This window comes from Malus sylvestris, chromosome 4 (genome assembly GCF_916048215.2).
Source record: "Malus sylvestris chromosome 4, drMalSylv7.2, whole genome shotgun sequence".
Lineage (NCBI taxonomy): Eukaryota > Viridiplantae > Streptophyta > Magnoliopsida > Rosales > Rosaceae > Malus > Malus sylvestris.
Genome location: NC_062263.1, coordinates 813,217 through 924,331, shown reverse-complemented (window position 1 = coordinate 924,331; position 111,115 = coordinate 813,217). Strand labels below are relative to the sequence as shown.

Here is a 111,115-nt window from a genome sequence, read left to right as displayed (position 1 = left end):
TATGAGGTGCTAAAAATGTGATATGAAAAATGTAGTAAGATGATGTAGGATGGGGTGAATTTGATGTTACCATTTATTAAGAATTTAATTAAAAGGAAAGCTAATGAAAATGACTTAAAAACTTTGAGTTTTAACGATAAGAACAAAATAAAAGGTAAAATGAGTAGTACTAGGTTTGACTTTTTTGTATAAAAATGTGGTTTTTCGTTAAAGTGAACAGTACTGCTAGCTTTTCGTTAAAACTCCCTTTATTAAAATGGTAATTATCTAATAGTTGCATCTTGAGAGTCAAATAAATGAAAGAAGCTGCATTGCACAAGAACTCTGTGTGGTTACGTATTGTGCAACTTGGTTGGTTCGCGACCATATCAACAGAGAAAATTACTACTTATCAGGATTTAAGGATAAGACAGCGTGCAAAAATGGGAGATGCGATTAGGATGAACTCTTTGATGCACGGTTTGCATTTAAGTGGAAAGAAAGATGGGATAAAGCAAGTAAATATTGATGCAATTAAATTGCAAGTTGCGTTGCATGCATGGATGCATCTGAGCAAAAATAAAGGAGATGCCACTCTCTTCAGTTTGCTAGCAATGGCATATTCCAGTTTAAATTCGAATTATCATGATGATGATCTGGTGAATGTGTAACAACCCATCCCGAAATTTACGGAACGAAAGGGATATTTTGGTAATTTCACTTGGGTTGTGGAATTTTTGTTTAAAATATTGTTGGTTGGTCTTATTTGGTGTGCCGGGTGGGGGCCACCCTTGCTTTTTTTCCTCGTCCTATCTTCTTTGGCTGCCACGTGGCAGTTCTTCCCCTTCTTCTTTCCTACTCCCCGAGTTCCCTCACTCTCTCTCTCCCTCGGATCCCTCAGCTATCTCTCCCCCAAAGACGTACACCCGCACACCCAGACCCACCAACCTTCGAACCCAAAGACCAAGACACAACCCCCACCATCACCTTCATTCATTGTCGTCTCTCTATCCCCTTCTTTGTGAAGCACAGAGACACCAGCAATGGCGGGGCATACCCACCTCTCCCGATAAGGTTCCATGGATTTCCCCACCATAGCTGGGCCTAAAAATGGTATGTTTCACTTCCCCTCACTCGTAGCTTCATTTCCTTGGTTTAATCATCTTTTTGGTTGAGTATCGAAGTTGATTAAAGCTTGGGAAGCTTCAGTCTTCTCCTTCGTCGAAACCAGGTCTGACTCGACCCAAACCCTCAAATCCAACCTAGCTTATTCGAACCCAAAACCTAAACCAAGCCTTTAGGCCATGCAAACCCAAAAACCCTTGGGCCAGCTCAGAGCTAAACCCTAAAGCCTAAGCCCGAGCCCAAACATGGGCCTAGGCTCAGTTGCCTAACCCAGCCTAGATGGAGACCCAACCTAGGCCTTTAGGCCACGGAATCCGGCCCAAAATCTAGGCCTAAACCCAAGAACCCTAGGCCCAATAGTGAGGCCCAACTTAGAGAACCCTCGGCCTAAACCCAATTAGAAACCAAGCCCAGATCCGACCCGACTCAGGTTGATAGCCAAACCCCTAGTCGGCATGTAGGCGCGCATGAAGGGCCACCGGTGTCGACGCATAGAGCACACGCGCCTCCACCGAAGGTACTATGGACGGCGGTGCCGATGACTTTTTTGGCCAACTTTTTGGCAACCCAAAATGGCTCGTGCGACGACGCGTGGAGTTATCCGAGATTCCCCTTATGTTTTTCGACTTCCTGAATCCGTTTATGACGTCTGTTTCCCAAAATTCAATCATTGTGATATAGTTTTATTAATTGGTACCTTTATGTGCTTAGGTGCAATGGTTTATGATATTTCCATCTTTGCTAGTTGCACGGCTCTTCGACGACAAAGTATATATGAGTGGACCCCTTCTAAAATGCATATTTTGCTATTAGTAATGCATACATAAAAAGCATGATTTAATGGTTACGTTTTATGTTTTATGAAACGTTTATGAGTAAATTAGATTTACACCTTATGTTATATTATCATGCTTTATCGACTTTACGGTCTTTGTGGTATATATGATTGATGACTATATACCTATTTATGAATGTGGTTTTACGATATGACGTTTTAGTTACTGAGCTTCGATTTGAGATATATATATATATATATATATATATATATATATATATATATTAGAAATATTATTTTAATGTTTTTATGTGATTATTTAGTAGTTATTCAATGTCCTGACTATGGGCGAATGTCCTACCTACGGACAAATGTCCTGCCTACGGGCATATGTTTTGCCTACAGGCGTATGTCTTGCCTTCGGGCAATTATGATACCACTATTTAGCACACTATATATGATATATGTTTTATGAAAGGTTTTATGGCATGCTGGGGTTTTCGGAAAACCTATTACATATTATACTATTGAGTTTTCATAAACTTTGGGGGTTAGTACATTGTTGAATAACTGTTTCAATATTACTTATATATAAACTTGATCCACTCATGTTTTGTTATGTACCCCATCATGACTTAGAATCGAGGCGTGCAATCCCAGCGTCAAGGCACTCATGCATTGACATATTCGAGTCATCTCGGTGTAGGACCCATCTCTTTGTTCATTCAATTTTATATTATTCCTTTTTAGTGTTTATGATTAGTTGTATGCTCTAAACACGTTCCATAATTGCATATCATTGTATTTAAATTTATAAGTATTGTTTATATTTATTATTTCTCATGCATCCTAATATAGCTTCGTCACCTTTGGGTGTTGGCCAGCACATGTCTACCCTAGTGTTCGGTGGATATCAGGGTCTGGCGTGTCAGAATGGGTGATAAGATATGGCACGTGGTGCATGGAAATTTGAAGTTAACAACAACTCTAAATACGAGCCTTATCAAGTGACTAGTGTATCTAGTCTGAATAGAAGGAAAGTACAATTGCCAACCCTTCCCAGATATCGAGATGATGGCAAAGGCTTTTGTGATTACTATCTCAGGAAAAGTGTTCTACTTTCGACTGGAACTACACGGGTTGGCTACTAAAGCACACAGTCACTATAAATACAAGAGGTCGTGCAACATGGAAAGCTCTCTCCAAACACATAAACAAATCTGCCATGTGCAAACCCTCGCTCTACATGAAATTTCTCTTGAGAAAGTACTAACCGTCCTAACCTCGTCGAGCACACCTCAGTTAGTCTTAACAGCACTGTGTTTGACAACCGGCGACACCTTCAGTTAGTCTTAACAACATTGGAGCCGTAAAATCAGGCGACCGAGAAATACGTTCAGTTAGTCTAAACAGCAATGCTTTGAGTTCGGTTGGTTAAGGAGTCTTTGAATCCTTATTGAAAGAGGTCACCTTGTTTGCCTTCTCGGTGAGGTGATGTGTTATATCACTCGGCACATCGAAAGCCGAGTTTATTTTATGATTGGAAATTCGCAAGTGCATTTTAGAGTTCGGCATTCAGACGGCAGAACTACATTTACAATCAAGACACTTATCTTTTTTTAGCATTTGTGTCCGTACAGTCTGGTACTTGTTCGGCGTACTTATATTTGCACAAATATAATCATAGAGACCGAGCCCGGCACCGACGATTCATGAACTTCGAAGAGAAATAGCAGCCTTGTCTTCAAGCTCTGGAACCCATAAGCCGAGATGGGTTCCTTCCTCAGCTGCAATCGCAAACGTAGAAGTTAGAAGCGCATTTGACACCACCACATTCATTCACTCACCGATAGAGCTCGGTCGCCGAGTTGGCACGCCCCGCATTCAACCGAAGAACATAAATAGCTCATTAGTTACTTGACCAGCGTGTCACGTAGGCTTGATAGTTAGCTCATTCAACTGAAAGACGTAATTAGTTCATTAGTTATTCGATTATTGAATTCATGAAACACTGGAGCTTCTAAATTTCTGCAATGTCCTAAATTTGTAGCACCTGTGTAACCTACTTGTATTATTGAGTTCTACTTATAGTAGAAGGTTGGTACAAATATGGCATGAAAAATAGAGTTCAAATCTTCTGCACCTATTTGTGCATGTGGCCTCTTGGTGACATTCTTAAAAATTTGACACATGTTCATTAACTTAACAGAGTTGACTCCAAATATTTGGAAAAACAAAAGTCAAATAAAATTAAAAAAAAAACTATAAAAAAAGAAAAGAAAAATAACAAAAATGTTCAGAGAATAAGCCAGCGTACTCGGCTCTTTGAGTTTTTAATTGTTTCAATGTTCGAACAGAAGGCCATTCTTGATAGATCTTCATATCAAAAGGGGTTGACTATTTTTGCTAAAAATATATAAATGACATTTGTTAATTAACATATGCCGAGAAAAGTAACTTTTATACCTTAATTTTTTTTCGTGCATGTCAATTTTGGCATTTTGGATGAAATAAATCAAGAAAAATCAAGCGATAAAATTTAAGTGGACATGTGTCCAACTTTTTTTTTTTTTTTTTTTTTATACAAATGATATGTAGAGTAGAAAGAACTACCCAACCAGTAAGTAATTTAATATGTTTCCATACCACACATTTGGGTCGACTGTACAATATTCTCACGATCTAAGTCGTTTGCTTTGTAAATCTTCATTCACTTATCATTCTTACAAAATATAATCCAAATTGGCAGACTTTTTAGTATCTAATTGTGACATAGAAAAATAGACAACTACGTCGTTGAAAAAAAAATGAAATGATCATGATAATAATCAGATAGCTAAATAAATGGATTTTTGTAAGAAGAAATTGTAGTAATGGTTTCTCAACTTTAACTTAATTGGAGTAATGGTCATTCAATTAAAAATTTATAATCACTAGTCTTTTAACTCATCAAAACGTGCAGATATAGTCATTTTCGTTAACTGCATTAGAACTTTTGTCAAAGTGAGTCATGTGAGACTGATTCAATAGGCAAATATGGAAAATCAAATGAGAAAAATTTTAGCCATGGTCCATCAACTTTAAGTCAATTGGAGCGATAATCGCTCAATTTTAACCTAATTGTAGCGATGATCCCTCAACTTTAACCTAATTGTAGTAATGGTTTATCATCTTTAATTTAATTGTAGCAATGGTTCTTCCAACATGACACATTTTGACGGAATTCTAACGGAGTTGAGAAAAATGACCATAATTGCATGTTTCACCATAATTGCACGTTCTGATGAGTTAAGGGACCAATGATCATGGATTTTTAGTTGATGAATCATTACTCCAATTGGGTTAAAGTTAAAGAACTATTGCTACAATTTGATTTTTTTTATATATAATTTTTTTATCAAATGATATTATCTACAATAAATGGGAGGGGGTGAGCTTAGTCTTACAATGACCTTGCAATAATATGGTTCAAATTAGCCTTTGACGAGAATCGAACGTAAGACTTCTCACTTAGACCATCTCCAACCCTTGGGCTAAAAGCCAAATTTTTTAGCCCGGAAAATTTAGCTTTTAGCCCAGAAACATCTTTTCTGCTCCAACCCTTCTACCCTAAAATTTTAGCCCGGAATTATTAAAGAATGAAATTAGCCTAAATCTTTTTCTTAAATCAATTTTTTTTTTAAATAAATATGTAGATTATTGTAAATTAATTTTATGAACATTTTAATCTAAAAAAATTTAAATTCCGATAAACATTTCGCATTTAGCCCGGGGGGAAAGCTGGGGGGTATTTGGCCCAGAAATAGCATTTGGCATTTAGCCTAAAATTTTAGCATGGGTTGGAGAGTGGTTGGAGGGGTAATTTGGCGGGTAATTTGGCTTTTAGCCCAGGGTTGGAGATGGTCTTACAAGGGAAGAGGAATATCACTATATCGTAATAGTATGCAACATAATTTGAAGTTTTTGAATAAAGATTTACAAAGTGAAGTATTGTAGATGGGTAATATTAAGGAAACCAAATTTTTTAAACCAAATAATGTATCACCAATAAAAAATAATCACGTTAATTGAAACTTAATTAATAACCCAAGTTACACCCGGATGTAGTAAAGCACTCTTTAATGGAGGATCTGTTTGGTCTGCTAAAATGACATTTATATCCTCGCCTGAGTAACCTCCAGTCTCCCCTCCACCTGTCATTCTTTTGCCTTACAACCCCTTCTTTCAAACTGGTCTACGAATCCTAATCAAAATTTTCCGAGAAAAAAAAATCCAACCTTCGAAACATTTTCCCGAGAAAATGTGTCCTGAACCCTAATTGGTGATTCTGGGACGATGACGTCGATCCCCCGGCCTCGTCTCAAATCGAAGCCGAAGCGAAACTCACTCTCCAATTTTTAATGGAACGAGACCGAGCCCAGCCTGCAGAGTCGACGAAGAGCGATCTCGAAAACGTGAAGGTGATCGAATGGGAGGAATTCGAGCAAGAGATTGTGAGGTTATGGAGTCTTTCTTCTGCTTTTAGCGAAGCTCAGGAGAAGAAGCAGAGTCTTCAGCGGAAGCTCGAGTCTCTTATTGAGGTAGGGTTTTAGTGGATGCCCAACTTTCGGGCTTATGATATTCTGAGAAAATGTAGTTGAATATGGTTATGGAGATTTAATTTTGTTTATTGTGCAGTTAGAAATTGAAGTTTAAATAATTCTTCACTTAGATATGTGGATATAACTGGGTTTTTGTGGTTGCTGGATTAACAGACTTAGGGGAAATAGTTAGAATTGTTCCGGTGGAAGTACGGCAAGGCGGTTTTTATTTTAGCTAGGTTACTGGGTATATTAATTATTTTTTGTTTGGATTGATTTAATCTAGTTTCAACTAAACTGCTGGTATTAGAATCTGAAAGTAGAAATTGTGGACATTGTAATTTAATTCTATAAAAGAATTTTCCGTCTTTGATTGCGGAGTGAATGTAAGAAACGAAAAATGCATCAAATTTATGGGTGAGTCTTCAATAATTCGGACTACTGGGGTAGTCCGGTTTTATATCCATTAGATAGGTAAGCAAAAATAGTATTTCCTCAATTCAATCTGGACTCTTCATTTCCCGTACTATGGAATAGTCCGCACTATCAAGGAAATGAGATTTTACATCATTTCCTTATTTGCTGTCATTCTCTCTTTTTGTGTCTAACAAATTAAACACGGCAGCATATTTTGTATGGTTTCTCTTCGGAACTTAAGTAAAAGTGTTGTCTTTGGTTTCTACTGCACAGTATTTACAATAATGAAATGTCGCTTAGTTGATTCAAATGTTAAGTCAAGGTTTACTAGAGTGACCCAGTTGTTTTTATGTACTAACCAAATACAACAACAACAACAACAAAGCCTTTTCCCACTAAGTGGGGTCGGCTATATGAATCCTAGAACGCCATTGCGCTCGGTTTTGTGTCATGTCCTCCGTTAGATCCAAGTACTCAAGTCTTTTCTGAGGGTCTCTTCCAAAGTTTTCCTAGGTCTTCCTCTACCCATTCGGCCCTGAATCTCTGTCCCGTAGTCACATTTTCGAACCGGAGCGTCAGTAGGCCTTCTTTGCACATGTCCAAACCACCGGAACCGATTTTCTCTCATATTTCCTTCAATTTTGGCTACTCCTACTTTACCTCGGATATCCTCATTCCCAATCTTATCCTTTTTCGTGTGCCTATACATCCCACGAAGCATCCTCATCTCCGCTACACCCATTTTGTGTACGTGTTGATGCTTCACCGCCCAACATTCTGTGCCATACAACATCGCTGGCCTTATTGCCGTCCTATAAAATTTTCCCTTGAGCTTCAGTGGCCTACGACGGTCACACAACACGCCGGATGCACTCTTACACTTCATCCATCCAGCTTGTATTCTATGGTTGAGATCTCCATCTAATTCTCCGTTCTCTTGCAAGATAGATCCTAGGTAGCGAAAACGGTCACTTTTTGTGATCTTCGCTAGATTGCTCCGGTCATTAGTGTGGATAAATATATAAATGGATAGAGATAGGAAAGCAAACACAAGATGTACGTGGTTCACCCAGATTGGCTACGTCCACGGAATAGAGGAGTTCTCATTAATTGTGAAGGGTTTACACAAGTACATAGGTTCAAGCTCTCCTTTAGTGAGTACAAGTGAATGATTTAGTACAAATGACATTAGGAAATATTGTGGGAGAATGATCTCGTAACCACGAAACTTCTAAGTACTGGAGTGTGGTATCGTCTTGACTTTCCTTATCTGTCTCATAGGTAGATGTGGCATCTTCTCTGGAAGTACTCTTCCTCCATCCAGGGGTGGTATCTGTAACTGGTGGAGATGCACAAGGTAATGTATCAATGTCACTTGGAGCTTACTTGTAGTTTCAGGCTTGGTCAAGCGCGATACAAACCATGTAGTAGGAGTCCCCCAAGTCGCCGAGCTAGGGGATCTGCTGAAAGAGGTGACAGACAAGGTAAGCAATCAGAGCTTCGGCTGATTGTTCACATTCACCCTATCTTGCAGGCAGCATGAAGGATAAAGAGAAGAAAAATGAGAAGAGATGATATGGGATACTTTTGCTTTTGAAGAAGTAACTTTCCACAGGCTTATTCTTGAACTGGGATGGAGGGTTTTCTGGTTTCCTCCAGAGATAAGGCCGACTGAAGAATTTGAGGGTCAAAACAAGTCCATCAAATCTAGAGTACGTTCGATCCTGCTGATATGGGATACTTTTGCTTTTGACAGAGTAATGGATGTATCGGCACGTGTGCTGTTACGCTTGTCTCCACATGCTTCCTTGTATCCTTCTCACTTGCCCTATCTGTTCCTCAGGCAGATGCGGGATCTTCCCTGGAAGCATAAGATGTTGAAGATGAGTACTCGAGAGCAATGCCAGGTAAGTAATCAGGTAAGGGGTTCCAGGCAGTCAGTTCCTGGCTGGAAGCTTGATTCCAAGTGCTGACTGATTGCTCTCTTTCTCCTTGTCTTGTAGGTAAGAACAAGGCCAAAGGAAAAGACAGGGAAAAAGCATGATATGAGATACTCTTGCTTTTAACCCTGGTGATATGAGATATTCTTGCTTTTAACCCTGGTGATATGAGATATTCTTGCTCTAGTATAGCTTGTTTACAGAGGTATTATCGGGGGGAAAGAAAGCTGAATATTTCGAAAGGCTTCGTTGGGAGTGCCCTCTCAGATAGGAGAAAGGGTTGAGCATTTTTGCAGGTCTGCCTGTCCGTTGGGGATGGAGGTCGACATATATAGGAGTCTCCCTAACATCAAGTAATAATGCTATTCCTTTACCCTGCTTGGTCATAGCACGGTAGTGGGAGCTGCCAGCTTCACAAGTTTTAACTTTGTCAGAGCACTTTGAAAATGTCTCTTGGGACCCTATCATACGCTTTTTCCAAATCTATAAAGACCATGTGTAAATCCTTTTTCCCATCTCTATATCTTTCCATCAATCTTCGTAAGAGATAGATTGCCTCCATGGTTGAGCGCCCTGGCATGAACCCAAATTGGTTGTCCGAAACCCGTGTCTCTTGCCTCAATCTATACTCAATGACTCTCTCCCAGAGCTTCATTGTATGACTCATTAGCTTAATACCCCTATAGTTCTTGCAAATTTGTACATCGCCCTTATTCTTGTAGATAGGCACCAAAGTGCTCGTTCGCCACTCATTTGGCATCTTCTTCGTTTTCAAAATCCTATTGAAAAGGTCAGTGAGCCATGTTATACCTGTCTCTCCCAAAACTTTCCACACTTCGATTGGTATATCGTCTGGGCCTACTGCCTTTCTATGCTTCATCTTCTTCAAAGCTACAACCACTTCTTCCTTTCGGATTCTACGATAAAAAGAGTAGTTTCTACACTCTTCTGAGTTACTCAACTCCCCTAAAAAAGCACTCCTTTCATGTCCTTCATTGAAAAGATTATGAAAATAACCTTTCCATCTGTCTTTAACCGCGTTCTCTGTAGCAAGAACCTTTCCATCCTCATCCTTGATGCACCTCACTTGGTTTAGGTCCCTTGTCTTCTTTTCCCTAGCTCTAGCTAGTTTATAGATATCCAACTCTCCTTCTTTGGTATCTAGTCGCTTATACATATCGTCATAAGCCGCTAACTTAGCTTCTCTCACAGCTTTCTTCGCCTCTTGCTTCGCTTTTCTATACCTTTCACCATTTTCATCGATCCTATCCTTGTATAAGGCTTTACAACATTCCTTCTTAGCCTTCACCTTTGTTTGTACCTTCTCATTCCACCACCAAGATTTCTTTTGGTGTGGGGCAAAGCCCTTGGACTCTCCTAATACCTCTTTTGCTACTTTTCGGATACAACTAGCCATGGAATCCCACATTTGGTTAGCTTCCCCCTCTCTATCCCACATACACTGGGTGATTACTTTCTCTTTGAAAATGGCTTGTTTTTATTCTTTTAGATTCCACCATCTAGTCCTTGGGCACTTCCAAGTCTTGTTCTTTTTTCTCACTCGTTTGATATGTACATCCATCACCAACAAGCGATGTTGATTAGCCACGTTCTCTCCTGGTATAACTTTGCAATCCTTACAAGTTATACGATCTCCTTTCCTCATTAGAAGAAAATCTATTTGTGTTTTTGACGACCCACTCTTGTAGGTGATCACATGTTCTTCTCTCTTCTTAAAGAAGGTGTTGGCTAAGAAGAGATCATATGCCATTGCAAAATCCAAGATAGCTTCCCCATCATCGTTTCTCTCTCCAAAACCATGGCCACCATGAAAACCTCCATAGTTGCCTGTCTCCCTGCCCACGTGTTCATTTAAATCTCCTCCTATAAATAACTTCTCCGTCTGAGCAATTCCTTGCACCAAGTCTCCAAGGTCTTCCCAAAATTTCTCCTTCGAACTCGTATCCAACCCTACTTGAGGTGCGTACGCACTAATCACATTGATAAGTTTTTGTCCTATTACAATCTTGATTGCCATGATTCTATCTCCTACCCTCTTGACATCTACAACATCTTGTGTCAAGGTCTTGTCCACGATGATGCCAACACCGTTTCTCGTTCTATTTGTGCCCGAATACCATAGTTTAAACCCTGAGTTTTCTAGATCCTTTGCCTTACGCCCAACCCACTTAGTTTCTTGTAGGCACATAATATTTATCCTTCTCCTCACCATAACTTCTACTACTTCCATAGATTTTCCCGTCAAGGTTCCTATATTCCACGTTCCTAAACGCATTTTGCTCTCTTGAACTCTACCCTTCTGTCCTAGCTTCTTCACCCTTCCCCGTCTAATAGAATCAAAGTACTTCTTTTGTGTGTCCCGTGTAAAGTTGATAGGAGCATATGCTCCCAAACAACTTTGAGTAGAGTCGTTCGAAAAGAAGTTTCTATAGCCCCCTTGCTCATTTAACACTGCATCCGGGTGTCGATAGAGATACAGCGACCCTTGCTCACTTATCACTGTGCTCGGGCCACACAGCGCGCCACTTACGGGTGACGCCCTAGCTTTAGCGCGATTTCGTTCTAGATTCATTTTCATAAGGATTCGACGTGATCATGGAGTACCGGCTGTCGACTACCTGACGCCCTCCCCCTCCTCCTTTATCCGGGCTTGGGACCGGCAATGTAAGATAAAGATTCAATAAAGAACACTAACCTCCAAATTCACAAACCAAAAAAAACTATACTGTTTACTTTATCCAAACACTGAACTTTTAAAGATTCAATAAAGAACACTAACCTCCATTGGGACCAGAGAGTGCTCCACCATCACATGACTGAGTTTTATAAGATCCTCCATGTTCACGAAACATTCATAAAGTTATGCATCGTTTGCAGCATCCAAATTGACAATTGTAAGCAATAAAAAAGGTTCCTCATGCCCCTCCGCTGACAGTGCATTAGCTTTTAGTTGGAGCATTTGAAAATTTAGGACTAATTGACAGTGTATTTTGACTGTGCACAGAGTCATCAGACTCATCACTGGCACATTGTGTTGTTACTTGATTGATCGGGCCTTAATTGATTAGCCCGCTGGGTAGCGGGTCGCATTGTTGTTGGCAGGTTGAAGCCGAGTCATTGAGACGATCAAATGAGCTTGAGGAGATGCAGCAGAAACTGGAAGCGAGAAAAATGGTGATGGGAAACATGTCAAGGCATTCTATGCTTGCTGTGGAGAATACAAAAAAGAAAGAGGAGCAGCTTAGTATAGAGCTTCGGTCACTATTGGTTGCTGGGACGTCTCTATCTGTTGCTAGGAAGCGATTGGAGGTAAAAGTGATTTGGATTATTATGTACCAAACAGTGGTTGGGCGAAAGAGAGTTTGTATGTTTATGAATTATAAACTCTAGATTCTTTTGGAGTAGCAACCTGTGTTGAAAGCACCGTTCATGACTTAGATTGGGTCGCTTTTTAATTCAAAATTTAATCATTAATAAACTAGTTGTAGTTGTATATATACATGCATATGCTTGATGTATATTTTTTTAGTTTCCTGCCATCAGGTCGATTCTTTTTATCACTTTTAATGTTATTTTGCTTTATGATCTATTTCAAAAATCAAAATTTGCCATGCTATCTTTTCTTCCCAATGCACCTTTTCATGTGTTAAAATTACTGTTGAATTTTAGTAATTGATTTATGTTGTCTGGTGGAAAATCTGATTTACGCTTTTGTTACAGGAGTCCAATCATCTACTTTCCAGAGACAAGGGGTATGTTCGTCTGAAAAGCTTACAAAAGATGCTAAGAAGGCGACAACAACATATGATATCACAAGTTTCGTTGCTATATCCTGTAAAGTTCACTATGGGTCCTGCACAAGAACAGGAACTTGAGTCATTTCCAAACACTAGTAGATCAGGTATATGCTACTGAGATATTTATTTTATGTTTTATGATACCTTGTTTAATTTGTGCAATCGGAAAAAGAGTAACTGAGGTAGAATCAGTAAATACCCATATGGCTAAAGGAAGGAAAGGAAAGGCTAATTGTTCAAGCAATCACTACAACTCTTTCCTATTTAATCTATCCACATTCATGAAATTATGGATATTATGGCAACATTTGCTATCCCAACTGTCATAAGATGTGGCTTTCGTTTGAATTACTAACTATGAATTACTAACTATATCATTTTTGTTTCCCATATGACTAAATTGTATAAGTGCTTGTTTAGCTTGTCAGTGTTGTCTGAGTATGAAGATATTGAATCTAACTGTTGATTAGTGGTCAGGAATTTGTGTGGTTATGTAGTGTTACTTTATTCCCGAATTTTCTTACTTGTTCTACCTCACTTCTTTTTATTAAAAGTTTGTTTCTCGGAGTTCTCAATGCATGACCTTGAACTCTATTCAAATTCAAAATATGGGCAATTCTTTATGCTAGATCCGAAGGATCCCTTGCTGGTCGGTGGTGCACAATCCCCCAATGTGGGATCACGTTTTAGAAGTAGGCTATGTGTGTGTGCACGTTTATGTGTGAGAAACTTGAGCCTGCTTCTTAAGTGATGTCAGCACTGGAATGTTCTGTGCCATTCAAAATTTGCATTATTTCCCCTTCCAGCCAGGGTTTAGGATTTTAAGTTTGGGTTAATGCCCTACACCCTAGAGCTAAACTTTAAACTGTAACCTCTAATCTCTATTGTGTACTTTAAAGATAAAGTTACAACTCATGAACCAAAATTTTTAATGAAAAGAAAAAAAAAATAGTACCTTTCAAACGACAGGGCTGTCCACATTGCAGATGTTTTCTTTTGAAGCTTTTTGTGTACATATTTGTTTACTATGCCAATCTTTTATTTATTTGTTTGATATATATAGACATATTATATATACACACACACACATATACATATATATATATATATTCTTGATGATTTAATTGGCTACAGTATTAGAATATCCATATCCAGTTTTATTTTCTTTTGAAGAATATTTATTGTGAAGTAATTAATATCTTCTTCATGTCAAGGCTAATAACCTTTGGTAATGTATTGTGCTGTACTCAGATTATATTTTTCTTGTGTTTCTTCTTCAAATTGTACAGGTAATTCTGCTCGATTTAAGCCTGCAAATCAAGGAACATTGACAATTTTAGGTCTCCATTTGACAATGCTGCCTTTTAAAATGATGAGTTTTTTCACTGACAAAAAGGAGGTTCAGAAGTCTGCAACAGCCCTGGGATATGTCGGTCATGTGCGTAGTATTCTTTCTTTGCCTGATATAAACTATTAAGTTGCTAATTCATACATGATGAATTTGGTAGCTTCTACTCTAAGATGCTTATTCAAGTGCATTTCTTAGTGGGCAATTTGTTTTGTTTGTTTAGCCACAGTTGTTTTAAATAAGAATGCTCTCTTTATATTGATTTTGAATGCAGGCTGTCTTACTTATAGCTTCCTACTTAAAAGTTCCGTTGCGTTATCCATTGCGTTTGGGTGGTTCCCATTCCTATATTATTGATTATGGACCATCCGTAGAGCCTACTTCATCCGATGTGTCGTCAAATACAGTGGTTTCAACGGATGTGAAGCATGTGGAGTTCCCTCTCTTTTTAGATGGCCAAGACACAACGAGAGCCGCATATGCTGTATTCTTATTAAACAAGGTGCAAACTTGTTCATACCTTTTCCTTGGGGGTCCATATCACCTGTTTAGATTAGTGTAGTTTCTGTTATTTTTCATATGGTTAATCTTTCATTTCTTTGCTCTGTTTGCATTTGTTTGTGTTTTTCTCATTTTGTATGTGCTTTTCGGTCACGGTAACCTTGGTAAACATAGTTATTTAAAAAGCTTGCCCTGGAACCAAATTGATGTAAGAATATAGAGAGGTGGAAGAGACGGGGAAAAAAAAATATAAGAGAGGGAGAGAGTGGGAGATGTTATTGGCACTCCAAAATATTCATCATGCACTCCTCCCTAGTGAAAACAACAAAGGAGAGTGAATGGTGACTATTTTGGAGCTCCACAAACAATTCCTATAGAGAAAAGGAGAATAACTAGAACAAGTCGTTTTTTTTTTTTTGGTTAAATCAATGTTCTCCATCATTATCAGTAATGACTGTTGTATGAAACCCATTTACGGAAAGGCTATTTATATAGGAAAATCTCATACTGACAAATTACCTAAATTGCCAGGATATATACTCGAACAACACGTTAGATCCTAATAAATAAACATGACATCATTTTATATATAGCTCAGTAAGTAAATTAATCATTACTGCTTACATTCTAATTGTAGTTTATAAAAACTGATTAACGTGAATCGAGTTTAAGACTTGTGTAAACTCTTAATATAGTACGAGTGTTCTTATGTCACGTCCTTCTGTACTTGGTCTTTCTTCTCTTAACCCACCCATATCTGGGACTCTACTTTCAGCACATTTGTACGTTCTCTTGACCTGTAGGTTCTGTTTTCTTCTGATTTTGTTAGTGAATGGAGGATTCTTTTTGTTTTGCTTTGCTTTGCTTTATTTACTCTCTTAACCCATTAAGATTGTCACGCTGTACTATATTGACCGTAGCGTTGCTTTTGTGTGGGTGTAGGATTTAGAGCAGCTTTTGAATTACATTGGCGTTAAGAGCTTAGGGCCGCGCCATGTCCTTGCCAATTTGAAGGAGCTTGTAAGGACTATTCAATCTGTAGATTATATAGATACGTGAGATCTACCAATTTTGGCTGTAAGTTTTTTTCTTTCCTGTGTAAATGAAGTACTTGTAATCTTACCCTGGTGCAAGTTTTTAGTGGAGCACCCTTTATTTATACCAATCCAGATTTTAATATGGATAGGAACTACAAATTTCTGACCAAAAATGCAGATCACGAGGACTTGTGTACCAAATTTCTCCCAATTTCGGTAGATTGGTGACACCGCGTCGTGATCTGGTATTAGTAAACGTACATGTTATAATTTGAGGGGATTCGGGTGGTGTTACGTTCATAACTATAATGTAAACAAACATAGAGATGCAAAAGGCAATCAATATGTAATGTCTGGTCTTTCCAGACGCGTTTTCAATGTTTTCATCTCGCGATGTTTTACCATTATAACTATGTTCTTGAATTTGTTTCCTAATCTTGTATAACCAGCTTAATCGTACATGAGTCCGCACAAGTTCAAAAACAAAGGTTTTGAACGAGTCCAATACCTAAACTACTCACCCACACATTTTTTCTCACGAGTAAATGGTTGAGATTTAACTCAATTATTCTTTTTTGTCCTTTGATGTGCGTTAAGGGGAGGGGACATTCAAACACTTGGCACCAGATACAAGGATAAATGCTTTTAATCATTTAAGCGACGAACTCAAATTTAACATTCTACGTCAACACATTAAAAACGAATCTAAATTAGTTCCTGCCATATACATTAATACAAAGACGAATGGAAAACTAGATTAAGCTAACAAGTTTCTGCAAGGTGAACGAAACTAGCTATTGACAAAACTGTTCAAAAGTCAGCTTTCACTCCTAAGCGACCAATTCATCTGCTCCTTCTCACAGTGCTCCAGGAAAGCATCAAACTCGTTCATAAGATCTTGATCCGCTCGAAGTACATCATCGACCAGATTCAGAAACTCGGTCAGATCTATAACTCCGCTGCTATACAAGTGCAGTTGCTTTAGGAACGCGATGAACTTGTCCGAACTACCAAGTTTTTCCCGAACTTTTCTGCAGAGGAAAAACCCTCTGTTGTATATGCTCTTCTGTAACTTCTCTTGAGCATCCTTGAAATGCTGCACTCCTTGTAACTGTTTGATTACGTACACCAAGGCTTTTTCTCTTGGATTGTTTTCCATCTCGATTTTCTTTCGCGTTTCCTGGAAAATTTTCCGAGAAAAGAACTCAATCGGTTGTGATAAAGCTTTTCTTTCTAGTCAAGCAATCAACGAGAGAAACTCATTGTCTTGCTTCCTCACTAATGCCTTGTTTCATCAATAGACTAATGCCAATTGCCAACTGCGATGCGAAGTAGTAATGACTTTTAGGGTAAGGAAAAAAAATAACAAAAACATATAGTTAACTCCAGAAGTGTAAGTTTATCTGACGTTGCAGGTCCCCAGTTCGGATAAAAGAGAAGGGGGAGGGTGTCAGATAGTCGACAGCCGACACTCCATTTTTCATGTTGAATCCCTATGACAGTTAAGTAACACATTTTTTGTCTTTTTTTTAAGGTACTATTGTTGACATTCCAAAATGGTCATCTTGCACTCCTTCAGTGCAAATTCATCCTTGTAAAAGTAAGAAGGGAGAAGTGCAAGATGACGTTTTTGGAGTGTCAATAACAGCTCACATTTCAAAATGGGATTATTTTCACCTAACTTATGATATCAAATTGTAAATATGAACGACATATTCTAGTAAAAAATCAGCATGATCGATAATTCAGAATCACAGTCTAAGAATATTAACATCTCATTCCGTTGTTTTACCGCCCGCCCTCACCACTTGAGCTAACCTCAAGGGATTAACATCAGCATCTTAGAGCATCTCCAAGTGAGTATGCATAAGAGGCGGCCAAAATTTTACTATAGCAACTATGTGACATGTTGCCTACCATTTCAACTCATGAAAAAAGTTGGTCACTTCAAGGAACTAGACAAATCAAATAGACATTACTATATTATTTGGGGCCCAATACACCCATGGTTTTGAAGTACGCAATATTGCCTACTTGGATAGAGAGGAGGAAATTGGCTTAAGTGGCTAGGCAAACCTTGCTTGCTTAGAGATAAGCTTTCTTGTAACTAAAGATATCGTAGGAGAAATATTTATGGGACGGGTGGTGCATTTTTTAAACACATGACAAAAATTTATTGAATAAGTAATGCCGCTAAAATTATGTCTTTGGTTGTAAGAGAGAATCTCTCCGCTTCGAGATGTATATTGCGACACAATCTAAGTCAGAAAGCTTTGTCCCTCTATTTACACAAATACGTGGGGCATGATGTCCCTATATTGTAAAAAGGCTTAAAATTGAAGAAACCTCCACCACCGTCCGATGAGATTTTGAAGCCCAAGACCCCACTGCGGTGATTGAAGGCCCCACTCACCCTCCCACTCATCCTAAACCCTTGAAACTGAAAAGACCCGCATCCCAACAGCCCCTAGTATTTTTCAAATTAAAAATTTAGCAGCAGCTCCCAAAACTCCATTAAAAATATTTAAAAAATAAAATCAAATACCCTAAAACAGGAAAATTTGTGAAAAACATCAGCAGGCCGCAAATATCAAGAAAATCAAATAATCTCATTCCGTATAAATAAATAAATTATATAAAATTGAGAGGTGGAGAAAGATCACCTGCTAAGAGAGAGAAAGTTTGAGAGAGAGAAAGAGCTCTGTAGAGAGAGAGAGACAGCCGAGAGAGAAGGGTTTTGCCAGTTCAGTTCTGATCAACTATTTAAGAGACTTGGAGAGAGGGAGAAGAGACGAACGGGGGGCAGGGCAGGGCAGTGGGCAGTGGGGAAGTGGGAGCGTGGGAACTAAGTGGGTACTTTTATAGCCGTTAACTCCTTAGTTTGGGAGTTGTGGGCTTTGGATTTTTCACTTTCTTTGTGTTTTTGGCCCAAATTTATAGCATTGGGCAAATGCTATGGATGAGAGGAGACTCTTTTTATAGGAAAACAAGATAGGGATATCATTGCGAATTTGTGAGGGGGCGTGTTAGAGAATAGATTCTCACATCAAACGAATAACAAAACTAAGAACTCGAAAAGAAAGTATTTATAGGAAAACAAGATACGAGGCTAACGAAGAATAGGAATTAAGATGATGGAAATAGGAAAGTACTGACTATTGCATCTTCATTCTTAATATGAGAATCTTTAGAACAGTTCTTAAAAGTACCGTTTGATATGTAGGATGAGACGGAACGTAATGGGATGAGACGCATACGTCTCACGTTTGGTGTGCTAATGTGCTTGGAACGCACTGTCCTGTGGAATGGATTTTGGTCAATTTTTTGTGTCACTCTCCTCCCTGGAATGACTTGTTTCAACCCATGAAAAACAAAATTATAACTTTTTAGACAACAATACCCCCTCTTTTTCATCAATTTCATTTCGAAAATCAATCAAAATTTTAGAGAACTCTTCATTTATACACAATTAGCATAAAATATTCACTAAAAATCGAAATTTACCTCAACAAATTAACTCAAAAACTAAGTTCTCTTGTTTTTTCGGGAAACCAAGTTCCTTTGATTGCACTTCAAATTTTTCAGGAAACTGAGTGACAAAAACCCAACAAAAAATAATTTTCTTTGCGTTTGATTTCTATATTCAAAGAAGAAAAACAAAAAAAAAACCCAGATCGGGATAAAGGGTTCTGAGAAGGCCAAAGAGAGGAAATTTTATGGGGAAACAAACAGGAAGAACATAAGGGTACCGGGGAAAGCCAATGAAAAGACGTGGCCGATGCCATCGCTCGAGGGATGGGACGGCAAGGATTAGGCGGAATATGTGAGGGTTGACGTTGAACTCGTCGGCGATGGCTCAGGTAAGGTCGAACTCGTCGGAGTGGAAGGGTACGATTGTCATTTAATCTTTTGTTCCATTCCGGCCTGAGCGTACACCAAACGTAGCATGGAACCTTCGTTCCGTTCCGTCTTGTCTGCGTACCAAACGGTACCAAAGAGAACACTTCTGGTGGTGGTGGGCATGGCGGCTCATCGGAAGTTTTCTTCTTGTGTTGCATCTCCTTCTTTTTTGGTTCCTCAACAAAGGAAAAAAGGAAAGATGGGGGCGCAACATTGCATGCTTGAAATTTCGACAATGATCCTACATCACTCTCCTTTGGTTTTTGAAGAAAGAGTTGCAGTGCTCAAGCCTTCTTATTTTGGTATCTCCACAACTTACCTGTCCGCTTGTGTTCTCCCAGTACTTCAAATTGTATCGTTTTGTTTACGTCAAGGATGTTTAAGAACATGGGAATGAAGGATCGAAGAATGATGAAGTGAAAAATTAAATGTAATCGTATTAAACGACAAATAAATTTAAGTGAAGAAGGAAAACTACCTACATCTTTGACATACTCCTCGTGTTTTCTTTGCTGTGTAGATGCAATGGATCAAAGAACTGGAGACTGCGAATCAACTTCTGTCGATCATGGAGGGTCAGACTGAAATCGACTGTGAGTGGAATTTCGAGCGTACGGGTGAAATCTATATATCTATTACCTATCATGGAGGATCAGGCTCAAATTGACTGAGAGTGGAATTTCGTGTGCACGCGTCAAATCTGAATATCTATTACCCTCTCAAGGGATCCACGCGTATTAATTTCAGGAACAGATTAGTTAGATAACCTCCTATGGAAATTTTCATATGTGTAGGTTGGAAAAGTTTGGAGGAGTTGTCCCAAGGAAATACAGGAACAGATCCGCATTATTCACTACAAGAGGGTGTTTTAAGTCTGCTTGAGAATCACGGGACATGTTAATTAGATAACCGCTAGACCCCAAAAGTTTTAAGCTGTCAAAGAACGAGCAACATCAATATATATCAAGCTAAAAGGTGCAATAAGGGTATAAAAAAATCGTGCCAAGTTGGATATCTTAGTGCTAATCTATTGAGCTTTGACTTAGCTTGACTTGTTTATTTTACGAGCAGAGCTCAAACGAGATGTGAATCTTGAAAATTTATGTAAGCCACAAAGTGATTAAGTAAATCTATTTTCAATTAAATGGCCCTAAAACTCTGGCCTCTAGGTATTGCTCCTCTAAGGAAAGATCAACATCACCAACACAATCGCACAAACAACATAAACCAAACACATCTTCACATACGAGCCGAATAAGTTGACTGCTAACAACCACAGATGTTTTCTGATGAAATACAACTCTAATTTAGATCAGCATGACAAGCTTAATATAAAGTTCAAATATAATCTGCATCGAATCCTTAGTTTACCTACGTAGATTTGCATAGCATATTTCAACACAAAGTTTTCAATGGCTATTGGTCACAGCGTAAAGCATTACGTATTTCAACCATGACCTCCTTCCTCTAGTATACAGTGGCTTCAATAACTTTTGAATGTCAGTGAACCTCCATCAGTGAGAAGAAAGACATCGATTTCATCACCATCTTCCATATGATGCTGCACAAAGTCAAGTAACTCCATCACTCAGAAGGGACACACACACACACACACACATGTATATTATATAGATAAATATCAACTCACTTTAAATTCCAGGGGAAGCATGATTTAAAGATATTAATTCCTGCTTAATTCGCTTTAGTGCTATCATAATTATACTCTTTTTAATCTCCACACTTTTAAACTCACAGGCCCAAGTTCTAATCCTTTCTTTGGTTCTCCCCCATTGATTTTTTATTTTTTAAAGACTAGCTTAAGTGAACTTTTACCTCCGCAGCAGTCTTCTTGCCATTAATGTGATCGCCATCGAAGATGAACACTAAGGAATTGCGATCCAGGGAACGTTTTGTGCACAATGCATCAATGACTTTGTTTAGCTTTGTAGTTGGTTTAATCCTGAAAAACACTTCACTTCCATCCTGCAAGGGAATCTCATTGTATCACAAAGCAAGAATAGTCAAAAACGTAGGCGTACAATAATAGTTGAACTGATTACAATCCACAATATTTATATGCACTCCTCCCTAGTGTAAATATAAAGAAGAGAATGCTAAGCAGACTTTCAAAATGAAACTCTTTATAAACTCTTCGTAACCTTATGTTTTTGGCACAATTTCCGTGCCAACAATATAAAATATTGTGCTAAAAACATAAAGTGACTGAAAGTCCATGTAGAATCTCACTTTGAGAGAGTCTCGTTAACATTTCTCTATATAAAAAATGGAAGGAATGCGAAACAACTTTTTTGAAGTGCTAATAGAAATTCATTTCAAAGATAATCAAAAGAAGAAATTAAGTTTACATCCTTATTTTTGTTACTCCATTAATTAAAATCCTATTCATTTTTAATTTTTTATCAAGATCCTTGGTATTAATAACATTATTAATTATTTGAATAATAAAATATTTTTATTTTTAAATATATTCCTTTAGTGTTAAAAATGTTACCATTAGTATATTAATATTTATGGCTAAATTTTTTATCATATATTTTTATATTTAGTTTGTACCTATTTTTAATTTGCAAATATTTTTTAATTTGTACCAATTTTCTTTTTATTTTTAATTTGTACCCATATATTAGTTTTTTTTGTGCCCATATTTTTTAAAGTTTTATTTGTGTTTGTACTCATGTGTACACCGTCACGTGACATTGTATATTTAATCAACGATAGAAAAATTACATATGGTATACTTATGTTTTATGCCTACACTTTGTATCATATATTTATATTTTTAGTTTGTACCCACTTTTAATTTGCAACATTTTTTTAAAATTTGTAGTATTTTCTTTTTAGTTTTATTTTGTACCCATGTATTAATTTCTTTTAGGGCCTATATTTTTTAAAAATTCATTTGTACTCATAATTTTTTAATCTTTTATATGTACCCTAATTTATTTATAATGTACACATTCTTCTTTATTAATGTACATATGTGAAATATACCAATTTTTTTGTAAAATGTATCATTTTTTTAACACGGATACATTCTTTTACCATTTATTATTTCTTATTTTTACATAGTTTTTATCCATTTATTCAATCAAAATGTTTGAATTCTTTTATTGTAACCATTTCTAATAGTATTATAATGAGGAATTTTAAATTTATAGAATTATAAATCTCATAAAATATCAAACAATTAATGTCAAAACTATAAAAATATAAATATTAATAGTAATATAATAAGATGTACAAAGTCAAAACCTTTAATCAAACTTTAAATACCATTAAGGTTTTAATCAAATAATGTTAAGGATTATGGATCGCTTCCAAAATATCCCTAATCAAAACTCAATCATCCAAGCTAAAAAAAGCAATTTCCTTGACAAATAAATTAGGTAAGGCAAAAGTAGAGTACACAAATAAGAACCATGCTTCCGTACTCAGATCCCGCTAGGGCTTGGAGTTACAGAGTTGAAGGGTGTTTGAATCCATATATATCCAATCCAAACTTCCGTTAACTATTGAACTTTTTCGTTTACAAATGATTGCAAACGATTCCTATCATACGAACTAATTTACAAAAAAGCTAACGTTTTCAGTAAGTTAATGCACCTGAGAGAAAGGGAGAGAGATCAAACCTTGTTAATCTTAACCTTCAGATTAATGGTGGGTTTTTGCTCTTTGGCTTCATCAGGAGTAATAATCCCAGAGGGGTCAGACATCTTCAGAGCTAGCTAGGGTTTCTTTTTCTCCCGCTCTTTCTTTCTTCAGTTCTGTCGTTTGGACTTGATGGACGACGCAGATAAGGAAAAGAAAGGACACTAACTTTATTAAGTCGCCAGAAAACCCTCGAGACTTTTGGTTTTTCAAAAAAAAAAAAAAAAAAAAAAATCCCGCTTCTTTTGCTCTAGTACTTGCTAGTCTACTACAAACACGTCAATGACATCATGCCTCAACTCTCAATGTGGACTATGTAGCAGTTCTAGACTCTAGTTTAACTTTTTGGTGAGGTTAAAATCTGGTATGGACAAGGCCACAGAAAAACCTGGTGGTGAGGTCATCTCCAACCGGAGATTAGTCAGATGACTCGTTTTAGCCCTTTGGTTCTTCAAAATATTAATATTTTAATGAACAATATAGGGCCATATTTACATTCGTCTCCAACCGAGGGTCAAAGGGTCAGATGACTCGTTTTAGCCCTGTCACAAAAAACCGTCTCCAACCGAAGGACATAGGGCCAAACATAATTTATTATTTATATTTAAAAACTACAACAACTTAAATTTAAAAACAACAACTTAAATTTAAAAACTACAACTTATATTTAAAAACTACAACTACAATTTAAAAACGACAAATTAAATTTAAAAACTACAATAACTTAACTTTAATATCTATAATCAACATCATCCACCATTGTAGGAGTATAGTCAGAGGTAAACAACTGTCGTCGGCTCATAATTTTTTTTTTCTTTTTCTTCTATCAAAATAGGCCTTACTCATTGGAGTGTAATTCGAAGTGTTCATTTTCATATTCTTATCATCCATCTCTTCTTGTATTTGTTTGGCCCGTTCTTCATACCTACACTTCCTTTCTTTCGCCTCAAGGTCATTTTGCTCTGCCAATAATCGCAATGAGGCTGCCACTTCATGCCCTTTTCCTTCAACCTTAACGCCTTGTTTCGTCCCACAGCCCTAGGTATGGAACCTTCACCCGAAGACAGATTTTCTACCCTTGTTTGTTGAATGGTTGGAGATTCATCTTCATTCATATCTGCAGCTGAGGATGTAGTTCCGAACACCTTCATAGGAGCTCTTTGTGGTGGATCTTCAAATAACACCCACCCTTTACAAATTTCCCAATAACTGTGAAACTGAAAGGGTTTTGAGATGTTCTCCATATACAATTCCTCCGCTCGGCGTACCTATAAAAAAATTAAAGGAATTTCATTTATGAAATTAAATGTAATATAATTAAATATTTAAAATAAATTGTGAAAACACTTATTTCGTCGTAGTAATTAGTGTCGCTTTCATGTCTACTTGCGGCTGCTAACAATGCTTGATTCCATTTGTTCAAACTTGGCTGAAGATGTTTCTTCCATCTTGAAGAACGACTCTCGTGGTTTTGAATATTCACTAGAGTGGTGCCTTCATAGAACTCTAAATATTTTTTGGACACACGAGTCCAAACACCGTCATTTGTTTGACAATTTCCCCTCAAATTATCTTCTGACACCCATCTATAAGCCTTGCAAAGAGCTTCATCTTCTTTTCGGGTCCAAGCCCTACATTTCATTGCAGACGAGGCCATTTAAAAATTATTGAAAAAAATTGAAGGATAGATTTTTGAAAGAGGAATGAAAGTATGAGAATTGAAATGGTGTAGGAATGGTAAAAATTTTGTAAGGAATGGTGAATGAATGGTTTGGGTATTTATAAGAAAAAAATATAGAATTTTTGAGAATTTAAAAATAAAATAAAATTAAAAAAGGCCCCAAAAACCTATAAAAAAAATTTTTTGAATCCAACGGTAACTGGCGCCAGCTAGCCGTTGGATTCAATTTTTTTTTTAAGAATTAACTGACATGAATACATTTATTGTATTTAATATAAATGTATTATTGTCAATTATAACCGACAAGATTAAGCGGTTTTCTAGCCACCCCGGGCTGGCTGCCTGCCTGCTTGCAGGCATCCCTCCCGCCCTCTCCGATTCCATGGGGCCCTCTCAGATTCCATAGCCCTTTGGCCTAGCTCTCGGTTGGAGACGGTTTTCAGGCTATTTTCGGCCCTTTGATCCTCTGAACTCTTCAGTTGGAGATGGCCTGAAAGAATCGTGGTCCTAAAACCATCTTCAACCTTTGGTCTAAAAGCTAAAATTTTAAACCCAGAAAATTTATGTTTTAGCCCAGAAACAGATTTTCTACTCCAACCCTTATAGCCTAAAATTTTAGCCCTATATTATTAAAGAATGAATTTGGGCTAATTTTTTTCTTAAATTAACTTTTTTAAATAAAAAAATATGTAAACTATCGTAAATTAATTTTATAAACATTTTAATCTAAAAATATTTAAATTTTGATAAATATTGAAAAATCACTAAATCGATATATAAAACTCACGAAACATTACGGAAGAATATGAAAATCATGATAGAGATGTATAAACACAAAATACATAAAACACACAAGACACACAGAACACATGTGAAACACATACAAAACACATGTGAATGACATACAAAACACATGATAGCGATGAAGCACACACAGAACACATGCGAAACACATGACACACACGAAAAACATACCAACATACATACAAAACACATGAAACGCATGAAACACAAACCTACACACATGAAATTGAAACCTTCAATCATCTTCTATATAAACATAGGTTGAATATCAAACCATCACACAATATTCAAACCTTCAATAATCCTCTATATTCATAAATCTTCCAACTTTCAAAGTGTTTTTGTTTCCTAAAAATCATCAATATCTCATCAATGGGTGATAGAAGAAGGCGAGCTTGGCAATGCAGATGACACAATACCAAGCAAGCCGTGCAACTGCCGATGCATAAATGAACACAGAAGAAGCCGAATTTGCAAACTCACTTATTCAATATCAGCACCATGTCGAATCTAGCCATCGTGGTTCTATCACGGGACGTTCATTTGTGCAGCGTGATAGAGAATAGTGTCATGACTAGATCAAATTTATTGAGGTCCTCCATCATCAAATTTATGTCAAACCTCTCTTGCTCCTTATTGCCTAGTTGCGTCATAGCCACACGCATTCGGGCCGCTTCATCATCCCAAGAGCTATGACTTTCGGTCAATCTTGCAAATCATGTAGGAATTTGTTCACTAATGGGATCTTGGGACTTCCTTATTCTTTTTGCTTCCTTTTGCTTATCTCTTCCCGGAGGCCTTGCAAAAGAAGAAGTTGGGGTCATTTGTTCGACACCTTCATTAACACCTTCATTAACACCTTCATTCACACCTTCATTGAAATCATTTGGGGGCAGGGCTTCAATATGAAATAATATTCCCCATTGTTGGTCCACATCGGTTCCCCACCTCGGACAATCCTTGAGGAAATTCCAAGCATGATGCAACTTAAAATCTTGATTTTTTGGTGTAGTTCTTGTCTTGTAAATTGCCATTACTTTGTCACCCTATGCATCAAATGCATAAAAACAATTAGTTGAAAAATACTATTATGTACATGACAAATAAAATATCAACAAAGAAACTCACAATTTATGAGAAGCTCCTTCCACTAGGCATGTCAATCGTGGCTCTCTCCAAGCTTCTCTTCCACAAAGTGCACGTTTTGTTGATAATCTTCCACCGATCATAAACACCACCACCTTCCCTTCAGCCAGCGTTGGAGTTTTCATGGAACTTATCAACGATTTTACCCCACAAAACCTTTTTATTTTGATTCGTGTCGACGGCACCATCTTCGCTAATGGAAACTCATGCCAAACATAAAACAATATCTTCCTCAAAGGTCCAATTACGACCTCTAACATGTTCGTTTGCCATCTTGAAATATTTGGAAATGAGAAGAAATGGTAGAAAGAAAAATTGGAAGAATTGTAGGAGAAAAGTGAGTTTTGTGTGGATATTTGAACAAATACATAGGTATTTATAGAGTTTTTGGGTGAATTTTGAGTTAAATAATTTTTTTAAATTATTGTAGCCGTTGGATTTAAATTTAGACCGTTAGATTTTTTTTTACTGTTAGATGTGATTATATTTGATCTAAGCCGTTAGATTCAATAAATATATACAACCCGTACTCTAATATTATTTGGTAACTTGCCATTCATGCCACCAACCAGGGGAAGAAGGAACTCATCCTCGTGCCACTAACCAGGTGATGAAATGTGATGAAAGGTGATGAAGGAACTCACATTCGTACCACTAACCAAGTGATGAAAGTAACTCACCATTCATTCCACCTACCAGAAGACGAGTGGTACAACTTGTACATGCGAACTCCTAGCATTCACAAATAATCAAAAACCCTCAAGCTTGACAACTCAACTAGGGGAGCACTTATGCCCAACATTATTAAATTCAAATGTAAACTACCTTGCAAATCATAATCAAGCCCCTTACTTGGAGACACAGGTCAAGAGATATAATCTAAAAAAATAAAAAATTGAATGTGGACCCTTGGATTAACCAACGGCCCATTTAAATTTGGCTGTTGAATCGAAAAAAGTAGCCGTTAAGCTACCGACCGGGACTAACAGGCGAGGGACACACCCACGTGGGTGGGATCCCCCTAGTAGCCATTAGGCTATTAACTGGGACTGACAGGTGGGGGACACGCCCACGTGGGTGGGGTCCCCCTAGGATTCCATCTGGCGCGTGCTGTGTGTTGGGCAAGTGGGTTAGGCGTCTGGGCTTCACAACCCGTGGTTCACTCGCCCCCAGTAGCGCCCACAATGATTTTTGGCCTAAAAATGGGCGGGTATTTGGCCCTCTTTTGAGTTTTAAGTTTTAGGTTTTGTTTAGCACTTGGGTTGGGTTGGGTTTTAGGGGAGAAAAAAAGGGAAATTTGGGTTTTAGCTCAGGGTTGGAGAGAGTCTAAGAAAAATCACGGGTAACTTCTATGGTTGGGGACAAACTTAGGACCCGAATTCTACACGATACATCATAAGTTTGATTTTTGATACTATGAATCACACGATGGTTAAAAAAAAATTAAAATGCTTCTATAAATCTTTCCGTTCCTGAAACGATGGAATGCCGTGAAGAAGCGACGATCCTTTGATTCCTGTCTAAAAAAAGGAAAATCACGGGCGAAGAAAGCTTACCAGTATACCGCATCAGTGATAATTGATTTCATTTTCCACAAAGTGGGTGAATCCCTTTAAAGGTACTTGTACCTTTCAACCAATCAAAACTCAGCCTCTGCACTACTACAGTACTATTGCTAGTACCACTCTCTTTACCAGTTTCAGTTTCCATTTGCGTGTGATCGATCAAAGACACAGAGAGCTCTCAAACAACAAAAACACAAAGAGGAACGCAAGAACAAGAGCTGAAAAAAAAAAAAAAAAAAATCCAAGTTTGATTACGATGTCCAAAGCTTCTGATCAAGAAAACAGGATCAATATCAAGTGCCAGTACAACGAGGTAAGGTCAACATTTACAGAAGCAAATGTGTTTCAATCTTTGCTTTGATCACTTCATGTATTGGGTTATATATATCACCAAATACTTGTGTAGGATGGTCAAAGAACTTTCTTCAGGATGCGGCGTAATGCAAAGCTGCAAAAACTCGTCGATGTATTTTGTACCAAGCGTGACATCGATCCCAAAGCAGTAGATTTCATCTTTGATGGCCAGAGAGTGAACAAAAAGAAAACTCTTGAGCAGGTAAAGCTTCATAAAAGTTGCCCTATGTATGTTGTTTGTTTAGGTTAATTTTAATTTTTTTGTGAAATTGTAGTTGGTTTGGTATCTATGCGATTTTGAATGACAATTATGCAGGTGGAGATTAAAAAGGTGCTGGTAAGCATGAATCTCTTTAGATCAAACTTTCAATGGAATTTTAAAAGAAACTAATAGAAATGACTTGAGGACTTTGAGTTTTAAACAAAATAAATAATAAAGTAAATAGTACCAAGATCGATTTTTTAGTGTAAAAATGTGTTTTTTGTTAAAGTAAACAGTACCGTAAGTGTTAAAATTCCCAATTGTAAAATCTATTACCTTATATATTTTATGATTTGAATGCATGTCTCCGTTCTTAGTCGTTGCTTCACTTAATTTGTGCAGCATGGAATCGAAGATAACGATGAGATTGAAGTCTTTTTGCGCGTCGGTGGAGGTGCAGCGATGTTGGAAAGTTAGAAGTCGAGTCTACTTCTGTGGGAAGGAGAGTCGCGGTTTAAGTACGAAAAACTTTATGCTACAATTATGTGACTGACTAGTAAGTAATTACTTAATGACTCTTTGTAGACTAAACTTTAACTTTGTGGCGCATCATGATTAAATTTAGAGTCGACTTATTTCATCACAAAGCATTTTGTGTGGTTTTATCTGGTTTTAAGTGATTGATTAAAAACATGACCTCAGATTTTGAGGCAATGTAAGTTAGGCTTGGTTTGGTAGGTGATTCTGAAAAAAACTGGTATAAAAAAATGCTGGGAGCTTTTTTTGTGTTTGGTAAATATTCAGCTTCAGCTTTTTTTTTCACAGTTTTGAGTGAAAAAAAAGCCAAAAACAAGAAGCTGCAAAACCTAGCTTTGAAAAACCGACTTTTTTTTCAAATCTTTTTTACATAAAAGTTTACAAACACTATAATACTGTTTTTTTTTTTTAAAACATTTTTACAAAAAAGCTTACCATAGACTCTACAACTTTATTTCACAGCCGCTTATTCTTACATCATAGCAAAAGCAGTTTTTTTTTCAAAGCAAAATAATATCAAACCAGCCCTTAGAAGGATGGATAACAACTACCTTTCATTAGGCAGTAAATGAGTTCACTTTCAGTGCCTCAAAATCTGAGATGAAGATTACAAAAGTTATAACAAACCATGATGAAAGTGACAATGTCATAAGTTAACCATAAACCAAAGAGAGATCAACATAACATACTACAATGAGATGCCAAAAGTACCACATTCGCACTACAACTTCAGTAGGATGTTGAGAGGATGAATCCTACATCGGGGTATTAAAGCCGTGCACGAGAGTTCAAAATGATTGTATACCCTCGACTCTTTGTCTGCTTACATTCTGCTACAAATGCATTAACATACACAAGTTTCTCCATGCTCGAAATGCAAACAACACCCTTCATTAAGTGAGGGCGAAAAACTTTAGAAGGCCGAACAGAAACTGAGGGCGAACAAAATTGCCTTTGATTAAGTGAACAAAAAATCAATTCAGTTGTTTTTCTTGAAGACCTACCACAAATCTCAGTTTTGGAACCATAACAGAAACGAAAGGAGCCATTTGATAGTAAATTCTAGGGTTTTAACCTCTCCATCCAACACGTTTACTACAGTTGGGTGCCCTACACCACAGTGACTTCAATCTCAACTTCTTGAGCCATCATGCTCACCGGCATTTTCTCTACCGCTACAACAATAAAAGTGCGGTAGCTTGACACGACCACAACCCCTGTAACCAAATATTGTTATATGTCAAAATTAAGATTTTATTGCTATATGCTGGATTTCATTGCAAATATAGGCTAAAATCACAAGCAATTAAACTAGATACTGAGTTCACATCAGGAAACTAGGTTCCGGGTTTACTCAACAACAAGAGAAAAACATAAGAACACACAACTTCTCATATTTTTCTGACATAGAATGATATTATATCTTCTTTTAATAATTAAAAGTATAGCTGAAGCATTATGATACATCTCCAATAAAAACATCAACATCTAAATTTGTTCGTTTCATGCTTTTTCCGAATTCGCCAAATCATTTTCCATGCTGTTTGCAGGTAATACAATGGACACTATCTTGATAACCAAAAATTATTTCATCGACTCAACACATGGATTCTAAATAAAACACAAACTTCAATTGTCAAAGAAGTCACAGAAAGAATACCATAAACTTCCATTGTCAAAGTAGTCGACACGGTTGTTTCTCTCCGATAATCCGCAACCAAATTATCAATAACAATTCAAACCTCCAGCTAACTATTCAACTATATTTCATTATAAAACAGAAGAAATATTTGCAGAAGTATTTTACTTCCACATCGAAGGAAAGGCTTACAAAAGTCACAAAGCACTTACCTGCATCGAACTATCACCGGAACAGGTTTCAGAGCCTTCGGGCCATTTCTTATGCCTCTCTTGTGGGGAGAAGTCTGCACGATATACATCCTTATATATCAAATCTCCAAATCTTCTAAACGTGCATTACAATAACACAATGACAACAAAAAAGCAAATGAAACATCAAAGTTATAGTATGTATGACATGCCGCCTTCGATTGTAAATCTTCAACAAGTGATGAAATGCACGAAAATGAAATGCATATATGAAAGATTACCACGATGAATCAGACAGCGGACGATTGCGTTCGAGAAAGATAATCACAGCAGGTAATAATAAAAAATAAATAAATAAATCCTCCATACCATGAATCCGAAAGTTGAAATCGAATTTCTACTGGTATAAGCGCTACATACTAATTACACAGAACAGGGCAATTCTACCATACACAGAACCCATACAAAGTCATCAGAGCAAATAATAACATGGAATTGAAAACCCATTAACCAATTTCAAATGAAATTCCACATGAAAACAAAAAGAATTCATTTTTAATCCAAAAATATGATCCAGTAAATAAATTCCAGAACCAAGAACCCTAAAACCCCAATCCCCAGATACATAGAAATACATATATATACCTTCCTCTTGGGGACAGCCATGAGCTCCATGGATCCACCGAACAAGAAACTCGGGAACCCGAACCCGATGTTGCTGTTCTTCTCTGGATCCCGATCGGACTCTGGCAGAACCAACGGTGGCGATGAAATGTTAGGTTGAAGCATAGCCCCACCCATCGGCGGAGGCATGGCAGCGATGTGGGCCCACCTCTTAGTGCCGAAGATGGAAGCGTTCCCTCTGCTGCTTCTTAGCATTGTCATCAAGGACGCCATTTCTGTATGTGTTCAGCTTCAGACGGGGCACCAGAGACTGAAGTGGAGACGGCGGCGTTGGTTTGTAAAGAATGAAAAGCTTAAACTGCTTGAAACGTTGTCGTTGCAATGGTTATTAAAAGAGATTAGGCTTTTCTTTTCTTCTTTTTTTTCTTTTTGCTATTTCTGTTGGGGAGTTTTCAATTTTTTTTTCTTCTTTGCTCTTAATTTTGCTTTTTTTCTTTTGATTTAATCACAAATTTGCCTACTTTGGGCTTTGAGTTTTTTTAGTGTCAAATGGGGTTTTGCTTCCATGCTACGGAATTTTTTATTTAAAAAATAGTTATATACATTAAATTTCTGCACCAAATAACGTGAAACATTTTATACCATATAAATTTTCATTACAATTCTATTTACAGAAAGCGATGGAGAGGGTACTTGCTTAATGATGTTGTATTTTTGTTGATCCTAAAAACTACCTAGCCTACGTGGCGCACATGCCGAGTAATCTATGAGCTAACTACGTCCTTCGGTTGAATGCGGGGTGTGCCAACTCGTCGGCCGAGCTCGGCTGAGGAGTAAAATATGCTGATGTTGCGTTGGGTGCGCGGTCGACTTTTACGTCTTGCGATTCTGACCGAGGAAGGAACACGTCTCGGCCTCTTGAGTTCTCGAACCTGAAGACAAGGCTACTATTCTTACGAAGTTCACAAATCGTCGTCGTCGGATTCGGTCGCAGTGATAGTATTCGTCAGAGTAAACTCACGCCGAATCGACACCAAAGTGTAAGGCCACAAATACTCAAAGCGAATATAAGTCTTAACAGTAAACGTGGTTCGGCCGTTGGAACGCCGAACTCTAAATCCCACTTGTGAGTATCCAATCATAAAATAACTCGGCGTGCAATGTGCCGAGCCCAGTAAACTGTAACACCTCACTTCGCTTAGAAGGCTGATAAGATGACCTCGACCAACAAGGATTCGGAAATCCTTCTCAATCGAGACTTGGATAGATAACCAGTCGCCCTCGACGCAGTGCTATTTATGCCAACTGAAGATGCTGCGAGGTCGGCTAATTCTACGGTAACAGTGTTATCTATGCCGACTGAAGATATCATCGGTTACCTTCGCAGTGCTGTTTATCCAAACTGAAGATGTGTCGGCGAAAAGAGAAAAGGAAAAAATCTCAAGTTTGTTGAGATAATTTGCGCATGGCAGTTGTGTGTTGAATTGAAGGGGGTTGTTTCGATGTCTTTCCTCCCTATTTATAACAGCCAGCCTGTATTGAATCCTAATCACTCTTGGATTAAAACTCCTTCTCATTATCCAATTTCATGTCGGCCAATCCTATTCTTACGAGGACTCCGAACATAACTCGTTATCAGACCGTATTCAATCTCAGCATCCTGATCCCGTCGAGACTCCCTCTCACAACAGGATTCGTCCACATTCCACTTTTCGATAGAATATGGCCAATTTCGACCGGGCAGCCTATGGGCTAAATATCTCCCATTGACACCTGTACACGACTTCTGGGCCGAGAGAGGATTTAAACCCGGCATATCCAACACTGGGCCGAGTTAGACAAGTTAACTTTAACTCGGCCTAAACAATATTTTAGGGTCCAAACAATTTTATAAGGGAGTTTTAATAAAACACTTCTAATATTGTTCACTTTTAATGAAAAACCACATTTTTACCTTTTCTATTCACTACACCTTTATTTATCATTTTTCATTAAAACTACAGTTTTTTTGAAATTTTCGTTAGTTTTCTGCATTCTGTTCTTCTATGTCAATAACAACCCGATAGAAGCAAAGATGCTTGACCCGCAAGAATGTCCCTTCTCGGTTTATGTCGATAAAGTGTATCTCGTGGAATCAATCAAGGGAAAACTACTACATGTTCGGAGATTGTTCAAATGTTAATGCAGGTTCTTGTGGCGAGAAGTGTTGGACTGTTGTATTCGTGGTTTACAAGTTGGTGTTCGATGAGAGGGATGGATCCGTTGCACAACATGTTGAGCTAAAAATAATTGGAGATAAGACTTTCTTCCTGGTTGACAGTTATTCTAGTTATGTTACATGGATGGCAGGACAAAATTTGGATGAGGGCGATTATCTGATAGTGATATCAGGCCAAGCGATGTAGGTGTTTTCAATTTAGAGGATGAAACCATAACCAAGCATTACTCTCCAAGCGTTTCACCCGCTCTTTGCTTTATGCCCCGGTTTGATGGATGCTACTAGCTTCTTCTGGATTCATTAGTTCTTTCAAAGGCTGCCAAGATAACTCTTTGTTTTGCCTTTTTGTACTGTGCAATAGGGGTGGGTTCGGTTTAAATCGGTTCGGTTTTTTGCCAAAACCGAAACCAAACCGAAATTTTGGTTCGGTTCATTTTTTTTCGGTTTTTTTCGGTTCGGTTTTTTTTTCGGTTCGGTTTTTTCCGGTTCGGTTTCGGTTCGGTTTCGGTTTTTTGTTTTTGTTTTTTTTCAAAAAATGAAAAACATTGAAATTTTAAATTTTAACATATCCAACACAATCATAACATAAGCATTCTAACTAGAATCAAAGACAATGAAAATAAACATTTAAAATTGAACTAAAATCATCAATCAAGTCTTCCAAAGTCCAAACTAACAACCTCACAACACAAAAATCGTACAAATGACTTAGAAAAGTTAAATTGTATGATGTTGTTCAAAGATCAAGGTTGTTTGCTTGTAATTGCATGTTGACAACTTGATTAGTAAAAATAATGCGTGGGTGGATTTATTTAGTGTGTGTTAGATTCTTTTCCATCACAAATTACCCAAGTAATCTACCCGAAATAAATGTTTATGGATTCTGTTACATGTTATATGAGAGTAGATTTGGAAAAGAAAGATAGGGCAGAAGTAGGCAGTGCTATGGAGATGGATGTAGGTACTTCTGGAGGAGGTTTGGTTCCGGAACCTTATATGGGGGATAAATAATAGGTTAGGGTTTAGAGTTTTTATAGGCCTTTTTTAAATATTTTGAGCTTAAAGTTTGGCAACACATTGGGTTTAGCACATTTTAACTTACAAATTGGGTTTAGAAAATAATACCCAAAACAAATAATTAAATAAAAAAATTAATTTAATTAATTCGGTTCGGTTCGGTTTAGTTCGGTTTCTAGATCACTAAAATCGAACCGAACCAAAAGAATTCGGTTCGATTCGATTTTTTCAATTCGGTTCGGTTTTTTCGTTCGGTTCGATTTTTTCGGTTTCGGTTCGGTTTGGTTTTCGATTTTTTTCGGTTTTCGGTTTTTTGAACCCACCCCTACTGTGCAACTTGTAACTAGTTTGAGATTAAGTTTGTTGGTGTTGGTGGAAGATGTATTGGGGTAAAAACTTGTTGATGCACAAAACTGGAAGGGTCTTGGAACAACGTAAATCCAACCGTGAATCTGCAAGAAAGTAAATAACACAAGATGTATCGTGGTTCATCCCAATGTTTGGGCTACGTCTACACTGATATTGTATTTATCTGAGAGGATTATGAGGGAAAGAGCCTCTGTAATGAGAATGAGGCTTTTCTCTGAATATGGGAGGCTTTGGGGATCTCAGGCCTAAGACTTGGCCTCCCCCAATGAGGAGAGTGAGGAGTCCTTTTATAGAATAAGGGCTCCTCACTTATTACATATTTGCCCCTTCATTTATTACATAATTACATTTAAATTCCCCGAGTATTTATACGAGATCTAAATACGAAAGCCCTAAGTATGATACAAACAGTAATCCCCCAAGTCTTCAGTCAAGAAAGTCTTTTGGGTGGAGACTTGCAATTAAGTCCATGTGTGGGCCGAAGTAACTAGATGTCGTCTAGAACTGAATACTTGATATGAGGCGGTGCTCAATGTGAAATGATGCTCAACTAGAAGTAGCACATGTTGCGAGGCTGCTCGGCTTGTGGCTTATGTTGCCTTGGTTGGCTCGGCTTGTGGCATTGAAAGTGAGGGAGTCCCTTTTATAGAATAAGGGCTCGCTCCTCAATACATAAGTGATGGGTTAGGAGTGATGCTCGCGGCGAGGCGGTTGCTCAGCTGACGGCGATGCTCTTTAATGAAGGTGAGGGAGCCCATTTTATAGAATAAGGGTTCGCTCATCAGTACATAAATAATGGGCTAAGTCCCCTAAGTATTTTTCATGAGGCCCAGTTGAGGCCCAATATATGGGACATAATGTTGGCGCCATAATAAGGGTTAGCAGTGATGCTGGCGGCGAGGCGGTTGCTCAGCTGGCGGCGATGCTCTCTAATGAAGGTGAGGGAGTCCCTTTTATAAAATAAGGGCTCGCTCCTCAGTACATAATAATGAGTGCTCTCTAATGAAAGTGAATGAGTCTCTTTTATAAAATAAGGGCTCGCTCCTCAGTACATGAATAATGGGTGCTCTCTAATGAAAGTGAAAGAGTCCCTTTTATATAATAAGGGTTCGCTCCTTAGTACATAAATAATGGGCTAAGTCCCCCAAGTATTTTTCATGAGGCCTAGTTGAGGCCCAATATATGGTGCATAATGTAGTCCCCCAAGTCTTCAGTCAATAGAGGTTATTGGCTGGAGACTTCAAATTCAATCCATGTATAGGCCGAAATGACAGTGGTTCGGATATGGTATTTGTATACCTTGCATTGAAGCTTTATAGGTGAAGCTTTGCAAGTGAAGCTTTGAAGCTGGAGTTTTTGTACATGAAGCTTTTAAAGCTGGAGCTCTGTAAATGAAGCTTTCGAAGTTGATTAACATGAGTAATGCTCATGAATGTTGATGTTGATTGACATGAGTGATGCTCATGGATGTTGACATGAGTGATGCTCATGAATGTTGACATGAGTGATGCTCATGAATGTTGACATGAATGATGGTCATAAATGTTTATGTATGATTGACATGAGTGATGCTCATGTATAATTTTGGAGTACTGGACGTACTTTTGATCACTTAGTTGGTGATAATAGCGGCAGGCTGCCGAATAATTTTAGAGTACTTGGCGTACTTTTGATCACCTGGTTAGTGATAATAGCGACGGGCTGCTGAATAATTTTTTGTAGTACTAGGCGTACTTTTGATCACCTGGTTGGTGATAATAGCGGTAAGTTACCGAATAATTTTGGAGTATTGGACATACTTTTGATCACTTTGTTGGTGATAATAGTGGCAGGCTACCGAATAATTTTTTGTAGTACTGGGCGTACTTTTGATCACCTAGTTGGTGATAATAGTGGCAGGTTGCCAAATAATTTTGGAGTACTAGACGTACTTTTGATCACCTGGTTGGTGGTAATAGCGGCAGACTGCTGAATAATTTTTTGTAGTACTGGACGTACTTCTGATCACCTGGTTGGTGATAATGGAGGGCCTGGCTCTTTTGGGCATATGGGCCTTGACCCTCCACATAACATTCTAGCCCATTATTTTGGGCTTGCCGTATTTTTTAAAAAAAAATTTATTACCTTCTGATGGGGTTATACAGATGTCTCCGAAAGATAAGAAAAATAAATTACATCATTCAAAAATAAATCCGACCCTTTGCTCAATGGGTCACGCCCATAATTCCTTTTTTCCGCATGCCATCACCACCGCAATTATGTCTGCTTCTTTTTATCTTCTTTTGCTTTTTGCTTTTGCTTTTGCTTTTACTTTTTCTTTTCCATTTCCTGCATGTTCTCTTGTAAAACGTAACAGCTGCCTAGACAGCCTTGACACCACCCACTTGCTTTTCTTGCTTTTCTTTCTGTCTCTCCACCTGGCAGACAAAAGGAATCGTGATAGAATTAATATGAAGCTTATCTTTTGCTTCTCTTGATCTCCTCACTCCTTGCTTTTGCTTTCTGTATTCCTTTTCTCTAAAGTGACAACACTTGCTTTTCTTGATTGATGTTCCCCTACAGATTTTGAGCTTGAGATCCACCTACTTCAAGTTGCAGAAACCATCATAGACTGCAAGAACAAAATCAAACGCTTTGACAAGGGAGATAAGCAATGACTTCCCATCTCGATCAACAATTTCATTTTTACAGAGCACATGGAGGGCAATCACACGGTCACCAGGTTGAACCACCTTGACCAGAGCCCACGTCAGCAGCTCTCTGCTCTTCGAGTCTAGCTTCTGCTCCTTGTGAGAAGGTAGGCGAGGAAGGAACGGAAACCCTCATAAACTTGATGAATCTGGCAATGACTGAACTCATTTTCTCTGCTGAAAAACTCAGTCAGTGCAAGGAAATCGAATTGGGAAAGAGTGTGGATTGTGGATGGTTCAAGGAGGGTTTATGTGTCAGGAGGCGAAACCGAACTGCTTGCGAAGGAGAATGGCGGACATTGCTCGGGCCTCGGCGGCTGGAGAGAACTGGAGGAGGTGAGCGAGTTTGAGGCAGAGCGCGGCGAGTTGGACAGCGACGACATCTCCCTCTTCAGCACTCACAAAATCCGGATCGACCACTGCTCCCTCTCGTTCTGCGCTGACGGATTAATCGACGCCATCATGAGGTCGACCGGAATCACGATTTCCAACAACTACTTTGCCCACCATAACGAGGTGATGCTGTTGGGCCTCAACGACAAGTATTTGCCGGACTCCGTGATGCAGGTGACGATAGCGTTTAACCACTTCGGTGTGGCACTGGTGTAGCGTATGCCGCGGTGCAGACGCGGGTACATCCACGTGGTGAACAACGACTTCACGCCTGATCTCCGTTAAGTGGCAGGAGAGGCGGTTCAGTGTCTGCAACATCACCACACTTGATGCTGCTCAGGCTAATCTTTTTGGAAGGACCAAAGGATCTGAGATGGGTTGGTGAGGAGAGAGAAGAAATTGTGGTTGAGTTTAGGTGTTTTTATTTGTGCATTTTTGATAGATGGGTTTTGCAGATTCACGGTGGACAGTGATGAGGTCTCGCGGTGGTGAGATGAAAAAATGAAAGAGAACTGACATAGCTTTTCGTGTCGATTCCCACAGACGGCGCCAAATGTTGATGCACAAAATCAGTGAGGACTTTGGTACAACAGAAAGTGTTAAGTTTGTGACCTTCGCAAGATTGCTCTGGTCACTAGTGTGGATAAGTATGTAAATGAATAAGGACAGGGAAGCAAACACAAGATATACGTGGTTCACCTAGATTGGCTATGTCCACGGAGTAGAGGAGTTCTCATTAATTGTGAAGGGTTTACACAAGTACATAAGTTCAAGCTCTCCTTTAGTGAGTACTAGTGAATGATTTAATACAAATGACATTAGGCAATATTGTGAGAGAATGATCTCTATTTATAGAAGAGAGTTTCTAGTTTCATTCTGACATTGACACGTGTCGTGTTGTGATTAGCTTCTGATGTTGACACATGTCGCGCTATGATTGACTTCTGATGTCGACACGTGTCGCACTGTGATTGGCTTCCTGGTTGGAGGGAAACTCTTATGGGTTCTTGACGGTATAACGTTGACCGGTGCTCAATAGTTTCGGGATTAGTCAAGTATGGTACAAACAAAACTAATTAGGGTTCAGTTTGGTGAAGCTTGAAGAGGGAGAGAGATGATTATATTCTGAAGAAGATCGAAGATGCTGAAAAGGGATTGGAATTAGTTTGTGCAAACGAGATTGTTGTGCTCCCTAAATACAAGTAAATTATGTATGTGGCCTGAATTTGAGTTTTACGATTTCAATTGACTTATATTATATGATCGAACTATTTACTCAGCTTCTGTATTTTCAACGTTTGTAAGTCCATTATGTTTGATGATGGTGATATATGCGCTATCGTATGTCATTTAACTGATAGGCCAGAGATACATTGCTCAAGGTAATATGACTACGACTTTGCAGTTTGTCATTATTTGTATGCCTTCATATGTTGTGCTGTAGGTCATGTATAAGTTTGAGCTTGATATGCCAAAGTAGCTTGGGTTGGAAAGAAATTATGTGCGCTTATGTAATTAATCAGCACGATCTGATCTAAATTCCGGAAAATCCTTCTGTGATGCAGGTCAAGTAGCTTCCGTTTTGGCGGATAAACATGGTTAAACCAGAATTATTATCTGGTTTTCTCTCAGGCCTGAGCACTCTATCAAGTCAGCCTAGAGCATGTGAAGCTTTGTTGTTTTGTTGGTGTGTGATCAGTTAACAAGCATGCTACTAAGGGCTTGTTTGGTGTTGCTTAAATTTCTTTAAAAGCAGCTTCTTAAAAAAGTTGGAGCATAAACTGATGCGAAAGGTAACAGACTCGAAGCATTCTGGATCGGACAGGTTTCTTCTATGTTCGTGTTTCGTCTGTACAGATGTGCTACTAGATTCTGTTGTAAAATTCATTATACCGTACACAACATATGTCATTAACCATTCCTCTTGTCTATGAACTTGAGCTGCAAGGAAAAATAGAAAAATGAAATTCTATGGGATACGTAATTCGTTATGATCAATTTTTCTACTGAGAAGGTAACGACAATCTTAATTACTACGAAGAAATATAAAACTTAAGCTTGCAATAGTATTTTTTATTGAATTCATAATGACAAATATCACAGGAAACATAAATTCTCTCTTATAACACCTTATATAGTTATATAGCACACTTGACTTGGATAGCAAGTGTCTTCTTGATATCAGGGCAACCATCGGTTTTGCTGGCGAAAAGATTGCGATCAATCGGGACCGAGCAGCTAGTTTTTCCCAAGCAATGTCGTTCAACAACCTCCTTCGATACAGGGGAGTTGCATTTTCCCAAGACAAGGCTGCCACAGATGCCAGTTGGATCTCCGAAGCTTGCAAACTCAACAGCAACAACCTTCTTGTTCTTTGGACACTTGATGTCTGCAGATGATTTGACAACATCGAACACAGGTTGGAAAACGCTGTCCTTCCTTTCCCATGAATTCACATTCGGAGGATGATATTCAGTAATGAAGCTACAGATAGTATCTCTGTTGACGGTTAGGATCTCGATGGGTTTGGGCTTGGCTGGCTGCTCCTCCAACACAACAAGGAGATTTTGTTTAGGTTTAATGAAGGACCTTGGGATGTGGTACTCGGCTTGAGTTGGTTCTCCAAGAGGAGAGAGGAAGGACGTCCAGTGGCGGCCGATGCTTTTACCATTCACCCAAATCATTCCCTTTCCCATTCCAGCCATTCGTATAGCAACAGGGTCATGGCCTTCTGGAGCATCAAAAGAAGTCCTGTACCATGTGAGACCCTCTGCTGCTCCCTTTGTTTTATGCCATTGAACTTGTTTCGATCCCTCCTCAGTGAACACTTGAAGCTTTTCTCCGCTCAGACCAAGCTGATGCCCCCATCCGTTTCGCGTGAGGTCCAGTGTTCCGGTGTTCAGTCCTAGTACTGCTACGAGATTAGGCCCTGCATATCTGTGCTCCATGTAGGCTCCGCTATCTGGAAGTCCTATTGTCATCGCAAGCAGAGAAATCTGATTGACTCCAGCCTTCAAGGGAACTGGTTTCTCGAAAACAAAGCTCTTCTCATCGTGGCTCCCGTGTGCGAAACCAATGTATTCCCCATTGACGAATGCGTGCAATGCGTGACCAAGACTTGCGATTCGAAGAACTGGTCGAATACTTTCCTTCATGGGCAAGTCTTGTGGACTCAGTGCAAGCTTAGTGGTGTACCATGCGTAGTCTGTGGTATCTTTTAACAAGCTATACAGCTCCAGCGGGGTCGGGTTATTGACTGGAACTTGAAGGGTGCTAGGAACTGGTTCTACATACTTGGTCCATTTGAGATTATTAGCAACTTTTGATCGAACAAAGTTCCTAGAGTTCAGTTGCGAAACAACTCTCTGAGTGTTAAAGACCACGGTCTTGCAGTCGGGGAGGATGCTAATGGAACGGGGTGGCAGGTAATAATCCACGCCCCTCCAATTAACAGTTGCTTCAGTTTGGAAGTTATTGTTTGTCAAGAAAGCAGCACAGATGTTGGTTGCGGCCGTCTCATAGAAATGAACCTCTGTATCTTTGCTTATCTTTTGAACTCCCGGAACTCCCCAGAGCAAAGCCTTCCTGGACAACTTCAAGGCCTTGTGCAAGTCCTTGAGGTGACTCCACTTGGGGTCCCTTGGCAAACCATATTCATCGAGAGGAGCTTCATCATAGTAACGGGTGGTTGTGAAAATAGAACTTGTTCTTCCAAAATTTGTGCCACCATGGTACATATAGTAGTTGGTTAGAGCTCCGTTCTTTGAGAAAAAGCGAGCAACGGAAAATGCAATATCCTCTGCTGATCTTTGTGAAGGAGGGTCACCAAATACTCTGTATTGAGCAGTCCAATTCTCAGTCCATAGAGATGGCTTGTTGGGTTTGTTAGGGCCTGTGAATGTATCTCCGCAATGCCTTCCATTGCAAGCATTAATAACTGGATCAGGAGCATCCTTCTGCTTGCACATGATCCATGGCACTCCGATGTTCTGATTCACTGCAATCTCTGCTGCCCACTTCACGTAACTGTTTCCCAACTCTCTATATGCAAGCTGGACCATATTGTACTCATTTTCAATCTGCGCCAAGACAATCGGACCTCCCTGTGGAGCAAACAGCTTCGCATCTCTCAACTTGTTCACAATCATATCCACAAAATTCTTCATGTGATACTTGTATGCTGTGTTATCAGAACGGAATATGATTCCAGGGACCTCCCTTAGCCAATAAGGAAGTCCTCCGTGGTTCCATTCGGCTTGGATGAATGGACCAAGCCTAATGGTAACATACATTCCATGCTCCTGAACCAGCTTGATGAACTTCACCAAATCATAGTTTCCTTCAAAGTTGTATTGCCCTTGCACAGGCTCATGAATGTTCCAAAACACATAAGTTTGAATCACATTCAAGCCTCCGCGCTTGGCCTTCTCGAGAATATCAGGCCACATTTCTGGCGTGCTTCGCGTGTAGTGGATTGAACCCGAAAATAGAAGCTCGCGTTTCCCATTGATAATCAGTGACCTGCCATCATATGTCACGGGGCCAACCTGCAATGATTGATTATGATGACGATGATGATTTCCGTGGCCTTTGGCATGGACTAGCGCGGCTGTGATCACTACGAAAACAAGAGAAATCAAGAGCACTCGACTCATTGGTACTGCCATTGTGTATACGAGCAAGAAACTTTGTTCTTTTGATTCGAGCAAGAAACTTATTCGTCCTCCTTAGAAGGAGGAGGCGGTCAGAAGATTGCTGAGAAACTCCATGAAACCCAATGGTATATAAGGGAAGATTGAGGGATGGTAGTTGTATCAGTTTGGACTTTCTGTTACGACCTTCGACGTGTTCTTACAAGTGCTTGAGCTGTTTGCTTTGATGTTTGTCTGAGGAAAACACACTCATTTGCTGGAATTAAAAATAAGTTATAACTAATTAACAAGAACCTCTTCCCCTTTTTTTAGAAAATCAGCACCCATTGTTAATTGGTGCTCAATTTTTATTTCCATGCAATTGGGGTCACATGATTTTTTTACCTAATTATAGAGACAAAAATCCCAACCAGAGTTTAATTTTTGGAGGAAAAAGAGAGAAATGATCAAAAAAGAAAAAGCGTGCAATAAATTCGTAACTAAGTTGGTTAAGAGTGTTTATTGTTTATAGTCGAGGTTCTAAGTTTGATACAGCCCTTCAGAATATTGCCTGAGTCAAAAAAAGAAAAATATAAAACTAGCGTTTCAATTCGTGTAAAATAAAAACCATTTTGGCCCTAAATCAGTATAGACCTAATTACCTTTGTTTTAATGTTTTTGTAAGAAATGGCCCAATTTGTCTAAATGTCTGTTTCAATTCGTGTATAATATTAATATGCCTATCATATATATATATTTACGTAGTATTCAAAATAATGTTATTTTTCATACACGTTTTAATGATTCGTTAAATCAATAAATTATATGTTTTTTAAATTTCCAACGTACTATACATGCTTTAAACACGTACATACTATTCACATTAATACACGTTATTTTCACATATTTTTCAGTAATACATATAAGACTCACATATTCTACACGTATTTTTAATATACTTTTTAAAAATAAAATAAGTAATTGATTTAAATAAATAAATATTAAAATTAAAAAAATGGCCAAACTTTTCAAAGTAAACTTCTAGCAAAGTTGCCGAATAATACACGTACTATGGTCGTTTCGTATGTTACTAACTACTTTCAACAATGAATTGATTGATCATAAAAGCATAAAAAAGAATCAGCACTGAGCCAGTATTCCGCTTATGACTAATTTCGGCACCCAAGACCTTGCAAAACCTAGATAATTTGGTTCCACGTTAGGCTGATCATCAACAGAATCAGAACACAAACTCAACTAATTAAGCATGTTCAATACAAACTTAACACCACAGAATTCAAGGAAGGAATGCTTTCTCGACTTAGGGACCAATCAAGTCATACAACAGAGAACTTCGAAGACAAAGCATCAACGAAGCTCTTTGGTCCTTTCCCATCAACATTCTTTAAAATGTAGACACCAGTTCTAACAAGTTAACTCAACTGAAGCTCCTTTTTGCAGCACTCCGTCATGTTGATATATCGTCCTGAAAACAAAATTCAAACGGAAATAAGTTACTTCATCGAAGAAAAAGAACGGGGGTGCGCAATCCATGAACATAAAGAACTCATGACGAATTTGAAGATAGGAACATAAAGAACTCGTCGCCTGTGGTCTGCTGGAAGAAACTGCTAGAGAAGTTCAATCGCGAAAATGATCGAGGGTAATTCACACCATTTTCATAAACAAACGAGGACTTTGTGTAAAAATTGGATTCCAAAATCTGAAAAAAAAATGAACGAAGATTTTGATGATGAAGGCAAGAGGAATTTTCTGTAAACTTGCAGAGAGAGTTCGTTGCTCTCAGTGCAGTGTGATGTATTGAATCATGCTCATATTCACACGAGAAGCATGAAGGCATATAAACAAAAGGAATGTAGCCTTTAGGCCTCACACGCTTCACACGAGTCTAGAGCTAACAAATCCCATGTGAGCGGCACATGTTTTCACTTAAACTTCTAATAGAAAAGACAGTTCGCACAATACAAGCCATTAAGATGTTTTAATCTCAGCCATACATTTTGACCGAGTGTTCTAGCTATAACTAAGAACAACACTTCAACTTTTACAGGAAACTTGAAATCCAAGCAAACTTCAATCCTGCAACAAGCTTAATCTCCAACATCTGCCTCTTCCCAATTCAGTTTGCGAAAAAGCAAAAAAGCTGAAATAAAAGCATCAGACCATCTCCAACAGAAGTAGAGCCAAAGGGCTATGTTTAGCCCTAGAACCCTGCAAGAAATTATATTTTAATGAACAGTGTCAGACCATATTTTATATCATCTTCAACCGAGGAGGCCAAATGGTCATAGGCCAAACATAGCCCTTTAACAAAAAATCATCTCCAACTGAAGGGGCCAAACATAATTTATTATTTTAATTGAATTAATATAGTTAAGTAAATTAAACTATCATATTAAAATAAGATTTTCGAACATATTGGAAGGTTATTGAAAGAGGTGGCCATTTGAAAATATTTGAAAAAATTATTGGAAGAGAATAGAATGTGAAAAATTGGAATAAAATGAGGTAGGATAGTACGAAATGGTGAAAAGTATGTGAGAAATGGTGTAAGAAATAAATTTCATCCAAAAAAAAAAAAAGTGGTATGGGCTCATCGAGTTGGCTGGAAATGGCTAGCCCGCTAGCCTAATTTGGTGGTTTTTGGCCCGATGGGCCCATAAACCCTTTGGTCTGGCCATCGGTTGAAGACAATTTTCGCGTTATTTCTAGCTATTTTTAACCTCTGACCGGTTCGGAGATGGACTCAATTTAGCTGCTTTTGAATCTTAGTATGAATTCAACTTTTTCTCACCTTGAGGGCAGAAAAGCTGAAATAAAAAAGCATTTTAAAGTGTGAATTAGGATTCTCTCACTTCTTCTTTTCATCTTCTTCTCTCACATTCTCTTATTTTATCTTTTTTTTGTTATAAAAAATTAATATAAGATGTTAAAGTGGTTTAACTATGACCATTTAAATAGAAGATGAGGAAAAAAAAGGTAAAAAAAAAGGGAAGAAAATCCTACTCCAATTCAATTTGCGCAAAAGCTGAAAAGCTGAAATGAAAGCAGCATTGTAATTGCTTTTGAATTTTAGTGTTAATTTAACTTTTTTCCCACCAATTCAGTTTGAGCAAAAGCAGAAAAAAAGCAGTTGAATGTTAGTGTGAATTCAACTTTAACTTTAAAAAAGCAGCACTACTGCGGTGGGAAAAAGTTGGGCAACTTCAAACACCTCAACCATTGAAAACTTAAGACAAAAAATATGGACCAGGATCCTCTCTTGAGCTAGGGATGAGGATCCTCCTCATCAATGAGTGTGGGTCGTTGAATGAAAATTTAATGGTTACAATTATTATAACTTTAAAAGGACCTCCCTGTTTGTAGCCGTTGGATTTTTATCCAACGCTCCACACTCATTGATGAGGAGGATCCTCATCCTTAGCCCAGGAGAGGATCCTGGTCCAAAAAAAATAACCATTGAAAACTTAAAAAAAAAAAGCAGAAGTTGCCCAAATAATCTCTCTTTGTCAGAACGATTTCTCAGATTTCCTACAACGCGACATCACAGCGAGCTTACTCTTTCTCTCTGGGAACGACTTCCTCTGCGCTACATTCAAAATTGAAGGCTAAGGTAAGATGGGTTGATTTAGGGTTTGAATTTAAATTGTAGGAATTAACGAGCATTACTTTGTTTTCTTATATAATCTTTAAACTAGTACACTTTCTCTCATAATCCCTCGAGTTGAAAGGTGATTATTTTCTCTATTTTCTCCGTTTATTTTCTTAAAAATTTTAAATAAATTTAATTAAATAAAAATTAGTTGATTGATAACTCCTGATATATATATTGATATATGTTTATATTATGTCTGTATTTCTATTAATGTAGATGGAAGATGAACGAAGATGGGAGGACTTAAAGATGGACTGCTTGGTGAAAGTATTTGAAAGAGTTGGAGTGGAGTCGCTGCTGTTGGATGTCCCTTTCGTGTGCAAGTCGTGGCACAAAGCAACCCTAAATCCTTCAAGCTGGAAAAATCTTGTTTTCCCTGAATTTGAACCCGAACCTTTTGAGTTCGATCCATATCCCTTTTACGAAAGATTTCTTACTGAATATCGGGTCGGTGAGGATCGCTTCTCTGTCACTGATTTTATAAAGCTTGTAGTCAATCGTAGCCGCGGAAGTGCTGTTTCTGTCAAGCTACCTGGTTGCTGCCCAGATGAAGCATTTGAGCATGTTGCTAATGTGTAAGTCGTTTCTTCTTGTCTTTTTTTTTTTATTTTTTTTATTATTTTTTTATGTCTTTTGGTATACCTTGAACTGTTGTTATTTTCTATCTGGGACATGCAACATCCATTGCGTCTAATTACAAAAATGACACACCCTCTAGAATAATAGTTTAGTTCTACATATAATGGTAGGGCTCGCCTCTCTGTTAGAGAATGTATCACTTTTGCTTCAATTTCTTCGACATGGATTGCTTATATGCTATTACTTTTTTGCAGGTGTCCTGACCTTGTGATTCTGGGTTTACCCAGATTTCTGCTGTATGGTAGCATAAATGTAGAATTAATTGGAAAGTTCAAATGCTTGGCGATACTGTCTTTGGGCTGCTGCCACGAATTGGAGAAAATACTTGCCGTGGTTAGCGTCCACTGCAAGTTTCTTCTTCATTTAATCTTGTCGAATGCAGACGTTGGAAAAGATGAGGCAACGGCGATTGTCAACTTGGTGCCTAATATCAAGCGGCTTACCCTGCATCGGGCAACCATTGATAAGGACAATCTCGTCGTTTTACTGCAGGGCTGCAAAGATCTTGATTATTTGGATGCCACAGATTGTATTGGGTTTAATGAGGACGACGAGGAGATATCTCAGCTAGCTTCCAACATTAAGATGTTTATGTGCGAGGGATCAAAAGAGCGCTCTGAAATTTCTGTTGCTTTTGAAGCTATGATGTCGGAAATGCAGAACTTTGATTTCTCTCAACTCGCTACAATGTTTGCTGAGGTTGATGGTGATGAAGAAGAGGTTGACGAGGAGGTTAATGAGGAAGGAAGTTCAACACCAAACATCTGATGATGTTCTAAAATATCGCACATTAAATTATATAATTTGTTTTAAAAGTGCATGCTTAGCATATATAGTTTGTAAAATTATTATCGTCCAAAATCCCTATTTCGTTTAGGGGACTGTAACTTGTTTTCATACTTATGAAGATATCGCATATGTTAGACCTATATTTGCAATTCATTCCATTTAGACGCACAATTAATAAAACTACGAGCATTCCAATCCTGCTGAACAAAAGTTTAGCTAAAAAGATAAAAGTTAGTCGTATGATAGACGTTCCCTTCCCGACTCTCGCAAAGTGGGGAACCGTGTTGACTTGGGTCGCACGGCTCTTCAGAAAAGTTCTACTTCATTAGGACTCTCTTTCTTTCCTTTAGATTTAGGAGTTCCTAAATGACTTTTTATGTTAGGAGGTGTATAGAGAGCGTGATTGGTGTTCATTTTTTTTACTGATGGACAATTCCGCTATTGACGAATACATGAGTCTCATGCACTATTATTATGACCACATTATTAGAGAGTGTGTTAGCAAGTATGACATTTTTTTTTCTTGCATTTGAATAGTATCGTTTTTACAATATATAACATGTATGTACGGAATTTTGTGACTTATTATCTCATTTTATTTTTATTACTCTAACAGAAAAAATTACAATGCACAAAATATAAACTGAAAAAAAATTGAAAAAACGAACACACCTTCACTGCTCAGGTATTCGATTGTTAGTCTGATTGTGATTTCCATAACAGATTAGGAAAACAAAATTGAAAGAAGTAAGTTACCCAACTCGCAAGGAACTTAACGGCTAGTATTAATTTCCAATTCCAATTCCCAGTCGGATTTGGAAATAGCCACTTAAACCTATGTATCTACCCACCAAACCATCACAATACTTCTCTCTGAACAATTTTCATCACAACCCTAATTTGCTCAAATCGATCGCGTGCCCCTCTCTCTCTCACACACAATACAGAATGAAGAAAATCCGGTCGAAACGCAAGCTACAAGACGAGGGGTTTTCACAGAGTGGAATGCGCAGAATTATGGCCCCAAAACGTCCCAGGACTCCTGAGGAGATGGAGGGGGAGTTGAAAGAAAAGAGACAGAATATGCGACTGGAAAATAAAGAGATTGACGATAAGTCCCATTTTCTGTGCGCAAAAGTTGAAGAAATATTTAATGGTGATGTAGACAAGTATTTCGAATTCCTGGAGCATCTGCACCAATATTCCCAGAAAGTTGTAGACCTGACCGAGTTTCTAAACATCATCGATGACTCGGTTCGTGCCGACGAACCTCTCATGAACAAGCTTGAAAGTCTCTTGGAGCGCTGCGAGGAGGCCCAGAAGGAGTGGCCGAGCTGCTCCAGGCCGATCAAACGTCTGAAAATTTGAGGATCATTGAATTTTTTTTTCATTTAATTTAATTTGTTTTTGTAGTTCCACGCAACGTTCATAAACTCTTCTGCATCGAATTTTGCACCCTAACCCTTTGCATATCTCACTTGAATGGGTAAAAAAGTCATTTCAAACCTCATAATTTGTCACTTTAACGAAAAAATTTTGGTACTGTTTATTTGAACGAAAAATCACATTTTTACATTAAAAAGTCAATCCTAATACTATTCACTTTAATTTTTATTTTATCTTTTTCGTTAAAATTCAAAGTTTTCAAGTTTTTTTCATTAGTTTTTCTTCACAAACAATACTTGGATTCTTACATGTAAGCAATCATGCCTTATTGAACGATGATGGCCATCATCATTACTGTTTATACAGAACCATTCATTCTTTAATCATCATCATCTCTAAATTTCTCTCGATTAGGAGACTGTTTAATGATTCACGTGAATTAAACCAATTAATTATTTATTGGACCAAGTTCAATCTTTGTCTTTCTTGTGCTTCAAATATATTTAACTTTTGAGAAGATGGCTAAATGTTGAACACAACGTGTCATGTGACAACATTTCACATACATTTAACTCGTGAGAAATGATTTTCACCTCCGTCTTTATCCCCTTATACTCCCCTTGTTTTCAGCTAGAGATTGAACAAATCTACGGTGAATCAAAGGAAAGAAACAAGCAATGAAGTGCCAGAGGAGAAAAAGGGAGCGTGAAAATCGTTTCCCTTAAAACTTTATACACACGGATTGACATAAAATAAACAAGATGTAGGCATGATTAAAAAAATAGGAAAACTAATGAAATAACTTGAAAACTTTGAATTTTAACGATAAAGACAAAATAAAAGATAAAGTGAATAACACGAAGATTGATTTTTTAGTGTAAAAATGTAGTTTTTCATTAAAGTGAACAGTACCGATAGCATTTCGTTAAGTTCCCTAAAAAATTTTGCAGTACAACATTTTCATCTTAAAATACCATCCATACAAACTGTTTGGTGGAGAGTGTAAGTAATGTGCTACAAACTGAGTAATATAGTTTTACGAGTCCAATCCCCGCTTAATGACAACATTGAATATTTGTCGTGGAGCAACAAATACTACCACAGATTCAAAGGGGAAAAATTTTTAAAGGAAATGTGAAGCTTCTACAAAATACCACTGATTCAAGTATCCACTTGCAACCTTTGACAGGCAGTAGACATGTAAGACCCTTTCAAGCTGGTAGCTCGAGCTTTACGCTGTTCTTCCAGCTGCAGAACAATAAAAGGAAGTCAGCGTTTCGTACAATTATACCATATGCTACTGATATGAAAAAAAATGGCTAAGCTTATACCTCTGGAAGTAATAGTAGAAGAAATCAGCATAGAGCAAAGTCTGGATAATCCCTGCGATCCAAGCTGCAGGAACAGAAAAAGGGCATAACTGAGAAGTGCACATTAAGCACAGACAAAAGAAGATACAACAAGAAGTGGTATTTAGTTGAATTGAGAATGTATGAAAGATCACACAATCACACATCCACAGAGAGAGAGAGAGAGAGAGAGTCGTACTTATCCAGTGGACATAGTGTTCCTCAGTAAAGTAGCGATAAATCCAGTTCAATATGTATAATGCTCGATATGCTCTGTAATAACAGATTCAAATTACGGTCACATACACATACAGCATAAATATGATGCTGGAAAACATGATGAGCATGAGAACACAACAAAGCGTTGTGATAAAAGAAAAACATATAATGTATCAAATACAATCTAACATATAGGGGAACCACAGTTTATTTTTCTGAAGTACCACATGCAAGTCAAAAGTAGTTACTACCCAAGAAGGAAAACATATTGCCCTGTTAAGTTGTCAATGTTTCTTGTCCTTTGCAACAGCACCAGTTGAGGAAGTATGGCAACTGCTTCCAAATATATGGAAAATGTCCACATCACCTGCTCAATCAATTTAATAAAAGCACACAAGAATGTGAGCAATGTGAAAAGAACGGTATTTGCTCTGTCATAATCTCAATTGATACTTTTACTGTAAACCTGAATGTGGTCAAACAGTTCGACTAGAACATGAACAACATCGAAGCCACAAAACATAGAAGATAAAAGGATATCATCAAATTATCCAATAAGAATAAAATGGAATTAAATAGATACCTCTTTAAAAGTGAACTTCTCATTTATAACCAGGGCCAAAACAAGACAAGGGAGCAGAAGAAATAAATGGCGGAATGTGTCTTGGTCCTTATCATATGATCTCCGAACAACCCTATGGCGCCTTATGTACCAAACAATTGAGAAAGAGCTACCCAAAAATATCAACTTCATCACAGTATTATAAAACGAGACGTAGGTAACAAAAATATCCAAATAGCGGGTTGCAAAGACAAGAGCATAGAGTTCTTGAGTCTTCAAGGAAACACCTGCATGGAACAAGCGAAGTAGAACTTAAGAGACAATACAAGTTTCAAGCAGGCATTACATACTAGATTAGGAGCGAAAAGAATAGGACATTACAATTAATTATTATCTACTCGACAATCAATTTAGCATATGATGTACTGGATGCAGTCAAATGTTTCAACCTGTTCTAAAGAAATTATTTTCCAATTTGGTGGACGTTTAGGATCACGTGATAATTTGCATACACTACATTAATTCATGCCCCTCCATATACATCCTAGAACCCCTCATATAGGTATACCTTTGTCCTTGGTCCTTTCTCCTTAGTGAACCGGCCAAGCACCCCTCATACACATACCTCTACGCCATCATCCCAGTCCGATTGTGCAAACTCCTTATATGAATTTAATAAAATCTTTCACTTACAAACTCATACAGAACCCTAATTGTGAAGAAGCTCTTTATAATCTTGCAACTTGTGTTTCCCTTCAGACTAAATAATATGGTCCACATGACTACAAACATCAACCACATGACCTCGTCCTTGATATGCCTAGTCAGTTGCACTGCAGAATTTCTAAATCTTTTAGTTTTGCATCAAAAGTTCACTTCGAAGCACCCATTGCTAATTGGTGCTCAATTTTTATTTCATAATGTTTACAACTAAGTCAATCCAATTTTGCAGAAACATTAAACCCTAGATCTCTAGCCGACCCCACTTAGTGGGAAAAGGCTTTGTTGTTGTTGTTGTTGTATTAAACCCTAGATCTCATAATGTTTAGCTTAAACTAAGTAAACTCATCCTCCAGAAATCTAGAAAACTCAGCCATGTAACCCAAAACAGCGAAAATAAAACGAAAATGCTTCAAATTTTTCCTTGTATTCCGCCATTTCTCAGCAACCAAACAAAACCCAGAAAATGAAATCACAAAAGACGAGTAATTGGGAGCTGAATTCACTGAAATTGAAAAGAGGAAGAGGAAGCTAACCAGAACAGGATTTGATAGTGTGGATCTTGAGAAGCAAAACCAGAACGCTGGCCAAATGGGTCATATCCCCTGCTAATCTGAATATATTCATCTTTTCTCTTCGATGGAGGAAACTTGAAAGTGTGGGGGTTATGGTGGTGTTTGGATCAACTGGATAATATTTTTATCCGATGCGTTTCCAGATCTCTCCTCCCATTTGATCCACCTCCCACAAAGAATGGGTTTCTTCTTCGACTATATTATTGATTTCGATTCTTTCCTAATTTGCGCTTTCCTGGATTTTAGGACAGCAAGAAGCTATATAGATGAGCAAATAGTAACTGTTAAGAAATTACCAAAAGTAAAAGGAGAAGGAAAAAAAAGGAAACGATCCCTTCCTCTTAATTTATCAAATCAAAGAATTCGTGCTGACTGAAGTTATTATAACTTTTAAAGTATGTCCTGTTTATAATCGTTGGATCAAATTTTAATGGTACGAATTTCCTAATTTGGTATATTAAAATAAAGAGATCCGGATAAAATCTCTTTCGGAAAAAAATTAGAAAAAATGACAACCTATGGATTTGTCCAATATCTCTCATATTATTGGAAGGGAAACAATAAGGCTAACTCTAATTGAGAGGGAGGGCTAAAGCCTAACGCGTTCTGATTTGGACAAAACCCAACCCTAACCGAAGGTTTGACTAAAAATTGGTGAAGCTCACCAAGCCAAAATACTACCAAGGGGCATTGGGCTGGCCAAACTTAGGTCATCTCCAATCGAACGTGCTATTTTTAGCCTCTATTCAGATTATATACAATCTCTAATCAAAGGGGGCTAGCCTATTTGTTAGCCTCCTTAATAATTTATTATTTTAAGTTTGTTCTTTAATTTTATCGGTTAATTAAATTAAATTACCATATTAAAATAAGGTTTTTTGACATATTTAGACGATCACTTGTCGGTAAATGTTGTTTTAAGTTTCATGTTATTAAATATTTTAGTTTCACTTGCATGTTAACAACTTAGACATTAAAATGAAGTAAGATAGTATGAAATTGTGAAAATAATGTGAGAAATTGTGTAGAAATGTCTTAGGTATTTATAAGAAAAAATTAGATTTTTTATTTATTTAATTTTTAATTTCGTCTTAAAAAAAAAAGGCCTACATGATGTTAGCTAGCAACACAGTTGGGCTCAACTTTCAGGGCTGGCTGGCTGGTTATGTTTGCCTAGCCCTCTGGTCATTTGGCTATATTTTTGCCCGGTGGGTCCCAAATTTTTTGGCCCAGCCCGCCATTGGAGATGGGGTTTTTGTCAAAACGGGCTATGTTTTGGCATATAGCCCTTTGGCCAGCTCGGTTGGAGATGACCTTAGCATGATAGCCAACCTATTTGTTGGGACCCAGCACCAGATGCTTCAATTTGCCATTTGATCCAACGACCATATTTATCCCAAGGCTCCAACGGCCTTCTCACATCCTCTTCACCTTTTTATACTATTGTATTTCATTTTAAATCCAAATTTTTGCATTTTATTCACCTTAAACACTCTTTTATTGAAGGAGTTATGTTTAGCTCCTTTGTTTGAAGATGATATATAAACTCCGCCTATGTAATTTTACATTGCCAGTCCCAAGCCCGGATAAAGGAGGAGGGGGAGGGCGTCAGGTAGTCGACAGCCGGCACTCCATGATCACGTCGAATCCTTATGAAAATGAATCCAGAACAAAACCCGTAAGTGGCGCGCTGTGTGGCCCGAGCACAGTGATAAGTGAGCAAGGGTCGCTGTATCTCCATCGGCACCCGGATGCAGTGTTAAATGAGCAAGGGGGCCGTAGAAACTTCTTTTCGAACGACTCCACTCAAAGTTGTTTGGGAGCATATGCTCCTATCAACTTTACACGGGACACACAAAAGAAGTACTTTGATCCTATTAGACGGGGGAGGGTGAAGAAGTTAGGACAGAAGGGTAGAGTTCAAGAGAGCAAAATGCGTTTAGGAACGTGGAATATAGGAACCTTAACGGGAAAATCTATGGAAGTAGTGGAAGTTATGGTGAGGAGAAGGATAAATATTATGTGCCTACAAGAAACTAAGTGGGTTGGTAGTAAGACAAAAGATCTAGAAAACTCAGGGTTTAAACTTTGGTATTCGGGCACAAATAGAACGAGAAACGGTGTTGGCATCATCGTGGACAAGACCTTGACACAAGATGTTGTAGATGTCAAGAGGGTAGGAGATAGAATCATGGCAATCAAGATTGTAATAGGACAAGAACTTATCAATGTGATTAGTGCGTACGCACCTCAAGTAGGGTTGGATACGAGTTCGAAGGAGAAATTTTGGGAAGACCTTGGAGACTTGGTGCAAGGAATTGCTCAGACGGAGAAGTTATTTATAGGAGGAGATTTAAATGGACACGTGGGCAGGGAGACAGGCAACTATGGAGGTTTTCATGGTGGCCATGGTTTTGGGGAGAGAAACGAGGATGGGGAAGCTATCTTGGATTTTGCAATGGCATATGATCTCTTCTTAGCCAACACCTTCTTTAAGAAGAGAGAAGAACATGTGATCACCTACAAGAGTGGGTCGTCAAAAACACAAATAGATTTTCTTCTAATGAGGAAAGGGGATCGTATAACTTGTAAGGATTGCAAAGTTATACCAGGAGAGAGCGTGGCTAATCAACATCGCTTGTTGGTGATGGATGTACATATCAAAAGAGTGAGACAAAAGAACAAGACTTGGAAGTGCCCAAGGACTAGATGGTGGAATCTAAAAGAAGAAAAACAAGCCATTTTCAAAGAGAAGGTAATCACCCAATGTGTGTGGGATAGAGAGGGGGAAGCTAGCCAAATGTGGGATTCCATGGCTAGTTGTATCCGAAAAGTAGCAAAAGAGGTATTAGGAGAGTCCAAGGGCTTTGCCCCACACCAAAAGGAATCTTGGTGGTGGAATGAGGAGGTACAAACAAAGGTGAAGGCTAAGAAGGAATGTTGTAAAGCCTTATACAAGGAGAGGACCGATGAAAATGGTGAAAGGTATAGAAAAGCGAAGCAAGAGGCGAAGAAAGCTGTCAGAGAAGCTAAGTTAGCGGCTTACGACGATATGTATAAACGACTAGATACCAAAGAAGGAGAGTTGGATATCTATAAACTAGCTAGAGCAAGGGAAAAGAAGACAAGAGACCTAAACCAAGTGAGGTGCATCAAGGATGAGGATGGAAAGGTTCTTGCTACAGAGAACGCGGTTAAAGACAGATGGAGAGGTTATTTTCATAATCTTTTCAATGAAGGACATGAAAGGAGTGCTTCTTTAGGGGAGTTGAGTAACTCAGAAGAGTGTAGAAACTACTCTTTTTATCGTCGAATCCGGAAGGAAGAAGTGGTTGTAGCTTTGAAGAAGATGAAGCATAGAAAAGCAATAGGCCCAGACGATATACCAATCGAAGTGTGGAAAGTTTTGGGAGAGACAGGTATAACATGGCTCACTGACCTTTTCAATAGGATTTTGAAAACGAAGAAGATGCCAAATGAGTGGCGAACGAGCACTTTGGTGCCTATCTACAAGAATAAGGGCGACGTACAAAATTGCATGAACTATAAGGGTATTAAGTTAATGAGTCATACAATGAAGCTCTGGGAGAGAGTCATTGAGCATAGATTGAGGCAAGAGACACGGGTTTCGGACAACCAATTCGGGTTCATGCCAGGGCGCTCAACCATGGAGGCAATCTATCTCTTACGAAGATTGATGGAAAGATATAGAGATGGGAAAAAGGATTTACACATGGTCTTTATAGATTTGGAAAAAGCGTATGATAGGGTCCCAAGAGACATTCTTTGGAGGATTTTAGAGAAGAAAGGAGTACGAGTAGCATATATCCAAGCTTTAAAGGATATGTATGAAGGAGCAAAGACTGCCGTAAGAACTCATGAAGGACAAACCGAAAGCTTTCCCATAACTGTAGGATTACATCAAGGCTCATCCTTAAGTCCTTACCTTTTTGCGTTGGTAATGGATGAGTTAACAGGACATATTCAAGATGATATTCCTTGGTGTATGCTTTTCGCATACGATATAGTGTTGATAGATGAAACTCAGGAAGGGGTAAATGCAAAGCTTAACCTTTGGAGAGAAGTGTTGGAATCTAAAGGTCTTCGCCTAAGCCGATCAAAGACCGAATATATGGAGTGCAAGTTCAGTGCAAATGGAGGCCAAAACGAGTTAGGGGTGAGGATCAGAGATCAAGAAATACCAAAGAGCGACCGTTTTCGTTACCTAGGATCTATCTTGCAAAAGAACGGAGAATTAGATGGAGATCTCAACCATAGAATACAAGCTGGATGGATGAAGTGGAAGAGTGCATCTGGTGTGTTGTGTGACCGCCGTATGCCACTGAAGCTCAAGGGAAAATTTTATAGGACGGCAATAAGGCCGGCGATGCTGTATGGCACAGAATGTTGGGCGGTGAAGCATCAACACGTACACAAAATGGGTGTAGCGGAGATGAGGATGCTTCGTTGGATGTGTGGGCACACGAGAAAGGATAAGATTAGGAATGAGGATATCCGGGGTAAAGTAGGAGTAGCCGAAATTGAAGGAAAGATGAGAGAAAATCGGTTACGGTGGTTTAGACATGTGCAAAGAAGGCCTATTGACGCTCCGATTAGAAGATGCGACTATGGGACAGAGGTTCAGGGCCGAAGGGGTAGAGGAAGACCTAGGAAAACTTTGGAAGAGACTCTAAGAAAAGACTTAGAGTACTTGGATCTAACGAAGGACATGACACAGGACCGAGCACAATGGCGTTCTAAGATTCATAAAGCCGATCCTACTCAGTGAATTGGATTTTCCAAGTCTCCAACCGAGAAGTTTTCCTCACTCGGAAAATTAAGGGAACACTACCCCAACCTACATGCTCCACTCAGAAAGCTTCAACATACAAGCTCCAACAAAAGAAAATTCAAAGAACTTAGCGAAGAAGGCTTTGGTGTATTTAACACAATACGTTAAAATGAAGGAAAACTTATTTATTGATATCCCCGATAAGCTACAAATATGTACATATACATGAGTCAAAATAAACAAACAAGATGGAGCCTTCACAAAGGTTGCTTAGGAGAAGTCTCAGCAGTCGGTAGAGCCCCAGAAAGAGAAGGCATCGAAGGGGGATCATTCGGAGCCTTAGTACTGGACAGAACCCTAGAAGGAGGAGGCATCAGAGGTTGATCATTTGGAGCTTCATTACGCGGTACAGCCCCAGAAGACGAAGGCAATAAATGCCTTTGGAACAAACCCACAAATCTCTGATGATCAAGTAAAACCTGACCATCAGTTTCCTTCATCTGGTCAAGCTTCCTCTTCATGTTTGTAGCATAGTCATGTGCGAGCCGGTGCAACTGTTTATTCTCATGCTTGAGCCCTCTAATCTCCTGTTTGAGACTCATCACTTCGGCCGCCAATGATTCAACTTGGCGGGTTCGAGCAAATAGGCGTTGGGTCATATTAGACACAGAACCTGCACACTGAACACTGAGAGCCAGCGAATCCTTAACAGCTAACTCATCAGACCGTTTGGAAAGTAGTCTGTTATCTTTGGGAGTGAGAAGGTTCCTGGCCACCACCGCAGCGGTCATATCATTCTTCATCACGGAATCCCCAACGGTAAGAGGACCAGTAGGGGAGACGAAGGATGGGCGCCATATGTTGTCTGGAGAAGGCGGGGCTACCTCTTCAACAAGGTTCAAGTCAAAACGACGGTCGGAGGGGCCAGACATTTTCAAAGGTGTTGAAGAGAGAAGAAGTCGGACAAATCAAGATCTTAGAAGTGCAAGAATGAAGCTTCTACTGGTGGAGATTCAAGTGTGCTTTGGAACTTAATGTCAGCCCTTATAAAAAGCTGCACTCGACAGAGCTTCAGACATCGAAGAGGCGCCTGCTCAGAAATCGAAGAGGCGTTTGCTTTCTCAAAAGCTGGGCTGCTTAGAGACCACGAGGGTGATCTCATAAATCGAAGAGGTGTTTGCTTTCTCAAAAGTTGGGCTGCTCAAAGACCATGAAAACCGATCTCAGAAATCGAAGAGGCGCTCGCTTTCTTAAAAGCTGGGCTCCTCAGAGACCACGAGGGCCGATCTCAGAAATCGAAGAGGCACCTACTTTTCCAGCCTTGTCAGCACCTGTCACACGCACACTCAGCTTTGCGGAAATTATGGGTATTCTGTCGAAGACTTCTGGGGAAGTAGAAAACACATGAATCTTACTGTCCAATCACCCACTTCCCACACACAACAATAGCTCATGGGTACCACAGATAACTTTGCCAAAGTTCTCTGCCAAAGTTGAGCACGTGAAGCTTGCAGCTCCCACTACATCGCTCTGACCAAGAAGGGTAAAAGAATAGCAAAGAAACAGCACTAACAAAGTTTAGACCCATAAATTTTGAAGGTCTAGCTACCATATTATTACCCACAAGGGTAAATGAACAGTACCACTGCTGGATAATTGGAAAGTCCCTGTGTGTCAACCTCTGTGCCTCGTGGCAAGGTAGACTAGCAAACATGCCCAACCTTTACTCACATTCGAGAAAACACTCCCAATAAGATTGCTTGCTCCAAAATCGAAGAGGCACCGTCCTCCGAATCTCGAGAGCCAGACTCCCAACATTACTACTTTCTCAAAAATCGAAGAGAGGGTAAAGGAACAGTACCATTGCTGGATAATTGGAAAGTCCCTGTGTGTCAACCTCTGTGCTTCGTGGCAAGGTAGACTAGCAAACATGCCCAACCTTTACTCACATTCGAGAAAACACTTCCAACAAGATTGCTTGCTCCAAAATCGAAGAGGCACCACCCTCCGAATCTCGAGAGCCAGACTCCCAACATGATTACTTTCTCAAAAATCGAAGAAACACTGCTCCCCGAATCTCGAGAGCCAGACCCCCAGCATGATTGCTTTCTCAAAAATCGAAGAGGCATCGTTCTCCGAATCAATCGAAGAGGCGCTCGCTTTCTCAAAAGCTGGGCTGCTCAGAGATCACGAGGGCCGATCTCAGAAATCGAAGAGGCACCTACTTTTCTAGCCTTGTCAGCACCTGTCACACATATACTCAGCTTTGCGGAAATTATGGGCATTCTGTCGAAGACTTCTGGTGAAGTCGAAAGCACAGGAATCTTACTGTTCAATCACCCACTTCCCACACGCAACAATAGCTCATGGGTACCACAGATAACTTTGCCAAAGTCTCTGCCAAAGTTGAGCACGTGAAGCTTGCAGCTCCCACTACATCGCTCTGACCAAGAAAGGTAAAAGAATAGCAAAGAAACAACACTAACAAAGTTTAGACACATAAATTTTGAAGGTCTAGCTACCATATTATTACCCACAAGGGTAAAGGAACAGTACCACTGCTGGATAATTGGAAAGTCCCTGTGTGTCAACCTCTGTGCCTCGTGGCAAGGTAGACTAGCAAACATGCCCAACCTTTACTCACATCCGAGAAAACACTCCCAACAAGATTGCTTACTAAAAAATCGAAGAGGCACCGCCCTCCGAATCTCGAGAGCCAGACTCCCAACATGATTCATTTCTCAAAAATCGAAGAGACACTGCTCCCCGAATCTCGAGAGCCAGACCCCCAGCATGATTGCTTTCTCAAAAATCGAAGAAGCATCGTTCTCCGAATCTCGAGAGCCATATACCACATACCACTCTTTCAAAGTGCTCTGACAGAGTTAAAACATGTGAAGCTGGCAGCTCCCACTACCGTGCTATGACCAAGCAGGGTAAAGGAATAGCATTACTACTTGTTGTTAGGGAGACTCCTATATATGTCGACCTCCATCCCCAACGGACAGGCAGACCTGCAAAAATGCTTAACCCTTCCTCATATCTGAGAGGGCACTCCCAACGAAGCCTTTCGAAATATTCAGCTTTCTTTCCCCCCGATAATACCTCTGCAAACAAGCTATACTAGAGCAAGAATATCTCATATCATCAGGGTTAAAAGCAAGAGTATCCCATATCATGCTTTTTCCCTGTCTTTTCCTTTGGCCTTGTTTTTACCTGCAAGACAAGGAGAAAGAGAGCAATCAGTCAGCACTTGAAATCAAGCTCCCAACCAGGAACTGACTGCCTGGAACCCCTTACCTAATTACTTACCTGGCATTGCTCTCGAGTACTCATCTTCAACATCTTATGTTTCCAGGGAAGATACCGCATCTGCTTGAGGAACAGATAGGGCAAGTGCGAAGGATACAAGGAAGCATGTGGAGACAAGCGTAACAGCACACGTGCCTATACATCCATTACTCTGTCAAAAGCAAAAGTATCCCATATCAGCAGGGTCGAACGTACTCTAGATTTGATGGACTTGTTTTGACCCTCAAATTCTTCAGTCGGCCTTATACTCTGGAGGAAACCAGAAAACCCTCCAGCTCAGTTCAAGAATAAGCCTGTGGAAACTTCAAAAGCAAAAGTATCCCATATCATCTCTTCTCATTTTTCTTCTCTTTATCCTTCATGCTGCTGCAAGATGGGGAGAAGGTGAACAATCAGCCGGAGCTCTGATTGCTTACCTTGTCTGTCACCTCTTTCAGCAGATCCCCTAGCTCGGCGACTTGGGGGACTCCTACTACATGGTTTGTATCGCGCTTGACCAAGCCTGAAACTACAAGTAAGCTTCAAGTGAAATTGATACATTACCTTGTGCATCTCCACCAGTTAAAGATACCACCCCTGGATGGAGGAAGAGTACTTCCAGAGAAGCTGCCACATCTACCTATGAGACAGATAAGACAAGTCAAGATGATACCACACTCCGATACTTAGAAGTTTCGTGATTACGAGATCATTCTCCCACAATATTTCCTAATGTCATTTGTACTCTAATGTCATTTGTACTAAATCATTCACTTGTACTCACTAAATGAGAGCTTAAACCTATGTACTTGTGTAAACCCTTCACAATTAATGAGAACTCTTCTATTCCGTGGACGTAGCCAATCTGGGTGAACCACGTACATCTTGTGTTTGCTTTCCTATCTCTATCCATTTATATACTTATCCACACTAATGACCGGAGCAATCTAGCGAAGATCACAAAAAGCGACCGTTTTCGCTACCTATGATCTATCTTGCAAGAGAACGGAGAATTAGATGGAGATCTCAACTATAGAATACGAGCTGGATGGATGAAGTGTAAGAGTGCATCCGGCGTGTTGTGTGACCGTCGTAGGCCATTGAAGCTCAAGGGAAAATTTTATAGGACGGCAATAAGGCCAGCGATGTTGTATGACACAGAATGTTGGGCGGTGAAACATTCAACACGTACACAAAATGGGTGTAGCGGAGATGATGATGTTTCGTGGGATGTGTGGGCACACGAGAAAGGATAAGATTGAGAATGAGGATATCCGAGGTAAAGTAGGAGTAGCCGAAATTGAAGGAAAGATGAGAGAAAATCGGTTCCGGTGATTTGGACATGTGCAAAGAAGGCCGACTGACGCTCCGGTTCGAAGATGTGACTACGGGACAGAGGTTCAGGGCCGAAGGGGTAGAGGAAGACCTAGGAAAACTTTGGAAGAGACTCTAAGAAAAGGCTTAGAGTACTTGGATCTAACGGAGGACATGACACAAAACCGAGCGCAATGGCGTTCTAGGATTCATATAGCCGACCCCACTTAGTAGGAAAAGGCTTTGTTGTTGTTGTTGTTGTTGTTGTTTGAAGATGATATATAAATATGGCTTAACATTGTTCATTAAAAAATATTCTTGCACGCTATAATTTTGAACTGGACTATGTTCATTCGGTTGAAGATGTCCTACAAAAAACGTGCTAAACACTTACTAACACAGCTATACATGTATTCTTTTACACATTTTCAACAAGACAAGCAAAATTCACGTATTTCATACATATTTCTCATTTTGTTTTTAAAAGAAAAGAAACTTGCCCAAAATTCACGTATTGCATACATATTTCTCATTGCAGCCCTATTTTGAATTGTGACAGATGGAATCATAGAGCTAGGGTTTGAAGTTGGCGTAAGACGAGATGCTAAGAATGAATACAAGTTGCGTCGGGAGATGAAGGATTCAAAATGGAAGACATTACAGATTGGCAGAGAAAATTTGAGAAGAAAATCGCACAAGAACAGTGTTTGGTGAGCAAGAAAATGAGGGAAAGTGAGAGAAAAAGATCACAATAAGTCGTTATACTCCGATGATTAATATCATGTGAAGACGTGTAAAATAATCTTTGTATTTCATAAAATCAAAACTGAATATGTTCAATTGGTATTTATGCATAAACTTAAACTTTCAGTATCAATTTGTACATTAAAAACTCAAATATTTCAACTTCTAGTTCACCATGATTAGAATTAGAAAAAAACTACGAGGAGGAGAGAGTGAGTGAAGAAAGCGCAGGATGAAAAGGTCTGGTCATATATGAGTTAAGGGAGAGATATTCTTTTGAAACCAATACATGTTATCTCAATAATACTACCGATGATATAAATGTTGTCATGAATTCAAATAAAACATCATATAATCGTTAGATAATTATCACATGGTGTCACCGGTTACAACAAAGAATCTCTCAAGTTAGACTTTCTATTTCAGCTTTTTAGTTTTAAATTAGGGAGACTTTGGATGCGGTCCCTAGTTATGAACAGTCTTTGACTGAAACCTTGTTGGTTTTCAATTTTTGATCCAAGTCCCTGAAATTAATTAATAATTTATTTCTATGTACGTTACTATATTTTTTAAATTAAAAATTAAAATTTATAGTTGTTTATAGTAATGAGATTTTAAATAAAAAACCATAATTTGTGGGATTAAAAATATTAAAATATAAATATACTATTGTGTGTGTGTGTGTGTAAACATGGGTACCTTCATAAAAAAATAACCAAAAAATTATTGTATCAAAACATGGGTACATTCTTCAAAATGGGTACATTTAGCAAAAATAAAATGGGTACAAATAAATAAAAAAATATGGGTACAATACAAATAAACTTTAAAAGATATGGGCACAAAAAGAAATTAATATATGGGTACAAATTAAAAGTAAAAGGAAAATTGGTACAAATTAAAAAAGGGTTGCAAATTAAAAATGGGTACAAACTAAAAAATAAAAATAAGGGTTGCAAATTAAAAATGGGTACAAACTAAAAATAAAAATATATGATAAAAAATTTAGCCATAAATATAAATATACTAATTGTAACATTTTTAATATTAAATGAATATATTTAGAAATAAAAAATATTTTATTATTGAAATAATTAATGATATTATTAATACAAAGGACCTTGATCAAAAATTGAAAAGTAATAAGGTTTTAATCAATAGAGTAGTAAAAATAAGGATGAAAACCTAATTACTCCTTTAAATTATTAATGGCAAAACAAGATTTCCAAAGTTTGTTGGGTGAGGAAAGCAAAAGTGATGGGTGCTACTAGGAGCTCTCGATCCCATACCTAAAGACTAAAGCAAGAAACCCACTGTAACAAACTATAACAAACTGGTTACAGCAAGAGAACCATATCACCTCAGGTCCTCAGCACTGATATGATATGGTGTGTGGCTTGTGTCATGATTGTTTGGTAGAATTACACAATTCTTATCAATACTCGTTCGCATTTTACGAACTCTGTAGTATACACGAAATTTCGTGCAAACCAATAAGATAAGACCATGTCCATGTGTATAGAAAAATTTGTGTGTTAATAGATGTCTAGGTACAACACCTCTTGAAAATATTACTCTATTAAATCGTCGACATTTCCTAACACACAATTTTTTTTTTTTAGGGGGCGCGGAATTTCTTCAATATTTCGTTAATTTAAGCGTGGTGAACACTTAATTTTGGACTATATTGAAATTTGATCAAGGACCATCTAGCTTAATGCTGAACAAATTCATATCACGAAAAGTGTTATGTGGTCAGTGATTTTCGAGTTTGGTAGGGAAGGAATCGACGCTCGTTTTGTGTTTGGTATTTCTCAACGAGCTTGAACTAGCAACACGAAAATCTTTGAGTATTTGGTGTATGGTTTGCCAAAGAGGTTATCTAATTTCAATGGCTTGAACTTGCTTCTTTTCTGAATGTTCTCTTTGCTTGAATGCGAGTCTCGTATTTAAGAGAAGGAATTGAGCTAATTAAACACATGTTAAGGAACTTGAATAATTTGTGATGATTTTACATTAGTGATGTTGGGCTTTTGAGACTTATTTGGTTGAATTTGGATTTTCCTTCGTTTTGGGCTTTTGTCATTCATGATCCATGAGTAAATCTTGGGGTCATTTAGTCAGTTTAACCGCAGCTATTAAAGGTTAGAAAGCAAATTTTGTTGAACAGGTTAAAAAGTAAATAAAATTAAACATAAATATTTTGAAATGTCATATGAACTTATATATATTTTTCAGTTTGTCATATGAGCTAAAATTTTACGCGACTTGTCATATCAAAATTTTCGAAATTATTAATTTGTTATCCCACCCTAACTCCGTTAAGTTTTCTATCTAAACTAATCACGTGCATTACACATAACTTGTGCTCATGATTATTCCCGAATTTTGACCATTTTTACAAGTTTTTATTTTTATTTTTATTTTTATACAATAACATATTTACACTAGAAGGTGGAGGAATAAATTGGCATCGGACATTTGATATCCCTTTCACAAGTTATCTACTTCCCTTTGGTACGAACCCAAAATTTTGGCTAAGAAAAAAATGTCGTGTTTTTTCAAAAACTTTATAGTTAACTACTAAAAAAGTGTATTAAGCTTACTAACATAGACTTTAACTAATTACAAGTTTTGAGAATTCAACGAGGTCCATCGCATTCTTAAAAAAAGGAGTTGAAATGTTCAAAACAATCTCGAAGTGGCATGGCGCGAGTTAAAGGGTCTGAAATAACCTTGAAACCAAGTCATGTGCCTTTGCACATTACTTATTTTGGTTGAAAAACTTAGAGTGAAACGACAAATTAATAATTTTATAAATTAGATGTGACAAATCTCTTAAAATTTTAATTTATATGACAAATTAATAAAAGTGTATAAGTTCATACATTTTAAAAATAAAAATAAAAACCTAAATGTAAATGGAAAGTAATCTCAATCCAATGCATACATAACAATTCAGATACTAATTAGTTAACATAAATCAAGCAAGCATAAACAACTATATATAACATGTGTTCATACAGAAACAAAAGAAGCCTCGGATTGAAACTGACAAAATTGTTAAATATAAAATAACTGCTAGTAACAAAATTATTAGTTTCTTAAAAAGAAACTCCAAACCTGTCATCCTCTTCATTTCATTGAATCCGGTTGCAAATGTAGGATTGTTCCGCTAAATAAAACGTTCATTTTCATCCGTAGTATCTAAGAAAATTGAACGCTGTTTCTCTCCTTAGTGGAGTTTAGAATTAGATACATCGTTTGTATTAAAAAAAAAAACAAATCAAAACCGGCCATATTTTCTTTGTCTTTGTCTGTTTGACTTCTAGCTTCAACATAGGAAGCCTTCAATAATTTTGTTGGGTTTCTGTTTTTGTTTTTTATTGGAAGACGTGTTGGGTTTCTATTTCTATTTAGGATAGAACTTCACTGCTGAACAGATCAGAAAAAATTAAAATTTAGACACGTATTGAGTCGTGATTAGTTATAAGCAATAGTTGCTGCTGATTTTTCAGCGGCGAAGTCCAGTTCTTCTATTTATATTTGAGTTTCGTTTCTGTTTAATTCAAACAATAATAATAGTAAAAATAGATGGGTTTGTTTTTGTTTCCACCGCCCAAAGTTGCAACCTTTAATCTGCTGCTTGTGCTGACTGTGAGTCCCGTGAGCTTCACGTTTGTCAATGGAGGAATACCGACAACCCTCGAAGGACCCTTTAAGCCTGTCACTGTTCCTCTCGACGACAGCTTTCGAGGCAATGCCGTTGAATTGCCGGACACTGATCCTCGAGTTCGAAGAATCGTCAAGGGTTTCGAGCCTGAACAAATCTCTGTCTCTCTCTCTACAACCTATGACTCTGTCTGGATATCTTGGATTACAGGTCTCTCTCTCTCTCAAGCTTTTGTTCTTTTGTTCTTTTGCTTTCTTTGCCTTGTACCTTTGGTTGGATATGTTGTTTCCAAGTTCTTATGCAGATTGAGAGTTTTTAATCTAACAAATGAGTTTTATATTTAGTTTTCACATTTTAGTGAAATTGTTTGGAGGATCTGTTAATTTCGTGTCGTAGTCACGTTGGCCAGAGTGAATGTATTATGTACTTCCACCCATGCATGCGAGTTTGGATACCCCTTTCCGTAGTTTATGTTAGATTATAAGAAGAATATTAAAGGATGGAAATGTTACTTCTTTTGGTCTTTGGATGGGCATGTTTTGGGGTGGACTTGAGCATTTTAATGTTGTAAACCAAAACTGTTAAAGAGCAAACCTGTCAGAAGAATATTGCACATGGTTTCAACACATGCCTTGACAGCTAAACTGCCCACGTGGGCTGTGCATCTGTGTTTGTGCTTTATGGGCAGTTTCTGCACTATGGGCAGCGAGGACTCCACCTTCATTTATATTTAGTTTAATGCATGCGTGTACGTATCCAATGTATAAAGCAATGCTGCCATTGCAGCAGTATGAATATATAGAAATATCAAACTTAACATGGTATCAGAGCGCAGGTAATCCTTTGCTCTGCTCTGCCTTCACTCTTTCGCTGCTATACTGTGAACAGCGACATCTGCTACTGCAGCAACCAGTGCACTGCAAGCTGCACACTCGCTGCCTTGCCGTCGCAAAACCGCTACACAGCCATCGTCGCTGCTCTACCTGTCACAGCCATTAAGCACAGCCGAAAAGCACAGCCACTGCACACTGTCTGTGAACATGGCAACTGACTCTTCCAGCAAACACACCAAATACGAAGATCCCAGCGATCCTCTTTATCTTCATCACTCCGATCAGCCTGGAGCGATTCTCGTCACACAACCATTGAATGACGAAAATTACTCCACTTGGAGCCGAGCCATGACCATGGCCCTCAATGCCAAGAACAAGGAAGGATTCATCAATGGAACCATTCAAAGGCCTGAGTTGACGTCCACAATTGAATACCAACAGTGGACTCGTTGCAACAACCTCGTGAAATCTTGGCTGCTCAACTCTGTCTCAAAAGATATTGGTGCAAGTGTCATCTACAACAATGTTGCAGCTGATATTTGGAATGAGTTGAAGGAACGCTTCTCTCACACAAACAGTGTCCATCTCTTCCATATCGAACAAGAGATACATGGAAGTGTTCAAGGAAATTTGAACATTGGTGCATATTATACCAAACTGAAAAGTTTTTGGGATGAACGTGATGCCTTGTGCGCTCTCCCAACCTGTGCATGTGGAGCTGCGAAAGAATTGATGCAGTTTCAGCAAAGTCAGAAAACCATGAAGTTTCTCATGAGTCTCAATGAATCCTACGCTGCAGTTCGTGGGCAACTCTTACTTATGGATCCTCTCCCTGCTGTCAACAAAGCTTTCTCACTCATTATTCAAGATGAGAAACAGAGAGCAGTCTCAATACATGCTCCTGGACGGTCTTCAATCACTGATGCCGCAGCTTTCGCCGTGCGGGACAACATGCGAAACTCTGGTAGGAATTTTTCTCCTAGAAATTCCCATTTAAAATGTGGCCGTTGTGATGCAACCGGACATACTTCAGAAACCTGTCGTGCACACCTCAAGTGCAACTACTGTAATTGGAGAGGTCACACCATAGACCAATGCCGCAAATTGAAAAAGGCAAAGGACAACAGCGATAAGGGAGATTATCAAGATCGCAGGGGTTCCAACTCGCAGGGGTTCAACTCCAAGGCTAATCACGTTGACATCAAACCAACGCCTCCAGCAACATCTCCTTCATCCTACAGCCTCACTCCCGAGCAATACCACAACCTGCTTGCACTACTTGATAAGAGCCAGTCTAAATCCACATCTAACCATGTCGGTACCACCTCTACTATGAATGATTTATCAGGTAGAGTTCTTTGTGCTTCTCCTCTCAATAAGGGAAGGAACTGGATTTTCGATACTGGCGCCACATACCACATGGTTTGCTCACCAAGTTTGATGACCACAAACGTTCCGGTATACAATCGACAAGTGCACCTACCCAATCATGCACTTGCCGATATCACACATATTGGCACAGTTCGTCTCTCGAACGATCTCGTCCTTTACAACGTGCTTTGTGTTCCATCATTTAAACTGAATTTAATTTCTGTCAGCAAAATCACTAATACCTCATCTTGCTTTGTCATCTTCACTGATAAAAAGTGTCTACTTCAGGGCCAACAATCGGGGAAGATGATTGGGACGGGAACTGAACAAGGAGGCCTCTACTACCTTGATAATGTGACGAAAACCAGGTGCAATTCAGTGTCAGTTGTTACTCTTTCTGCTTCTCAGCTTTGGCATCAACGCCTTGGCCATCTTTCCAACAAAACCTTACGGGCTATCTCCCCTTGCATTAAAAATTTGAATTTTTGTAGCATTGATGATTGTTTGATCTGCCCCTTAGCCAAACAAACACGTGCTCCTTTTCCTTTGAGTTCTATTAAAACAAAAGCTCCTTTTGAATTAATTCATGTTGACATTTGGGGAGGTTACCATGTTCCCACTATCACAGGGGCACAATATTTCTTGACCATTGTAGATGATTTCACACGATGCACATGGGTTTATTTAATGAATCACAAATCAGATGCACGATCATATCTCATCACATTCATCCACCTTGTTGAAACACAATTTTCCACACGAGTTAAGGTTCTTCGTAGTGATAATGGTCCAGAATTTTTTATGACCCATTTTTTTTCATCTAAAGGCATTCTACATCAAACAAGTTGTGTCTCTACTCCCCAACAAAACGGGGTAGCAGAGCGTAAACACCGCCACTTACTTAACGTTGCTAGAGCCTTGCTTTTTCAATCTCATCTTCCCAAGAAATTTTGGGGTAATGCAATCCTAACTGCCACTTATCTCATTAATAGGACTCTCACTCCTCTTCTTCACGGAAAATCACCCTATGAAATCCTTCATCACAAACAGCCAACATATGCACATTTGCGAGTGTTTGGTTGTTTATGTTTCTCTTCCACACACCACCATAGACCAACCAAATTTGATGCAAGAGCCACACGTTGTATTTTTCTTGGCTATCCATACGGCACCAAAGGATATCGAGTTTACGACCTTCAAACGGGTAAAATTTTTATTTCCCGTGATGTTATTTTTCATGAAAATGTGTTCCCTTTTTCTTCTTCCGTTGCCGTCTCACCTGTTGTGTTTCCATATACTCAAGATATTGACTGTGATGACACCATCATTCATCCGTCCCTTCCATTAGAACAAGATTCAGTAGACCAATCCACTTCAGTCGATCCATCCTCTTCAGTCGACCAATCCCCTTCACCACCTCGTCTTAAACGCCTCACTCATGCACCTGGTTATCTTCAACAATATCACGTTGGCATTAACCTTCCTTCTCGGTCCGTCCCTTCATCTCACTCGGCATTGACCACAGTGGTAGGTACTTCTTATCCTTTGTCTGATGTACTCACATATGATCGCTTATCTGCTCGCCATCGTGCTTTCACCACTTCCATTTCAGCTGCCATAGAACCCAGTTCATTCTCACAGGCCGTACGCGACCCCCAATGGCGTTTAGCCATGGAAGAAGAACTGGCAGCCCTTGCTGCAAATAGGACATGGTCTCTTCAACCATTGCCCCCTGGAAAGCAGCCGGTTGGATGTAAGTGGGTCTACAAAATCAAATTTCGTTCCGATGGATTAGTTGAGCGGTATAAAGCACGCTTGGTTGCCAAAGGTTATAGCCAAATTGAAGGCTTAGACTATCGTGAGACTTTTGCTCCGGTTGCAAAACTGACTACAGTCCGCCTACTTCTTGCCGTTGCCTCAGTCCAACAATGGCACCTTCACCAACTTGATGTTCACAATGCCTTCCTTCATGGTGACCTTGAAGAAGGTGTCTACATGTCCTTGCCCCCTGGTTTCGGACGAAAGGGGGAAACACGAGTTTGTAAACTTCATAAATCTTTGTATGGGCTTAAGCAAGCCTCTCGTCAATGGTTTATCAAACTCTCTTGTGCTCTTAGCAAAGCTGGTTATCAACAATCCAAGGCAGACTATTCATTGTTCGTCCGAAACCATGATGGTAAATTCACTGCTCTCCTTGTATATGTTGACGATATTATCCTGGCAGGAAATAACATACAAGCAATTGAGGATATCAAGTCTTTCCTTACGAAGCAATTCAAGTTGAAAGACCTTGGCCAACTAAAATATTTTTTGGGCATCGAAATTGCTCGCTCTAGTAAGGGGATCGCTCTCTCACAGCGAAAATATGCCCTTGAAATACTTGAGGATGCAGGTTACCTTGGTGCAAAAGTAGCCACCTCTCCTATGGAGCAAAACTTATCACTCATAAAGGACGAAGGACAATGCATCACTGATCCTTATTCTTATCGACGACTTATTGGGAGACTAATCTACCTGACAATCACGCGCCCTGATTTGGTCTATGCTGTCCACATTCTTAGTCAATTTATGGAGAAGCCTCGAACTCCACACTTGGAGGCAGCCCACCGAGTCTTACGATACATTAAGCATACACCAGGGCAAGGTATTTTTCTCTCTGCAAGAAGTCCAATCCAACTGAATGCCTTTTGTGATGCAGATTGGGCCAGATGTCGTGACACACGACGTTCTACCACCAGATATTGTGTATTCCTTGGAGAATCCTTAATCTCCTGGAAAAGCAAGAAACAAAACACTGTGTCACGTTCTAGTGCGGAGGCGGAGTATCGCTCAATGGCAGCATCTTGTTGTGAAGTCACTTGGCTGAAATATGTTTTACAAGACTTGGGCATCAAACATAAACATCCAGTCAAGTTGTATTGCGATAATCAAGCAGCACTTCACATCGCTTCGAATCCGGTCTTTCACGAAAGAACCAAACACATAGAAATTGACTGCCACCTTGTACGAGAAAGGATTCAAAGTGGTATGATAAGGACGTCTCATATTTCAACCATGAAGCAACCAGCTGACATCTTCACAAAGCCACTGAGCTTACATCAGTTTACGACTTTGCTCCACAAGTTAGGAATAATCAACATCCATTCCAACTTGAGGGGGAATGTTAAAGAGCAAACCTGTCAGAAGAATATTGCACATGGTTTCAACACATGCCTTGACAGCTAAACTGCCCACGTGGGCTGTGCATCTGTGTTTGTGCTTTATGGGCAGTTTCTGCACTATGGGCAGCGAGGACTCCACCTTCATTTATATTTAGTTTAATGCATGCGTGTACGTATCCAATGTATAAAGCAATGCTGCCATTGCAGCAGTATGAATATACAGAAATATCAAACTTAACAAAAACCATTGAGTTATGTAACAACGGAAGACTTGACGGAAACTGAACGCAGTGACATTCTAGAATTCATACAACGTACCTAATTGTTGTTGTTGTAAACGAAAACTATTGAGTTATGTAGTTGCATGATGAATTGAAGACTCTCAAATCTATCTCATGATCGAATTTGCAGGGGAATTTCAAATTGGAGACAATATAAAACCGTTGGATCCGAATAATGTTTCAAGTATTGTTACATATGGAAGGTACGGATTCCCTATGGATAACCAATCAACGGGGTATTCCCTTATTTACAATCAGCTGTATCCGTTTGAAGGCCTCCAAAACTACACTTCCGGAATTATACACCATGTTCGTCTCACAGGTACGAATCAGTCTTGAATCCCCTTATGAATAATTTTGTATCCTAAAATATGAAATTGTTTTATGATCTGCTCCTTAACATATAGTTGTATCCATTGTTTAATCGTTTAACTGTATTCCGTATAAGTTAAGATTCATGATTTCGAAATCAAATTAACAAAATCATCAAATGATACGCATGCATTTATGTCCACGAACGCTCGTCTGAATTTGCTTTTGTTTGGACTTACGGATGTATGATTTTGTATGCAATTCTATAAATATTAACGGGTTTGTGCAGGATTGAGACCCAACACTTTGTATCAGTATCAATGTGGAGATCCTAGCATTGCAGATATGAGCAAAATATCTTATTTCAAGACTATGCCAGCCTCCGGTCCCAAGAGTTACCCCAGAAGAATAGCTGTGGTTGGGGACCTTGGCCTTACATACAATACTACATCAACGGTCGACCACTTGTTGGCTAACGGACCTGATCTTATGTTATTGGTTGGGGACCTTACTTATGCTAACACGTACCTCACAAATGGCACTGGGTCTGATTGCTACTCTTGCTTATTCTCGCAAACTCCTATTGATGAAACTTATCAGCCTCGTTGGGATTACTGGGGAAGGTGAGTTTTTCTGTGCTTTATTGTGATGAGGGAGCACCTGGTCATTTTTCGCACAACGTACCTAATTGCAAAATTATGGTATGTTTGTTATCAGGTTTATGCAGCCGCTAGTGTCTAAAGTTCCAATGATGGTGGTAGAAGGGAACCATGAGATCGAAGAACAGGCTGGGAATCGAACATTTGCTTCTTATAGTTCGCGATTTGCATTCCCCTCCAACGAGAGTGGATCATCATCTACGTTGTTTTATTCATTCAATGCAGGCGGGATACACTTTATAATGCTCGGTGCTTACACAGCCTATCACAAATCAGGTTACTGCATCTGCTTTCCCAAAAAAGAAAATTTTCACTTCTTTCGCATGGTTATTAGTTAGGGACATACTAAGATGACTAGGTTTTCTCTCACAGACGATCAATACAAGTGGTTGGAGAAAGACTTGGCTAAAGTTGACAGAAATGTAACTCCTTGGTTGGTAGCAGCATGGCACCCACCATGGTACAGCACCTACACGGCACATTACAGAGAAGAGGAATGTATGAAAGTTGAGATGGAAGACATACTGTATAAGTATGGTGTTGACATCGTCTTCAACGGCCATGTAAGTGTTTAGTTGGAGCAAAGGAACTTGTTTTTGAAGTCCCCAAATACGTTCCAGAATTCTTAGTGGTATTAACAGTTTCCATTACATGTGCTTTGTCAAGCTGTTGAAAAAATATGAGAGTTACTTCTGACTGTTTGGAAACAATTAATGAACAGGTTCACGCCTACGAGAGGTCAAATCGAGTGTATAACTACACATTGGATCCCTGCGGCCCTGTTTACATCACAGTTGGTGATGGTGGTAACCGGGAGAAGATGGCAATTGCGCATGCTGATGAACCCGGAAACTGCCCAGAACCATCTACAACTTCGGATAAGTTTATGGGCGGCTTCTGCGCATTTAATTTCACAAATGGCCCAGCAGCAGGAAAGTTCTGTTGGGACAAGCAGCCTGAATACAGTGCGTATCGAGAGAGTAGCTTTGGCCATGGGATTCTAGAGGTACTTCCCTTTTCTCTTTGCTATGAAAACACAAACTCTTGACAGTATTACGGATAAATTATTTTCATATTTAAGTCTTTCTTTAACAAATTGCATTCAGTTTTTAGTACTATGAACGTTCATTTTCACATGCATGGAAACTAATATTCCGAATCCACGTTGAGCTGAAAAACTAGAACTTCATTGAACTGTGAAATCGTAATTCTGTGACCGCATCAACTGCTAAGGTCTCGACTCCTGATGAGTGCTGTTTAGAAAAACACTACTCGAAGCCGACTTGAAAAATGTCTGCATTTGTGTAGAAAAATAGATCCATCCAATGCAATTTGTGTAAAATTACGCGGTTACAGGATTAAGAAGTATTTCTGTGCGACTTGCAGGTGAAAAACGAGACTTATGCTTTATGGACTTGGCACCGGAATCAGGACATGTACAGCACCTCTGCAGACCTAATTTACATTGTAAGGCAGCCCGATAGGTGTCCGGTTACAGACAACGGTGCATAAACAATGGCGAGCGGGAAACCGAAGGACGTTATTGAATAATATCATAACAACAGATTGGTTCATCCCTACATTTTTGTAATACTTCTGCAGATTTCTAGTTGTGAGCCCGTGTCTTCAACTTGTGGACGACAGGGTTAAATTATCTTTCACATAATCTAATACAATTTCTTCCAATAAAATTTCATTTCTTCTGTAATCCTCCAGCCGTTTACGTGCATAGCAAACCACAATTAATAGATGCGTAGCAAACCACCATTGCAGCTTAGATTAAAAACTGATAGGAACTGATAGGTGAGTAGTGAACCACAATTGTAGCTTAGATTTAAAACTGAACTGGCTAGTACTGACCAGGGCCGGTCCTGAGATTATTTGTTTTTACAAGTAAGACTTCGATAAAATAACACTTAGAAAAAACACACCAAATTTAATAATTTAGAAACGATAATGTTAAGAAAACTAAATTTGTAGATAAAATATGGTAAATTAAATGACATGGAAGTTGTTGATTGAATTATTATTTAAGGGTTGATTAACGTGCTTATTTCTATTGATGACACAACATTTGGTTTGAGAGAAGGGAACCAAAAAACCCCGGCTTACAAGTAGATGTTTCCTCTCGAAATTTTGGAGTGCTTTTATATTAAAAAAAAAGTCAAAACCGGCCATATTTTCTTTGTCCTTGTCTGTTTGACGTTTAGCTTCAACATAGGATTTTACAGCAAGCCTTCAATAATTTTGTTGGGTTTCTTTTTTGGTTTTTTCTGGAAGGCGTGTTGGGTTTCTATTTCTATCCAGGATAGAATTTCGCTACTGAACAGATCAGCAGCAAATATCAAAATTTAGACACGTGTTCAGTCGTGATTGGTCGTAAGCAACTGCTGCTGCTGATCTTTCAGCAGCTAAGTCCAGTTCTTCTATTTATATTTGAGTTTCGTTTCTGTTTAATTCAAACAATAATAATAGTAAAAATAGATGGGTTTGTTTTTGTTTCCACCGCCCAAAGTTGCAACCTTTAATCTGCTGCTTGTGCTGACTGTGAGTCCCGTGAGCTTCACGTTTGTCAATGGAGGAATACCGACAACCCTCGAAGGACCCTTTAAGCCTGTCACTGTTCCTCTCGACGACAGCTTTCGAGGCAATGCCGTTGACTTGCCGGACACTGATCCTCGAGTTCGAAGAATCGTCAAAGGTTTCGAGCCCGAACAAATCTCTGTCTCTCTCTCTACAACCCATGACTCTGTCTGGATATCTTGGATTACAGGTCTCTCTCTCTCTCTCTCTCTCTCTCTCTCTCTCTCAAGCTTTTGTTCTTTTGTTCTTTTGCTTTCTTTACCTTGTACTTTCGGTTGGATATGTTGTTTTCAAGTTCTTATGCAGATTGAGAGTTTTTAATCTAACAAATGTGTTTTATATTTGGTTTTCACATTTTAGTGAGATTGTTTCGAGGATATGTTAATTTCATGTCGTAGTCACGTTGGCTAGAGTGAATGTACTTCCACCCATGCATGCGAGTTTGAACACCTCTTTCCGTAGTTTATGTTAGATTATAAGAAGAACACCTCTTTCCGTAGTTTATGTTAGATTATAAGAAGAATATCGTCCTTTCGAGAAAAATAAAATCTTTTAACTGTTTCCTATTTGGGGCATTGATAAATGTTTGGTTACACAGAAATCATAATTACTGTTAGAATTCAATTGACTGATGCCAGTTCATGGATGGAAATGTTACTTCTTTTGGTCTTTGGATGGGCATGTTTTGGGGTGGACTTGAGCACTTTAATGTTGTAAACCAAAACCATTGAGTTGTGTAACAACGGAAGACTTGGCAGAAAACCGAACGCTGTGACATTCTAGAATTCATACAACTAACCCTATTTAGTGAGATAAGACTTGGTTGTTGTTTTTGTAAACGAAAACTATTGAGTTATGTAGTTGCATGATGAATTGAAGACTCTCAAATCTATCTCATGATCGAATTTGCAGGGGAATTTCAAATTGGAGACAATATAAAACCGCTGGATCCGAATAATGTTTCAAGTATTGTTACATATGGAAGGTACGGATTCCCTATGGATAACCAATCAACGGGGTATTCCCTTATTTACAATCAGCTGTATCCGTTTGAAGGCCTCCAAAACTACACTTCCGGAATTATACACCATGTTCGTCTCACAGGTACGTATCAGTCTTGAATCCCTTTATGAATAATTTGTATCCTAAAATATGAAATTGTTTTATGATCTGCTCCTTAACATGTAGTTGTATCCATTGTTTAATCGTTTAACTTTATTCCGTATAAGTTAAAATTCATGATTTCGAAATCAAATTAACAAAATCATCAAATGATACGCGTGCATTTATGTTCACGAACGCTTGTCTGAATTTGCTTTTGTTTGGACTTACGGATGTATGATTTTGTATGCAGTTCTCTGAATTTTAAAGGGTTTGTGCAGGATTGAGACCCAACACTTTGTATCAGTATCAATGTGGAGATCCTAGCATTGCAGATATGAGCAAAGTATCTTATTTCAAGACTATGCCAGCCTCCGGTCCCAAGAGTTACCCCAGAAGAATAGCTGTGGTTGGGGACCTTGGCCTTACATACAATACTACATCAACGGTCGATCACTTGTTGGCTAACGGACCTGATCTTATGTTATTGGTTGGGGACGTTACTTATGCTAACTTGTACCTCACAAATGGCACTGGGTCTGATTGCTACTCTTGCTCATTCTCGCAAACTCCTATTCACGAAACTTATCAGCCTCGTTGGGATTACTGGGGAAGGTGAGTTTTCCTGTGCTTTATTTTGATGAGGGAGCACCTGGTCATTTTTCGCACAACGTACCTAATTGCAAAATTATGGTATGTTTGTTATCAGGTTTATGCAGCCGCTAGTGTCTAAAGTTCCAATGATGGTGGTAGAAGGGAACCATGAGATCGAAGAACAGGCTGGGAATCGAACATTTGCTTCTTATAGTTCGCGATTTGCATTCCCCTCCAACGAGAGTGGATCATCATCTACGTTATTTTATTCATTCAACGCAGGCGGGATACACTTTATAATGCTCGGTGCTTACACAGCCTATCACAAATCAGGTTATTGCATCTGCTTTCCCAAAAAGAAAATTTTCACTTCTTTCGCATGGTTACGAGTTAGGGACATATTAAGATGACTAGGTTTTCTCTCGCAGACGATCAATACAAGTGGTTGGAGAAAGACTTGGCTAAAGTTGACAGAAATGTGACTCCTTGGTTGGTAGCAGCATGGCACCCGCCATGGTACAGCACCTACACGGCACATTACAGAGAAGAGGAATGTATGAAAGTTGAGATGGAAGACATACTGTATAAGTATGGTGTTGACATCGTCTTCAACGGCCATGTAAGTGTTTAGTTTGAGCAAAGGAACTTGTTTTGAAGTCCCCAAATACGTTCCAGAATTCTTAGTGGTATTAACAGTTTCCATTATATGTGCTTTGTCAAGCTGTTGAAAAAATATGAGAGTTACTTCTGACTGTTTGGAAACAATTAATAAACAGGTTCACGCCTACGAGAGGTCAAATCGAGTGTATAACTACACATTGGATCCCTGCGGCCCTGTTTACATCACAGTTGGTGATGGTGGTAACCGGGAGAAGATGGCAATTGCGCATGCTGATGAACCGGGAAACTGCCCAGAACCATCTACAACTCCGGATAAGTTTACGGGCGGCTTCTGCGCATTTAATTTCACAAATGGCCCAGCAGCAGGAAAGTTCTGTTGGGACAAGCAGCCTGAATACAGTGCGTATCGAGAGAGTAGCTTTGGCCATGGGATTCTAGAGGTACTTCCCTTTTCTCTTTGCTATGAAAACACAAACTCTTGACAGTATTACGGATAAATTATTTTCATATTTAAGTCTTTCTTTAACAAATTGCATTCAGTTTTTAGTACTATGAACGTTCACTTTCACATGCATGGAAACTAATATTCCGAATCCACGTTGAGCTGCAAAACTAGAACTTCATTGAACTGTGAAATCGTAATTCTGTGACCGCATCAACTGCTAAGGTCTCGACTCCTGATGAGTATGATTGCTGTTCAGAAATACACCGACTTGAAAAATGTCTGCATTTGTGTACAAAAATAGGAAAACTAATGAAAAGGACTTGAAAACTTTGAATTTTAACGATAAGAATAAAATAAAGGGTAAAGTGAATAGTACCATGATTAACTTTTTAGTGTAAAAATATGGTTATTCGTTGAAGTAAATAGTATCAGGAGTTTTTCGTTAAATTTCCTAGAAAAATAGATCCAACCAACGCAATTTGTATAAAATTACGCGGTTACAAGATTAAGAAGTATTTCTGTGCGACTTGCAGGTGAAAAACGAGACTTATGCTTTATGGACTTGGCACCGGAATCAGGACATGTACAGCACCTCTGCAGACCTAATTTACATTGTAAGGCAGCCCGATAGGTGTCCGGTTACAGACAACGGTGCATAAACAATGGCGAGCGGGAAACCGAAGGACGTTATTGAATAATATCATAACAACAGATTGGTTCATCCCTACATTTTTGTAATACTTCTGCAGATTTCTAGTTGTGAGCCCTCTGTCTTCAACTTGTGGACGACAGGGTTAAATTATCTTCCACATAATCTAATACAATTTCTTCCAATAAAATTTCATATCTTCTGTAATCTTCCAGCGGTTTACGTGCATAGCAAACGACAATTAATAGGTGCGTAGCAAACCACCATTGCAGCTTAGATTAAAAACTGATAGGAACTGATAGGTGCGTAGCAAACCACAATTGTAGCTTAGATTAAAAACTGAACTGGCTTGTACTGACCGATTTTTCCATTGAACAATGCTTGGCCACTCAAGGATGAATAAGAACTCCTCAAAACTCTTCATGTTATCATAGAGCTTTGTGCTTAAGATTGTTAACTACATTGAAATGTTTCAGAATTGTAGAGAAAATCAAGAAGAAAGGATGAACAGAAGGATGAACATAGAGATCTTAGAGAGAGAGAGAGAGAGAAATATGATTTGTATTAACTGAAAGAATGAAGATTACACACTTTGTTTTTATACTAGTAAGCCTAACAACTCTAACCAAATTCTAACAAACTTGCTAACTATATTTCTAACTGTATTGCTGACTTGTACGCTTAATAAAGATTAGAATGGTTCATATTATGAAGCTCATTGTAAAGATCATCTCTACAAAAAGTAAATTAAAATTAAGGTAGTTAAGTCAATCGATAATAGTGAATAGATAAACAGTTTGTAATATTTTTACCAATTTCGTTCATCTGTTTTTATACAGTTTAATAACTAAACAATCCTAATTTTAATTGAATTTTTAGTGGAAACAATCATTATAAAGTGGTTTATAATATAAATGGTTCTAATTATAAACACGAAGTTCTATAAGTCAGTAACAAACAATTTTGAAAAGAACAAATACGATTTTGGTTCGGATTTTGGACTTGCGTCGAAATTTCGGTTTGGCCCACCGAACCGATTCCAGCCCACGAAAAAGAGGGAATAAAAGAGCTTTCTGGAAACACGGGGAGTGTGCACTCATCTATACGTATTCATATATCAAATTTCCATTTCCAGAAGAAAACGCAATCGACGGCGACGCGGTCGAAATCCCTAAAACCTTCTCAACCAACAGAGATGCTGATAAAGGAAGAAGAAGAAAAGAATGGATGCCGTAGCGATATGAATCCCCCAAAGCCCTCCTCCTCCTCCTCTTCCACCGCCACCAACAGAGATGCCTCCGATGGCTTTGAAACCGCCAGCGACGGCGAACTCAACGACGACGAAATCCCTCAACAACTCCATCTCCAAGACGAGCCACAACAAACTCCCTCCCAGAACGACGACGTTGAATCGAATCAGGTATCTCCCAATCGAAGCGACTCTTCATTTCTTCTTCTGGTTAATTTCATTGGTTATATATGGGGTTGTACGAATCAATTACTTAATTGATGCTTGAGGAGTTCAATTTTGTTCTGAAATCTGAAAACCCAATGTGTTCATATCTGATCGGAGAACTGATTTTGTGTTGAAATATATATTTTTCGATTTGTTCGTATTTCATTGGAAGCAGAAAGCGTTTGAAGAAGCAAGTGATGTGAAAATTGAAGGCAATAGACTGTTTGGCAGTGGGCAGTACCAAGAGGCATTATCCCAGTACGAGCTTGCTTTACACCTTGCACCTGACATGCCATCGTCTGTCGAATTACGTTCCATTTGTCATTTAAACAGCGCAGTATGCTTCTTGAAATTGGTACGTTATGCGGTTCACATCTTGTGGACTCTGATTCCCCTTTGATTCTCACATATTAGACAATCTGTGATTCCGAATTTTGAAATATGTAACAGGAAAAGTATGAGGACGCAATCAAGGAATGCACGAAAGCGCTTGAACTAAATCCTTCGTATATGAAAGCTCTGCTTCGAAGAGCAGAAGCTCATGAAAAGCTCGAGCATTTTGAAGAGGCTATTGTTGGTAAGTTCGAATTCAATACAACAACTTAACCACTATAAGCAACTTGTCTTCCCATTTGTATGGTCTGGTAGATTAATAGTAATGTGTATTGCTCAATTCTTGTTTATATTCTGCAGATATGAAAAGTGTCTTGGAACTTGATCCTTCAAATGACCAAGCCAGAAAGGCCATTCGCCGGTTGGGGCCGCTAGCTGAAGAAAAGAAAGAAAAGATGAAAGAGGAGATGATAGGTGAGTTTCTCTCCTTTTTTGGTATATAAATTATTGGTGGTTTGATTTAATTGTTTCCTTGTGCATATTGTTGACCGCTTCATGTTTCGTGGTTTTATATTTTCTTTCTTGTGCCCACTCAATCAAATTATTCCCAAATGCTATCCGTACCATAATTACATAATTTTCCAGTAAAGCGCGGAAAAGAATCCCAATCCATCTCATAGACAGACCCTTCTGCAAGCCTTCACATTAACATGGCTTATTTCTTTATCTTGAGAAACAAAGACCAAAGGATGCGCAAATTGGACTGTATTACCTGGCAATAAGCAATGTGGTTTTGCGAAGTCAAATAATTACTTGCCGAATGACCAAAGTAACTAATAGTGGAAAGAAGAAAGTACTAAGAAGCAGCGTGCTAGTCAATTCTTTGATGACATATGATATTTTCTCATGACTCGCTAGCTTTTCATAGAAACTTGATCATGGTTTCCCTAGGAGTTGCTAGGGAGCGGTAGGGCAATTTTTTATCCTTCTAGATGCTGTCAACTAAATGAATATTTAACACATTGGTTCTCTTTTAGGAAGTGATTATGTTATTAAAGATAAGTGATTATGTTATTAAAGATGTTTGTTTCAATTCTTCTATCTCATGACTCTGGTGGTTGTTCGCATATTCAGTGCTTTCTGGTGACGTCAGACGTCATGTCCAAAATTGCTATGCCTATGAGTGATATATTTTGCATGTATGTGGCATAAGTATTAGCCTAGGCTGTTAGTGGGACGCATTGATCTCTGTAATCTACGTTTCTGTACTTTTCACTCGCTAACATTAAATTTTCTCATAAGAAGGATAAAAGTAAAAGAAATCTTTTATGGACTAAGGGTTTGAAATTGTTCTGTGTGTGAGCAGGGAAGCTGAAAGAAATGGGCAATTCTCTCTTGGGCCGTTTTGGAATGAGCGTCGACAACTTTAAAGCTGTCAAAGATCCAAACACTGGCTCATATTCTCTTTCATTCCAACGTTAGCACGGCTGTGGTCAAATCCTATAACAACGTGGGAGGAATCGGTGTGGTAAATGTGTTTTTTAGGCAGGATCTTAAGACCGTATAGTTTCTATATATGAATGAAATTGTCACCATTGCAGTTTGTTCAGACTCTTGCTCTTTTCATTCATTTTGTTCATTGTTGGTTTCTCCGTTGCAGTTTGTTTATGATTTCTTTACAGTACTGCCATGCAAATGGGAAAAATAATTCCTTACTTGGAAAGAGTCGGTCCTATTTTTCTTCTTGCAAGTTTTCATTTGGTTATTTTTATGTACGTGTCGAATGCGATTTGTTCTTTCGCCCGATGTCGAGCACAAGGCCAGGGTCTGCCAATTTGTTCCATAGGTTCTTGCTGGTAGCAGTTGTGTCACTGCTTGCACATATTCATATTGGTGCCATTCTTGCATATAGGACGTGATATCAACCCAATATCGACCATTGCCATCGAAATTGGGCTCATGAGCTTTTAAAATGACTGAAAGCACTTTTAGAAAAAATATTTTTAGGTTTCCAAAGCAGTTAAAGTGCTTTATGCAATAAACATCAGTTATGTGCTTCGTTCAGGAAGCATTTTAATGCTTTTCTAGGATTTACTTCCATCTTTACTAATGATTGGTTCTAAAAACATTTTCACTAAAAGCGTTTTTAGTCATTTCAAAAACACATCCAAACGAGTTTAAAACACATCCAAACGAGTTTAAAGCATGTCCAAACGAGTTCATTGACGTTGAAACTGGTTATACTCAAAGCCTCAAAGAGGCAGTTCATTGTGTTTTTTTTAAGGTACATTTTGAACGTAATCACCGTTATTTTACTTGGTACGTGTAACCTGGCTGTAAAAAATTGAAATCGACGATATATTTGGCAATGAATTTATTGAACTATTGGTTCGAAATTAAGAGACTGAGACCCAAAATTTAGTTTGGAAAAATACTAATCGGGAGGCTTAGCAAGAAAGAGGCAGACAAAGAAGGTTCAACTTCTAACAAAAAAATGTATAGCCTCTTTTCCGCATCAGGGCAATGTTGTTGCTGCAACTAGGAAATTAAAAAAATAAACGACCTACATTGGGGGGTTTAATTTTAGGTGAATAAAAGAACGAGCACAAGGGAAATGGGCATCAAGATTGTTGGGGACATGGAGTCGAGGGACGCTTTTGAGTTATCGTCAGGGATCATCGGGGTCGATCCAGGAGTGAATCCGCCGGTGGAGGCGGTGAAGGGTGGTGCGAATGTTGATGGCGGCGTTTGTGGATTCGGAACTGTTGGTGGTGTGGAAGGTGAAGTTGTTCCGCCAGCCGCGCTGCAAATTTGCAATAAATTAATACAGAATGTAATGTTACGTGACAGTATAATCGTGTCATGTAAGCTAAGCTGTTCTCAAACTATAAAGAGAGCAACTCTCTTCTCACAGAATCAAAATCTCCTAAATTATAAGGCACAACAATAAATAAACAGAAAAAAAAAGTTTTAAATTAAAAAGAAAACAGAAGATGATCAGTCAAAATACTTTTAATGCAGAATAAGAACATTCACATGTGAGATATAGACACAGTCCCAAACTGGAAACTGGCCCACACGCCCAAGCCTCCTTTTCCATCTTTGAATTTCCTTTTGGACAGTTAATTAATCTTGGGCCCACAATCAAAATTAGGAGGGTAAATGAGAAGACTAATCTTCTATGATCTACCATTACGTGCTACTTAAGCAAGGGATCAAGAAAATGTAATTACATTAAATGTTTTAATAAGAAGATAAATAGAATTCAAAACACACACCACCTAAAAAAAAGACCTAATGGAAGACTTAATGCAAAATTGAACTCAATGATATTTTAGGATTGATGCAGCCGAGCTAACTCTACTTAGTGAAATAAAGTTTGATTTTTTGTTCTACCCAAAAAAGGAATCTTAGTTCAATCAAATGAAATCGAAATTTTTTTAATATGCTCTGGTGTATCTTGTACACTTAAATTTTTGAGACTAAAAATCTTGATACTAAAAAAAAATATTAAAATTCAAAACATGTCCAAAACGGTAAAAGTGTGGTGAAGAAAGCAGAAAAAGAAGCAGAGAGGGATCAGAAGAGTGCATAATTACATTACACCAGAATAGGTACCATATGCCAGTCACTCACTGTGCCCACTAAAAAAGCAACCAAGTGAACCATCAGATGTGATCTTGACCATTAGTTTGGTTGCATCTAAGGACAAATTCAACGGTAGGAAATTAAGGTCAAGTCTGATTTCAGAACCAAAAAACAAGTACAATTTCGAATCCAAGCATGCACCCAGAAAAAGAATTTAAAAAAAAAATCAAATAAATAGAATCTTTTTTTTCTTTCCAAAAAATAAATAGAGTTAAAATACACAATTACAAAAACAATGAGCAACCCAAGATTTACAAGAGAGAGAAACTGTGAAACGACTGACAGCAATAACTTAGAAACGGACGGTTTGATTTAAGTGTCAGGACCAGCATCCCATGCAGAAGGACACGTGTCAAACATCCATAAGAAGTTTCCCCCGAGAGACACAATCCTCTCTCTATGAACCAAAGTAATTTTTTCTTCTGTTGGGTACAGAGAATTACAGCAACCAAAGAGAATGGTTTTCTACAAAGTGTTCTTCTTTTCAATATTCATCATATAAAAATCAACTCTTTATTTTCTAATCTCTTAACAAATTCGAAAGAAGAAAAAGAGAAGGATCTAATTGCGTGAACATGAAGAAACTTGATTTCAATCACCAAGAAATGTACCCAAACTAAACTAGAAATTCATACGAGTACACCGGTGTATGTGATTCAATCGCTTTATATACTGCTAAAATGTAACGTTTAAATTAAAAGGAAAACTAATGAAAATTATTTGAAAACTTTGAGTTTTAATGATAAGGACAAAATAAAGGGTAAAGTGAATAGTACCAGGATTGACTTTTTAGTGTAAAAATGTGGTTTTTCGTTAAAGTGAACAGTACCGGATGCTTTTCCTTAAAGTTCTCTAAATTAAAACACGTAAAGCCAGTCATCAAATGAAACAGTGCATCCTAGGAGTAAAGTATAAGACTACTTTATTTTTTGGTAAAATAAATTAAAAGAAGAACAACGTACCTTGTGGAAGATGGGTAATCACAAGATCCATAACCTACACAAAAGGAAATTAACAATAAACAAATCAGTCCCCCTCTATAAAATAAATAAAATATTATAAAATATCAAAAAATATTTTGTATTGGTTTTTTTTATGGAGGATTGGAAAAGGAAGAGAGAAATGAACGACGTACTGGGGTCTGTTTGGGCAATGGTGGCAGTGCCGGAGAAGCCGCAAGAACCAGGGGCCTTAGCCTGGCGCTGGTAGTAACTGTTGAAGGCATAAGAGGCATGAGCTTGGATGGTGTTTGGGAGATAACATAGTCCGTCGGATTGGATTGGAGAACAGTCCGCACCAGCTGCGCATGCATAGTCCAAGGCTGTCTGAAGAGCCTGTGCGCTCGCATCACTCCTAGCCACACACCATGTTGTGCTGGAAGACGTCGGAGAATTTGCTCCGTCCACCCCCAGAACTCCAAGCATGCCCACCACCATGACAATGGGTGTGAGGAAGAAGAGGAAGGAGATTAATGGGTGCTGGTTGGAGAGTGAGAGTGGAGCCATGGAAAGAAAGAAAAGTTATGAACTTAATGGCTGCTGCTAAACTAAGTTGGTAAAGGAAGAGAGAGAGAGAGAGAGAGAGAGAGAGAGAGTGAGAGAGAGAGAGAGAGAGAGAGAGAGAGAGAGTGAGAGAGAGAGAGAGAGCTTTAGCTCTTTTTTATGTTTCTCTGGCTTTGGTGCCTGCTGGTGGTGCTTTTCTTTTTCTTTTGCTCAGTATTTCGTATTTATACTGATAATCTGAATTGAATGAATGTTTTCATTTGTTATTTTTGGAAGGTAATAAATGTTTTCATTGGCCAAGAGGATAATAAATAGCGGACTTTAATAAAAAGTTTATAATACTGTTTACTTTAATGAAAAATTATATTTTTATATTAAAAAATCAATCCTGATACTATTCAATTTATCTTTTATTTTATCTTTATCTTATCTTTAAAACTTAAAGTTTTCAAGTTCTTTTTATCAGTTTCCTTAATAAATAATAGTAAATAGAAAATTAATTTTTACGTACTATTTTTTCATTCTACGCACTATTACCCATTCATGTTGTTTGATTTTTCTTTTGATTTACATTTTATTATGATTATAAACGTCACTTACTATTGCAATTTAATATATGTTCGTAAGAGATATTATGACCATAAAGAAACATGAGTGTGCAGAGGAGAAAATAAGTAGGAGAATCAACAAGTTGAATGAATGTTATAGCAAAAGAGATTGATTAGGGCTACTGACTGGCAACTCGTACACTGATTGAGGATCGCACGATGTCAGTGAAACCAAATTATAGGAGAATTGTATACTAAGATTGGCATATTCATGCTCTTTGTTATATTTGAAATTTGTAGTTGAAGTGGTTAAGAACATTTATTTATATATTTAAATTCTATATTTGATTTTACCCTCCCCACTTGTATAAAAGATTTAAAAAAATAAAATTGAGTGCTGTTATTGGGTGTAAATGCTGTTCACCCCACTTTTAAAATAAAATCTTTCATTTTCTCAACGAAAATGCAAGCATTAGTCACACAATCTCCAATCAGGATTATATGCCATTTTAGCCACAATTTATGTTAAACTCATATTCAGCTAAGAGCCAAAATGAATATGCTAAAAAGAATTAGGGCTAAATTTGGCCTAGCCTTGCAAATAGCAAACCCTCAAGTTATCTCTGGTTGTGGAGGGCTATAAGCATAACCCTTAGCTATGTATTAGCTGTTCAAAAATTAATCTTTGAGACTACTATAGGATTAAACTTTTCCATCTTTAGCCATGAAGGACTAAATATTTCCATCTTCACTTGGGATACACATGTCGGGCGTTGAAACGTGCCGAACTCAAGGTGTTAATTTTACGGCCCATACTATTCACACGCTTCTAAACCCTAAACCTCAAGGGCCTCCATTGCTTCTACTGCGTCTTAGGCCTTCCCAAGGGCATGGGTATGGGATGCGGCTAGCGCTTGAGCTCGCTGGGCTTGGGCTACTGTTGCATCTCCCCCCACCCAAACCGTCAAATTTATTTGTTTTATGTTTTTGCTTTAAAAAAAATTCCTTGCCATAACGCCAAACAATCATCTTCATGTTCTACAAAATGTATTTTCTGCGAAAATTTTCTTATAATCCACATCAAAACACTCGAAAACAATGGTAAAAATCTAAATATAAAGATATTTGAATTTAAATAAAGTAAGGTAGGAAGAAAAAAATTTCAATGGAAAAAGAGAAATAAAAAATAAAAAATGATATGATCGGTATTTGTATACCGATCAAACCCAATAACTGTCGCTACTATCATAACGATCCTCCCCTCCCCTTTTTTTTTCAATTTTTTTTCATTTTTAGTTTTTTTTTGTTGTTAATTTTTCTTTTATTTCTCTTACCATAACAATAAACTATCATATTTATTTTCTTCAAAATATATTTTTCCATACAAAATCTATTATTTCATATTTAGACACTTGTAATTAACGATGTAAAACCTAAATATAAAGACATTTGAATTTAATAGTGGTTAGTCAAACAAAGTAAATAAATTGGAGTAGGGAAAGATTGGTACCACTCTACCGATCCTCGCCCAATCGTACTTAAGTCATCGTTCTATCTATTTATTTTCATCTTCGTCTCGCCCAGTCTTACATTAATTTAAATCATTGTTCGTATTGAAACATGTTGCTCAATAAATCGTAAATCTGATTTCAAATGCCTTATAAAGTTTTTCTTAATGGTGATGGAAAATATTTAGCAAAAATAAAAAATTTGCATTTCTGACAAAAAAACGTGGGCTATTGTTTTTAGTCAGTTTCGTAAATTCATACATAAATCATCATTCAATCTATTTATTATCACCTCGCCTCACTGTGTGTGAAGTTTTGAAAATTAAAGTAAAGACTTTATGTTGATAATTTGAAGGACGGAACCCCATTTGAATAATGTTTTGGGCCTCACTACTATATTTTTTTAGTTTTCGACTTAAATTTACATTTACTGCTCAATAAACCTGCTCTTATAAAGTTTTCTTTAGCCCTTGGTTGGAGACATGTTTTGCACAAATTCCGGCTAAAAGTGGTTGAAATTTGTTAGTAAACATGTGGGTTATGGCAATAATAAAGGATTAAAGATTGCTTCAGCGCGCGTACAAATACGTTAATTTTTGTTTTTGTTGAATAAATATGCTATCATTCAGACTCTATTCGCCCCCACATTTAATGTGCAAAGTGAATATGCGAATAAGCCTTGTGAATACAATAAAGTTCGACCTTACGCCTATTGTCTGTCAAAATTGTGCACACTCCTAAGACAAACCCTAAACACTCAAAGAGATAGACAAGAACGCTCAAAATTAAACTAGAAACTAATCTGCACACATTAGTACTAGAGCTTTTGTATAAGATAATATAACAATGGAGGAGGCTTTGATTCATTCAATCAGACGGCCATAAATAACGAAGAGCCTGAGAAACTAAAGAGTGAGAATCGTCGAACTTCTAGCGTGAGGAAAATTGCAGCTGACAAGATAGTTTACCAGTTGCAATAGATTTCAGTACATACAGTGCATGCACCAACCCTCTTTCAAGCCACAGGTCGTGCTCATATTCAAGCCTGGATGATGTAATGTAATGTACGGTGTATTAAGTTGCCGAAACAATTCTCAATCAAAGGGATGAAAAGAAATTCTCATTGAAGCTCAAATGAGCAATGCTTCTTGCCTAAAATGTAATCCTAGTAAACAACAAACATTACTTAGAAATCTTGAGTAATTGATGCAGCAAAGGCCCCTGGGGCAATGGGGCTGTAAAACAAAGAAAACCCCGTTTTTTGATGATATAACTAGCAGTATACATCTAAAAGATCATTACATCTTCAAAGAATGGGTATAAAAAACATATGGTTATCGGAGTTGTACACTCACCTCTGGTGTTCCTCTCTCTCTCTCTCTCTCTCTCTCTCTCTCTCTCTCTCTCTCAATCTCTTCTTTCTCCCATGTGTGGAAGCTCAGGTGTCTTTTAGGCCGAGAACTGGAACTTTTGAAACGCCAGCAACGTCCTATTGAAAGTTGGATTCACCTCAAGTTTTTTCATAGAATAAGATATAGGCCTCAGCGCGAAGAACGTCATCTAGGGGAACCTGACGCACATGTGCATCGCTAGCATAATACCACGCATGACCAGTATTTTCTCTCTCAGTTTTTCCTCTGCTCCTTTCACCCCCTCTCACGTATGCAACATAGTGGCCCCCTCTCATGGTTCCAGAATGCTCCACAACCCCAAGTAGCTGGTATTCATACTTTTCCCCATCTGTGCACCTGTAAAGCTCAAAAGAACACCATGGCCACACTATTAATACACTTGGCAATCGGAAATTTAATTTGCAATCTGTATAACCAATTAATTCAGTCTAAACCACACAAAGGAAACTAGGAACAAAACGAGCAAGCAAGTACCATGTGAAGCACATGTAACTACATTATGAGTCAATATACGCATCGGCAATATCTTCTACATTATGATAATTTCACAGAGAGAAGCTCACCCATGTATTGGCATTAGGAGTAAATCAGATGAAGCAAATTGTAATTGTTTTTAGAACTGAATCATTTCAACCACGTGAAAAAAATTAAAAATTATGCATAGATGACTACGTGATTCCGTTTCCAAAAGACATCAAAACAAGCTCTATGTATTTAACAACACATGGAACAACAGAACAGAAAGGCTTAAACAAGTATGGAAACCTATGAAAAAAGTTCTAAATGTCGAAAGCATAATGTAGCTTAATTTCTCCTTGGTGTTATTTACATATTAACTCTCATTTAATATGCTTCCTCCATTATGTGTAATAATTTCACTACTGTTATCTCCGACAGGAAAAAAAGGACTAAATACCTTTTTTCTTCCTATTTCCAAAAAAAAAAAAGTTACCAGTGCCAATGACCTTAGAGCATCCCCAATGGGGGCTTTATCCTCCTTGAGGCTACCACATTTGTAGCTCTAATGAAAATTTTCATCCCCAGTTGGCCGGAAAATGGGGCTACATCCACCACATGGGCTAGCAACTTCAATCCTTGGGTAGCAAAGAGTTAGGCTACATCTAGCCCCAAAAACTAGGGGGACCCACACCAAATTGAGGTAATAATTCCAAAACAAACACACAAACTATAGTCCATTATTTAATGATAATTCCAAAACAAACACACAAACTATAGTGCATTATTTAAAGGAAACAAGGTATAAAGATAATATTAACAGTATGGTCACCATTCAGCTCTATGCAGGGACATCCTATGGAGTCATAGAATAATTCTATTTCAGAGTAGTATATTAAGAGTTCAAGTTCTTGAGGTGACAAATGATCTGCCAATCACGTGCCACAACCCCCTCGCAAGCTGTTGTTGTCTAACTACTAGTGCTAACCCTGCTCTCCCCCTCCCATTAAGATGGTATAAAATGGTTTTCCTAACATTTTGAATGTTTCTTCCAAGAAAGGGCCAAAACAGAATCATGATAACCAGCAGTAATGTTTCTGTGGCATTTTGAAATGTAAAATAAACTTTAATAAGAGTAAGATAGATACCTGGAATCCATATATGGCCTAAGATCAATTTTTTCTTGGAAACTGATATGGCCATTCAATTTACTTAAGCGACCACGAGCATCTTGGCTGAACCTCTTAAGATGAATAGTCAAAATAGGTGGGGCCCTGTTGATGAGGTACCTTTTAGTCGCATTCCTCTTCACATTCACACGTTTGGAATTTACTTCCTCATCCTCACTTTCTTCTGATTCACGATGTCCATCCAATATCCCATAATTAGTCTGTGGTACAATGTCACAGGTGAAACTAGCACTTCTAGACTCATCAGCCCTAGAATCAATGACTTGATCACTGAAACTTTCTAGACTGCAAGCGTTAGTGCAATCTGAAGTATTTGACTGCACTGGAGGAGCATCTTCCATCTCATCTTGTCGTTGACAAACAACAGAATTCGACTTATCTGATCGACAATTCTCAATTGCTGAGCAATTTTGGTTCAAGCAATTTATTTTTCCATCATGCAAAACGAAGTTTTCACCAAACTGATTACAACCAGTATTGCTTTTGACATTCCCATTACCAAGCCTTCTGACATCAGCAGGACCCGTATTTAAACTCAGTGAATCACTTTGTGTTCTAGCCTCACATCCATTTATCAAAACTTTAGCAGCAGATTTTCCCTGCTTCTTTCCTTCCAACCTTTGGCGTTGAAGAATTTTGGAACAGTTCTCACAATGCCAAGCATTTTCATTGGCAAGAAGCTCAGGCCTTATGAAATGAGTCAAACAACTCTCTACAGACACTGGAGAATCAGTATCATCAACTTCATCAGGATCAGACTCACTAGCTATGATACTAGTGTCTGTGCCTCCCTCACCTACAGAGGGTCTTGTAGGGGGCCCATAAACTTCAGGTTCGTTGAATAAGTCCCCAAAGCCAAAGTCATCTTGTCCACAACCCACAACCGATGAGGAGGCCTCACCTTCGCCTCCCATGATTTCCTCAGTGGTAGAACACTCTGCTTTATATGGAAGCAACAAAACTTCAGAATCCTGAACCTGTAATGGGAGCTCTTCCTCCCAAGAATTCACTGAAGAACGGTCAGGTTCTACATTCGGTTCCTTATTAAGTGTAAAAACCTGATTACTAGATTCAGAGCCACTCTGTAGAGAGACATCATTAAGATGTGAACTCTTGTTTTCGGAATCTTGAACAATTGAGACATCATTATTTTGTGAAGAGAAATCATTGTCATCTAACATATTTCCCGAATCAAGATAATCCAACCATGAACAGTCATCCAACAAAGTTGATGTTTGCTCTGCTGCATCCTCACAGACTTCATTGTCATCTACCATATTTCCCGAATCAAGATAATCCAACCCTGAACAGTCATCCAACAAAGTTGATGTTTGCTCTGCTGCATCCTCACAGACTTGTTCATTTGGAGATTCTTGGACAGCAGATAGACTATTTACAACTAATTCCTTTTGTTCAGCCACATTTGGGTCGGTTGAACTAGACTGTGGCTGGTCAGAATGGTCAGAAACCTCACCGCTGGTTGATGGCGTTGGAACACTTGGTGATGGTACAGAATTCTTCTCTTTGTTATTTTTAGGCCGAAGCTTTCCACTCCTCTTGGGCGGCAACTTCGTCTTCTTTGCTCGAGAGGTGGGTTGGGCAGCCTTAGATGGGGATTTTCTGGTTGGAACTGACAATGACAGATCTAAAAATGACTCGTACACAATTGAGGAGTGACCACATTCAACACAGCAAACAGTACTTGATGTTTGGCCCCCAAATGCAGCTTCCACAAAAGTAGGACCTGAGTTTGATGGATTCCCATTTTCCTGAGAAGAATTTATACGTTTCCTCATACTCAACTCCTCAGTGCACAATCCATCCAGTAAGCAACGAAGCAATTCATGACTGTCTTGCTGCTGATACCCCCTAAATTGGGAAGCCTTGGAACAAACACACCCAAAAAGTGACCTTGGGTTTATCACATTCTTAAGTCCTGCCTCTGGTTTTGCTTCAGTAAAGAGTTTCTTCAATGAAACAGTAAGAGCTCCAGTAGATGCATCTAAATTTAAGAAGTAACCCCGCAACCTATCTATGGCTAGAAGGTTCTGTAAGACAGAATTAAAGAAGCAAGTGTTACCAAGATTAACCAAGCCTCTAACCATATAACCACCTCTTCCATCCAAACCACATGATATATTGCTAGCTGATTTGATTTCGCTTGTCACACTGCCACTCGCAAACCACACATCCTCAGCATTAACTGATGATCCCTCCGATGAATGACCCTTTATCAATTTCACAACATCCGCAAACACATCTTTTTGTTCACCATCCTCTTCCGTCTTTTCAATTGTAATAAGCATGTTGCACGGGAAGCACCACCGCATCTGTGGCTTTTCAAAGTGGATCACTATTGGGTGACGAGTCTGCCTAGCATGCCGAACTGCATGACATTGAGGGGTTGTAGGAAGTCCAATCCCACCACAAGAATAATGACCACACTCCAAACAAACCCAAATGGCTTTGGACTCCGATTTTGAATCCACTGAGGAACTTCCTTTCTTCTTCCCATGTTTTCCCTTTCCTTTACCACCCCTCCTATCAAGCGCTCCTTCCCTGCAATCTTCACACCTAACAGGTCCTGAAGACCCAATTTTAGCAGACAATTTATCCAAATCAAAACCTTTGTCAACATGAGGACAAGGCCTTCTCTCTTTCGCAACTGAAACCCCATCATCACCGTCCTTAACACTTGGGTTGCTTGGTTGGGGGGCTTTTTTGGGGGAATCCGCTGCAACCAACTTCTCCCTTGGAGGAGCTCTAGCCTTCTTCTTAACTTTCTTCCCCATAAATTCCTAAAACAAATCAAAACACGCCAACTATAACAACAACAATAATGATAACAATATGAGCAAAAGATCAATAACCGTTAGCAACTACTGCAAACAACCAAATACAAAATGTAAACCGAATCCCATTATCTACTCAAATAAATACATTCTGCTCAAAATTACATGAAAAAAGAAGAAGAAGCAAAACCCATAACAGATTCTAAATTTGAAGAGAAACCCTTTTGCAATAATTGAAAAAAAATCGATGAAACGAGGAGAACAATCAAAACCCACTATCTGCTACGCAAGGGCAAGAGACGCCTATGAAGATTCAGTTTTTACAGAGAACCCAACAAAGATTTGGATTGTAAAGTGCAAATAACAGGTTACGGGCAATCGATAAGGTGTAGCCGAAGCACAAATCAATCGAAAATAAATTGAACTAAAACATTAAAATATTTAAAAATATTCATTGTCTTACCTCAAAATCTGGAGAAGAAGACCAGTAACGCACGGAGAGCTTTTCAGGGAAATCGTCGCATAGGATGAAAGGAGAGCTTGGTGTAGGAGGTTTAGGATCTATCCAGGTCGGAGGGGCGGAGCGAGGGTGGGGTGTTGTAAATTTAAGGGCTTTTGGCGCAACGCCTAATCTTTCTGCTTACTAGTTACCCTCCCCAATGAAAGGCAGAGACAGTAAAGAGTAACAGTGGGTAACTGGTAAATAGAGAGAGAGCCGAGAGACGAAGGATTTTGTTGTTGGTGGAATTTGAAAAGGGTTACAATTAATTACACAGTACTACCTGCCTTTTCTTTTTATTTTTTTAAGAGGTGAAAAGGTTCAAAACGCTGAGTTTTTGAAAGGTAAATTCTCCGAGCATATCCTAGAGATGTGATATTTTAAAAGGATTCAGTTCCTAACCATTAATATTCTTCGGTTAAGGAAATTGTTATTAATATTTCAAAAATTTCATTTGGTATATTAACTTTTTATAATTAGAAAAAAAATACACTTGTTATGAGCGTATAATGAGATTTTTTGAGTGCTAATAGCAGTTCCCTTGATTAAAACCTTAATGGTATTCAATTTTTTATTAAAGTTCTTTGACTTTGTACACCTCATTATTGCTATTAATATGTATTTTCATATGTTTGATATTAATTACTTGACATGTTAGTGGGATTTAAAATCTCATATTATGTGGCATATAAATTAAAAACGATTACAATAAAAGAGAAAATTCTCAAAATTTGACACACCCCAATCCAGAAAGTTCACTTGAATTCCGAATCAAGTTGAGCGGGATTGCACCCATTTCACACGTGATGTCAGAGCATGAGACAGTATAGTAAATAGGATGAGGGTTATACCACTAATCATAACTATCTCCTGAGATTTGCAAGAATCCTCGTTTACAAGTAAGCACAGCTACTAAACCTGAAGGGGCGAAAAACAAAGTTGAGTGGGTCAGCAAAATAACGTTCGTAAGAAAACCTTTATTTTCGAACATATTAACTCCTCGTTGTAAAACAAGTATAGTTTTCTTAAAATCATACTACGTATAAGTATGAAGACTTAATGTATGCCAACAATATATATCAGAAATATGCCACAACAGGAATAATTCACAATAATAGAAATATAGGCATGTGCTTGACAAATATACTAGCACGTAAGTCGAAGTCACATATGGCTCATCAATCTATACTAGCACACAAGTCGGAGTCACCTAACGTGACATGTACGACAGGTTGGGTGTAATAATAATATACGCTCTAGTGCTACGATCACGTGAAGCTTGCTAAGCGCAGTCACCTACAAGTCAAAGTCACCCATCCTGGGATTGCTCTCGCGCGAACTCGCTTAACTTAGGAGTTTTGATGAAATCCGAAGCCAATGAGCTCCCAAAAAGCCTCGTGCTATATGGAGGTGAGTATGTACATATAAGGCATAGAGGATCCACTCCCCTGGACGATGTGGGATTTAACAAAAAAATTTATTGGATGTATAGATAAAAACATGTAACAATATAACTTTGAAATGATAAATGTCAAAACGAATGTACCCGTAGTGTTCAAAAATTTGAAAAAGGGGTACATTTTATTATAAAATATGTATACATTATAAGTAAAAAATAAATAGATTTTACATTAAAAAAATAGGTACATTTTACATAAAAAATGTACATTCACGAAAAAAAAGGGTACATTTTACATTTAACAAAGTGGTATATTTATAAAAAAAATGGGTACATTATAAATTAATTATGAGTATAAATAAAACTTTTTAAAATATGGGCACAAAATGAAATTAATATATGGGTACAAATTAAAACTAAAAAGAACATTGGTACAAATTAAAAAAGGGTTGCAAATTAAAAATGGTACAAACTAAAAATATAAATATATAATACAAAGTTTAACCATAAATATATATATATATATATATATATATATATATATATATATATATATATATATATACCAATTGTAATGTTTCTAACTGTCACATCCCGGCCCGGGACGAACCATTTCCTGAGCCCGCTCCATCACCGTATCACATTATTGTCTGCTTTGGGCTTACCATTCCCTCACCGTTTTATTTTTGGGAAATCACGAGCAACTTTCCAGTGGGTCACCCATCCTGGGAGTGCTCTGGCCTCCTTCTCACTTAACTTCGGAGTTCCTACGGAACTCGAAGCCAGTGAGCTCCCAAAATGCCTCATGCTAGGTAGGGATGTGAATATACATTTAAGGATCACTTCCCTGGACGATGTGGGATGTTACAATCCACCCCTTTAGGGGCCCGACGTCCTCGTCGGCACACTTCCGGCCAGGGATTGGCTCTGATACCATTTGTCACATCCCGGCCCGGGACGGACCACTTCCCGGGCCCATTCCATCACCGTAGCACAATATTGTTCGCTTTGGGCTTACCATTCCCTCACGGTTTTGTTTTTGGGAACTCACGAGCAACTTCTCAATGGGTCATCCATCTTGGGAGTGCTCTGGCCTCCTTCTCGCTTAACTTCGGAGTTCCTACGGAACCCGAAGCCAGTGAGCTCCCAAAAAGCCTTGTGCTAGGTAGGGATGTGAATATACATTTAAGGATCACTCCCCTGGGCGATGTGGGACGTTACACTAACTCTAAATGAATATATTTTAGAAATAAAATTTAATTATGTTGGTATGTAAATAATTTATAATTGAAATAATGACGTTCATTAAAAGCTAGGGACCTTAATAAAAAATTAAAAAGAAATAAGGTTTTAATCAATGCAATAATAGAAAGAGGGATGAGAACCTAGTTTATACTATTTTAAATATAAAATTTAAGTTTGAAAGTCTACGTGGACTTTGATGACTTGATCATCTTTAAAGTTTGAGAATTTTGTGCAAGTACCACCTGAACTTAAAATTATGTGCGCCAATACCACATGAACTTTCAATTGTAGTTTTTTACCATGTAAACTATCTTAGAATCTACCACCTACCATTACGTTCCATCCATTTTGATGTTAAAGCACGTCACTTATGGGGGTATTTTCATTAATTAACTTCATAGGGTTGGTTAGAATAAAATAACTCCTAAATACAACTGTCCAAGTCAATATGGCGCCAAAATTGGATGCATAAGTCAAGCCCCGAATTTTGTAAAAAATTAATAGATTTTTGCATAAATTCGTTAAGTATGCTATAGTTATGGTTGCATGGTCCTAAAACATTTTACCTGCGAGATGGCAAGCGAATTGATGAACAACGTCAAGCCTCCAACTGTGCAGATTAAGGGACAACCTGTGAACCAAAATTCTGGTTGCTGCTCTTCTTAGAGGCAGTAAAATAATTGGTGTGGTGGGGAAATGATGAATATCTAGTGTTTTTCATGGCATGTAAAACTAGTTTTTTCATCATAACGATAGATTCTTGATTTTTGTAATTCCATAAAGTTTAAAAATAACATAAATCACCCATAGTAAACTTGTGCTTCATCAACTATAACAAATAAGTTATGGGAAATTAGGCATATACTAAATAGCAAAACTTGTGCTTCATCAAACATAGGTGGTAGATATGTTTAGGTGGTATATATGACGAAAATGTTCCCCACAAAGGATATGTTTTAACAACAAAATGGATGGAAAGTAACAGTAGGTGATAGATTCTGACAATTGATAAAGTTCAAGTGGTAAAATTACAAAATCGAAAGTTTAGATGGTACTTGTGCAAAATTCCCTTAAAGTTTTATTCTCAGCTCGATATGTCAAATTAAATTGTTATATATTGCATTCTTTATTTTTCATAATTACAATAAATAAAATTTTTAGAACAAAACACAATAATAACAATGATAAAAAACATTTATTAATCAATTAAAAATGTATTTGAAGTTATTGTCAAATTTGACACCGACCACCTTTGTTGGCAATCCACGTCATACCACCTAAAAAATGAGATTTCAGTTGGAAAGTACTAATGTGGTCTTTTATTACCATTACTTTTTGACATCTCCTTTGTAGATGTTGTATAAGCATCATAATATGTCTTTTTTTTTTTTTTTTTTTTGAAAGGAAGACGATTTATTATCGACTTGAAATTGAACGTTACATCATATCTTGGAGGAGGAGAACCTGAATAAGGTCAAGGGATCCTCGAACCAAACTATCACATTGCCAATGGAAGTAGCAAACTGAGCCAATCTTTGGGCTATTCCATTACAAGTTCTAGGGACGTGTAGAAACTTAGAGGGTGTAGAGTTTCCGCACTCTGAAAAGTATCTCTGCTATTAATCCCAACGCAAACAAGTCTCTTGAGTGATCTCTGAAAGCGTCAAGAGCTTGAGTTGAATTGCTCTCCACCTCCACTTGGGCCTATAGTTACATTAACTATTAAAAAATAATTAAAATTGATTTTAGTTTTTATTCTATTGATTTAATGGGACCCATGTTTTAAAAATTAAATTAAATATCTATATATTTTTTTGGTCAAACGATATATTTTGTTAAATTAAATATATTTAACTCATTCTTTGTTTGTTATGAAAAAAAAAACAGATAAAAAATAAGGAATTAAATGATTCAATTGTCACATCATATATGACATATCTATTAAAGAACACCTGAATTTATTTTAATCTTATTTCACACATCATTTGAAGAAACGTGAGGGGCTTCAAAATTTAATGCAAGAAGTCAAGAAGGAGATATTGACTTTGCGGCAGCAGATTATTTGTTCCACGATTAATCTTAAGGATGTGATATTCATACATCCTATTTTACTTCTCACACCTTTTTAATTTTCGGCCGTCGGATCGGATGAATTGAAAAAAATTAATGGACATAAATTATCAAAGGTTATGTGAAAAGTAATATGAGATGTGTGGATAGCACACCTCTAATCTTATTTTTAGAAAAGCAACGTGCCGTTTTGATAATTTGGCACATAATTATAGTCACTTTTGTGTTTGGATTGGTAATTTTCTTCCTGTAATAATTATTAAGTTACTTTTTGACCAGATTGGCAATGCAGTTTGCTTTTGACCAGATTGGCAATGCAGTTTATGTAAAGCAAACGTAAACTCAGACTTTGCATTGCAGTTTGAAATTTATTATAATCAAATACTTAATTTTAATATTTGAATATATTTTTTGTCAAACGATATATTTTATTATATTAAATATTAAATTAGTTATCTACGGGGTTCGAACTCACGCAGTTATGCAATGACTCAATTCTTTTCTATCACTATGGTAAATGGTCATTTGCTAATATTCGAATATTGGATGTGACTAATTTGACTACTATAAAAAATAAATTGCAATACAAAGTTGGAAAATATAAAACTGCAATGCAGTGCCTGATAATGTGTATTTAAACTAACCTAAATAATAGATTAATTTAAACCAAACTAAACTCGCAAGCGCATGAATCAATTGTAGTAATATATGCAAATACGAGGTTGATCCCACATGGATTGCTTTAACACCAATTTAACCGATTAATCACGCTAGACTTAATTAAACAAACAACGGATATATTAAATTGAATAATTGAGTAATTGAGTAATTAATTAAGACTAAAATTAACAAGAAAAGTAAAAGACAATTAATGAAAACAAACACACGACACAAGAGAACCTAAGGTTATGAATCCACAAATAACAATCCTATTTACTTTTCCTAGAGTTAACTACTATCCAATTACCATGCCAATGTTAAAGGTTGTTCTTTCTAAGGTATGAATTAATACGTAATCAGGCATCAACTCTTGTATCTCTACATGATAATTATATCATATTGGTTAGGCATACAATTAAACACATAAAAACCCATTAAGTGTAGAAGAATCATGTCAACCAAGTAGGACTAGCTTGATATTGGTCATCCTCACTAGTTTGTCTACTCTTCTTAATCTTAGTTCCAATAAACCTAATTGATTGGTTATCCTTATAGATTTATCTAAATATCTAGATGCAAAATTCCTAAAGGTGATCAGTCATTAGAAATCTGAATCTAGAGTAAAATACCCACAAAGATGAAGAATATAACATGGCATGTAATCGGATAATAATTAACAAAGTACTTCGCAAATATTCATGTCATGACTTCATCATAAACCTTAGATAATAACTTAGTTACACATAGAAGTAAAAATAAAAGAAAGATAGAACCCGGAATCCATGGCAAAGCACATTCCTAAGCTCTTCTTCACTTATTGCGGAGATGGTGATTGGTGTAGTGGTGTGGGTGATACGAGGGATGCGGGGGTGGATGGTTATCTTAGAGAAAGCTTAGGGACCTTATTTATACTAGAAAAACCCTAAAAGGTCTTAGAGAAACTCTCCTAAAATAAAACAAACTCCTACACAATTAATGACACAACCTAGGAAATAATCCTTCTTGGCTTGGGAAACACATCATCTGTCTTGCACGCCAGTTTTAGGATCGATTTATCTTCTGGAAAATTATGTAAAAATATGATAAACGTAGCTTTATCTCTTATCTTTCCAAACATATATCGCACACCATTAGGAAAAATTGGGAAAGCCTCCAAATCTTCATTCTCCCACAACTGTGCAGTTCTGACGGGAAAATTATGAAATTCGGACACAGCGATCTTCAGCCTCTTAGCTTCCTTCTCCAATTGGCCTTACATCAAAACTCCTCCGGAAAGTCGAATTATCACCAAAGACGTCCTAAGTACGCAGATTGGCTGAAACAGAGAAAAGGAAAGTAATAATAAGGCTCCTTTAAGACCAATTCCTTAACAAAACTTAGGGATAATTAATATGAAAATATGATAAATAATGCACCTATGACCTGATGTGGATCAAACATCAAAGTCCAAATGGAGACGACGGTTTACAAAAAAAAAATGACTTCATTAAGTGACATATCAAATTTCATCACTTCTGACGGGACCAGAGGGACGAAACCACCGTTTCTGAGCTTGATTTCAGACAAGGGAAGGGGCAACTGTCCCTCCTTACCCCTATGTAGCTTCGCCCTTGGATCAAAGTCCAAATGGAGACAATGGTATACAAAAAAATGACTTCATTAAGTGACATGGCTAAAGAGATAGCCATTAGATTACTTTCTTAATTGCTATAGAAAAGTAATTTTCTAACTATTTATATGAGCCTAAAGTCGTGTGGTATTCTTCAAGAGAACGATCAAATAAAGAGTGAGGAGTTGACCAACCGAGTGTGGTAGTGGAAGGTAAGTTACTTGGGTGGACAAATGTGAGCGTGGCAAGAAAAGTCGAAATGGTGTCAATAATGTGACAATGCTTGCTCTCAACGAATTTATTTTGTTGAGGAGTATGAAGACAAGAAAAACATTGTTGAATACTTGAGACTCAGAACTCAGAAAAAAGTGATTAACACCATCACTTTGAAGACACATAAAAAAAAAAGGGTATGAAATAATTAAATTTCTAGCCATAGCTACAGAAGTTTAAAAAAGCGTTAAAATTTCATATGAATGACGCATCAAGAGTTTGAGGAGACGAAAACAATAACAAATAGAGTCCATCTTTACATGGGACCTGAAAAAAGAAACAAATCAATACATAAATCATAGATATGATAAAAAAGAAAGAAACGAATAGCCAAATAATTTTCATATGTAAAATGTGCAATGGAAAGAAGATTTTTGCATAAAAATAGGACGAGAAAAAAAATTTCAAAGGTGAAACGCTATACTTGCTTCATTTCAAGTAACGCATCTACTGGCTTCGTTGTCTCGCAACATGCGAAATTCCTACTCTAAACTACACTAAAAGGGAGCGGGAGAGTTTGAATTCATAATGGGGCCTAACCATCACTTGCTTATAACCAATTTCCATCATAATACAATTATTTATTACCAAATTGTATTCGTGTGTGATTATGCAATGTGTAAATATGACACTTGTGGTGTCACTCAGCACTACGATTTAATGATATTTCTTTTTACTTGTAGGTTCGATTTTCACCAAAAGCAAATTTGAACCACATTATTGCTAACTCGTTGTAAGGTTCAACCCACTCCCCCATCTCTTAGTGTAAATAATATCGTTTATTAAAAAAATTATAACATTTATGGTAGAAGACTCATTCAATTTCTTTTAGTGACATTATTTATAGTGACAATTAGTCACTTTATCATAAATAATATTAGTTTTGCAATTCAGGGTAATATACTGCTTACACTCCACTTTTTTTTTTTTTTTTGGTAAACAACTACACTCCTCCTTTGACTCCTAAGCTTCTCCCTCATCCTTGTAATACTGAGAAAAATAACTTCCTTTGACATATGCAGAGCATGCATGTATGACTCTTTCTAGTAAACCCAAAATTTTCTCAGATTTGGCCTTAATTAATTAATGGCAGTAAACTTGACACTACATATCTCCCTGATTCAAAGGAAATTATATATGGCGTGCAATGCATCCAAATTTCCTATATCTTAGCATCACTAAAACTACCACAACACAAATTCTAAATATAAATACCGACCACCGGACAAGTCTTAATACATACTCATTACTCAAACTACATCTCAGACTCAGAGGGAAGATAGCTTGGAGAATATATTTGTTCATCAAACAAGAAAAATGGCCAGACTCTCGTGGATTCCAACTGCTCTTTTTGTCATCCTAGCCTTGATGACCTTTGCCATTGATATTGCTTTGGTACTTGTAGCCCTCTATATCTCATCTGTTGATTAATTTGTGCTATGCTGGGTGCTGAGTGGATTTTTTCTGAGTTATTTATCACTTTCACTGCAGGCTCAAGAGGATCAGAATGCTGGTGCAACCGTCCCTCTAACTGTAAGGCTTCTTCGTTCTTCTTTTTTGTCTTTTGAGAAACCTAGTCAGTATAAGGGGATTTTACATGGTTAAAGATTACAATGGGAGGCACCTGTTTGACCACGAAACAAATAAATCCTCAACAAGGGCGTCCTACACTCATACTAATCTATTCTCTATACCCAGCTCATACTTCACAAACGATGAACATTCTTCGTTCTTCTTCTTTTTACATGTAGTTCATACAACAACAACACCAACAAAGCCTTAATTATTCTACTAAGTGGGGTCGGCTGTATAATTTATAGAACGTCATTGTACTCAGTTTTGCACAAAATCTTTCGAAACATGATGAAGATTTCTGATCCCCTTTTTGTTTGAGTCCATATCTACTGAATTCATTATGTAATTATTATGCAAACTATAAAGAAATCAACTGATGAGAGTATTGAATATTATTGAGATCAGTTCGATTTCATCGCTGATCATGTGGTTCCAAAATTTTCAGACTGGAGGACACGGATCACCTCCTAGTAAAGGTACGTACTAATTAAATATGTTTTCTCTTACAATCCCCCAAAACTTCCTTACAACCAGTTGAGTTTTGTACGTGGATTTGTTTTTATTTTTTGAGCAGAGATAGATTGCCCAAAGGCATGCAAGCATCGATGTTCAGCAACTTCACATAAGAAGCCATGCATGTTCTTTTGCGAGAAATGGTGCGCTAAGTGTCTTTGTGTTCCATCGGGCACACATGGACACAAGGAAAACTGTCCCTGCTACAACTACTGGAAGGCGAAAGAAGCCGGTCGTCCCAAGTGCAAGTGCCCATGAATTATGCCAAACCATTTTAATTTGCGAAGAAATGTGTTCCTTTTTAATTTTTTTTCTTCTTCTGTTTTTGTGTTTTTGTTTCGCTAGGCATCTCTTGTAGACGGCTTTATTTCTATAGCAATATGGCGGAGAGCTTTTTGTTAGAATAATAATAACTAGCAATCAGCCCACATTTTGTGTGTGGAAGTGGAACCAAGTTTGTCTTTTATTTTACTATGACTTATTAAGGATGATAACTGAACAAAAGCAAAAACATAAAAATAAAAATAAATGAAAGAAAAGGAGAGTGTGAGAGAACGAGGAGAATCTGAGAGAGCAAGATGAGGAGAGAGAAATTAAGTTTTCTTATTTAATTATTAATTTTTAAATGGGGCATGCTATGTCTAGATGGTTGTAAGGTTAGTATAAAAACAATAAAATTATGTGAGATGTAATTATTAGGTTGTTCGTGTTTTATATTTTTTGTTCAGTTTTGACGAAAGAGTTAAAATAATAATTTTATGAAGTTTTGATTAACAAATGTAGTTTAGATAATAACTTAAACTTTTCTTGAGTAATGACATTTTTTATTATAACTATTCCACACATTGTGTGTGTGAGAGCAGACCATACAAGAACCTTATATCCATATCCAAAAATTCTCAAAACCACAAATCCAAAAGCAATTCATCCAATGCGATTTAAAAAGATGTTCAAACAATAATCCAGCCTACATTAGGTGGTGCATCTGTTTCACGACACGCAAGTGCTTAGATTATTCACACTCACCAACAACAATTTGTGCTATAGCGTCTTTGCATAGTTTCCTGTCATAGTTCAAAACTAGGTTGATCCCTAAGGTGCCCGCATTTTTTGTATGTGCAAATATCAAATTTTCTTCTTGCACACATGTTGAAAAAATTGGGTGTAATTGCTATAATAAATCACATAGAAAATCAAGAAATAATTCACACAATTATATATCATAATAACACATGCACATGAGTAACCAATGTTAAATGAACATGATATAATGGATTAGAAAAACCTAGAAAATACGGTTGAGGCAAATGTTAGACACTTTGTCCTTAAGATAAGTTTACGTCCCACTACAGTGTTCATGGTTGATCGGCGCATGTCTCCCAAAGATACAACAACCACGTCCTTGTAATAGTAACACTCCAAATCACAAGGCTCCATGAACCATGATTGTGTTGAAAAGTCTCTCATATGGACTCAATGAAACTCTCTAATATTTAGTGCACCTTATGTATGATTATGTAAATAATAAAAAGTTATCTCTATGTGATTATTAGGGCTTCCCTATTTATAGAATGTGAAATAACTCTTTTGAAAACATGTGACTATTCATGAAGAGTCAAAAGTTGCAACACTTCATTTAAGTAGACATATTTTTCTACCAAAAGGCTCCACTTCAAATTTCCATTCAATTAATAAATTTAATATAATAATAATATTATTAAAATTTCCAACAATCCCCCACATGAATGGAAATTGACTCAATACCACTCTCAACACCAATCTTCAGACAAGTTTATGGTTTGGTTGCTATGTTTGTTTAAGATCAATATTCTATCATGTATGTTTATGCGTGGATTTTCCTTTTCATGGTAGAATGGTTTGGTTTCTAGTTTTGCATAAAACAGTACACATGTTAACTGTTTCCAAATGTATTGCAAGTTAATTTGATTCAAAAGATGCCAACTCGTAAGCTTTCATCATTATTTTGTTCGTTTGTTTATAGTTAATTGAACCAAATATTCTTTACAAGTTTATTGGTTTATTGCTATTATAATTTGGCTTGTGGGTTTTAATTTTCTCGACAACATTGGTCATGCACTGCTTTGAAATCGATTGTGATTTTCTACTGTTGTGCGAGTAATGATGGCGCAGAAATGTTATACTAATATATATACCTGGATATATGCATTTTATTTGAAATATGCATGCATAAGAATAAAGGTCTTGTTTCACAACTTTTGTTCTAGTAGTCTCAAGTGTGTAATGGTTTTAAGATTGGTATGCAGGGAAAACCTATTTTCTGAAAGGATGCGTTTTTTAGACTAGGTAGATTTACCTTGCATTTCGCATAAGATACTGATCTTTGGCACTAAATATTATGTTAAACGTGATGTGCTACCGTTGGTATGACTGCATTTGTTAGAGTAAATGTAGAAATATAGAGAATAATCTGAATGTTGACTTTGAGGTACAACTTGAATCATTTCCTTAAAGTGTTATTTGCCCCCACTCGAATGAGTTTGCTAAAGGGTTATTGGCAAAACATTTCCAGGATACAACAAAGTATGAGATATTCGATTAGCAAAAACGAATTATATTCCCTTAGAAATAATTAGAAATAAATTGTATGAATGTGATGGAGAGAGAAGAGAGAGCAAGGAAATTTTGCAGACAACAAATTTTTGAATGAATCTTCACTTTTGCCAATGTTACCAATATATAGAGAGTATTGCACCTGTTAGACACATCATTTGATTTGAGTATGCCTTTCATCATGGGATACAATTTATTGCAGCAGTATATCCAATGGATATATCTAATACAATCGAACGAGAGTACTTGCATGGAGGTCTACTCACATGTCAAGCAAGTAACTCTAATGGTTGGAATAATGTAAGTAATCCTTTGACCTGAGGCATCGTCGTTGTCTTGTGGCTAAGTACTTAATCTTTGATTATGTCAAAGTCACCCCATTCGCGGATGTCCACGGCATAATTGGGGTTAAGCCACTTAGTCATGAAGGCAAGTGAATGCGCAACAAGGAATCTCTAATCCTCGATTAGAGAGGAAGAATACTCTAAGATATGATTCGGGAATCTTAAGCCGAAGTATCGAGCGTAATAAAGGAAAGCGTTCCTATACAACTTAATAGAATCATATAAGAAGGAATAATCATATTAGGGGTTTGACATAATATATCCATACCCTAGTAATGTGATTGTGAGTATTGTTTTAGAGAATGATCGAATTACATTGTAATTCCAACTGAATAGGTTCTCCGAACAACTTCTACATTAACTTCGGTAGCTATGACATATGGTTAGATGTCACTCATAGCTTGTGAGTTCTTCTAGATGATTAAATGTAGTCATCAAAGAAGAAAGGTGAATTAAAATGAAGTTTTAATTCACTAAGTGATTGGATTAAATATAATCAATTGGATTGATGTCAATCACCTCACTGCCTTGCTAATTAGAACCTAAAATGATTGTACACCGATACACTCTTGTAGTGAGTAATTAATGGATGATGGAAATAATTAATTGGATTAATTAAGTGTTGTGATTAATTTAGAAAGTCTAAAGAAATCATAAAAGCGATAAAAGATCGTTTTGGGCTTAAAGAAACGTTCGGGTTTAATTGGGCCCATTGGGCCTAAACCCATTGGGCTTTTATTCAAGCATTGGATTACTAGAAATAAATAAAAGCCCAAAGCCCAAACCAACACAAAGGGGCCAGCCCTTTAAAGTGGAGAGGGAGAGATATTTAGTCAAGTTGTTGACTAGGTTTCTTTTTGTCTATATAAGGAACTTTATAGAGTTTTAATCCTTAGGGTTTTTTGTGTGTTTTAAAACAACAAAGAGGCAAAAGAAACATCTCTCTAAAACCACAAAAGGCTGGCCACCTTGAGGGTGATTTAGCTAACAATCTTTCACCCTTTTGGTTATTCCTCCATCCATCTCACTACACTAGTGAGTGTGGATATTTAGAGGTCTTCTCCTTTGGAGACTAAAGGAGAACCTTGGAGCACTCTTACTAACAAAGTGGAGGAGGTAAGGAGGGAGGCTAGGCTCAAGGACTTCAAGAAGCAAAGGACTTGGAGGTGGTCCATCCTTGGTCTAAAATCAAGATCAAGAGGTATAGATCTATACTTTCACTTAGTTATTTTCTTGAATGTTTTAGATGCATTATATATAAACCTATGAACCTTGAAGGGGATTTGCATGACTATAGCTTTGATATTATTTGGTAAATTGCTTCCGTTGCTCATGTATATAAATTTTGAATTGTATATGCATGCTAGTCATTTAGAAATCCCATATGTTAAACTCATAATTTTCCCTTCAAGTGGTATCAGAGCCAAAGGTTTATGTATAATGTGTCCTTTTGGATTTTATGCATATGGGTATTAATATTATGTATGACATAATTATTGCTTCATTCAAAATATATTTATCTTTTGTTTTTCAATAGTTGAAAAATGTTAGTTAATAGTTGAGAAAGATATGTATGCAAAAAGATGTTTTGTATGCATGAATGAAAATTGAGTTTTTGAACTAGTTTGACATATTATTTCTTCATTTAAAGTATGTTTATCTTTTGTTTTTCAATGGTTGAAAAATATAAATCAAGAGTTGAAAAAGATATGCATGTAAAAAGGTGTTTTAGATGCATGAATGAAGAGTAAGATATGAACAAAATTTGGGGTTTTGTTCCTTGTGGTAGGCACGACATTAAGGGGGTTTTTGGGCATGTGTTTGTGTTTTATTGTAAGACACTCACACATCATTTTAAAGCTAGAAAGTAGAGTCCTTGTCACTTTAGTTTTTGGGTTTGAAAAATTACCAAGAATACACAAATCTTGAAAAATATGTTCATGGTTTTGTTCTTGGTGTTCATAGTTTGGTTTTTGGTGAAAATGGTTTTAATTGGTTTTATTGTATTGTTTTGTGGTTTTGGATGATGTTCATATCATTCATAACCATATCATATATTTATTAAACCCTAGACTTGACTAGGAGATTTCCATCAAACCTTTTCACCTAAGTTTTAATGCCAAAACCAAGTGACAAGTAAATTTGGATTTTTTCTACTTTGCATTGAATTAAAGCAAGATGGGTGAGACTTCCCATCTCCCTTAATGTGGCCGGCCACCCTAGTGGATTTATCCACTTGGGGGGTCTTTTGTAATTTGGAAAAAGATATTTTATACTTTTGAGTATTTACGGTTTTACCCTTAACTTTTTCTTATTTGCATTTAGGCCCCTACTAACTAGAAAGTTAAAATATTTGATTTTAATTTTGTTAGTTGTTTAAACTCATAATTCTATTATGCCCATATGCACTAAATCTAAATGTTCATGTTGCATTCCATTTTGATTATTTAATGTGATTAAGTAGTTAGAAAAGGGTGACTATGGACTTATGCTTTAAACGAATAGTGGGGATATCATATGCTACTAATTTCATTAACTTTGGACTAGTAGTTGTAATAGGACATTATTTATTTGAATATGATTAAATAAAATTGATGAGACCTTAAAATCCCTCAACCAACATACAATATTAAGTTGAAAGCGTAAGAGTGCTTTGAACACTTTTTCGTGGCCTTCCACCGTGGTAGGCTCCAATCGTTTATGACTTGTACATCGCCTTCACCCTATCATGGGGGAGTGCAAAGTGCATGCTTATACTCAGGAGGAGTTTATTTAAAACATTTGATGAGGTTAAGGTAGGCAACGAGTGTGGCCAACATCGTATCATCGTGAGGTCATGCTTGAACCCCTATCTAAACCGGCATGGTGGGAAAGAACTTAACTAAGAGAAATGATGCCAACATCATATCATCGTGAGGCATTGCTTTCTAGAGGCCAAAAAGATGGGTAATCACAAGAGGTTGTTGTGAATGGGTAATTGTACCCTCTCATTATTATTTTTGCTAGCCAACATCGTATCATCGTGAGGTGGGCTTGGTAATAGTGAGCCTCCCATAACCCGCTAGGAGCTTTCTTTGAAAACTCCCGGATTCCATCTTGAGGGATATGAAATTTGCCAAAAATGGTGGGTGGTGTCATTCGGTTTAAAGACCCGAATCGTTTGACTTAATCAACAATCAAACTAATTATTTTATTGTTTATGTATTTAGATATGGTTGGAAGCACACTCGCGAAAATACTCGACAAACATTGCCTAGAGGGGCACAATTTCCCATTGTGGTATCGTAATGTCAAGATTCTCCTAACATTGGAGAAGATTGTTTACGTACTAGACAAGGCTCCACCTCACATACCTCTCGGCCCTGAGGCTACTGAGGATGAACGTGCTAAGTTTGACAAGCACGTTGAGGATGACACACAAGCCAAGTGCTATCTGTTGGCTTCCATGAATGAGGAGCTACAGAGACAGCACGAGGGCATGGACAATGCATCTTCCATAATACTCCATCTTACGGAGTTATATGGTGAAGGGACGCGCAACCGTCGCTTTAGCACTGTTTGTGAACTTGTGAAGACCAAGATGTTCAAGGGGGCTCCAATGCATCAACATGTACTGAAGATGATATGATTCATTGAACAATTGGAGAACCTTGGTACTCCACTTGACGGGGAATTGGCCCAGGACTTCATATTGGCTTCTCTTTCTGATTCATTCGCGCAGTTCGTAATGAACTACAATATGAATAAGATGGATAGTACTCTCTCTGAGTTACTAAATATGTTAGTAACTGCCGAGAAGACTATGAAGAAAGAGAACGTTGTAGGGACTTCTGCAGTAGTCTACAACAAGCCATCCTCTTCCAAGGCCAAGCCGCAAGGCAAAGGCAAAGGGAAGGAGAAGAAGCCACCCACTCCTAAGCCGAAAGGAGGAGTGAGGAAAAAGAAGGCAAATGAGCCCAAAGGGACTTGCCACCACTGTGGAAAGGAGGGGCATTGGAGGAG

At 37.9% G+C, this 111,115-nt stretch overlaps 12 protein-coding genes and 1 long non-coding RNA gene across 16 annotated transcripts; 7 read left to right on the top strand and 6 right to left on the bottom strand.

Annotated features, from left to right (window-relative positions):
• Positions 1-6,089: 6,089 nt before the first annotated feature.
• LOC126618644 (uncharacterized) lies at positions 6,090-15,662 on the top strand. Of its 2 annotated transcripts, none has more exons than XM_050286764.1 (6): positions 6,090-6,459; positions 11,940-12,146; positions 12,558-12,738; positions 13,924-14,072; positions 14,257-14,484; positions 15,426-15,662. In XM_050286764.1, the coding sequence occupies exons 1-6, from the start codon at positions 6,280-6,282 to the stop codon at positions 15,540-15,542; spliced, it is 1,062 nt and encodes a 353-aa protein (XP_050142721.1). In that variant the 5' UTR covers positions 6,090-6,279; the 3' UTR covers positions 15,543-15,662. The 2 variants fall into 2 exon arrangements, with proteins under 2 accessions (XP_050142721.1, XP_050142722.1); XM_050286765.1 differs by having other exon boundaries at positions 6,311-6,459; positions 11,918-12,146.
• A 486-nt stretch (positions 15,663-16,148) lies between these two features.
• Positions 16,149-18,530, bottom strand: LOC126618656 (uncharacterized). The gene is made up of 2 exons (XR_007621793.1): positions 18,184-18,530; positions 16,149-16,839 (listed from the first exon to the last, which is right to left on the bottom strand). It is a non-coding gene; the product is annotated as an uncharacterized LOC126618656 (long non-coding RNA).
• Positions 18,531-20,643: 2,113 nt separating this feature from the next.
• On the bottom strand, positions 20,644-23,238 carry LOC126618651 (small ubiquitin-related modifier 1-like). The gene is made up of 3 exons (XM_050286774.1): positions 23,071-23,238; positions 21,254-21,403; positions 20,644-20,981 (listed from the first exon to the last, which is right to left on the bottom strand). Exons 1-3 carry the CDS (start codon positions 23,152-23,154, stop codon positions 20,904-20,906), a joined length of 312 nt encoding a protein of 103 aa, XP_050142731.1. The 5' UTR covers positions 23,155-23,238; the 3' UTR covers positions 20,644-20,903.
• A 5,076-nt stretch (positions 23,239-28,314) lies between these two features.
• Positions 28,315-29,488, top strand: LOC126618653 (small ubiquitin-related modifier 2-like). Its single transcript, XM_050286775.1, has 3 exons — positions 28,315-28,598; positions 28,692-28,841; positions 29,244-29,488. The coding sequence occupies exons 1-3, from the start codon at positions 28,542-28,544 to the stop codon at positions 29,316-29,318; spliced, it is 282 nt and encodes a 93-aa protein (XP_050142732.1). The 5' UTR covers positions 28,315-28,541; the 3' UTR covers positions 29,319-29,488.
• Positions 29,489-30,311: 823 nt separating this feature from the next.
• On the bottom strand, positions 30,312-43,186 carry LOC126618636 (beta-galactosidase 11-like). Its single transcript, XM_050286748.1, has 4 exons — positions 40,667-43,186; positions 31,854-31,952; positions 31,230-31,303; positions 30,312-30,595 (listed from the first exon to the last, which is right to left on the bottom strand). The coding sequence occupies exons 1-4, from the start codon at positions 43,184-43,186 to the stop codon at positions 30,511-30,513; spliced, it is 2,778 nt and encodes a 925-aa protein (XP_050142705.1). The 3' UTR covers positions 30,312-30,510.
• Positions 43,187-46,574: 3,388 nt separating this feature from the next.
• LOC126618645 (F-box protein FBW2-like) lies at positions 46,575-48,394 on the top strand. The gene is made up of 3 exons (XM_050286766.1): positions 46,575-46,784; positions 47,043-47,401; positions 47,660-48,394. Exons 2-3 carry the CDS (start codon positions 47,043-47,045, stop codon positions 48,231-48,233), a joined length of 933 nt encoding a protein of 310 aa, XP_050142723.1. The 5' UTR covers positions 46,575-46,784; the 3' UTR covers positions 48,234-48,394.
• Positions 48,395-50,582: 2,188 nt separating this feature from the next.
• Positions 50,583-53,313, bottom strand: LOC126618648 (ER lumen protein-retaining receptor). The gene is made up of 6 exons (XM_050286770.1): positions 53,027-53,313; positions 51,792-52,057; positions 51,460-51,575; positions 51,189-51,262; positions 50,972-51,035; positions 50,583-50,888 (listed from the first exon to the last, which is right to left on the bottom strand). Exons 1-6 carry the CDS (start codon positions 53,115-53,117, stop codon positions 50,852-50,854), a joined length of 648 nt encoding a protein of 215 aa, XP_050142727.1. The 5' UTR covers positions 53,118-53,313; the 3' UTR covers positions 50,583-50,851.
• Positions 53,314-66,768: 13,455 nt separating this feature from the next.
• LOC126618484 (purple acid phosphatase 15-like) lies at positions 66,769-75,204 on the top strand. The gene is made up of 7 exons (XM_050286565.1): positions 66,769-67,089; positions 72,656-72,847; positions 73,127-73,460; positions 73,555-73,772; positions 73,869-74,059; positions 74,218-74,502; positions 74,883-75,204. The coding sequence occupies exons 1-7, from the start codon at positions 66,801-66,803 to the stop codon at positions 75,006-75,008; spliced, it is 1,635 nt and encodes a 544-aa protein (XP_050142522.1). The 5' UTR covers positions 66,769-66,800; the 3' UTR covers positions 75,009-75,204.
• A 730-nt stretch (positions 75,205-75,934) lies between these two features.
• Positions 75,935-79,696, top strand: LOC126618485 (purple acid phosphatase 15-like). Its single transcript, XM_050286566.1, has 7 exons — positions 75,935-76,269; positions 76,992-77,183; positions 77,462-77,795; positions 77,890-78,107; positions 78,203-78,393; positions 78,551-78,835; positions 79,374-79,696. Exons 1-7 carry the CDS (start codon positions 75,981-75,983, stop codon positions 79,497-79,499), a joined length of 1,635 nt encoding a protein of 544 aa, XP_050142523.1. The 5' UTR covers positions 75,935-75,980; the 3' UTR covers positions 79,500-79,696.
• An 881-nt stretch (positions 79,697-80,577) lies between these two features.
• On the top strand, positions 80,578-83,001 carry LOC126618486 (uncharacterized). Its single transcript, XM_050286567.1, has 5 exons — positions 80,578-80,909; positions 81,121-81,300; positions 81,396-81,522; positions 81,639-81,752; positions 82,645-83,001. Exons 1-5 carry the CDS (start codon positions 80,685-80,687, stop codon positions 82,758-82,760), a joined length of 762 nt encoding a protein of 253 aa, XP_050142524.1. The 5' UTR covers positions 80,578-80,684; the 3' UTR covers positions 82,761-83,001.
• A 636-nt stretch (positions 83,002-83,637) lies between these two features.
• Positions 83,638-86,615, bottom strand: LOC126618487 (PLASMODESMATA CALLOSE-BINDING PROTEIN 3). 2 transcript variants are annotated; one of them, XM_050286568.1, is made up of 4 exons: positions 86,515-86,615; positions 86,062-86,480; positions 85,889-85,922; positions 83,638-84,081 (listed from the first exon to the last, which is right to left on the bottom strand). In XM_050286568.1, the coding sequence occupies exons 2-4, from the start codon at positions 86,429-86,431 to the stop codon at positions 83,862-83,864; spliced, it is 624 nt and encodes a 207-aa protein (XP_050142525.1). In that variant the 5' UTR covers positions 86,432-86,480; positions 86,515-86,615; the 3' UTR covers positions 83,638-83,861. The 2 variants fall into 2 exon arrangements, with proteins under 2 accessions (XP_050142525.1, XP_050142526.1); XM_050286569.1 differs by having other exon boundaries at positions 86,519-86,615.
• A 2,973-nt stretch (positions 86,616-89,588) lies between these two features.
• Positions 89,589-95,008, bottom strand: LOC126619484 (ubiquitin carboxyl-terminal hydrolase 2-like). Its single transcript, XM_050287874.1, has 3 exons — positions 94,798-95,008; positions 91,501-94,340; positions 89,589-90,232 (listed from the first exon to the last, which is right to left on the bottom strand). The coding sequence occupies exons 2-3, from the start codon at positions 94,332-94,334 to the stop codon at positions 89,995-89,997; spliced, it is 3,072 nt and encodes a 1,023-aa protein (XP_050143831.1). The 5' UTR covers positions 94,335-94,340; positions 94,798-95,008; the 3' UTR covers positions 89,589-89,994.
• Positions 95,009-103,321: 8,313 nt separating this feature from the next.
• On the top strand, positions 103,322-104,627 carry LOC126619757 (gibberellin-regulated protein 12-like). 2 transcript variants are annotated; one of them, XM_050288168.1, is made up of 4 exons: positions 103,322-103,484; positions 103,581-103,622; positions 104,110-104,140; positions 104,236-104,627. In XM_050288168.1, the coding sequence occupies exons 1-4, from the start codon at positions 103,407-103,409 to the stop codon at positions 104,433-104,435; spliced, it is 351 nt and encodes a 116-aa protein (XP_050144125.1). In that variant the 5' UTR covers positions 103,322-103,406; the 3' UTR covers positions 104,436-104,627. The 2 variants fall into 2 exon arrangements, with proteins under 2 accessions (XP_050144125.1, XP_050144126.1); XM_050288169.1 differs by having other exon boundaries at positions 103,323-103,484; positions 104,239-104,627.
• The last annotated feature ends 6,488 nt before the right edge of the window (positions 104,628-111,115 follow it).

Bases quoted from the DNA above. Each gene is read 5' to 3' on its own strand.
- LOC126618644 (XM_050286764.1), top strand. From the start codon at position 6,280: ATGGAACGAGACCGAGCCCAGCCTGCAGAGTCGACGAAGAGCGATCTC. The intron at 12,739-13,923 runs GTATATGCTACT...CAAATTGTACAG, and splicing joins TCCAAACACTAGTAGATCAG to GTAATTCTGCTCGATTTAAG. The intron at 14,073-14,256 runs GTGCGTAGTATT...TTTTGAATGCAG, and splicing joins CCCTGGGATATGTCGGTCAT to GCTGTCTTACTTATAGCTTC.
- LOC126618651 (XM_050286774.1), bottom strand. From the start codon at position 23,154: ATGTCTGACCCCTCTGGGATTATTACTCCTGATGAAGCCAAAGAGCAA. The intron at 21,404-23,070 runs GTTTGATCTCTC...ATTCCCTTGCAG, and splicing joins TGAAGGTTAAGATTAACAAG to GATGGAAGTGAAGTGTTTTT. The intron at 20,982-21,253 runs GTAAAAGTTCAC...GACTTTGTGCAG, and splicing joins GCAAGAAGACTGCTGCGGAG to CATCATATGGAAGATGGTGA.
- LOC126618653 (XM_050286775.1), top strand. From the start codon at position 28,542: ATGTCCAAAGCTTCTGATCAAGAAAACAGGATCAATATCAAGTGCCAG. The intron at 28,599-28,691 runs GTAAGGTCAACA...ATACTTGTGTAG, and splicing joins TCAAGTGCCAGTACAACGAG to GATGGTCAAAGAACTTTCTT. The intron at 28,842-29,243 runs GTAAAGCTTCAT...TAATTTGTGCAG, and splicing joins AAAAGAAAACTCTTGAGCAG to CATGGAATCGAAGATAACGA.
- LOC126618636 (XM_050286748.1), bottom strand. From the start codon at position 43,186: ATGGCAGTACCAATGAGTCGAGTGCTCTTGATTTCTCTTGTTTTCGTA. The intron at 31,953-40,666 runs GCTATATAACTA...GTTCTGCCAGAG, and splicing joins TTGCTATCCAAGTCAAGTGT to TCCGATCGGGATCCAGAGAA. The intron at 31,304-31,853 runs GTATATATATGT...TATATCGTGCAG, and splicing joins TGGCTGTCCCCAAGAGGAAG to ACTTCTCCCCACAAGAGAGG.
- LOC126618645 (XM_050286766.1), top strand. From the start codon at position 47,043: ATGGAAGATGAACGAAGATGGGAGGACTTAAAGATGGACTGCTTGGTG. The intron at 47,402-47,659 runs GTAAGTCGTTTC...ACTTTTTTGCAG, and splicing joins TTTGAGCATGTTGCTAATGT to GTGTCCTGACCTTGTGATTC.
- LOC126618648 (XM_050286770.1), bottom strand. From the start codon at position 53,117: ATGAATATATTCAGATTAGCAGGGGATATGACCCATTTGGCCAGCGTT. The intron at 52,058-53,026 runs GTTAGCTTCCTC...TGTTCCATGCAG, and splicing joins CACTATCAAATCCTGTTCTG to GTGTTTCCTTGAAGACTCAA. The intron at 51,036-51,188 runs GTACGACTCTCT...CTGTTCCTGCAG, and splicing joins ACACTATGTCCACTGGATAA to CTTGGATCGCAGGGATTATC.
- LOC126618484 (XM_050286565.1), top strand. From the start codon at position 66,801: ATGGGTTTGTTTTTGTTTCCACCGCCCAAAGTTGCAACCTTTAATCTG. The intron at 67,090-72,655 runs GTCTCTCTCTCT...TCGAATTTGCAG, and splicing joins CTGGATATCTTGGATTACAG to GGGAATTTCAAATTGGAGAC. The intron at 74,060-74,217 runs GTAAGTGTTTAG...ATTAATGAACAG, and splicing joins ACATCGTCTTCAACGGCCAT to GTTCACGCCTACGAGAGGTC.
- LOC126618485 (XM_050286566.1), top strand. From the start codon at position 75,981: ATGGGTTTGTTTTTGTTTCCACCGCCCAAAGTTGCAACCTTTAATCTG. The intron at 77,796-77,889 runs GTGAGTTTTCCT...GTTTGTTATCAG, and splicing joins CGTTGGGATTACTGGGGAAG to GTTTATGCAGCCGCTAGTGT. The intron at 78,108-78,202 runs GTTATTGCATCT...TTTCTCTCGCAG, and splicing joins CACAGCCTATCACAAATCAG to ACGATCAATACAAGTGGTTG.
- LOC126618486 (XM_050286567.1), top strand. From the start codon at position 80,685: ATGCTGATAAAGGAAGAAGAAGAAAAGAATGGATGCCGTAGCGATATG. The intron at 81,523-81,638 runs GTAAGTTCGAAT...TATATTCTGCAG, and splicing joins TTTTGAAGAGGCTATTGTTG to ATATGAAAAGTGTCTTGGAA. The intron at 81,753-82,644 runs GTGAGTTTCTCT...GTGTGTGAGCAG, and splicing joins GATGAAAGAGGAGATGATAG to GGAAGCTGAAAGAAATGGGC.
- LOC126618487 (XM_050286568.1), bottom strand. From the start codon at position 86,431: ATGGCTCCACTCTCACTCTCCAACCAGCACCCATTAATCTCCTTCCTC. The intron at 85,923-86,061 runs GTACGTCGTTCA...CCTTTTGTGTAG, and splicing joins CATTGCCCAAACAGACCCCA to GTTATGGATCTTGTGATTAC. The intron at 84,082-85,888 runs GTACGTTGTTCT...GCAAATTTGCAG, and splicing joins GATTACCCATCTTCCACAAG to CGCGGCTGGCGGAACAACTT.
- LOC126619484 (XM_050287874.1), bottom strand. From the start codon at position 94,334: ATGGGGAAGAAAGTTAAGAAGAAGGCTAGAGCTCCTCCAAGGGAGAAG. The intron at 90,233-91,500 runs GTATCTATCTTA...TGAGCTTTACAG, and splicing joins AGGCCATATATGGATTCCAG to GTGCACAGATGGGGAAAAGT.
- LOC126619757 (XM_050288168.1), top strand. From the start codon at position 103,407: ATGGCCAGACTCTCGTGGATTCCAACTGCTCTTTTTGTCATCCTAGCC. The intron at 103,623-104,109 runs GTAAGGCTTCTT...CAAAATTTTCAG, and splicing joins GTGCAACCGTCCCTCTAACT to ACTGGAGGACACGGATCACC. The intron at 104,141-104,235 runs GTACGTACTAAT...TTATTTTTTGAG, and splicing joins CGGATCACCTCCTAGTAAAG to CAGAGATAGATTGCCCAAAG.